This window comes from Mus musculus, chromosome 3 (genome assembly GCF_000001635.26).
Source record: "Mus musculus strain C57BL/6J chromosome 3, GRCm38.p6 C57BL/6J".
NCBI lineage: Eukaryota > Metazoa > Chordata > Mammalia > Rodentia > Muridae > Mus > Mus musculus.
This window is the reverse complement of record NC_000069.6, coordinates 19,505,653-19,642,575: the sequence shown is the minus strand read 5'-3', so window position 1 is coordinate 19,642,575 and position 136,923 is coordinate 19,505,653. Positions and strand designations below refer to the sequence as shown.

General features: G+C 41.2%; 1 protein-coding gene, 5 non-coding genes and 1 pseudogene across 10 annotated transcripts; 1 reads left to right on the top strand and 6 right to left on the bottom strand.

Moving 5' to 3' along the window:
• Positions 1 to 13,508: 13,508 nt before the first annotated feature.
• On the bottom strand, positions 13,509 to 13,581 carry n-TAagc14. Its single transcript has one exon. It is a non-coding gene; the product is annotated as a tRNA-Ala (tRNA).
• Positions 13,582 to 13,705: 124 nt separating this feature from the next.
• On the bottom strand, positions 13,706 to 13,794 carry n-TYgta2. Its single transcript is given in 2 exon segments — positions 13,706 to 13,741; positions 13,758 to 13,794. It is a non-coding gene; the product is annotated as a tRNA-Tyr (tRNA).
• Positions 13,795 to 14,128: 334 nt separating this feature from the next.
• Positions 14,129 to 14,221, bottom strand: n-TYgta1. The gene is made up of 2 exons: positions 14,185 to 14,221; positions 14,129 to 14,164 (listed from the first exon to the last, which is right to left on the bottom strand). It is a non-coding gene; the product is annotated as a tRNA-Tyr (tRNA).
• Positions 14,222 to 14,544: 323 nt separating this feature from the next.
• n-TRacg3 lies at positions 14,545 to 14,617 on the top strand. The gene has a single exon. It is a non-coding gene; the product is annotated as a tRNA-Arg (tRNA).
• A 17,096-nt stretch (positions 14,618 to 31,713) lies between these two features.
• On the bottom strand, positions 31,714 to 133,985 carry Dnajc5b (DnaJ heat shock protein family (Hsp40) member C5 beta). 5 transcript variants are annotated; one of them, XM_006535515.1, is made up of 6 exons: positions 133,870 to 133,985; positions 111,205 to 111,443; positions 95,717 to 95,843; positions 67,700 to 67,913; positions 63,457 to 63,628; positions 31,716 to 32,031 (listed from the first exon to the last, which is right to left on the bottom strand). In XM_006535515.1, exons 3-6 carry the CDS (start codon positions 95,833 to 95,835, stop codon positions 31,937 to 31,939), a joined length of 600 nt encoding a protein of 199 aa, XP_006535578.1. In that variant the 5' UTR covers positions 95,836 to 95,843; positions 111,205 to 111,443; positions 133,870 to 133,985; the 3' UTR covers positions 31,716 to 31,936. The 5 variants fall into 5 exon arrangements, with proteins under 5 accessions (NP_079765.3, NP_001157008.1, NP_001157009.1 ...); XM_006535516.1 differs by having other exon boundaries at positions 133,877 to 133,985; NM_025489.3 differs by lacking the exon at positions 111,205 to 111,443 and having other exon boundaries at positions 31,714 to 32,031; positions 133,870 to 133,981.
• On the bottom strand, positions 57,034 to 57,785 carry Gm6141 (predicted pseudogene 6141; annotated as a pseudogene).
• On the bottom strand, positions 82,160 to 82,323 carry Gm23330. Its single transcript, XR_003954807.1, has one exon. It is a non-coding gene; the product is annotated as a U1 spliceosomal RNA (small nuclear RNA).
• Positions 133,986 to 136,923: the final 2,938 nt, after the last annotated feature.

Genomic DNA, 136,923 nt, shown 5'->3' with positions numbered 1-136,923 from the left:
CCTTGGTTGGTTGGTTGGTTGGTTGATAGGTTAGTTGGATGGGTTTTGGTTGGTTACTTGATTAGTTAGTCAATTGGTTAGTTATTTAGTTGGTTTGATTAGTTGGATGGTTGGTTAGTTTGTTCACTGCTTTGTTGGTTCGTTTGGATGGTTCTATCACATCGCATTCCATCATTTTGTGAGCTTAGGACAGAAAATCAAGCTACACAGCCTGAGTCAAGGCTGAGCTACAGGAGATGTTGTTCTAATTCTTATGCCAGTTTTTATGTGAATTTTTTTTATCTTATTTCTCTATGATTTCAAAAATCCAAAGCAAAACACATACACACAGTTAGTACAATAAAACGTAGGTCATTGTGACTGGCTGTGCAGTCTTGTTCTATATGCATGGGCAGTGTTATTTGTAAGCCCTGTTATCTAATATGAAGTTATATGAATACATAAGGATCAGGGGGAAATTTTGGAGGAGTCTCTCAAAAACTTTCAATATTTATGTAGCAATTGCAGTGAAGATGGGAATTCATGCCTCTTTCCTGATGAATTACACCCTGTCACCTCACTTCACCAGTTAGATTCTGTTTATAGCTGGCTATGGGGCTCTCAGCTCTATATATGAGATTAATTTCCAGGGGAGTTTCTATTTCAGAAGTAAAAGCCCTTGAAATCTAAAGAAAAGCGCCTATCAGTCAGGGTTCTCCAGGGGAGTAGAATCAGTAGTAGAAGCATTAGACGCTCATGAGTGTGTGTATGTGTAGTATCATAAGAAGGGTTGGCCTGATCAGATCACATCATCAAAGGCTGTATAGATGCATAATGCTCTTCTGAAGACTAGAGGTCTGCAGAAACCAATAGGTTCTTAATGCAGAAGCTTGAAGTTCAGGACAAGAGAGACCAATGATGTAGTCTCAGCCCAAGGCAGAAGGTCAGGAAGGCCCTGAAGAGTCATTAATACAAGTCAAAGGCTAAAAATCCTGAAGTCCAGTGTCTGAGAATGAGAGCAGCAGCAAACACCAAACCACCCCAAAAGATCCCAGGGTGCTAACAAGTTTGGATGCCCTCCTCTTCCTCTCTTTGTTCCTAGGCTCCAACTTCCCTCAATTGTGAGTATGTCTTGCCTATCAGTTTGAAGACTGACATGAGATTTGGCTCTAGAGACAGCTTCACAGCACACCCAGAGAGGTAGTTGACTGATATTCTAGGAGTCTTTAATCAAGTTAATGACCAAGATCAACCACTATGGTCTTTAAACTAATAGTGTACTCATGACTCATTTGTCAGTGGGGCTGTATCCTGAGAACTTCATCCCTGGACAAGTCTATCAGTGTGTGACCATCAGGTCAGAGTTACTCAAGCCTAGCAGGCAGAGGTAACTGGGCACTTGGGCTCTTTGGTATGTTTTACTGCTCCTAGACTACAAGCTGGAACAGCATGGTGTGGTGCTGAATGCTTCAGGCAATTATAACTTAGTGGTAAAAGCATTGCACACCTGAAGTACAGTAATAGAAATGGATATAAAGGATGAAAAGATTGGAAGCTGCTCTAGGTGAGATTGTGAGTTGCTATGAAGCCTGGGACAGGAAGGCAGACTACTGTAGACTGTGCTGGACCTGTGCTCAGGGCTGCTCAATTTATAAATGAGTGAATGAATAAATAAAAGTTACTCTTCAAAATTATTTGACATTAGCTTACTGTAATTTTATTTTATTTTATTTTTTTTTTTGAGGTTTACTTTGCTTTGTATCCTGTACATGCAGTACTCTCAGAGGCTAACAGGAGGTGTCAGATCCCCCGGAACTGGAGTTCATATGGTTGTTTGCCACCATATGGTTGCTGGGAATCCAACCTGGATCCTCTGGAAGAACAGCCAGTACTCTTAACTGTTGATCATCTCTCCGACTCTGTTAGTATTACTTTTTACCTTGTAAATGTTTAATTTTGTACTTTTGCTTGATAAACATTTGTTAAACACAGCTGTACAGCTGTAATAAACATTTATTAAATACAGCTGTACAGCTGTAATAAACATTTATTAAACACAGCTGTACAACTGTAAACTACTTTCTGCATATTTTTCATTATATAAGCCTCTTTTGTGTTTCTTTTATTCCTTTCACTGAAAATTAAGACATAAGTATGCAACATCAATCTAGACTCCTCTCTAGGAGCATCACTACAAACATGTCCATAATGCACTATCAGTGTCGTTATAACCAGAGAAGTCACCAAGTGATGTAATCTCATGGGGCTATCAGTATATATACCAAAGCTCCATCAATGGCTGAAAGTTGTGCGGCACATGAGTTGTACACTGAGGCAGGGCCTTTCGTGGAAATAACCCATTCCTTCTAAAAAAAAAAAAAATTCACTGAGTACTTACCATATGTTCCTATTGAACAATGCTCTGGGAATTGAAAGATTATAGAGATTAGGCTGTTGCCTGCAAGGAGCTCAATATGATAGAGATAACACATTCACATGTAGGAACCACATGGTGAGAAGGCACTAATGAGGAGTGCAAGGAATGAGGAAAGCTTCAGGGTTTGATAGCTTTGGAATAAATCAACTGGGAAAAGACACATTTGCAGAGACCTGGAGGCACAGGCGTACAGGGAGCATCAGAGCTCTTAGTAGTTTGGCCTACAGTGAAGACTGCCCTACTGATGCATTGGGTTGTTTCTTTAAAACTTACTAAAACCAGGCACTAGAAAGTCATTAAAAATTTCTCTTGAGAATGTTTCCATGAACTCATGTCTGTGTTGTTGGAATGACCTTCCTGCTGTGATGGGGACAGACAACAATGCAGGGGACTTTCTAAAGACAAGATTGGCAACTTCCAATAGTTCAAATAAGAGGTCAGCAAGCCCTTGCACAGGGCAGTAGCAGTGGAAAGGACAGTAGGAAAGGGACTCTGGGGTTATGATAGTAAACTCAATGGAGATGACTCAGATGCCTAGCATGGTCCACCAGTGCTGTTGCTGCAGGGGATGCTACAGTGAGTCAGCAGGCAGACTCTCTGGGTTCTGCAGCTGCCTTACCTTGTACCATCAGGAAAGTACCTTCACCTAACTGGATTTAGATTGTGCCATCTACAACTGATTAGGGTTCATAAATAACTTAGCAGTATTTTGTCAGGAGCCATCATAGGACAAGCTAATAACTAGCAGGTGATCTTTCTGAGATAACCACCTTAGATTAAAATCTACAGTATGCAAGGCCCAGGAGAATCATTTTAAGAAAGATTCCTGCTATTGTTATGCTTTTCCTGATATAATTAAACATATGTGATGATCACTATGTATTAGTCCACTCTTTTGAGTAGATCTATGAAGATGTACTGTCTTGTAGTGGTGCTATATAGTCAAATAGATACCTTCTTAATTATTTATGATGACAATTATTTATGATGATCCTATAAGAATTCCTTAAATATATCAGTGATTATTAAGCTCTTTTATAGTGGGACTGCTATTAGGTCCTTTCCTGATAGTCAAAACTGCAATGAGAACACTGCCAGTCTCCCATTGTGTCTCCAGTTAATTGCTTCTAGATAGGAACCAGACTTTCTACTACCCAGAGCACATTCCAAGAGGTTGTAAAGCCATTAACCAAAGGTCATTAAAAGGGAACTAACGATTTATTATAGGTGCTAGGACAGATTACAGGTGCTGGGACAGAAGATAAAATCTTGAGTGAATTTATCCATACAGAAATTTACTAATAACTTAGTCATGGTTTTTAACTCTCCATGAACCTGTGGAACTGTGACAGGTGACGAATGTTTAGCCAGATAATTACTCGTAATGGATATGCATGTAAACATTCACTGTTGTAAACTTCTTATTCGATTTATGATTTGAATTTTATACGTGAACTTGTGATGAACTTTGACCATGTGATCATGTATTCTGAAAGATGTATAAGTGCTGAGGACAAAGAGAAGAGTCAGAACTGAGCTAAAAAGAACTTTTATGAACAGAACACTTCTTAGACAAATTAGAGGAAAAGAATTTCCCTTATCCCTCTTTTTTCATTCATTCCTTGTCCCCCCTTTGTTAGAGAACTTTAATAGGAAACATTTTACAACTTAGTAATAAATACTACAATCACTTTTCAGAGTGTCTCCTTTTCTTCCTGAGACTTCTACTAGCAGGGTGAAAGTTAGAACCATGCAGCTGAGATAGAACAAAGGCCACATTATTTACTCCTCTGAGTTTAGGCTACAGGTGTCAACTGTCTAAGCCAGTAGCTTTTTACACTCAGAAAGAGCAAGAAAGGTTTTATGACATTTTAGAAGTCCTAAATTACATTTTCAGTATAGTTAGAGAGCTAGAACTTCGGGAGACTGTCAATCTTTAAAGCCACACTAGAGTGCTAATCTGTGTTGCCTCTCAACCTGCTCCAGGCCAGGAGGCTACAGGTATGGAGGAAATATCTCAGAAACAATATTACTTTTCATTTGAATATCCCGCTTCCATTATTGGATATATACTCAACTCCCAGCCTTCTTCCTTTGTATCTTCTGCTTCATTGGGCTATCTTTCATCTTTTGTCCCTGTAGACCACATGGGAAGCAGCTAAACACCATAGGAATATATGCAAGCACTGAATAATCTTCACTTTGCCCTCATCCTAGTTTTTCCATCTCTTGACTCTGCCTTCTTTCAAACATCAGCCATCTATGTGGCTGGTTTGTGTGTTGGAAGTGAAACACAGGGTGTGCTCTAGAGAAGAGCCAGAATATTTAGTCTACTTCCAAATTCTTTGAAGTACAGGAGACAGAAACCATCCAGGACTACATATTTAAGGTCTTCATGGAGTTGTGAACACAACACAGTGGCCTGGAGGGTCCCTGGCCCCTCCCCTTCTCCGTGCAGGCTTACCACACACACCCGACAGAGCCTGAAATCCCTCAATTACATGGGACACTGGGGTGGTAGAAGGCCTCATTAAGTCTTCATGCCTGAGTCCATCAAAGTGGTGGAATCATATTTAGAAATCTTGAGAAACTGAAATTTCTAATTTCTGAAGTGAGTCTGGGGCAATGATGACAGTCTCCAAAGTGTATTTGGTATTAATTGATGACTGCCACCAACCCCAGTAAGATCTGTGTGACAAGTTCCACAGACTAAGGCAATAGACTTCAAAAGAAAGAGTCCTCCTGGAACTGATTGTAAAATTCTTGGAGAGAGAAAAATTATTGAGCCATAGTTCTCTTGACAACTTATCCATTTTATCTTTTTATTCCTTTTCCTATTTACAAGATGTTTCTGATAGCCTAGGCTAAGATCTTAAGTGAAAATAATGGGTAAAAAAAAAATCCCTCAAGATAAAATTGCTAACCATGACCTTATCTGTGTGAAAACCAGTGCTTCACTTTATAAATCATGTATAAGATAGTGTTGATAAATAAAAACTTTCTCAATCATAAAATTTTATATGGCTGCACATGTGTTATAAGAAGTAGGCTTTAATATATTGTTTTAAAAAGCCTTAAATAAAAAATTAAAACAGTTTAAATTTATGCTTTAAAGATTTTCAAAATACCAGGTACTAGATGTTAAATAGAAACTGATCAAAAAATTTTATTAACTTGTTCTTAAAATTTTGCCACTAGTCTTAGATGATTTTTATATTTTACTGTGCCAAATGATTATTCCAATATCACTATTTCACTGCTTCACTAAACACAACTTTTCAGAGTTGTAATACTTGTTTCTTTATACATAAAAACCCTTGTTTGAGAGCTACAAAATATACTCGGATTCAAACTGCCAGTGTATTTGTTTTTTATTGTCACCACCAAATCCTTACCCATCTAGCCTCAAGGACTCTCGTCCCAGGGACCCCCATGCCCAACTGGGATGGTCTATGACAGATGACAGCAGAAAGGTTTATGACATTCTCCTGCCTCTAGCCACCAGATCAAATGGAAGAAGGCTTCAGGGGCCAGGGCAAGGCAATTCTGACCACATGCAACTGAGCCACACTTGACACATGAAGGACACAGGGCCTCATTCTAGCTCTGTCAGCAAAGTGGGTTCCAAGGTCACCTAAACTTCTGATCCAGTGGCTACATACTCAAGGATTCTCACTACATCTTCAGTTTGAAAAATTGCTAATGATGACTCATAATTCAGAAAAGCATTGTAATTACGTTCCAGCAATACAAGCTAAATATACAATGTCCCCCTACCCCAACTACCCACTCCCCACTTCCTCACCCCTTCCACTCCTTGCCCATGTGTTTGACCCCTTGGATCTTGCCTGGTGGTGAGCCTTTGGAAAGTTGTGAAATCTTTAAGTCTAGGAGACGGAGCCTCACTGGACAGAGAAGGTCACTGGTTGTAGGCCTGCCTCTCTTCCTGTTTGCTCTCTGCTTCCAGAGACAAGGAGTGCCAGCTACATGCTTCTGCCATGTCTTTCCCTCCACAACAACTGGTGCCTTGTAGAACAGCAAGCTTTCTTTTGGCAAGAATTTTGTCTCAGCGATGAGAAAAGTAGCTAATGCAAGCCATATATATGTATACATACATACATACATACATACATACATATATGTGTGTATTTATATATACATTTACACATATATATGTGTGTATGTATATATAATAGACATTATCCTTATATATTTTTTTAAGAGAGTAAAAGGAGAAAGATAAAACTTAAGACCAGCCAGAAGACAAGACACACCAGGAAGGACTTGAATGGTAGTCTCCAGATGTGAACTTGCATATCCTCTCTAAGTGGCATGAAGATACACCATCCTCCAGGCACATAGATGTAAGACCAGACAGAGAAATGTTATCCAGGGAGGCTCACCCGTGCTTCTGAGTACAAATTTATCACAGAGGCATGCTGGGTTTGATTGCTGGTCATGTGACTAGCTGTAGCCCTCCTTGCTTCACAGAGGCCTGGCTGATACTCCGTGCCTCAGAACTCCAACATTCTAATCATAGGGTCACTCTAGCCATCCTGTTCAGTCTGTCCTGAGACATCTTATTAGCATAAATTATCAATGACATCATTCGGGAAATTCTAAGAATTTAGAGAAGGTGGGACCAGTGCCAAATTCTCTATCATTCACTAAAACCTCAGTATGATCTTCAGGGCTGGGGAACGGAGACTCTAAAATTATTTTTACTCCTGTTTCAGCACAATAAATAAGTACACACCTAGTTCCAGTCAGTCTGTATAATGCATCTCATAATAACTGTTATTATCACTGTGGCCAGCTGTGGCTGAAAACAGTTGTCCAGGGGTATAGTTGTCAGGATCTTCTTCTATGAAAGTTCCAGCAGGACTTTCTATGGTGATGAAGATGTTCTATCTGCACTGTCCAACCTTTCTACTGCCTGATGAGAATGTGTATAGATCTAGACTGGAGTTTAATGTTTTAAATATATTAAATAAACTTACATTTTTGTGACAGGAAGCCATTTTGTTCACTGATGTGTTTAATGCCTGGGTGTTTCACGCCCTTAAAACACTTCCGATTATCTAAGAACAACCCGGTGCATTTCTTGTTAGATGACTGTGCAAAAACTTAAAGCACTGTCATTAATAAAGATGGACTTGAACATGTGCCAGAAAGGGCTGGAGACAGCTCTCCCTCCATGCTGCATGTGCTTTATCAGGCTCTCCTTCTAGGGAGACAGCAGATGCTGAAGCATCAGGAGACACAAGCTGGACTTGATGTTTGTATCCTTGGTGACAGTGAGTGACAAGGTCCTATGAAGAATCCAGAAGCCTGTGAGGTCTAGGCTGAAACTCTTCTGGCCTTGGCATAGGGGAGCTGCCTCTTTCTTCCTTTCGGTCAGAGCACAAGGTAACCAGTTCACCAGGACATGTGCACCCATGTTTACTTTGGTTGGTCCCCAAACTCCTGTTTCTTCATCTCCCTGTCTGCTCGTTTTCCTGAGCATCCCTCTCCACTTTCATGCTACATGTGCTTGATCACGCCTGCCCCTTCCTAAGTCCCTGGTCTCTCCTCTGTGGGCCTGGTTCTTAGTTTCATAGCTTATACCCACACTCATCCCCACAGATACACTCATGTGTAACGTGTGTGCGACACATGTGTCATTTGTCTTCTGAACCATTGTGGTCTCATTTAATATGAGACTCTCCAGTTCTATTTTACTAAAAAGTCTTAAATTGAATTTTAAGCATCATTTAATTTAAGTTTATGTTTAAATGACCACATGTGGTGAGTGGTTTCTTATTGGACGAACAGCCCTTGAATGTAAAATTAAAAAAAAAAATCTTGGGGAAACTAAAGTATATATCAAGGATTCTCCAACAGGAGCTTGGCGAGCACCATTGGGAGACTGTGCTTAAAGCTCAAATGTAAATGCCCATTGGCTCCAGATGGTTAGAAAAATAATCAGAAATTTACCCCAACTTCCAGAATAGGTCAGAAAATTCGGGGAATAGGAGGAATTTGAGGCATTAGTCAAAAGTGGTAACATTTCTCAGCACTCCAGAGTACCTAGGGGGCTTTTATTTATTCCTGGCCCCTTCTGTCTCATCAGTACAGGCCCTTGGCTTCAACAAATATATGTTCACCATACAAAATAGGATTTATGGTCAGAGACGAGGTGAAACCAACAGGAAGTATTAGATACAGCTGTATTAGCTACTTTGCTTATTGCTGGGATAAAATACCTGATGAGAACAGTTTAAGGAGGAAAGGGTTTACTGTATTGACAATCTGAGAGGATAATCTATCATGACAGAGAAGGTGTGGAAGCCGGAGCAGCTCTGGCAAGGTATTGGGAACCTAGGACAGCTGGTCACTGAATCATGGTGAGGAGGGGGGGGGGATCTAAATGCTGGTGCTCAGGGAGCAGGGGGGAATCTAAATGCTGGTGCTCAGGGAGCAGGGGGGAATCTAAATGCTGGTGCTCAGGGAGCAGGGGGGAATCTAAATGCTGGTGCTTACACTTTTACAGGGTGTGGGACTCCACCCCAGGGAATGGGGAACAGAGCTCCACATATCCAGGGTTGGTCTTCCATTTAGTTAAATCCATCTTGAAGTGCCTTCACAGACATGCCCAAAGGCTTCCTAAAAGATTCTAAAATCAGTCCTTTGGCAATCAAGATCAACATAGACTGAAAGAAAACCAGGAATTGCAAGGCCAGTCTTGCTTCTAGCTTAATATCTTATACCCAGTAAAATCGAGGAAGTTATGACTGATTCCATCATTAAAACAGAGAAAAATACAAACAAAACAAGGTAAGAACACCAGATGATGTGAATGCTGGAGGCACTGGTGAGCCCTGAAGGAGGGGGCTTAGGAAGAGTGGACACACACACGCAGGACATGGCTTGCAGCATTGATTAATTCTCCTCCAAATTACTTTAATCCCAGAACAAAACAAAACAGCAAATAATTAATCTTGGGTAAACCAAGTGTTCTTGGTGTGTGGGCACAGATGTGCTAGCTCTGCGTGTACGTGCATATGACAGCCAGACACTGACATCAGCTGCCATGAGCTCTCATGCTCTGAATCTTCTGAAGACAGGACAATTGCACAGGCTGACTGGTTAGTGAGCCCCTGGGACTCTTCTGTCTTCATCGCCCAGCACTAGGGTTGCAAGTGTTTTTATGTGGGTACTTGAGCCAACTCCTGGGCTAAAAATGTTAGTAGTTTTCTGCAATACACATCCATCCGTCCTCCTCCCCACAACTATTATAAGCAAAATACACTACACATTCCATAAAGAAGGCTACACTTTATTTGAAATTTAGATGAACTGGGTTTGTTCCAAGTACCAGGCTCTGCTGTGTTCTGCACAACTTGGCCCTGGAAACATGACTCAAGGGACACAAGAATGAAGAAATGACAGCTAGAAAAGCTGTGTGGGGTCACCCATGATACAATAAATCCCCCCAGAAAGTTCCTGTGTATATCACACAGGGAAGGGGCTAACTCCTCCAGAGGGAGGCCTCTGAGAAGCAGCACCCTCAGCATGCACACATACAGAGGCAGGAAGCTCTGGTTGACAGTTTCTGCATACACTGGTTTTAACTAAAGGCCAGTCACTCCTCACTAGTTCTGGGAACAGAGGAAAGCTTTGTCATCCCTGTGGACCTCACCTGGGGTAGGCTTTTTCCCTCCTTGGGTCTGCTACACTGGGGTCCTTGACACAGATTCCATATTAACAATATACTGTCAGCTGGGGCTTCACCTTCTCTCCATAAGGCTTGGTAGATCACCCAGATACAATGGCTCTTCCTTTGGTTTCCTATAGCCAAAGCTGTGGATAAAAACAAACAAACAAACAAACAAACAAAAAACCCCACTTCCTAAAAAATGTGAGCTACTTGCGCATTCCTGTTTTCCCAGTGTGTGGGAGGTAGAGCCAAGGCCGCACCCTATTGAAGGCCAGTCTAGAATACACAAAACCACCACCCCTTACAGTGACAACAGAGGCAAGACCCTCATCCTGAGAATTTCTGCTTTTATGCATCGATCTTAAAAGTTACTGAGAAATAAACCAGCCCTAGCCTTCATCTGTGTAGTGAGATCCCAGTTATTACCTACGCAGAAGAGCCCAGTACCTGATCAGAAACTCCACTGGTCACTTGCCATGTTGCCTCTGCTCATTGGCTCTGTTACAGTTTTTCTTGCTACCTGGCAACAAGGAGTTTGAACATATGACTTTAAATTTTGAATGAGAAATGACATTTCATAAAGATAAAAATCACAAGGAAGGGACTAATTTCAAGTGCTTTACACGCTGGCATTTCATGTATTAAGCTGATTGCAAACTGCTCACTGGAAGCTGTGTTTTATCTTGATAATTGTTCCACCTTCAAAGTTGTTCTTTCTAGATTTCACTTCATCACGAAGATCTTTGAGAAAATGAGTAAAAATTAGCATACCATACTTTCTTCTGAACATTTCTTGGCACAATTTTTGTTGTTGTTGTTGTTGGTTTTTGTTTTGTGTTGGTTTTAGTTTTTCTTTTTTTTGTTTTTTGTTTTTTGGGTTTTTTTGTTTTTGTTTTGTTTTTTTTGTTTTGCACATTTTGGGTTTTTATTGCTGATTACAGACTTTAACTACAAAATGTGCATTGCAAGTCAACAAGACGTTTTCATATGTCCAATAAAAGTTTAAAGAAACAGACAAAACCCACAAAGGACAAGAGAAATACAAGCTTCAAACAATAGAAATTAAGTCTCCACCGTCAAGGCCTGCCAAAAATTTGAAATAACCCAAACCGTGCAAATGTTCAACAGAGACCATGGCCATACATGGGATTGTAAATACTTGTCCCATTAAGGACAAACCAAACAAGTTATCAGTTATGTTGATGATCAAGACAAACAACCTCATTGGCTTACAGCAATATTTTCTGTCCTCTGTAAGAGTTTGTGACAAGTTCAAGAGGTTGGAAACCTGTGTTGCTTCAGCAGGGCGGTGCTCAGAAGTCCACATGGTTCTAAGAAACCATCCTCAGCCCCTGCATGGTTTTAGTTTTTCCGAGACAGGGTTTCTCTGTGTAGCCCTGGCTGTCCTGGAACTCACTCTGTAGACCAGACTGGCCTCGAACTCAGAAATCTGCCTGCCTCTGCCACCCAATTCCTGGGATTGAAGGTGTGCGCCACCACCACTCAGCTTCTTAGCTTTTTGGCACAATTTCTGTGCTAGAAATACCCAGTGAGATGCCCAGCAAGTGGTCCTATCTGACGCCTTCACCAGGCTCTAGTCCTCCTTAGCACCATTGGAACTACACACCCCTGCCGCCATGTTCTTACAAGCTCTTAGTAAAATGCCAGTGGTTACTTTTACACATACGCTATTACATGGCCATCCCATAATGTGTTTAACCACATTCTGTATTTTCAGTCTTGGTCTACTTCCTTGGCTTGGGAAAGCCCAGCACCCCTTTTCTGCACTGTCTTATGTGTTTAGACAGCACATATGTGTTTAGACAACACATATGCAAAGATTCCACGTAACTCCTCGGGGCCTGCGGGTGTAGCATGTTCACCAGGCCCCTTGGTACTGAAGTCTGTCCCAGGCTCTGCAGTGTGCCAGCAGAATACCAGGCTGCATTTATGCCTCTCACTCTCCTCCCCTCCCGTTTCCTTTTCCTCCATCCGCATCCCCCTTCTTATTGATTCTTACTGTGTTCCAGGACCTCTGCTAAGAGAGTGAAATTCTATCTTAAGTGAGAGGAAGTGCCACAGGGCCATCCTGCTTTATGGAAGATGAAAGGGAAATAACCCAGATGCTGAGCACCCTGTCCAATGTCCTACAGAGTCAACACAAGCCACTGGCTCTCACTTCCTGTGTGACTAACCTCTCTGTGACCCAGCCTCCTGATTTTCACATCTGAACCTCTGCACTTCCCTGTCTGGATTGCTGACCTCAGGAAGTGTCTGGATTCTGGTGCAGATACCATCCCTACTATCTGACTTGACATTCCTTTCTCTTTTTACCACATACACTTACAGGAATTGTTATTGTTCACAAATAAGATTTAAGTGGCAAAGCACTGTGGTGAACACCAATAACCCCAGTTCTGGGAAAGCGGAGGAAGACAGTGAAGAGCTAGAGGCCTGCACACCCTGCTCTGGCACACGCATACACACACACACGCACACGCGCACGCACACGCACACACACGGTACTTGGGAGGCACAGGCAACTCAAGCCCAGCTCCTGAAGCCTTTGAGAAGAGGCCTGGTGAACATGCCACACCTGCAGGCCCCGAGGAGTTACTTGGAACCTTTGTAAAATAAGAAAAATACATAATTTTATGTAGGGGGATATATTTAAGTGACAAAGATTTAATCAAAAGCTTTATTGAAAATAACAAAATAGGATTAAAAATGGAAAGATAGAAAGTGGAAGACAGCTAGAAATTGCAGCAGATTGTATACACTGGAAACAAAAGCACACAGGTTGCCCAGGACTCTAAAATGTACAAAGGAATTATGACTTATTATAATCGTCAAAAGGCTAATAATTCTGCCCTTGACTGAAGTATATGTGTGTACGTGTGTAGTATGTCTTTTAACGAGGGAGCCTAAATCGGACCTTTTTTTTTTTTTTTTTTTTTTTTTGGTTCGGTTTGGTTTGGTTTGCTTCATTTGTTCGTTTGTTTTAATTTTCAATTTACCCTCTGTGAAAGTCCCTAGTCTACGCGATGCCCCACAATTTCTTCCTGGAGAAGACTAGAGTCCCGTACGCTTCTGAAGAAAATCACTCCAGCGCCATGATATACACCCTTAGGCCTCGTCCCCCGTGGAGCCACACAGCCCCGGACCCTCAGCTTAGCCAGGGTTTAAAGCTGGGTCTATTTCCGGGTTTTGCTGGGGAGCGGCTGTTGCATACCGGTTAATGCATGCCTGGAAGTTTTGGACACCACACAAAATACAAGGTTGAAAGGTTGAAAATCATCTCGCTGAGTTTTGCCTACTGTCTTTCGGCTTCAATTGAGGTATATAACAATGAAAAGAAAAACTACAGAAATGCAAAGACAAAAAAAGGGGAACTGGAGGATGCGGGCATCGATCCCGCTACCTCTCGCATGCTAAGCGAGCGCTCTACCATTTGAGCTAATCCCCCTCCACCGGCATCTGGCCTTTATGTGCTCCCCTAGAGGAGGAGGAGCGCACTGCGAGGCATGGAAATTTGTTCCGAACATGCCTCATAGATAGGATTAAAAGGTAAAAGAAAATAGCAAGCTCTTTCCTTCGAGCCGGAATCGAACCAGCGACCTAAGGATGTCCACAGCCACAAGCCTACAGTCCTCCGCTCTACCAGCTGAGCTATCGAAGGGAGCGGCAAGCCGGTTGACGGAAGGGCTCCATAACGCCACGTCACTGCTCCGCGCGGCCGGGAAAAAGGTCGCCCCCGTGCGTGGAACGCGGGCTCGCGCAACCGCATACGTGAGGAACCGACTTAGTGGTAGTACACCCGTACTCTGGGACTGGTCGGAGAGCGCTCTCACTATGAGGTCGCAAAAGGTTGACGAGTACGGAAGAATACAGGCCCTTTTGGGAGAGAAAGTCCTCGAACCGCCAAGATGGTTAGCGAGTACAGTAGCTGAGAGTGGGGCCCCGGGCAAGACCGGTAAGTCTAAACACATAAGCATGGAGAAAACATTACTGTCTCCTTCGAGCCGGAGTCGAACCAGCGACCTAAGGATGTCTTCTAACGGGGAGTTAGCTACAGTCCTCCGCTCTACCAGCTGAGCTATCGAAGGGACACAAGAAATGTTCTGCCCCTTGACACTGAACACATCTCAATCAGGAGTTCGGTTGACAGAGGGAGCTGCGCATGCGCACTAGTCAGGACTCAGACGTTAGGGGCGCGGGTCGTTCTACGCATGCGCACAGCCATCGTTTTGCCTCCCGCATTCCTGAGCGGCCTAGAAAGGACCCTAGCACAAAGTCCTCGGGAGGCCCAGGCTCTGGTTCTCATTCTTCGCCTCGCCTGCCTGTGCCACCTTTGCCCTTCTCACTATAAGACTGTAGAGAACGATCTCATGCTGTCATCTCGAAAGCCCCTAGAGTAGCCCACGCCGACGGGCCAGTGGCGCAATGGATAACGCGTCTGACTACGGATCAGAAGATTGTAGGTTCGACTCCTACCTGGCTCGAGCTTTTGGCCCAACCGTGTTGGGCTAGCTCAGTACTTATAGCAGCCTGCATTAATAACCAGCCTGTCCCTGCTCCTGGCCCCATCACCCCTCTTAAGGCACGTGGCGCAGGGCCATTCATTAAAATACATTTTTGACATGGTTCTGAAGCGTTCAGAAAAATATTTTATCTAAGTGGGCCATTACTTGGCATTTTAAGACAGTAAAATGATAAGTGTTTGTCTCCATATTCTGATAATGTGCCCACACAGTTGTAGGGCTTTTTGGTTTTTTTTTGTTTTTTGTTTTTAATCCACCCATTGGCTTGGGTCTTTTCACCAAGTCAGGTGTTTGAGCAAAAGGAGCTAGGTGGCTGTTATCATGCCGACTAGATAGCAGCTGGTATCTTTAAAGTTGTTTAGTGTTTCTCAGGGTTAAAAAAGAAAAAAAGAAAAAAGAACCTTTATGGAAGTTGAGGGAGCGTTGCTTTCCTCCACGTAAGTTCATAGACAAACCAAAGAGCCGCTATCGTGTTCTTAGTTCATTTTCTTATTTTGCAAGGGTAGGAAACAAAGTGATTATTTTCAGGTCATTGTTACAGCATCTTTGCACTGTGAGAGAAACCATCACCCTCAAGCAACTTAAGAGGAAGAAGCACAGGGGACCAAGAAGTGGGGGATGATGGTGGTTTCTTTTATTTTTTTGTCTCTTATTACAAAATTTCACGTGAGCTACAGACACAGTCACACAGGGAAGCCGTAGGAAATGAAGGCTATAGTGTCAGGAAGGCTCCTTCCTCAGTGCCTTCAGTTCCTTTTTCTCTAGGGCCGTAGGGCTCCCCTACAAATCGCTGAGCTCTTGATGAGATACAGCATGCGCTTCAGCCCTTCCCAGTAAATGAGAAAGCCCATTTGTCTCTTAAATGGGGAAACAACACCTTAAATAGAAGAAAGTTCAAATGAAGCAAATGGCCCAAGAGAATTAAAAATAACATGAGTAACGGAACAAAAGTATGTTTCGAAATGCTTATGGTTCTCCTCTAGGAATCCAAGAAGGTATTGCAACAGTGAAAACCAGAACACAGGTAGCAAAAGCATCAGAGAGCAACTGAGTTCTTAAACCTTAAAACCAGGTCTGCTCAGGCAAAAAAATTATACGTCAGACATAGATGATGACCAAATGTGAAGATGTAAATCAGAGTGCACATATCTTGAAGCACATCAGACATTGGAAAGCAAAACATTATAAAAGTGAGAGCATGGAAAAGAGATCCAGAGAACACAACTCCCGAATACATGTTCTAGAACATAAAACAGGCAATCGGGGAGCAAAGTGGCCATCCATGAGGACTGGATAAAAACAGCCAAGGCTGAACACAGGCTGGTGAAATGTAAAACCCTTGGAGGCTTTCACCAATGAGGGCCCAACAAAACAAAAGACAGCAGCCTTGAACAAGAATAAGAATTGGTCTGTAGCCAGACCTAGCAGCAGCACACACTAAAAGGCAGTAGGGCAGGGCCTTTCTGTGAGAAGACAACTTTGAGACAAAATTGCCTACCCAATCAAATAGCACATGTGAAAGCAGAAAGGTCAAATTTGCAGGAGGCTCTGTGCTTGTTTGAATGAGAATGACCCCATAAGCTCAATATATTTGAATGTTTGGTCCACAGTTGGTGAATCTATTTGGGAAAGATTAGGAGGTGTGTCCCTGCGCATCAACTTTGAGGTTTCAAAAGCCCTTACCATTTTAGGTGGATCTCTCCTCTCATCACTCCCTCCCTCCTTCCCTGCCTCTCTTCCTCCATTCCTTCCCCAATGACCCACCTGGTGGCTATGTCACTTTCTTTCTACCATGATGGCCACGAACTAACCTTCTGAAACTGTAAGCCCCAAGTTAGATGCTTGCTTTTACAAATTACATTGTTCATTGTGTCTTACTACAGCAATCGAAAATTAATACAGTCTCTAAATATCTTTCTGAGAGAAAATAAATATAATTTGAAGATGTCATACCAACAAGTTCTCCAGGGAGATGAATCTGAGAAAGAATTAGAATACACATTTTTAATGTATACATTTTTAATGTAGAAATGGAGAGGGGGGACCTGGTACGAAAAACATCATGTAGTAATGCTGAGTTGACAGCTTCTGCCAGCACCTTTGGTAGTTCCAAAGCAAGGACTGCCCTTTAGAAGAGACCCAAGAAGGGCAGAAACAGTTGGGCCCTTTGTACCACTTTCTGGTTCAAAGGCTGGTAACATCTGGAGGATCCAGAACATTCTGTTAACTACTGTACTCATCGATGGACAGTGACTCCTTTCCTAGCAACAAAATTCTACATCTGCCACAGAAGTACTTCTGCAAAACAAAATATTCAAGAAACAAGAGCACATAGTATTTAAGGAAGAGAGAGAGAGAGAGAGAGAGAGAGAGAGAGAGAGAGAGAGAAAATCCACCAGCTGGATGACAATACTTCTCAGGCTGACAGTTGCTGTTATTGGGTATTATTTTTTTCCACTTAAGAGTTCAGATGTCTTGGACCCCAAAGTAAAATTGGCAGATAGTAGTGGGTCTTTAAGAGGGTCTTACCTAGTAGGAAGCTACTAGGATCTTGAAGCACGTCCTCAGAAGGATTGTAAGACCTTGTCTCTCCTTGACTTCCTGTTTTACATATATGCTCATTAGCTCTAACTGTCTACTTGACATAACCTAGAATCACCTGGAAAGAATTGTCTAGATCAGGCTGGCCATGTCTGTAGAGGATTGTCTTGTTAGTGTGAGAAAACCTAGCCCATTGTGGTATCATTCTCTAGGCAGGCTGCCCTGAACAGTATAAAAGTGGAAAATGTAATTGAGCTGAGCACAAACAAGTAACCGAGTAAACAGACTGCTTTCTGTCTGCTCTTGACTGTAGGTGTGATGTGAGCAGCTGCCTCAAATTCCTGTCTCACTACAGCCAGAGACCATATGTTGTACAGGACTATCTTTCAAGCCAAACTGATACCATCTTCAAAAGTCCCGCCGGGCTTGCTCACTAAAGATCACAGCAGCTAAGGTTCCCTCTCAGAAGGACGAGTGGGTGAGAAAAGCCACGATGTAAGGGTCTGAAAATCGGTGAAAGAACACCCCAGACTCAGATAGTATGCAAAGAGAAAGAGCATTTAGTCTGCAGAAACAACCAATATGTGGATGTCAACCATTCTCCAAAATGGCAAACCCGGACAAAGGTGCTCAGGCATTCTTAAGGGAATTGGAGGAACTCTCTAGAAGGAATAAATAGGTAGTCTAAAGTTTCATTGGTGGGTGCTAGGGGGTCACAGGTCTGCATTTCATGATATGTTATATCATTGTTGGGAACTGAAAAGACAGTGTTGCCTTGCGCAACATCACTGGAAACGTGTGCTGCGTGCCATATTGTTTACTGCTCTGAGAACCTGATAATGGTGAGGATAGTGCTGTCCTGAACATGGGTTTACAAATAATCTTAAACAAGTAAGTGAAGGAATTCAGAAGATGCTAACCCCAAATCTGCTGCTTTGATGTACAGCTTGCCTTGAGCACGAAGTACCTGAGAAGCTCTGCCTAAAACCAAGCATATTATTTCCTAAGAGAAAGGCATTCTCAGTGAACCAGGGAGAGAACATTTTTAACAGAATAAACCTAACTTATAAAAATAACTTTTCCTTTTCATTAGTTTCCCACCCCTGGATATTTTCCAGCCACTGTCACACGTCCCCCATTTACCAGTTTTCCTTGAAGAGGCTCATATGATTTTGGACCTAATGGCTTTTTCAGGTCTTTATTTTTCTTATGAAGACACACATATTGCATAATGTACTGCATAAACATTCATTTCTCTTATTACTGCTATGGACTAACTCCAAGGTTTAGCCATAGAACCTAAGCAGTTAGAAGATTTTCCTCTGATGTCATCAACATAGAAGGAAGTTTGTTGTCTCCACAAATGTGAAATCTGTGAATAATAAGGATTAGCTATATTATTATGACAAACTGAACTCTGAAATCTATGTAAAATCATGACATCCAAAGACCCCAATGACAACTCCCAGGTTGCACACCCTTCAAGAAGTTTAACTGGAGTCCTTCATGCTACAGGCAGATGGCTAGACTGACCAACCCTGTCCAGTTCCCAGGGCACCACAGAGCCCCGGTGAGGATCTTGTCTTTGTTTCCTTCCCTCTGCATCTTCCTCAGTCTGTCTGGGGGTGGAGATGCAGGAATCTTGCTTCAGGGACACCTTGTCCCTGTACTTATTTGCCACGCACTCCAGTCAAGTCTGCTTGTCAGGCTGAAAAGCCTGGAAGCACTCAGGAGAAAAAGAGTTTCATGGAAACTCACCTCCTCGAGCTTTGGCGTTCTCATTAACCCATATACTCACACCCTATCCCCATGTTAGTCTGGTGTATGGATCCACGTGCTCTCTTTTAGTATTATTTTATTAATAGTGTATTTTAAGATTGAATTCTGACATACGTAAGGCCCCACCAGTGTTCCAAGGTTCCAGAAGCTGATGAGCTTAGAATCCGGTAGAAATGCAGTAAGGAAGTTACCTATTCAGTAACTAATTGAGCATTACAAAAGACATAGTCAATAGCTCAGAGATGATCTGCAGAGTGTTTACCATGAAAGAGCCAGGGAATCCCACTGAGATAGAAATCTTCAGTACAGGCTACATTGCATATTAGAAGCAAGTTGATGAATTCTTCTGACAAATGGAGATTCTCCAGATACTTAAAAGTTACACTCATATAAGAATTTAACAAGGCCTAGGAAATAGGGGGGCATTCTGCTAAGAGCAGAACCCCCTGGTGCTAGCTTTCACAAGGCTCAAAGGAGTAGCATTAGGGTGTGAAATCCTTACCTGTCACTAAGCTGACCCCAGGCAGGACTGCTTTATCTTTACTGTAAACATTTACCTGATTCCTGTAAATCCTTTTGAAGTCATTCCTTTGTTTTGTGTCAGGCAACTTCAATGCACTTTGCCTGCTGTGACTTCCTATCCCTTTTACTTTCTGTACTATATAAGACTGTTGTTCACTTTGTGACAATACATTCAGATTCTACACAACCTCCTGTGTGCGTCTGTCTGTCACTTGCCAACTCCTTGCCCATCTGCACCCAGGGACTCGTTCCACGCAGACAAGGGACCCAGAGGGTCTGCAGCACTTATTGACAGCTGCTGGGCTATTCCAGAATGATGAAAAGGAAGACACAACCTCCTAACCAGATGGAACACTCAGTTCTGGAGAGGCAGATAAACAATAACATGTACAGTAACTCAACAGAGCTGAGTGCCAAGAGAGAAATGGAGCGAAGAGAGAGACCTGGAGTGTGGAGAGGAATGTGCTTATCATGTTGGTGTGGAAACACAGAAGGGCAGAGGCATAAACAGTTGCTGTGAGACGCATGCACACTAATGCACACAGAGGCTCACCTGCATTCCTTCCATACAGTGCAGCAAGCATGATGTTAAGTAAAAGTAAAACTTTGCCAAGCTCTATTCCCTCTGTGTTATGAAAAACTAATAGAAGATTACCAATTTGGAAGTTTGGCAGGAGGATAATATATCTTTACTAATGGAAATTTCACAATTTGTACCTTATTTTGTACAAAGGGAAAATTGGGTATAATTTCAGTTGTATTATGAATAGGTAACATTTAAAGTCATGAAAAGATTTTTGCATCTCATTTTATTAGTGGTATTGAAATGTCTTACTTTTTGATGCCATAACAATGTTCTTATCTCAGTTTTATGGACTCAGGATAATAAAACACAATACATAAAGTTAGATTTATACTCTTGATGCAATCGCTTCAAGTTGGGAAGGGATAAATCTGGATGTATTGAGTTTGAGTACCATTCTCACTTTAAGAAATCATGTCTGACTTTATAGAATTCACTATCAGAGAACATTGTAATTTAGCAGATAAACCTCAAAGCCCAATTACCTTAGTTCAAATCATGTCTTTCCTGTTATCAGGATTCATGGCTCTTTGACCCCCAACCTTTTCGTCTGTGAAATGGTAAATGATTACAGTACTCAACTCACTTAGGATAGGATTACATGAATTAACTTACAAACGTCCTGAGTAATGACTGACAATCGTGTGTGCTCGAGGCCTGAAAATGTTCACAGGTTTTCTTTGCACCCTCTTGGAAATAATGGAAGTAACTGATGTATTAGAATTTTAAAGATAGTTTTTTTTTTTTTTTGATGCTGGGAATGGGATGTCCAGGATATTGTATATAATAGGCATGTACTCAACCATACAGTCAACACCATATTTCTTTATAGCCAACCACTCCAAAAGCTATTTTGAGACGGGGTCTCACTATGTAGTCTTAGCTGACCTTAAGCTATGTATACCAGGTTGGCTTCAATCTCATAGGCTTACCTCTACCTCTTGAGTGCTGGGACTAAAGGCATGCACTACTATGGCAGGCCCCAAAATTGCTTTTGAATTTAAAAAAATCATTTCACTCATAGATTGTTACAGCTATTGATTGATCAGAGAATGTGAAAAAGATCTATGAGGAGTGTACTGGCTAGTTTTGTGTCAACTTGACACAGCTGGAGTTATCACAGAGAAAGGAGATTCAGTTGAGGAAATGCCTCCATGAGATCCAGCTGTAAGGCATTTTCTCAATTAGTGATCAAGGGGGAAAGGCCCCTTATGGGTGGAACTATCCCTGGGCTGGTACTCTTGGTTCTATAAGAGAGCAGGCTGAGCAAGCCAGGGGAAGCAAGCCAGTAAAGAACATCCCTCCATGGCTTCTGCATCAGCTCCTGCTTCCTGACCTGCTTGAGTTCCAGTCCTGACTTCCTTTGGTGATGAACAGCAATGTGGAAGAGTAAGCTGAATAAACCCTTTCCTCCCCAACTTGCTTCTTGGTCATGATGTTTGTGCAGGAATAAAAACCCTGACTAAGAAAAGGAGCCATAAAAACTTTCCAAAAATAAGGTACTCTAATGAGTGGGAAAGAGGGAATGGGAAATCCTCACACTACCTTCTGAGGAAGACACAGAAAATTAAATAAGGACACCCCAAACAGTTGTCTCCCTAAGCTGCAGGGAGCAGCTGAAAAGAATGGTAAATGCTAGAGACCGTGAAAGGAAAATCGGGGACCTTGAGGAAGAGTGGCCATGAGTGTGGGGTTAGTTTTCAAGGAGGGCTAATATAGCTGTAGATAAAAGCATGCTGGAGAAAGGATTTAGCACAGCAGGTAATGTCATGGCCAGGTCAGCTAGCCTGTTCCAACCCATACTAGCTTGATGGGGCTGTTTCCTGCTCTTCCTGTACTTAGTGTGGAGGAAAGAGACTGATAACATGCTAGTACCTTGTCTCAGTGTCTCGGGAGTATTCAGTTAAGTCTGCTCAAAATGTCAGCGTCAGATAGCAAGCCCTGTATCTATTAGCTATTACACTGAAGATGTATTTTGATATATGAATTACATAGTGATGGCTATTCTTGTCAAGTTGACTACATCTGGAATTCACTAAAAACTCAAGTAGCTGAGCACATCTGTCATGGGTTTTTCTTGACTGAATCATTTGAGGTGGGAAGACCCTAAATGAGGGGCTTTCCCTCATGGCAGCCTAGATACAGAGCTTGGAAGAAAGCAGCTTTTGCTTTCTGCTTGCTGGCTCTCATTCTTAGTGGCCAGCTCATATTCTGGCTGCTGGGGCTCACCCTTATGTCACTACAGCCCGTTTCCACAGGATCTGACACAGGCTGAAGATCAGCTGAGATATTCAGCCTCACACACTGAACAAATATTTGATTCTTGAACTTTTTTCTTAGAAGCCAGCAAGCAAGAGCTTGCTTCTAAAATAATATTTCTCATTAGTGAATTCATACCCAAACAGATCACTTTTTAATCTAAGAAACTGTTACAATTCTATCCCTGGAGTGAAAATATTCCTCAAGAAAAAACAATAATTACTCTTCACCAAGCCAAAAATCTGCTGATTAAATAAACACTGAGAAAATGAAACTCAGCATCCAGACAATAGGAGTGAGAATGCTGTATCGCAGCAAACAACACAACAGAGAGAGGATGAGCCTGTGCCTAGCGGGTTTTCAGCCCTGGGGTAGCTCATGACCAGACTTTTGGCTATGCTACTGGAAAGCTCTGCTGGCAGGCAGTGGTGAGCAGGAAGTGTCGACGACTGAGTATAACTGCTGGTTTCATTCTCAGAACGTAATTTAGCTTCTTGAGCGCAGCCCTGAACCAGCATGACAACTCCAGAAACTCATATCATGCTTTCCCTGTCACTGGACCTTTCAGAGAAAGGCTTTTCTCACAAATGGCGTATGCTGAAAGAAATAACCAACAGGCTAGTGTGTTAACTTCCTACGTAGTTGTTAGCACTGTGGAAAATGCAGATATAAACTATAAGACACAGGACTAGAAGTCACAGGTATTTTGAGTCAAGTGCAGCTTAGCAGGTTTAGCAGATTCAGGACTGGGTCTAAATTCTTGCAACTATAGTTGAAAACCTCCTGGGAAGGGAAAGATGAAGTTTTTGGTTTTGTTTTGTTTTGGTGCTCATATTTTTGTACAACCTGGCAAAAGGGATATTGGATGGGAGGGTTTGGTTTTCCCAATGGTTTTTCTCTGTTTAGAGGAAATGTCCTTGAAACAGGCATAACTCTGAGTAAAGAGGAATGAGTAGTAAGGGAAGACTTGCTGCTCAAGTGCTTGAAAAACAAAACTCCATAAACCAGCTGACCAGCAGTCAAGGGGCAGTGGACAGTTCTATACTGTTTCATTTCAGAAATCTATCACAAAACATGAATATTGCAAAGAGAGCATAGAAAGGTCCCTTAAGAGCAAGTGCTGCGGTAGCCATTTTATTTCCAATAGATATTTTCTCTCTGCAATGCATGGTCAATCCTCATTTCACAAATATTCCCTGAATAGTTACTATGTGTTGGGCATAAAAAGACGAAGTTCCTTATCTTCAAAGTATAAAGATAATACATTAGTGGAAGATACTAAGGACAAATGGGGGAAGCCTCCATATGAACTCTGAAGATGGCTCACAGAAAAGACATTTGAGAAAAGGTACATAGAACAGTGGTTCTCAACCTGTGGGTCATGACCTTGACCCTTTCACAGAGGTTCTCCTAAGACTATCAGAAAACAGACATGAGCCTTCCAGTTTCCATCTCTGCCTGCAACAGATCCTCTGCCAAAGGGCTCCATACCCAAATAGCGCCAGGAGGGAGCTAGCCTCCCAGGAGTGCAGATAGGCCTATGAGTGCAGGTAGGATCAACACTGCTACTCAGAGGAACCCACCCCCACCCTCAGAACCCTCAGGACACAGGAACTAAGGGGCAGCCTGGGACAGGAGTTTTCCAGTCCTGTTAGAAGAAAGTTGGTCTCCCAGGAGTATCTACACACCTGCAAGCACAGGTAATATCACTCCTTCTCTTCAAATTCCTTGCCCAAGAGGGACCCTCATAGAGCCATCAGGATACAGGAACCAAGGGTCAGCTGGGAACAGGATCCTTCAGGTCTCTGTCTGCACCCCAGAGATGACCCTGTACCCACAGTTACCAAATTCCTTCCAGAGAGAACTGGTCTCCCAGAAGTACTGACAAACAGGTTTGTAGGAGGGACAAGCCACAATCAGAGACAGTAAGACCAGTTAACACCAGAGATAACCAGATGGCAAAAGGCAAGAGCAAGAACATAAGCAACAGAAACCAAGACTACTTGGCATCATCAGAACCCAGTTCTCCCACCACAGTGAACCCTGGTTACCCCAACACACCAGAAAAGCAACACTGAATTAAAATCACATCTCACTATGATGATAGAAAAATTTAAGAGGGACATAAATAACTCCCTTAAAGAAATACAATAGAAAACAGGTAAACAAGTAGAAGCCCTTAAAGAAAAAACACAAAAATCCCTTAAAGAACTACAGCAAAACAGAACCAAACAGGTCACTGAACAAAACCATCCAGGATCTAAAAACAGAAAGAGAAACAATAAAGAAATCACAAAGGGAGACAACCCTGGAGATAGAAAACCTAGGGAAGAGACCAGGAATAATAGATGCAAGCATCACCAACAGAATAGAAAAGATACAAGAGAGAATCTCAGGTGCAGAAGGTACCATAGAAAACAGTGACACAATAGTTAAAGAAAATGCAAAATGCAAAAGGCTCCTAACACAAAACATTCAGGAAATCCAGGACACAATGAGAAGACCAAACTTAAGGATAATTGGTACAGAAGAGTGAAGATTCCCAACTTAAAGGGCCAGTAAATATCTTCAACAAAATTATAGAAGAAAACTTCCCTAACCTAAAGAAAGAGATGCCCATGATCATACATGAAGCCTACAGAACTCTAAATACACTGGACCAGAAAAGAAATTCCTCCTGTCACATTATAATCAAAACACCAAACGCACTAAAGTGTGAATGCTTCAGTTCTTAAAAGGGGGGGACAAAATACTCATAGGAGGAAATATGGAGACAAAGTGTGGAGCAGAGACTGAAGGAAAGGCCATCCAGAGACTGCCCCACCTGGGGATCTCATATACAGTCACCAAGCCTGGACTCTATTGTGTTTCCCAGGAAGTGCATGCTGACAGAAACCTGATATGGCTGTCTCCTGAGACGCTCTGCCAGAGCCAGACAAAAACAAGGCAGATGCTTGCAGCCAACCATTGGACTGAGCACCATTGTGGGCCTGTGCCCCAGAGGCTTTCCATGGTCTGGTCTGGTTCGAGAATTCCCTCGAAGGGAAGTGAGTGCTGGCAGGGAAGGGAAGTCTCTTCTGCCCTTTCTGCTGCTACAGTTGGCTCTACCTCCATCTCTGCCATGATGTCTGGTTACTCTACTTGGTTACTCCGTGCCGCCCTGCACAGAGCTGTGTCAGGCTGAACTGACATGAGGTCGCCTGGCCAGTGAGGCACTCGGAGGAGCTTCAGGTGATACTTCAAGAGAGCAGACCTCTTCCCAAGTGTTACAGCTCTTAGAACAAAAGGCTCGGTCGATGGAGTAGTTCTCTTGCACTTTCAATTCCCTGGATAGCATTTATACACAGTTTTGGGGGTGATTCATGGTCTGACAGCAGATACCGCTCATTGGCTTGGACTGAGAGCTTGGGGAAAACCTTATTTGCATGTAGGAAGGCTTGGTAGCTGCTCCTACATGACTGATAGCCACATACCTCTCCCTTGGGGACTGTGGGGGTTATGGGAGCTATGGGGGCTGCAATTCTACAAGGGCAAGGGGCCTAGGAGACAGAATCAAATACCTTCCATCCCATGCAGGTGGGATTCACAAGTGGGTCACTGGGGTTCCATACCTTTGCTCGACTGGAGACCAGGGTATCTGTGCACAGCCCACCGCCCCTCACACCAGGTTCCCTGATGGAGGAGATGGAGAAGGGACTGTAGGCATCGAGGGGGTTTGCAGCCCTATGGAGGGAGCAACAGTGTCACCTGGCCAGATCCCCCGGGGTCTCCTGGGGCCTGAACCACCAACCAAACAGTACACATGGAGCAACCTATGGCTCCACCAGCATATATGGCAGAAGATGGCCTTGTTGGACATTAGTGGGAGGAGAGACTCTTGGGCCTAAGGGTGCTTGATTACCCCAGTGTAGGGGAATGGCAGGACAGGAAGGCAGGAGTGGGTGAGTGTGTTGGGGCAGGGAGTGGGGGATGGGATAAAGCGTTTCAGAAGGGGAGACCTAGCAAGGGTAAAACATTTGAAATGTAAGTAAGGAAAATAACCAAAAATTAAAAACAAAAATAAAAAAATAAAACCCTGCCACATGTTCTGCTGCAGCTATTAGAGCACTTAGGTCGCAGATAGGCCAGGGAAAGGAAGCCCAGCTTCAGGCTACATTTGCTCAGCTCAGCCTGATGAAACTGGAATTGTAATCCTATCCCCATGTCTGATGCCCAGATACCCCTTAGTGTAGGCCTTATATTGTCTTTGAGCCCCATATTCCTTTAGAAGCCTGTAAGCCTTTGTTCCATGGGCTGCTTGCTGAAGTCTCTACTTCGGAACCCTTTCTGCTGTGGCCCTTCATTAAAAGACCCTTTGCTAAAACCTGTCTGCTCACCTATACAACCTACAGAATCTCCAGCTTTTATCCAACAGTGTTTCTCTCTGGGCTCTTTAAAGGAAAAATCTGTTTCTCTTGAGCTTTCCTAATTCTGGACTATGGTTCTTGACTCATGGCTTCTTGCCTCCATCTTCAAAGCTTGCCTTTGATCACCCACTGATCATGTCACAGATATCATACATTCTTAATTGGGACCCTCTCTGTAAGTCAGGGACCCAAAAAGAGCCCTTTTATGTACATAGATTTCTAGGCTAGTCATCACAAATGGGCTTTAGCCTACATACCATTTGTAATGTAGAAAGAGCACATCAGTTACTCCAAACAATGATATATATTTTTGTAAACATGAATATACATATTCGTCTTTATCGTTCTGGCTCTGGGTTACCCAACTTGGATGATTATTTCTAAGTTTTATGATTCGCAGCTGAGTAATATTCCACTATGCAAATGTACCACATTTTCAGTATCTATCCATCAGTTAATGGACATATATGCTAGTTTCTGGATATTATGAAAAGAGCAGCAAGGATCATGAATGAATAACTATGAGGCCCCATGCTCAGGAGTAGTTGTCCAACACAAATCAGACCCCAATATTTTGTTGTGGTGTTTTGTTTTGTTTTCTTTTCTTTTGTTTTGTTTTAAAAGAGAGAAAGAATGTAAAGTTAGATGAGAAAGGGGAGGGGAGGATCATGAGAATTTGGAGAGAGGGAAAAGAATATGATCAATATATGTTATATAAAATTCTCAAACAATACATATTTTAAATGACTATAATCTAATATAAAGACTTTGAAATCTCCCACTCTGGGAGCATGGTGTCAGGATTAAGGCAGAAGCTACTGAGAGAAGGCTACATGACTCTGAATGAACATTGCAGAGCTGATGTCTAGCAAGTCACTTTCCTTGGACAGTATCTCTGTCAGGTAAAGAGCCATCCTTGCTTTTTCTGTTGCTGAGGCACATCCTTAGGAACTCATTCCCTCACTCAGAGGCATTTGCCTCATACTACCATAGCCAGAAACAAGCTGGGTTGAAAATATTGGCCAAAAACCCTTTGAGAATTTGATTCTGCCCTTTGACTTTGATTCCAAATGCCTGGCTCTTAACCAGTAGCACTTTTGGACCAAATGCCTGAGAAAGCTGGAAAGCAGAAGTTTAAAATTCCACATGAAAAAGAAAAAGGATGTCTGAGAGAGAACGGGAAGATGAGCTTTATGGTCATAACTTGCCATCCAAAATAAGCCAGGCCTTCCTGTAGTCAGAACACAGGAAGGAAATGTCAAATTACCCACAGATTGGGCTATTTAGCCTTTTGTTTCCTCCAAACACAAAGTAGTATTTATTTGTTGGCAACAGCATTCCCAGCACTTGCTGGTTATTGAGGCTATTAATACTGGGTATCTTCATGGGTCTTGTTGGGTGAGAGAGTTTATATGCATAAGAGTCACATTGCATTTGTCTGCTTTCGCACAATTTAGTTTGTGTAAAACCAGCTTGCATTTGCTAAGTGATTGATATTCTATAAACTTCTTCATGACAGGAGCATCATCTGGTCCCCAGCAACTTAGAGGTCAGAGTAGACATGAAGTCAGAGAGAGAGAGAGAGTGAGAGAGAGGGCGGGAGGGATAGGGAGTTTTATTGTATTCTCATGCTTCTTGGTCCCAGGTGAAGCAGGATGAAAGGACAGGGAATTGTGGTAACATGGGGAGATTAATGAAACATTACTGGTAGAAGCATGTAAGACAATGAGAATGAGGCTGATTTAAACTTCAGGGGCCTGATTCAAGAGGTTTAAGAATGGAAGAATATTGATATATAGTCTGGAGAACTTCCTTGTAATGTTTTGGTGAAGAATGTGGTTGCTTTCTACCATTTTCTAAAACATCTGCCTTAGGATAAATTAAAGAGCTATGGATTAACAGCTTTAGCAGAAGAGATAACCTGACAGCCTAGTATTGATTATGTATCTTGGTTATTAGTGGCCACTCTAATGCAGATCTCTTATGAAAGGGTGCAAACTGAACAGGAAGAAATACAAAACATTCAGTTTTAGAAGAAAAGAAGCACCAAGAAGTTTAAACAGATTAAAGAAAAGCCTGGTGCTAAGTGGAAGGAAGGGAGTGGTGACTTCGCAGCCAACCCCACACAGCGAAGTTTACAACTTATGAAAAGAAATTAAAGAAAGTTTAGGGCTCCCAAGGTGGCACACATACTTTTTTAATTATTCAGAATGGAGAACTTCTATTGTATCTACATGATTTATGTGCAGTAATAATTCTTATCTTTTCTGCTAAATTTTCCCTGACTGACTCTTTCATTACATTGTATCCCTTCCCTTGGGTGGCACACATCTTTAATCCAAGCAATCAGAAGCAGAGGCTGGCAGATCTCTGAGTTCAAGGCCAGCCTTGTCTACAAAGCAAGTTCCAGGACAGCTAAGCTTAGGTAATGAAGGAAACCATCAAGACCAGAAAGCTGATGAAGATGTAACTGATTAGTAGGTCATGTTTCAAACCCAGCCAGCAACAGAATTGGGCAGCTTCAGCCACTTGGTTCTGGCTTTAAAATCAAGGACAGAAGAAAGTGGTTATTGAATCTCCCTCTGTGTCCAAGGAAAGCCACTGAGGCCAGGCATGTGTCAGGGTGACCCTGCATGGAGGCCTACAGAGGCCATTGCATGAAGTTGTGAAGGTGAAGCTAGGATTGCCTTGAAGACACCAAGATGTTGGAAATTCGAGAGCCATGGGATCCCTGCCAAGGAGAGTTGTTAACAGGGAGTGGAACCAGCCAAAGATTAAGAAGTGTGGTTCAATCATCAAAGCTGAAAGGAGTTGGAGATCTGAAAAGCACTTTGACACTAGACATAGAGATGCAGAGTTAAGAGTTTGCCCCACTGATATTTGGTCTTGCTTTGATCTAGTATTTCCTCTTAATGCCCCCTTTCCTCCCCTTTGGAGTAGTAATGTATATTGTGTGCAATTGTGTGTTGGAAGTATGTGATCATTTTATTATTATTATTTTGATTTCTATTTTACAGAGGTTACAGTTAAGAGATTGCCATGAGTCTGCAAAAGATATTTTGGACTTTTAAACATGGTTCAGACTGATAGACCATGGGGACTTGTGGAGTTGAACTGAATGCATTTCTGCTTTATGACATAGCTACAAGCTTATGGGGCCAGGGAATGGAATGTGAAGGTTTAAATGGAAATGGCTCTCAAGGCTCATAGGGAGTGGCACTATTAGGAGATGTGGCTCTTTGGAGTAGGTGTGGCCTTGTTGGAGGAAGGATGTGACTGGAGGTGGACTTTGGAGTTTCAGATGCTCTATGTCTCTCTCTCTCTCTCTCTCTCTCTCTCTCTCTCTCTCTTTTCTTGCTCCCTGCTGACCCAGATGTAGAACTCCTGGCTCCTTCTCCAGCACCATGTCTACATGCACACCACCATGCTTCTCACTATGATGACAATGGACTGAACCTTTGAACCTGTAAGCCAGCCTCAGTTAAATGGTTTTCTTTATAGGAGGTGCAAGTGATCATGGTCTCTCTTCACAGCAATAGAAACTAAGACATTAATTTTAAAAAATATACTTCAACTGTTAACTTTTGTTACAAATTAATGTCTTTAGGAACTGTTAGAAAGAGAAGGAGTGGCTTCTGAGCAAGCTTTAGAGATGTAACTGGAGAGCCGCACAAGCCCCTCTGATATGTAACCATTGTAAAGAAACCTAGCGGCACTTCTCCCTTAGAGAAGCCCAAGATGTCCCAGCAGGTATGCTCGACTTGTTCTGGAACTGCTGTCTATTTTCAACCAGTCTGACTAGCTTCACATTTGGCTCAGCCTGAGATGCATCATCTTAAACACAGATCCTACTCTGTCTGCTTGGAGGTTTCCGAAGAGAAGTCTTTAGGACACTGCCAGTGTGGTGTGGAGCTGTTTCCCTATTCCTGGCATTACAAGGATCCTTCACAACATAGGCTAGAACTAGTTTCCATAACTTCCAAATCAAGTCCCTCTGCGCTTCGGTGTAGGGGGAGAAACCCCAGTGACTGCACAGTTTGAGCTGAGTTTTAGTGACTCTAAAACTGTCAGAGATGTAACTCTGGATTTCACTTACAATATATATTTAGCAGCAATTGACTATAATTTGGTGGGGTGGGAAAAAGAAGCAAAAGAAAAAGACAATGGCATTTTATGCAATGTTATACAAAACTATAACAAGAACTTGAAAATGAAATCTTACATAAAGAAGTAAGACAGGCTCCGGGAAAAGCAACAAGTCCTGGCTGCTCTGCCATTTTAGAAACAGCGTGTGGCTCCTTCGCGATGGTAAGAAAAAGGAGTCAAACATGCAAATACAGAGGTGCTTGTGGAGCTCGCTAGGCCTAGCATGCAGAGAGCTGTTCCGTAATGAATTCTATCCAAACGGGCGCTGTGCCTTTCAGTGCAGCTTTTTTTCCGCGGTAAAGATGCACCCCTTACTTCCTGTGTTTCTCTTCTCTAACTGACTCATCCAGCCAGGTTGGATACAGATCATTTTACAAAGAAAATGGCCAGGGTACTGTTTGGGGCTAGCTAGGTCATGTTCATGCTGATTATCTACCTGGCTCAGTTCTAAGAATTAACTAAGGTTGAATGTTTTTGTCATTTTAAAGCCAATCTAACAGCATGCACTAAACCAAGCCACTCCCGTTCTTACTCAACATTTTTCAGTAAATGTCATGTCTCCTTTAGATCATATTTCTGTAACCACTTTAAATATCAACAAAGAGCTCCGCAAACACAAATTCCTTCTCAACTGCTCTAAGTGCTTTGCTTATGACATTTGTGGCAAGTCTGACTATTGTGTTTAGTTAAGGGGGGAAAAGCATCTTTTCTTCTAAAATAGTACAACTTTAGTCTTTAAGAAATAACATCTGGCTCATCTTAAGATCAGACTCATAATGACTGTCCACTGCCACCCTGTTACCTCATGAAATCAGCATAAATCAACTCTTCAGGCCTTTATTCATCAAACTGAATGCTTTTGATTAGGATTCTACTCAAAGAGAAAGTCTGAGAAAATTATGTAGCAATCATCTTCCCCTTAACCTAAAAATAAAATACAAATGTGAATATGTTCACAGCATTTCATGTTTGCACTTCCCCGATGACCACCCAGAGACATGGCTGAACCAAAAAGAGGAGCTGTGGACCCTCCACGGGCCAACATTAAGAGTCTGTGCAGTAACTTCGAGATCCTTCTCTGATTAGCTGTGTTTTCTCATTTGTATTTGTAGGCTGGAGAACAACTGGAAAGTCCATATCTGGGGAGGAAAACACAGAGAAACAACAATCATCAAACTTTTTTTTTTTACCATGTTCCTTTGATAATGGGGCAAATAGTAGTGTTTTGGAGAAATAACAAGCATGCTTATGAGATATTACCTGAATCCATTCTGCAAATTAGAGGACTATAAATAAATCTAGGTTGCACTCTGCTCATTCCTGGGGTTCCATTTTCCATGAAAACTACAAATATGAAAAAAGATCATCTCTATGGATGATGAGTCCTAGAGTTTTGTCGTTCATAAATGTATGCTTGCCTCTTGTTGGAGCAGACGTTAAAGCCTAGGGCTTGCTTTGGTGGAGAACCTAAGGGGTCATTAACACATAAGTAGTGTCCAAGGTAGCCACACTCCCTCTTAAGTCTATATGAAATTCTTCTCTGGTCCTAGGCTGAGGAAGCTTCCTTAAAAATGTTTGAAGACAAACCAATAAGCACACAAATTGTCAGCCAATGTCTTTTCAGTACCCATGACTTCTATCAGATACCAAGATAATCATTCACCATACAGTTATTCGGTACAAGCTATACTCTCAGGAACCTAGCAGAAATTAATGACTTCACATTCAACTTTGCACTAAGGAGTCCCTATAAAATTGCAAGAAACCTGAGCCCATAGTAAACGCGCATGCACATTCACACAGACACGCACACACTTACAGAAAGAGAGACAGAGAAACAATGTATAGTGAATGAAAGCCCTAGAGTAACAACAAAAGATGAAATAAGATTCAGAGAGGCTTCCATTTTTGCATTTATTAAATACAAGTGTACAAAAAATTATGTATTTAAAGATATCAGATTTTGAAATTAACAAAATCCTAGTGATTGAAGTATCTGAAATTACGTTTTAAAAACTAAAGAGTTTTTAAAAGCTAAAAAGAGAATTCATGAAGTAGAAGACCTATTTGAAGAAATTATTCAGAATGTAACACAGACACAAAAAGAAAATATGAGAAGAGATTAATAAGTACGAAGAACAGAATGTTAAGACTTAGCCTATGTCTATAATATGCTCTGCAGGAAGACATGTTTTAAAAAGGAAAGTACTATTAAAATCCTCAAGATCCAAGAACCAACTGGATTCCCCTGCAAATTAATATCTCTTTCTTCTTTTGCTTGCTTCTATCTTTGATGGTGTTGTGCATTTGTGTGCAGGTGTCTGTTTATGTGGGTATACATGATTGTGTGGACAAGTGTGTGTGGAGGACAGAAGATAACCTTAGGTGGTATTCCTCAGGAGCCATTTAACTAGATCAGACTTTGCCCTCCACACATGTGTACACACACATGTATTGCACCTATACACACATGTACATGCACCACACTTGCATATAAGTGTTTAACCTTACCACTAAATGAAGACAAAAATTAGAGCCATGGCACTATGCCATAGGCCCCACACTAGACTAGATTGATTTTCAGTCAATCAGTGTCAAGAGTCAGCAAGAATGTGAGCTTCTGTACTAACATTAACTCTTAGTAGGAATATAAATTAACCCTTCAGGTTTTCAGAACTGCTTGGTGCTACTTAATACATTGTAGATGTGAATAACCTTTGCCTATGGGATTCCATTCCTGTGTATAATCACAAATACCCCTTAGCACTCATGCACCAAGACTCAAGTATAAGATCATTCTTATCACTTGTTTATAATCAAAACCAAAGTGGAGTCTACTCAATCATCAGCAGTAGAAGGGATACTAAATTATGAGATGCTATTTCAGAATGTTATAATGGTGAAAATAAATAAATAAAATCCACAAAATGAAATCTAGACAAAATAGGACCTGTGGCATAGAGAATGAATGTTAGAATGATCCAAATGTGAAGCAAAGTGAGGCTGATTGAAAGTAGAAACGCGATTGCCCTTCCAATCTGCATACCCACCTAAACTTGTGGCAGAGTGGTGTGTCTATCCCTGGACCCCACAGCCTCCCTGTCTCCTAGGAGGTCTGCTCAAACCAGGGACACAGGAAACCTGCTCTAACCTGGGACACAGGAGCCCTGCCCTAACCACCATATAAACAAACCACTATATAAACAAACAAAATCATTCAAATGCTGAAAAAGTCTTTGACAAAATCCAACACCTCTTTAAGTTAAAAGTCTTGGGGAGATCAGAAATTCATAACACATACCTAAACATAATATAAGCAATATACAGCAAACCAACAAGCCAACATCAAATTAAATGGAGAGAAATTTGAACAAATCCCACTAAAATCAGAGACAAGACAAGGCTGCCTACTCTCTCCTTATCTATTCAACTTAGTATTTGAAGTTCTAGACAGAACAATTAGACAACAAAAGGTCAAGAGGATACAAATTAGAAAGGAAAAATTCAAGGTATCACTATTTGCAGATGGTATGAGAGTATACATAAGTGATTCCCAAAATTCTGCCAGAGAACTCCTACAGCTGATAAACAACCTCAGCAAAGGTGTTGCATAGAAAATTAACTCAAGCAAATTAGTAGCCCTCCTCTACACAAAAGATAAACAAACTGAGTAAGAAGTTAGGGAAATACCACCCTTCACAATAGCCACAAATAATATAAAATATCTTGGTGTGACTCTAACCAAACAAGTAAAAGATCTGTATAAGAAGAACTTCAAGTCTCTGATGAAAGAAATCAAAGAAGATCTCCAGAGGTGGAAAGATCTACCATGCTCATGCGTTGGCAGGATTAACAGTGAAAATGGCCATCTTACCAAAATCAATCTATAGATTCAGTGCAATCCCCGTGAAAATTCCAACACAATTCTTTACATACATACAAAGAGCCATTTTCAACTTCATATGGAAAACCAAAAAACCCAGGAGAGCCAAAACAATTTTGAACAATAAAGAACTTCTGGGGGAATCACCATCCCTGACCTCAAGTTGTACTACAGAGCAAATAAATAAATAAAATGATAACTAATAAATAATAAAATAAACAAATAAATAATAAAATAGCAAAAAAATTTAAAAAGCTGTGCTTCTCATGAGGGTGTGGGGTTCAGAAAATAAATGTACAATTCACCATCTCTATTTAGTTGGCAAATATTTCCTTGGACCAAAACAGGAGTCAGTGGGGCTGCTTGTTACTCACCCTTTGCCCTGTGTCCTGGCGACCATCAACCTGTTTTCTCCTTCATGAATTCAACTGCTCTGAACTGTGTTATCTGACTGGAAACACGGTACACTTGTTTTTTCTACCCTAGCTTCTTTCACTTAGCATCACGTCCTCAAGTTCCTGTCTCTTCAGAGTATACCTGTGTTTCCCTCCAAGTCTCTGAGCTTCTCTCTTGTCTCCTTTCCCTCTCTCATAGCTGTTCCTGGTACTTGGTGCTTCTCAGGCAGATTGTCAAGGCACTCTACCACCCTCTGATCATATTTCATTTTGATGGGTTGAGCCCTTCCTTGAATACACATATTGGTCCCAAGACCTTTGCAAATACTGCCTTAATGAAACTGCTTCACTAACTCAGTGATAAAACTGCTTTGTAGAGGTCCATACTATGACTCCACCTGCCTTGCCTGACATGTGGAACACCATTCACTATCTTATCTGCAGGACTGACAAACAGACTATACTAAATATTTCCTGTATCAATATTCATCCCTTCAAATGTGTCCCATTTCCATTTCTTGCTCTTTTATGTTTCTGAATTAAATTTTATGTTTCTGACTTTGCTGGGGAAGGTATAAAAATGCCTGAAACTATGTCAATTCCCCTCCTGTTCACTTTCCCAGGCTCCGTGTTTCTTCTCTGATAGGTTCACTGTCCCTGCAACTTGCCTAGCTCTCTATGTGTTTATGCACATAGCATTTTAAATATTAGATATAGAAAGACATTCTCAGTTCACACACACACACACACACACACACACACACACACACACACACTTGACTGAATCTTGGCAGCTAAACATTGAAGGTACACTTTGAGCCACCTTGTTGGGGACAGTCGTGGGCTGCTCATCCATTCCTCTACTCTGGACTGGTGCCTTAATGCTCTATGATGTCTTTGTATGAAGCATCACAGGATTCTTTTTCTTTACTTTGTTTTTAGATTTATTTATTGATTGATTGATTGATTGATTGATTGATTGTAAGTACACTGTAGCTGTTTTCAGACAGACCAGAAGAGGGCATCTGATCTCATTACAGATGGTTGTGAGCCACCATGTGGTTCCAGGAATTTGAACTCAGGACCTCCATAAGACCAGTCAGTGCTCTTAACCACTAAGTCAACTCTCCAGTGCATCACAGGTTTCTAGTGATATTTCCCTTCCACTGTTCTTAGACATTGATTACTCATTGTAGGGAAAAGGACATTGAATGAGGGTGCAAAAAGAGGGAGGATGAATTTCCATCTCTTTTGGTCCCTTTTCCTGGAGTGGCAGATGTGATGAATGCTGAGCAGTATATATAATACATGTTTCTAGATCTTGGCGGAAGCAAGAACCATATGGTTGTGAGTCTATTGGAGTTCTGTTCAGGTGACTAGCAATAACAGCTAAGCAATCAACATTTCTCTGTGCTCTGAATCATATTCTTTAGCTCCAAGGTCAACTCTATAAAACCTCTCTCTTTTTCATACTCTGTTCCACCTCTTTCCATAAAAAGGAAGCCGTTAATCCATAAGAGCTTGTTAGTGTTTACCTCAACAGTTTTGTTTGGATTTATTCTATTGGCTTCAGCATAGAAGAGAAAAAACTGAATTTAGCACTTGTATTTTGATCTGCTTTCCCAGAGTGTTCAGAAATGACTGGCTGCAGTTTAGGCTTTTGTTCAAAATTTTACACAGTGGAGTTTGTAATGGGAATATGGGAGGGAAGAGGAAATGATGCTTCATAGTGTTTCACTGGTACAGTTTTATTGTCTCAAAGGCTAAAATTCAAGGAAGTGCCAAACCGTCTCAAGGATAAGCTCTTTAACATTGGCTGATTTCCAGAGCATCACAGAGATCCTCCCAGTTTCAAACGGGGAGGGTACTTTAAGACAGACAGGAGAACCCATTTGTGACTTCTCTAGCTGGCAAGAGTTTGAAGTGTCTGCACTTCATTTTTTAACCATGGTAGTTGACATTTCAACATTGTTTAAAGAAATAGAATAACCCAAACAACTTTCTCTCTTATACTAGCAAATCCTACCCAGTACCACTACACAGAGACTTGTATCATATGTTTACAACTCCAGAGACTCTTATTGATGCAAACAGCAGGAGGAGCTGAAATGCATGCACATAAAAAATGGGCAAGGACAGAGCCTCTCAAGGAAATCAGACTTGTGATTCTGCTCGTTTGTAGCATGCAGTTTTGTCTACTATTTGAGTTCCTATCCAGTATCACAGGTGCACCGTCCCTTGAGCTTTCTCAGATCTGTGATTAGAAAACACACACACACACACACACACACACACACACACACACACACACACAAAGTTAATCTTGAAATGCCTTAGCTACTCATTAACTGGGCACTCCTAATCCTTCCTGTGCTATCCCAGGCCCAGTCAGGGAAGTGGTCAGAAGCCACTTACCCTGAAACTCACATTTCTGGTTGTTTTTTTCTCTCTACTACTTTATTCCCTTCCTTTCTTTCCCAGCCTTCTGATACTCTCTCTGCATCCTACCTGAGAAACTCTCAGTGTCCCATCCCATGCTCAGCCCTTTGCTATTGGCATTTTGATGGATAGATCAAAATTCAACTGGGGGCAATGACCTTCAGTGCCAGTAAACACACATTCCAGATCAAAACATCAGAACCAGCCTCTACATCTCAACTTTTCTGTTCAATTTTAAAAAGAAAAAACAAAAACAAAAACCTCTTCTCTAAGTTATAAATTTAACAGAACTATAACTATCATGTAAATTAAAAAGCATGTTATACAATTAGCATCTATTACACCATATTTATCAATTAAATAAAGTACTCTATCATCATTCCTAACTTAAAGAGTTATAATTCTATCCCTGCATTATGTTTACATTTTAGCCTGTAATTAAATAAAGTACTCTATCATCATTCCTAACTTAAAGAGTTATAATTCTATCCCTGCATTATGTTTAGATTTTAGCCTGTAACACCATCTGAAAACCATGTTTTTACTTCTATATCGTATCTTTAAGGCTAAACAATTGTTTGCCTATGGGACTATAGTTAATTTTCAACTCTGTCAGAAATCTGAGAATGAGTTAAATATCACCTGAGTAATAGGAAGCACCACACTTAACTTCTAAAACTTAAACAAATTGTAGAGACAGCAGCCTGCTTGAATAGTTCCCAAATTCCTAATAACATCAGAGCACCAGTCTTCAGCCTTCTGGCCCGTCATCATCTAACAGACCTTTGCAAAGCAGACTATATGAAGGACTAGCTTACACTGACTTAGTAGAGCTTAGCAATTGACTATCCCACATAGTGTGTCATTTCCCCAGACAGTATTAGTTCTACAAATAAAATAGGCCAAGACTGCCCTGTGGCTACCTTGCCATAATAAATAACCTCACCTGGAGGTGAAGATACTCAATTCTTTTTTAAAGGAGAATGGGAAAGCTGTCAGGAACATACATGCCTCATTATCAAATGATTCTTAACAGTGAAATAACATGCCTTCTGGTTTCTGCCTGCACCAGGAGCCGATCCTGTGCCACAGCGCTCCATATCCAAATACCACTGGGAGAGAGCTGGTCTTCCCGAGTGCTGACACACCTGTGAGTACAGGAAAGACCACCACTTCTGCTCAAATTTCTGGCTGAAGAGGGAACTACTCAGAGTCATCAGGACACAAGATCCTTCAGGTTTCTGTCTACACCCCAGAGCTGACACTAGGCCACAGCTCTACATACAGAAATTCCTCCCAGAGAGAACTGGTCTCCCAGGAGTACTGACCCATGGGCTTGCAGGAGGGACAAGCCACAGTCAGAGACAGCTAACACCAGAGATAACTAGATGGTGAGAAGCAAGGGGAAGAACATAAGTGATAGAAACCAAGGCTACTTGACATGATCAGAACCCTGTTCTCCCACCACAGCTAGCCCTAAATACTCCAACACACCTGAAAAGCAAGACTCTGATTTAAAATCACATCTCACAATGATGATAGAGGACTTTAAGGAGGACATAACTCACTGAAAGAAATACAGGAGAGCATAGCTATACAGCTAGAAGTCCTTAAAAAGGAAACACAAAAATCCCTTAAGGAGTTACAGGAAAACACAATCAAACAAGTAAAGGAATTGAACAAAATGATTGAGGATCTATAAAAGGATATAGAAACAAGAAAGAAATCAAAAAGGGAGACAACCCTGGAGATAGAAAACCTAGGAAAGAGATCAGGAGTCATAGATGCAAACATCATAAACAGAATACAAGAGATACAAGAGAGAATCTCAGATGCAGAAGATACCATAAAACACAGTGACACAATAGTCAAAGAAAATGCAAAATGCAAACAGCTCCTAACAAAAAAACATCCAGGAAATCCTGGACAAAATGAGACAACCAAACTTAAGGATAGTAAGTATAGAAGAGAGGGAAGATTCCCAGCTTAAAAGGCCAGTAAATATCTTCATACAAATTATAGAAGAAAACTTCCCTAACCCAAAGAAAGAGATGCCATAAACATACAAGAAGCCTACAGAACTCAAAATAGGTTGTACTAGAAAAGAAATTCTTCCCATCACATAATAGTCAAAACACAAATTGCACAAAACAGAGAAAGAATATTAAAAGCGTAAGAGAAAAAAGTCAAGTAACATATAAGAGCAGACCTATCAGAATCACACCAGACTTCTCACCAGAGACTATGAAAGTGAGAAGATCCTGGGCAGATGTCATACAGACACTAAGAGAACACAAATGCCAGCCCAGGCTACTATACCCAACCAAACTCTAAATTACCATAGATGGAGAAAACAAAATATTCCATGACAAAACCAAATTTACACAGTATCTTTCCACTAATCCAGCCCTACAAAGGATTATAGATGGAAAACTCCAACAAAAGGAGGGAAACTACACCCTAGAAAAAGCAAAAAAGTAATCTTTCACAAACCCAAAAGAAGAAAGCTACATAAACATAAAAATAACATCCAAAAATAACAGGAAGCAGGAATCTCTATTCCTTAATATCTCTTAATATCAATGGACCCAACTCCCCTATAAAAATGCACAGACTTACAGACTAGATATATAAACAGAACCCAGCATTTTGCTGCATACAGAAAACTCACCTCAGTGACAAAGACAGACATTACCTCAGAGAAAATTGCTGGAAAATGATTTTCCAAGTAAACGGTCCCAAGAAACAAGCTGGAGTAGCCATTCTAGTAGCAAATAAAATCAACTTTCAACCAAAAGTTATCAAAAAAAGATAAGGAAGGACACTTTATACTCATCAAAGAAAAAATCTACCAAGAAGGGCTCTTAATTCTGAAAATCCAAATGTAAGCATGCCCACATTCAATAAAAAAAAATTTAGTAAAGCTCAAAACACACATTGCACCTCACACAATAATAGTGGGAGACTTTAACACCCCACTGTCATCAATGGACAAATCACAGAAACACAAACTGAACAGAGACACAGCAAAACTAATATATCTATAGAACATGTCATCCTAAATAAAACGAATATACCTTCTTACCAGCACTTCATGGTACCTTCTCCAAAATTGTCCATATAATTGACAAAAGAGCCCTCAACAGATAAAAGAAGATTGAAATAACCTCATGCATCCTATCAGTCCATCACAGACTAAGGCTGGTCTTCAATAACAACAAAAACAACAGAAAGCTCACATACACATGGAAGCTGAACAATGCCCTACTCAATGATAACTTGGTCAAGGAAGAAATAAAAAAAGAAATTTAAATTTTTTTAAGTTTAATGAAAATGAAAGCACAAGATACCCTAACTTAAAGGATGTAATGAAAGCAGTGCTAAGAGGAAAACTCATAGTTCTGAATGCCTCCAAAAAGAAACTGGGGAGAGCATACACTAGCAGCTTGACAGCACACCTGAAAAGTCTAGAACAAAAAAAGAAGCAAATACACCCAAAAGGAGTAGACAGGCAGGAAATAATCAAACTCAGGGCTGAAATAACCAAGTAGAAACAAAAAGAACTATACAAAGAATCAACAAAACCAGGAGTTAGTTCTTCGAGAAAATCAACAATATAGATGCACCCTTAGCCAGACTGACCAGAGGATACAGAGACAAACAGTATCCAAATTAACAAAATCAGAAATGAAAAGAGAGATATATCAACAGAAAGTGAAGAAATTAAAAAAAGGTCATCAGATTGTACTTCAACAAAACTTGACAATCTGGATGAAATGGACAATTTTCTAGAAAGATACCAAATACCCAAGTTAAAGTGGGCTTTGGCTCTGGGTCTCCGCGGAGGGCAGGCTGCACGGGTGAGGGTGTGGAATACAGAGGCCAGCTGTTTCTGGGACAGGCGAGAGCCACAGAGCTTCTGAGGCAACGCCATCTTCGGCTCCAGACAACCGGCCACCTTCCTGGTGAAAGCACAGGGGTCTGCCCGGGCCGAGAGGTTTGTGCCTCAGGCCCCGGCGGGAGCCTCCTTGGCTCCGGGACTCCGCGGAGGGCAGGCTGCACGGGTGACGGTGTGGAATACAGAGGCCAGCCGTTTCTGGGACAGGCGAGAGCCACAGAGCTTCTGAGGCGGCGCCATCTTCGGCTCCAGACAACCGGCCACCTTCCTGGCCAAAGCAACATAGCTTCTGGGAAAGATCCTGTTTTGGGCCTTCATCTTCAGCCAGGAGGAGGTCCAAACACCAGATAACTGTGCACCTTCCCTGAAAGAGGAGAGCTTGCCTGCAGAGACTGCTCTGACCACTGAAACTCAGAGGAGAGAGCTAGTCTCCCACGTCTGCTGATAGAGGGTAACAAAATCAACAGAGGAACAATCTCTAAACAAAAACAGCTATAACAACTAACTCCAGAGATTGCCAGATGGCGAAAGGTAAACGTAAGAATCCTACTAACAGAAACCAAGACCACTCACCATCATCAGAACCCAGAACACCCACTTCGCCCAGTCTAGGGCACCCTAACACACCTGAAAAGGTAGACCTGGATTTAAAAGCATATCTCATGATGATGGTAGAGGACATAAAGAAGGAATTTAATAACTCACTTAAAGAAATACAGGAGAACACTGCTAAAGAGTTACAAGTCCTTAAAGAAAAACAGGAAAACACATACAAACAGGTGATGGAAATGAACAGAACCATACTAGACCTAAAAAGGGAAGTAGACACAATAAAGAAAACACAAAGTGAGGCAACGCTGGAGATAGAAACCCTAGGAAAGAAATCTGGAACCATAGATGCCAGCATCAGCAACAGAATACAAGAGATGGAAGAGAGAATCTCAGGTGCAGAAGATTCCATAGAGAACAGCAGCACAACAATCAAAGAAAATGCAAAATGCAAAAAGATCCTAACTCAAAACATCCAGGAAATCCAGGACACAATGAGAAGACCAAACCTACGGATAATAGGAGTGGATGAGAATGAAGATTTTCAACTCAAAGGACCAGCAAACATCTTCAACAAAATTATTGAAGAAAACTTCCCAAATCTAAAGAAAGAGATGCCTATGAACATACAAGAAGCCTGCAGAACTCCAAATAGACTGGACCAGAAAAGAAATTCCTCCTGACACATAATAATCAGAACAACAAATGCACTAAATAAAGATAGAATACTAAAAGCAGTAAGGGAAAAAGGTCAAGTAACATATAAAGGCAAGCCTATCAGAATTACACCAGATTTTTCACCAGAGACTATGAAAGCCAGAAGAGCCTGGACAGATGTCATACAGACACTAAGAGAACACAAATTTCAGCCCAGGCTACTATACCCAGCCAAACTCTCAATTACCATTGATGGAGAAACCAAAGTATTCCACGACAAAACCAAATTCACACATTATCTCTCCACGAATCCAGCCCTTCAAAGGATAATAACAGAAAAGAAGCAATACAAGGACAGAAATCATGCCCTAGAACAAACAAGAAAGTAATCCCTCAACAAACCAAAAAGAAGACAGCCAAAAGAACAGAATGCCAACTCTAACAACAAAAATAATAGGAAGCAACAATTACTTTTCCTTAATGTCTCTTAATATCAATGGACTCAATTCCCCAATAAAAAGACATAGACTAAAAGACTGGCTACACAAACAGGACCCAACATTCTGCTGCTTACAGGAAAACCATCTCAGGGAAAAATACAGACACTACCTCAGAGTGAAAGGCTGGAAAACAATTTTCCAAGCAAATGGTCTGAAGAAACAGGCTGGAGTAGCCATTCTAATATCGGATAAAATCGACTTCCAACCCAAAGTTATCAAAAAAGACAAAGAGGGACACTTCATACTCATCAAAGGTAAAATCCTCCAAGAGGAACTCTCAATTCTGAATATCTACGGTCCAAATGCAAGGGCAGCCACATTCATTAAAGACACTTTAGTAAAGCTCAAAGCACACATTGCACCTCACAAAATAATAGTGGGAGACTTCAACACACCACTTTCACCAATGGACATATCATGGAAACAGAAACTAAACAGGGACACACTGAAACTAACAGAAGTGATGAAACAAATGGACTTAACAGATATCTACAGAACATTTTATCCTAAAACAAAAGGATATACCTTCTTCTCAGCACCCCATGGTACCTTCTCTAAAATTGACCACATAATTGGTCACAAAACAAGCCTCAACATATACAAAAATATTGAAATTGTCCCATGCATCCTATCAGATCACCATGGACTAAGGCTGATCTTCAATAACAAAATAAATAATAGAAAGCCAACATTCACGTGGAAACTGAACAACACTCTTCTCAATGATACCTTGGTCAAGGAAGGAATAAAGAAAGAAATTAAGGACTTTTCGGAGTTTAATGAAAATGAAGCCACAACATACCCAAACTTATGGGACACAATGAAAGCATTCCTAAGAGGAAAACTCATAGCTCTGAGTGCCTCCAAAAAGAAATAGAGAGAGCACACATTAGCAGCTTGACAACACACCTAAAAGGTCTAGAAGAAAAGGAAGCAAATTCACCCAAGAGGAGAAGGCAGGAAATAATCAAACTCAGGGGTGAAATCAACCAAGTGGAAACAAGAAGAACTATTCAAAGAATTAACCAAACGAGGAGTTGGTTCTTTGAGAAAATCAACAAGATAGATAAACCCTTAGCTAGACTCACTAGAGGGCACAGGGACAAAAATCCTAATTAACAAAATCAGAAATGAAAAGGGAGACATAACAACAGATCCTGAAGAAATCCAAAACACCATCAGATCCTTCTACAAAAGGCTATACTCAACAAAATTGGAAATCCTGGACGAAATGGACAAATTTCTGGACAGATACCAGGTACCAAAGTTGAATCAGGATCAAGTTGACCATCTAAACAGTCCCATATCCCCTAAAGAAATAGAAGCAGTTATTAATAGTCTCCCAGCCAAAAAAAGCCCAGGACCAGATGGGTTTAGTGCAGAGTTCTATCAGACCTTCAAAGAAGACCTAATTCCAGTTCTTCACAAACTATTCCACAAAATAGAAACGGAAGGTACTCTACCCAACTCATTCTATGAAGCCACAATTACTCTGATACCTAAACCACAAAAAGACCCAACAAAGATAGAGAACTTCAGACCAATTTCCCTTATGAATATCGATGCAAAAATCCTCAATAAAGTTCTTGCTAACCGAATCCAAGAACACATCAAAACAATCATCCATCCTGACCAAGTAGGTTTCATCCCAGGGATGCAGGGATGGTTCAATATACGGAAATCCATCAATGTAATCCATTATATAAACAAACTCAAAGATAAAAACCACATGATCATCTCGTTAGATGCTGAGAAAGCATTTGACAAAATCCAACACCCATTCATGATAAAAGTCTTGGAAAGATCAGGAATTCAAGGCCCATACCTAAACATGATAAAAGCAATCTACAGCAAACCAATAGCCAACATCAAAGTAAATGGAGAGAAGCTGGAAGCAATCCCACTAAAATCAGGGACTAGACAAGGCTGTCCACTCTCGCCCTACCTATTCAACATTGTACTTGAAGTCCTAGCCAGAGCAATTAGACAACAAAAGGAGATCAAGGGGATACAAATTGGAAAGGAAGAAGTCAAAATATCACTTTTTGCAGATGATATGATAGTATATATAAGTGACCCTAAAAATTCCACCAGAGAACTCCTAAGCCTGATCAACAGCTTCAATGAAGTAGCTGGATATAAAATTAACTCACACAAGTCAATGGCCTTTCTGTATACAAAGGATAAACAGGCTGAGAAAGAAATTAGGGAAACAACACCCTTCTCAATAGTCACAAATAATATAAAATATCTTGGCATGACACTAAATAAGGAAGTGAAAGATCTGTATGATAAGAACTTCAAGTCTCTAAAGAAAGAAATTAAAGAAGATCTCAGAAGATGGAAAGATCTCCCATGCTCATGGATTGGCAGGATCAACATTGTAAAAATGGCTATCTTGCCAAAAGCAATCTACAGATTCAATGCAATCCCCATCAAAATTCCAACACAATTCTTCAACGAATTAGAAAGGGCAATCGGCAGATTCATCTGGAATAACAAAAAACCGAGGATAGCAAAAACTCTTCTCAAGGATAAAAGAACCTCTGGTGGAATCACCATGCTGGACCTAAAACTGTACTACAGAGCAATTGTGATCAAAACTGCATGGTACTGGTATAGTGACAGACAAGTAGACCAATGGAACAGAATTGAAGACACAGAGATGAACCCACACACCTATGGTCACTTGATCTTTGACAAGGGAGCTAAAACCATCCAGTGGAAAAAAGACAGCATTTTCAACAAATGGTGCTGGCACAACTGGCGGTTATCATGTAGAAGAATGTGAATTGATACATTTCTATCTCCTTGTTCTAAGGTCAAATCTAAGTGGCTTAAGGAACTCCACATAAAACCAGAGACACTGAAACTTATAGAGGAGAAAGTAGGGAAAAGCCTCGAAGATATGGGTACAGGGGAAAAATTCCTGAATAGAACAGCAATGGCTTGTGCTGTAAGATCAAGAATTGATAAATGGGACCTCATAAAATTGCAAAGCTTCTGCAAAGCAAAAGACACCATCAATAAGACAAAAAGGCCACCAACAGATTGGGAAAGGATCTTTACATATCCCAAATCGGATAGGGGACTAATATCCAATATATATAAAGAACTCAAGATGGTGGACTCCAGAAAATCAAATAACCCCATTAAAAAATGGGGCTCAGAGCTGAACAAAGAATTCTCACCTGAGGAATACCGAATGGCAGAGAAACACCTGAAAAAATGTTCAACATCCTTAATCATCAGGGAAATGCAAATCAAAGCAACACTGAGATTCCACTTCACTCCAGTCAGAATGGCTAAGATCAAAAACTCAGGTGACAGCAGATGTTGGCGAGGATGTGGAGAAAGGGGAATACTCCTCCATTGTTGGTGGGATTGCAAGCTTGTACAACCACTCTGGAAATCAGTCTGGCGGTTCCTCAGAAAATTGGACATAGTACTACCGGAGGATCCCGCAATACCTCTCCTGGGCATATATCCAGAAGATGTCCCAACCGGTAAGAAGAACCCATGCTCCACTATGTTCATAGCAGCCTTGTTTATAATAGCCAGAAGCTGGAAAGAACCCAGATGCCCCTCAACAGAGGAATGGATACAGAAAATGTGGTACATTTACACAATGGAATACTACTCAGCTATTAAAAAAATGAATTTATGAAATTCCTAGGCAAATGGATGGACCTGGAGGGTATCATCCTGAGTGAAGTAATCCAATCACAAAGGAACTCGCACAATATGTACTCACTGATAAGTGGATAATAGCCCAGAAACTTAGGATACCCAAGATATAAGATACAACTTGACAAACGCATGAAATTCAAGAAGAACGAAGACCAAAGTGTGGACACTTTACTGTTTCTTAGAAATGGGAACAAAACACCCATAGAAGGAGTTACAGAGACAAAATTTGGAGCTGTGACGAAAGGATGGACCATCTAGTGATTGCCATATGCAGGGATCCATCCCATAATCAGCTTCCAAATGCTGACACCATTGCATACACTAGCAAGATTTTGCTGAAAGGACCCAGATATAGCTGTCTCTTATGAGACAATGCTGGGGCCTAGCAAACACAGAAGTGGATGATCACAGTCAGCTATTGGATGAGTCACACGGCCCCCAATGGAGGAGCTAGAGAAATTACCCAAGGAGCTAAAGGGAACTGCAACCCTATAGGTGGAACAACAATATGAACTAACCAGTACCTGGGAGCTCTTGTCTTTAGCTGCATATGTATGAAAAGATGGCCTAGTCGGCCATCACTGCAAAGAGAGGCCCATTGGACTTGCAAACTTTATATGCCTCAGTACAGGGGAACGCCAGGGCCAAAAAGGGGGAGTGGGTGGGTAGGGGATTGGGGGGGTGGGTATGGGGGACCTTTGGGATAGCATTGAAAATGTAAATGAGGAAAATACCTAATTAAAAAAAACTGAAAAAAAAACCAAGTTAAAGTGGAATCAGATAAACCATGAAACAGTCCCATAACCCCTAAAAAAAATAGAAGCAGTCATTAAAAAAAAAAAAAAAAAAAAAAAAAGTCCAGGACCAGATTGGTTTAGTAGAGAATCCTATCAGACCTTCAAAGAAGACCTAATATCATACTCTTCAAACTATTCCACAAATTAGAAAAGAAAGAACACTAATCAATTCATTCTATGAAGCCACAGCTAGGCTGATATCAAAACAATACAAAGACCCAAAAAGAAAGACAACTTCAGACCAGTTTCAATATTGAGTATCAATGCAAAAATACTCAATAAAAGTTAAGCAAACAGAATCTAAGAACATGTCAAAATGATCTTTCACCACCATTAAGTAGGCTTCATCCGAGGGATGCAGGGATGGTTCAATATATGAAAATAAATCAATGTAATCTACTACATAAACAAACTGAAAGGGAAAAAAAAACACATGATCATTTCATTAGATGCTGAAAAAGCATTTGACAAAATTCAACATTCAAGGCCTATATGTAAACATAGTAAAAGCAATATACAGCAAACTAAATGGAGAGAAACTTGAAGCAATCCCATTAAAATCAGGGACTAGACAAGGTTGCCCATTCTCTTCCTATCTATTAAATATAGTACTTGAAGTTCTAGCCAGAGCAATTAGACAACAAAAGGAGATTGAAGGGATACAAATTGGAAAGGAAGAAGTCAAAATATAAGTATTTGCAGATGATATGATACTATACTTACGTGATCACAAAAATTCCACTAAAGAATTCCTACAGATGATAAACAACTTCAGCAAAGTGGCTGGATATAAAATTAAATAAAACAAACCAGTAGCTTTCCTATTCTCAAAGGATAAATGGGCTGAGGAAGAAATTAGTTAAATGACACCCTTCACAATAGTCACAAACAATATAAAATACCTTGGTGTGACTCTAACCAACCAAGTAAAAGATCTGTATGACAAGAACATCAAATCTCTGAAGAAAGAAATCAAAGCAGATCCCAGAAGATGGAAAGATCTTCCATGCTAATGGATTGGCCGGATTAATATAGTAAAAATGGCCATCTAGCCAAAATCAATCTACAGATTCAATGCAATTCTCATCAAAATTTCAACTCAATTCTTCATAGAGTTAGAGCAATTCTCAAATTCATTTGGAATAACAAAAAACCCAGGATAGGGAAAACTATTCTCAACAATAAAAGAACTTCTGGTGGAATCAGCATCTTTGACCTCAAGCTGTACTACAGAGCAATTGTGATAAAACTTTCCATGGTATTGGTATAGTGACAGGCCAGAAGATCAGTGGAATAGAATTGAAGACCTAGAAATGAACCAACACACCTATGGTCACTTGATCTTTGATAAAGGAGCTAAAACTATCCAGTAGAAAAAAAGACAGCATTTTCAACAAATAGTGTTGGTCAGCATGAGAAAAATGCAAATTGATCCATTCTTATCTCCCTGTACAAAGCTCGAGTCCAAGTGGATCAAGGATCTCCACATAAAACCAGATACACTGAATCTAATAGAAGAGGAAGTGGGGAAAATCCTCAAATACATGGGCACAGGGGAAGAGTTCCTGAAAAGAACAGCGATGGCTTATGCTCTAAGACCAAGAATCAACAAATGGGACCTCATCAAATGGCAAAGCTTCTGTAAGGCATAGGGCACTATCAATAGAACAAAATGGCAACCAACAGATTGGGAAAAGATCTTTACCAATCCTACATCTGATAGAGGGCTAATATCCAATATATACAAAGAACTCAAGAATTTAGATTCCAAACAATGAAATAACCTTATTACAAATGGGCTTCAGAGCTAAACAAAGAATTTTCAACTGAGGAATATGGAATGGCCAAGAAGCACCTAAAGAAATGTTCAACATCCTTAGTCATCAGGAAAATGCAAATCAAAACCACCCTGAGATTTCATCTCATATCAGTCAGAATGGCTAAGATTAAAAACTCAGGTGACAGCAGATGCTGGTGAGGATGTGAAGAAAGAGAAACAGTCTTCCATTGCTAGTGGAATTGCAAGCTGGTACAACCACTTTGGAAATCAGTCTGGTGGTTCCTCAGAAAATTGGACATAGTACTACCTGAGGGCCCTGGTATACCATTTCTGGGCATGTACCAAGAAGATGCTCCAAGATGTAATCAGGATACATACTCCACTATGTTCCTAGCAGGCGTATTTATAATAGCCAGAAGCTGGAAACAACCCAGATTTCCCTCAACAGAGGAATGGACACAGAAAATGTGGTACATTTACACAATGGATTACTACTCAGCTAAAAAAACAATGACTTCATGAAATTCGCAGGAAAGTGGATGGAACTTGAAAATATCCTGAGTGAGGTAACTCAGTCACAAAATAACACACTTGGTGTGCACTCAGTAATAAGTAGATATTAGCCGCAAAATTGGGAATACCCAAGATTCAATCACAGGCCATATGAAGCCCAAGAAGAATGCAAGACCAAAGTGTGGATTCTTCAGTTCTTCTTAGAAGCAGGAAAAAAATACTCACAGGAGGAAATATGGAGACAAAGTGTGGAGCAGAGACTGAAGGAAAGGCTTCCTCACCTTGGAGTCCATCCCATATACAGTCACCAAACCTGGACTCTATTTTGGATCCCGGGAAGGGCTTGCTGACAGGGCTTGATATGACTCTTTCCTGAGAGGCTCTGATAGAGCCTGACAAATACAGAGGCAGATGCTTGCAGCCAATCATTGGACTGATCTCAGGGTCTCTGATGAAGGATTTGGAGAATGGACTGAAGGGGGTTTGCAGCCCATGGAGGGAGCACCAATGTCAACTGATCAGACCCCACAGAGCACCTCGGGACTGGACCACCGATGAAAGCGTACAAATGGAGAGACCCATGGCTCCGGCCACATATGTGGCAGAGGATGACTTTGTTTGACATCAGTGGGAAAAGAGACCTTAGGCCTGAGGGTACTTGATGCCCCAGTGTAGGGGAATGCCAGGGCAGGAAGACTGGAGTGGGTGGGTGGGTGGGCAAGCACCCTCATAGAGGCAGGGGGAGAGGGGATGGGATAGGGGATTTCCAAAGGAGAGACCTGGAAAGGGGAAAACGTTTAAAATGTAAATAAAGAAAATATCCAATAAAAAAGATGAAATAACATTAAATGTCATATTGTGTGGATTTCTGATGTTTTTGAAGAATATCTATGTAAAGTATATTCAACTGTTAAACCTTAGCTACTCTTATTTGAGTATAAATTGAAAGTACTTTAATTAAATGAGAATCTAACTTAACCATGAGTTTACCACCTGGCCCTTAACTTGCGTGTTTAATCATTGTCTTAGTGACAGATTAATTGCTGTGAACAGACATCATGACCAAGGCAGAACTTATAAGGACATTTATTTGAGGCTTGCTTAAAATTCAGTCTATTATCATCAAGGTGGAAGCATAGCAGCATCCTCACAGGTATGGTTTAGGAGGATCTGAGAGTTTTACATCTTCATCAGAAGGCTGCTAGAATACTGACTTCCAGGCCAATAAGACAAGTATTATAGCCCACATCCACTGTGACACACCTACTACAACAAGGACACACCTCCTAATACTGCCACTCTCTGGCCCAAACATATACAAATCATCATATTCCACTCCCTAGCCCCTATAGGCTTGTTCGAACATATGAGTCTACTGGGGGTGGGGCATACCTAAACATACAGTAATGCAAAATAATTTAGTCCAACTTCAAAAGTTCCCATAGTCTATAGCAGTCTCAAAAGTGTTAAATGTCCAAAGCTCAAAGTCTCTTCTGAGATTCATCTGATCACTTAAGTGTAATCCCCAAAGCAAGCCATGAAACCAACTGGGCAAATTCCAGCCTCTCCATCTCCAATTCTGATGTCAAAGTGGTCTTCAGATCTCCAACTCCTTTTTCATCTTTGTTGGCTGCAACAAACTTCTTTCTCCTAGGCTTGCTCTACTCCCTGTTAGAAGATTTCTTCAGCAGAGATCCCACAGCTCTGATATCTTCAATGTCTGGGATCCACACATGATCTTCTAGGCTCCACCAGCTCTGCCCTCTGTATTATTTTAAGCTCAGGTTGATCCACTCCACTGCTACTGCTGTTCTTGGTGGTCATCCCATGGTACTGGCATCTCCAGTACACTGAGGTCTTCCTCTGCAACTAGGCTTCACCAATAGCCTCTCATAAGCTCTTTTCATGGTGCCAAGCTTCAAATCCTTTGCATGACCCCTTCAGTCCTGGGCCATCAACTGCAACTGAGGCTGTACCTTCACCAATGGCCTTCCATGCCCTCTCACAGTGACAAGCTTCAGCTGCTCTTCATGGCCCCTTCATGCCTTCAAAACCAGTACCACTTGTGTGACTCTTACATATTACCAAGTACAGCTGCAGCACAAGGTACAACCTTGGCTGTTTCTGGAACACAGCTTCTTTGTGCTCACAGAAAACACTTCCCAGAAGATTTCACCTCAGTGATGCTGGGCTCTTCTTAATCACCACTAATTTCCTAGCTCCAGCTAACCAGCATCAATTGTCCCAGTAATCCCTTCTATTCTGGACTCTAAAGCAAGAATCATGTGGCTGAAGCTGCCAAGTTCTGCTGCTTGTTGGGTCTGGAACATGGTCCCCTTGTTCTATTGAATTATCACCAGCTTTCTGTGTTCCAACTCATTCACTGCCTAAACTTGGCTGTCCTGGAACTTGCTCTGTAGACTGATTTTGAACTCAGAGATCCACATGCTTGTCTCCTAAGCACTGGGACTAAGGTTGCGGTCCACCAAGCCTAGATTTAAGTTTTTCTTCACCTAGAACTTGCTCTGTTCTAGGCTGGCCTTGAACTAAGAGATATGCTTTCTTTGCCTCTTTTTACTACCATACCTAGACCTAAACTTAGCTGGGTGGGAACTTGCCCCAAGGTCACTTTTTTTTAAAATTCAATTTAATATCCTTAAATACAGGATCCAGCTCCATTTCACTTCCTGGTGCCCCTTCAATACTTGAACCATATATTTTAATTTTTTTCTCAGCTTGCTATGCTTGTTTAAAATGTTCTTCTTGACACTTAACCAGAGAATAAAGTCTATGATGGGTTTTTCTGAGACTTCTTTTGTCAATACAAAATTCATCTGAGTCTCTTTACCTTAGCCTCAGGTGGAATCTTCAGAGAAGGGCAAAAAATCGCGACAATCTTTACCAAAATACCACAAAAGCAGTCTCTAGGTCAGATATTGATGTTTTCCACTGAAATCTCTTGGGACATATCTGCATGATTTAAATCAGTCTCAGTAAGAAAGTCCTCCATATTCCTACTGGGATAACCCATTAAGACCCATTTAAAGCATTCCACTGCTTTACAAATCCAAAGTCCCAAAATACACACTTTTCCAAACAAAAGCATGATCACCCCACTCCTGGTACCAACTTCTGTCTTAGGGTTTTATTGCTGTGAACAGACACCATGACCAAAGCAACTCTTATGAGGACAACATGTAATTGGGGCTGGCTTACAGGATCAGAGGTTCAGTCCATTATCATCAAGGTGGGAGCATGGCAGCTTCCAGGCAGGCATAGTATAGGAGGATCTGAGAGTTACATCTGAAGTTTGCATCTTCATCAGAAGGCTGTTAGGAGAATACTGACTTCTAGGAAGATAGGACTAGGGTATTCTAGCCCATGCCTACTATGACACATGTACTCGAACAAGGCCATACCTCCTAATTGTGCCACTCCCTGGCCCAACCATATACAAACCATCACAAACATCTTGTTCTTAAATGAGGTGCATAGGCACAATGCCTATCTAAGTGTAACAATATTAATTTCAAATTTTATATCAATATACAGATTCATACCAATGAAAATCTTAAATCTTTATCACTATATAAATTCTGTACCAATTTAAGAGATTGTAACTTCAATTTCTACCAATGTAATATTATGGCTATACAATGTTTTATTCACAAATATTTAGCAGTCCATTCCATCTATTTCCTCCATGTTCAAAATTATGACCATTCATAAATTATCCCTTAGAATAACAACCTATCTAATTTGTAAAATAATAATATCCAGACACCAAAAATCCAAGGAATCAAGCTTCTTTGTGCTGATTAGGAGCAATGAGAATTCTTTAAAGGGGCAGAGAGGAATAGGAATATTAGAAACTTGGTTAGACTTAAGAAAGCTAGCTTTAGCATCTGTTATCCAGTCTCTGTATGCTTAGAAGGCTCAGGGCTTGACTGAAGTTCTGACTGGATCCATCTGAAAAGTTGGATGAGGCCAAATGATCTGGAATCAGGAGCAATTCTAAAGCTGTTCTGGAAACAAGTGTCTGGATAGCATCAAGAGCAGGAGGCTGAACAGCAGGTCAGTTCAGTATCTTTGAGGATAAATCTTGTCAAAGTTGTACATTTTGTAATATATGATTCTCACAACCAAAATTTTAGAACCTTTAAGATTTTTGTATGGATTGTGCAGGATGCACAGATCAGATAAGGATGGATTTTTTTGTTTGTTTGAGCAGGTGAAAAAAACTGTTTTGTTATTAATTAATTTCTCGGTAACCATTTGTAATAATTCTTCATTTATGCCTTATGAAGGAGGGCACAAAGAATCTTAAAGATTCCATAACCAATAAGATTTATTGACTCATTTTAGCTGAAGTTTTGGCTAGAGACATTTTTATGTCTAAGCCAGTTTCTGGGCTGTTTCTATATCCAGGAATCAGTAGATCAATTTACCTGTCTTGCTTGATTTTCTCAAAAATTTTTGAGATCTTCAGGTGGCCTTCCTCTGTCATATCTGATCCATATTACTCTGAAAGGGATCCAGAGCCTTTTCTCCTATCCTGTCAACACAAAACAGATACTTTCTCCCAAAATAGCATGTTCTTGGTCCAGTAACTGGAAACCATTGAGGGTATAGCTTGACCTAGCTCTCAGAGGAACTTTAACATAACCACCAAACTCATAACCACACTCATTTTGATAATAAAAACAATTCAGGGCTGGTGAGATGGCTCAGTGGGTAAGAGCACCTGACTGCTCTTCCAAAGGTCCAGAGTTCAAATCCCAGCAACCACATGGTGGCTCACAACCATCTGTAATGAGATCTGACTCCATCTTCTGGAATGTCTGACGACAGCTACAGTGTACTTACATATAATAAATAAATAAATCTTTAAAAAAAACAATTCAAAGCAATTAAAGCAATGTAAACAAATAGTATCTGTTGTGACAGTGCTTCTACTGTCCCCTGGCCAACCTTCATGAGAGCAAGGCCTTCATTATTTATACATCTGTGTAAACTTAAGTTGACCCTACTCTGGATATTACTATCTCTGTGGGTTCATATTGTAGTATGTGCCTTTCTCTACATATAATTCTCAAGGCCTAAGTTTCTACTGTCTGAGATAGGCTAGGCTCCCTACCTCCTCCTGCTTTCAACCTAATCTTTTTTTTTTTAAGATCAAAATCCTCAATATTTATATATCTCTATTTAACTTTAATTCAATTCCCTTCTACTTGCTATATAAACCTATTTATAGGCTCTAATTTTTATTATAGCTGTGTCAACCAGGTTCAAAGGTCCTGAAAAATTGTCCCGGCAAGGCTTTTCACGTGTCTTGAAATCACTTGTTAATTCATTTTCCCCAACTTCTCTCTTCTGTGGAGCTTAATACTTGCTGCATCTACCATCTGGATGCAGCATGTGACTCAGCTCTGCTCCTCTAAGAAATCAATTCATCCCCCATACTAAACTATAACATTGTATGTGTGTAATCCAAGAATTTCTTAAATTATTAGTAGATTCTCACTTTCCATGTGCTGGTACACCATATATAGTGTGGAGTTTCACTGCTTTGAGTTCCTGACAAGTCACATGCTTGCACACCTGCACACTGCCCAGGAGCTATCTTAGATTATCCTTAAATGAAATACACACACACACACACACACACACACACACACACACACACAAGTTAATCTTGAAATGCCCTCGCTACTCATTGACTGGGCACTCCTAAGCCTTCCCTTGCTACCCCAGGTCCAGTCAGGAAAGTGGCCAGAGGACATTTACCTGGAAACTCACATTGCTAGTTGGTGTTTTCCTCTGCTTCTGTGGTCCCCTTCTTCCATTCTCCAGTCTTCTGATTCTCTCTCTGTGCCCTATCTGAGCAACTCTCAGTTTCCCACCCCATGCTCAGCCATTTGCTATTGGCATCTTTATTGATAGACCAAAATCCAATTGGAGGCAAGGACTTTCAATGTCAGTAAACACAGCTTCCCCATCAAAACATCAGAACCAGCCTCTACACTAGTCAAAGCCAGCAAACTGGTTTGTTTGTTTGTTTGTTTGTTTTAATTAAAAACGTTATTGTTAATAGCAAATTTTCATTTCTTAATTTTTAAATATATAGGAGTTAGATGTCAGGAAATAGGTAAAATTATAATTTAAACGAAGACAATCAGCATTTTTTAAATGTGTAAAGTTAGTCAAACTTTGTAATGCAGTAAAAACAAGGATGGAGCTGGTGACTGTCTGATGCAAACACTAAAGCCACACTGCCCACTGCACACATCCTGTCAGTTCCTCTAGGGGCTCACCCATGTTCCACGTGGCAGCACTCTTAGACCCAGAACGAACAGCTCAGAGCGAGGACTTTAGACGATTACAAGTATCATCCATTAATTACAAGTGATGCCCTGCCAGGATAACATCCTTTAGGATAGGACTGAGGACACAAGGCCTGTGAAAGTAAGACACTCACACTGGCGGGGTGAGTATAAAACAAACTTTGGCCCACTGAGTTCACAAGGCTCAGTGGCATCAGGTGTCTCCTCAGAACCCGACGGCTTCTCAGAACTAAGGAGTGGGACACTCTCCTGAGCGTGTCGGCAGCTTTCCCAGTGTCCAGCTTTCCTGAAACAGAACAGCTTACTGCTAAAATGTACTGCCAGATCAGTGGGAAAAACAATCAGACTGAAAATTTGTAGCATAAATGTGCTAAAAAAAAACATTATTCCCAATCCACAAGTTGTTTTCTCAAATTGAGAAATATGCTGATAAAATCAGTCTTATAAAAAGTTCAAAATACGCAAACACCTAAAAATAATAAAAAAGAAAGGACGTTATGGAAAAGTCACGACCACCATGATTTACACCCTAGAGTGCTTCTTTCCCCTAACAAATCCTATTTACAGAGAATGTGTACACTGATTTCAAAGGCACGTATAGAATGTGAGTGACCTGTCACCATGGTTTGTATAGAAAGATGGCCTCCTTCACAGCATTTTGCATCACTAGTAAAACAGCTAGGCGGTGATGTATCATTGGCGTGAAAGAGCCCATGACCGTAAGGGGAGAAACATCTCACTTGAGTTTCCACAACTTCCCCCCTCTTCCAACGGAAGGTCTGAGGGCAAAGGGGGAGCCCCAGGGTCCCCGGGTTGAGGAAGAGTGGCTGAAGAGAAGCTGCTGTTTTCAGTCCTGCCAACTTCCAGGACTGGTAAGTTCAGGGACGACGCCATAGAGAAGAAGGGAGCAGTGCGGGACTCTCCCTCCGGGTGGTACACAATAGTGGATGCTCTCTGTTTCTTAGAGAGATTGCGCTCATCTGAATTGCACCTAGAGAGGCTGTTGGTGGCTCCAGCTGCAAAGGGGTCATAGCTGCTGCATTTCAGGCCTTTGAGGTAATCCAGTTTTATATTCCGAAGCTTTAGCACCTCATGCGTTATCTTCTGAATCAGGAAGCTCTGTGTTTTCTCCCTGCGGATGGATTCCACAAGGGTGTCCGGGCCCCTGGGGTTCTCCTGTAAGTAGTCTAACAACTTCCCAGCCCGTTTTCCACTTGAAGCTCGGCAAGAAATTTCTTCCGTGTCTTCTCTACTTAGTTGTTGTTGGTTTTTTTGTTTGTTTGTTTGTTTGTTTTTTGGTTTTTTTTGTTTGTTTGTTTTGCAAGTAGATGATCAAAATGTCTCTCAGCTATGATTTTCTGACACAGGTAAACACGTAAATTCTTTAAAGCGTCCTTCTTCACTTCAGTCAAGTCCTCCTCTGTGAGGGACAGTGCGGGAGCCTCCATGGCCTAGGCCGGGATGGCGTCCTTCTGGCCCGCGCCACCCCACCCAGGCTAAGGGCTCCGGCCTCCGGGAATCAGGCTGTAACTTCTGGGGGACTAGGAACAGAAGGGGGAAAGAATGGCCCGCAAACTGGTTTTTTAAAAGATAAGTCTATTCGTAAAAAGGATTTGTGATTTCAAATATGGATTTTTATAAATTAAGAAATATAACATTTTATAATTTGTTTTTTAAATTGAAATTTGAAGTGGTCGATTACTTAATTCAATGGAAAGTGCACTTTTCTTTTTCTTTTTCTTTTTTTTTTCTTGGATATTTTATTTATTTACATTTCAAATGTTATCACCCTTTCCAGTTTCCCCTCCCGAAACTCCCTATCTCATCCTCCCTCCCCTTGCTTCTGTGAGCAATCCTATTCTTTTCCTTTTCTGCATTTTTTAACTGTTTGAACATTTCATACATGCATATAATGTGTTTTAATCAAATCCAGCATTCCCTCTCCTCCAATCTCTCCCCAAGCTACTTTTCCCTCCGGGCTTCGTGTGTGCCTTCCTTCCTCGAAACTCATGGAGTGCAGCAAAGATTCCCATATGGACACGGATAGAAGCCCAGCTACTAGAGCACTGGTTCTCAACCTATGGGTCTCAACCCCCTTCGGACTGAACAACCCCTTCACAGGGGTTGCCTAAGACAATCAAAAAACACAGGTATTTACATTATGCTTTATGACAGTAGCAAAATTACATTACAAAGTAGCAACATAAAAAAGTGTATTGTTGGGAGTCAACACATGAAGAACTGTAAAGGGTTGCAACACTAGGAAGCTTGAGAGCCACTGTTCTGGAGCCAGGCTCAAGGATCACTGAAGGGGTCAGAAAGACTCTAACAGTCAGAAGTAGTGGACTTTGTAGAGAAACAATATTTTCTGATATGACAGGCCCATATGAGTTCACAGAGGCTACAGCTGTATTTACAAGACCTGTACAAGACTAAGCCTATCATGGGGAATGGGGAAATATCATGAAGTCCAAACTATTAACTTCTGTTCTATCTTTGCTTGATATAGTAAGGTATGAGAGGGAAAAGTTCAGCAGTTGTTAGCTTTTTTTTTTTTTCTGGAAGGAAAATATCTTCATATTAGATTTATTATATTTCACATTTTAGCACTTCTAAATAAAGAAATAATGGGAGGAAGAAATGCTGCCTTTCATTAAAATCAGTATTTATGAACAAAAGATTAAATTTCCAGCTATAATCTTCATCTGTGGGTCAAATTTCCAAGCACAGGATAATCACATATATAGCACTTAGATGAATGGTTACTATAAACTGCCAGTTCCCACATTAATCTCCACACTGTTCTATTATACCTCAATTAGCTCTTTCTTCTTTCTCCTTCCTAGAGAAATGTGTTCAGTAGCACCTTCATTCAGACCACAGACCAAAAAGAACAACCCCCAAAGTCTGCTCTTTCCTCCTTACCGCTCTTAATTTGCATTAAAATTATCAGTACGTTACATATGTCTCTGAATTACTGGAACGTAAATATGAACCTGACTATTGCAACTGGCCACAAATGAAGCATAGATTCTCACAATCAGATGTTACGTGAGCAATGGTGGTTCCAGTGCACAGTTAATGAGACTTAGGCCATAGAGACCCCTACCAAGACAGAACCTTTTAAGAGTCCATTTGCATAGACCTGAGACAAAAGTCATTCTATGAAAACCAGACAAAGCACAGTCTCTTTCTACATTGACCTTTTCATGACGTCTCTTTTTGACAATGGATTCAAAAATATATTAAGAGATTTGGATAAGGAGAAACACAACTGAAAATAGGTTTTGTTTCCATTCAATGGGACTTATTTTGTAGTTTGCAGCAAGCAGTGTATAGCTAGTTATTGCTACTCCTACAGCTCACTATGCCAACCCATGTGCTGGGAGGACATTAAAACCCATGCCAGAGACTGTGACACATCATCTGAATGTGTCCTCTGGGCTCTGAGACCAGGAGGATCAGGTGTTGTGACATCAATATGGTCTGAAATGTACAGAGTAAAATAGTTGTCTTTGGAAAATTCTTCCAAATCTTATATATACATATACATAGTAAACATGAGCTTTAAAGCTAGATGAAACTATTATAATTTAATAATAGTAATAATAATAACAATAATTATAATAAACAAGTAAGTTTTGTTTGAATACAGTAGAGAAAAGGAAGAGTTGTTTTTATACTTTCAACAGAAAATGATATAGTAAATTTATGTTATATGGATATGCAATCAAAGAATATACCACAGACAAACTAGGTGGTTAAATGACTGATTTGCCACCTCCCCTCAATTTTGTGACATACTCATGGTTATTTGTCCACTTTTAAGCTCATTAATTCATTATGATTACTTTAATTTAAAACAAATACTGATATTCAGAACTGTGTGTTATTCTCATAACGAGCTCTGGCCAAATTGCATAAATTTCAAGAACCATAAAACTTGGGTCACCTTAGCATAAAATCTTTCAAATGTTTATTTAAAAAAAATAAGCCTTTCCTTTGTCTTAAGGATTTTTTAACAGTGGTATAAGATTACCGACCTGACCTCTGCAATGGAGTTGGTAGTTCTGGATGTCAGAACAGCCAGAGGCACACAGACCCATCACCAATCACCCAGCAGGAAGGAGCTCTGGGGAGAATCTGGCACCTAGTCTAAGTTTCTGTTCCAGAAAAAGAGATCTTCACACCAAGGTCTACTGAAATGACCTGCAGGAGCTTTTATTCAGCTTTTTCAGGTAAGTATGGATGCTGGACTTGGGAGATCTGGGTTCAATTCACTCAGATTTAGCTTTCCTACTACAAATGAGAAGCTAAGGAAGAATTAGAAGTGCAAAGGCTTGCAAGTCGAGATACCACAATGAGACCCTTGACTTTGTATTCTGACTTTTAAATTATAAAGATGATTTAACCTAAAATAAAAAATAAAGATGAAAAGTAAAGACAATGTCACCATAGCCACTGTTTGACCCTCTCTGTGCTCTGTCCATGGCTGAGTATTGGGTATTGATCATTTGGTCCACATATAGTAGTCCTGCTGACAGGATATGGCAATGCTGCACTGCCAATGACCAGCCTCAGATTGGAGAGGGGTTCTGAGACAAGGGGTGTCTGAGAGTGGCAAAAACAAAGGACTTAAAGTCAAATTGTGGGTCCAAGCTGGTGGCCTATGGGAACTCTTTGAGACAGCTTCTCGGGTTGTTTTCTCTTCGTTCTGCTTTCTCTGGAGATCTCCATACAGCTCGCTCTCTCTTCTCTGCTTGAAATAGTTCTCCAAGAAGTTCTTTCTTGCTATTCTAACAAATTTCTCCGGACAGCTCATCTCTTGCAGATCATAAGTTCAGTCTTTTATTTTGTATATCAATCGAGTCATTTACTCCAGGTTTTCTTTTGATTACCCTACGAATCACCATCTCTTGAGCCCAGCCCCCCTTGATTCTTAGGTAACAGCAAGCACACATTTCTTTTTTAACCTTGAGAAAGAATGCAGAGATCTGCCTGCCTTTGTTAAGCAGAGGTGATAAACTAACTTGCTGGGTGGGACTCTGCCACGAAATTACCATTTCCACCACATCTCTGTATTTGCCTGCTTTTTTATCTTTCTGAGAAGCTGGGTCATTATTGCAGCTACCTTTGTTCTTTTAGATTTGTGAAGCACCTCATATATTCATATTGCATTCTTTTTTTGCATAGTTGAGAAATGAGATATTTTCAAACTCATGTTTTTAGAGTTCTTTTCCACAGGATTAAGGGCTGTCCTGAAGGTGCCACTGGTTATCATTTTGCAAAGACATTAGCCACACCTTCACCTCCCAGACTCTTGCTATCTCTGATTACTATGGAGTCATTCACACTATCAGGGAGGACATTCCTTGAAGGGGGAACATTAAAATATGTACAATATTATACAAATGAGCCCTGTGCCCACAGCAGCCATCCATTCACACTCATGGAGGACCCATGCCTTGTTGGCCCTGTCCCAGGTGTGGGAGCCAGGTCCTTTCACCCCAACCAAGGCCATGCTGGGCTCCACACTGCACCTACAGAGAGTAAAAACATGACACCACACCTCACAGACTTCCCATGCCACTCCACCTCTCCCCTTATATGAACTGTCGTTTCAGTTTTATTAAAGCCACTTTTCCGGCTTTCCTGTTAAGGTACACACAGAGAAAAATGAATGGTAGTCACAGAATGGCATGCAGCATTTTCTTCATTATTCTTAAGCACCTCTTTCACAGATTATATGAGACCTGTGCCCAGGAATTGTCACTCGTGAACACGTTTGCCAATTGAGAAGGCCTTTCCATATAATCAGCACTGCTTAATTGATTTGTTAGTGATCTTATTTGCCTGTTCATTCTGTATTAAAAGATTCAATATTTGGTTACTTTCTATACAAAACAGTGCAGAGTACACTACTTTCAATGTACAATAATTTCACCATTAGTCGACAGTTTAGTTCCAATATCAGTAACAAGAAATGTCTAGGAATACTTCTAGCTCAATAACCATGCCCATTGCAAGACATTACAGTTTTCAGGAAGAAAAAAAAAAAAAGCATAGAACAAAACAAAACAAAACCTCTATTCTCTCTGAACTCCCAGTTCTGAGAGTCTGGAGTTCAGTACTAGTCACATAATTAAACACACCCTTTTGCTGGACTCTGGGTGCTTCATTCACACAAGATGTTATTAGCTTCACATCTGATAAGAAGTACAAGGCATACAGAAGCCTTTAAAAAGTTTCTGGTTGCTGTTTAAGTGTGACGACGAGAGAACGAGAGAAGTACACCATACTGGGTCTCGTAGTCCTGGAAACAGTGTGCTTCTTACAGTTATCCAGTAATTCTTTTAGCTGTTTGTTGGGAACTTAGGAGTGGGATTAGTTAATAAAGTCTGAAACCCAAGATAATAATGTACTCCACGGGAAACAGACAGTGAGAATTGCTTCTAGAAACCAGGACAATGGCAGTGTGATCCCTGCTTGTTTAAACAAAGACATCGTTCAAACACCATAAACTATCTCTGGTATTTGAACTCTGAGAATTTTTTTTTTTTACATTTTTAACTTTCTGGGTAGAATAAACTCAAAGAATGAAGCAATGTAGCACAGAGATGTGTGCACACTGATGGGCAGCAGAGGTGACTGAGCAAGCAGAGTTTGTTCATTCCAGAAGAAGAAGGGGTCCTAAATCATCACACAATAATACAAAGGAAGAAAAGCCACGGTTGACTGTCAGTCCCTTGTATTTCAATAAAGATCCTAAAGACTGAAGTGTATCTTCTGGGAGAAACTTCTACCTTAGCTCTCTGTCCCTGGGCACTCTTACCCTAACTTCCCTGAACTCATAGCTCATTTCTCTTATAAAGAGACAGCAAACTACACCATGATGATGTTTATCATTAACACAGGCAGTTCATAGTTTCTCTCTAATGTTAAATCTAACCTTTCTCTATGCTCAGTCAAGATAAATGTCCTTTGTCTTCTCCTAAACTGCCCACAAAAGCTGGTAGTCTGGAGAAGAGGCTGGCTCTGTGTGGTTATTTTACTTTAGTAAGACCTGGTATAAAGTCAGAGGTAACAATGCCCAGTACCTCTACTCTCATTTCACCCTACCTTTCTCCATGTCAGTTCTGATCTGCTCCTCAAGGTCCTCTGGTGACACATAGAACTCCTCTTCTGGTGTCGATGATTTGGGCCGACAATGTCCACAACAACAGTTGCAGCAGCAGCAAAGGCAGCAACAAAAATAGCAGCCGGTCAAGAGGCCAATGATGATGAACAGGGTCTAGGGTAAACAGAGGCCAAGTGAAGTCTGAGCACTGGCGTGAGGGACAAGATGACCCCAGACACAAAGTCTGTAAGTGTATACCTCATAGGATTAATGATACCCAACATCCCCTGCTTGCCACACACTCATTCTTATCCTTACCCCCATGTAAGCTATCTCTTAAGTTCCTTTGAAATAAGTTTTTCTCACAAATGTTTGTGCAAATAAAACCTAGAGGAAATTACTTTCAGCCAGAGTAACACAGTTTGCAACTTCCTTCTTTTTCTTAGGCTATTAAGAGAGCTAAGAGCAAAAGAAAAATCAGACCAGCACTAGATAGGATATTCCCTGGTCAACTGAGCTCACCAAGCTCACTTGTTCAATGAAAGTAAATTCTTACCACATAGAAGAGCTGCCTTCCCTGCCACATGCAAGTGCCTGTTAGTAACCAGGTCCTGCACGATCTCTCCAAAAGATCCCTACATCCTCTCTCTCTTCTCTATCTGAGTCAGGGGTCTTTGCACATCCTGCTCACATCTCTGGTGTGGATACTTCATTGGCCATTCTCCTTCTGCTCTTGCTATATGCAACCCTTGTTCCCTGAAGCTTTGGCAGCACGTCTGCTGCCAGCTCTCCCAGCACTAGCACAACCCTGTTTCTGCCATACAGCTGGATACTCCATACGGATTTGCATGGCTAAACATTCCTGACCATTGTTCAGCTTAGACCCACCTGCTGTCTAAGATCACCTCAAAAATCACCTTTATGTTGACTTGCTTGTTCCTATTCCAAAATGGCTGCCTATCCTTTTTATTCCCACGGTATGCCATACCAACTCAGATCTCCAATCCCTTCTTGCTGATGGTATGCCACAGAGATTGCTTGACAGGAATGTCTTATAGGCTACAATCATTAGTCATCCTTTACCCCATCTGCCCAGTGGATTAGTACCTGACATGTTGCAGACGTCTAATTCCTACTGAATTAGTGAATAAACAAAATAATACGCAAACAAATGGTTTGTTCCTCCCAGGAAATAGCATCAAGATTTCCCTATAAGCACAAGTGATTTGCTCATTAAACAGAAAACACTTTCTCTTGACTTCTCCAATCTGAAATTCCAAGAAATCCATTTTTTTTTTTTTTTTGGCAACCAAACAAAATCAAGTTTGTTGTAATAAATGAAGTTTGTACATCTTAAAATTTAAAGCAGACTTTATATAATCAGTGACTGGGAGTGTGGCAATGGATAAAGATCGCATGTGTATGCACACATTTCTTCAGTGACCTAAGAAGAATTCAAGCTTGACACCCACCCCTCGCCTCCTCTCCTTCTCAAGGTGTCACTACTCATTCTGGCTCCAGGAATGAGGATGGAGTCTCAGGATGGCTTGCAGTGGAGGACCTTTGGTTACACACACTTACGGTCTCTTTGCATGTTGTTGTATGTCGTTATGATTTCATCATTTTAGGGAAAATTTAAACCCCCAACTTGCCTCTAAGACTCCCCTGTGAGCATTCCCCAGCCATGGCCCTCTACGACCCCAGTTGTTCTTCACCTATATTTTTCCTCTTTCTTTGAACTGTGCAACTGCCATAAGTTTTCTGAAAATCTCCTTTTCATCCCCATCCTGTTTCTTTCTCCAGGGAAATCCCTTTTTTGGGAAAGTCTTACTTCATCCCTTACCATATGTGATATACAATATATATTAGTAACTATTAGTTCCAAGCTGGTACTTTTTAAAAGTACTTTTTAATGATATATTGTTTCATTTATATGGAACATATTTAATGCCACTCAGGTAAGTGCTATGCAGTTGAGCTTTGGTACAGAAGAAAAGGAAAGTATACTTCTTTGTAAGGAGCCGTGCCTGGCATGGCTCTGTGTTGTATCTTTTTTTGCTACTGCATGATTGAAGCTTATCTATAGAAATTTTGATCAGTTTCTTCAGCTCCCTGAACAACAAAATTTCTTCTCATCCTTAGGCAAATAAAATACAATATCAGGTAAGCATGTGTGAGTATCTGGACTGCAGATGTTTCTTCTCAAGGAATTAGTGTCATATCTGGAAGGCAGGTTCCCGTGCAGCCCCACCAAAGCCCACTGTGTTGTGTGAATGCTAGTCTGCCCTCATTGATTCTGTGGACAGAATGTACCTTCTCACCACATGGTCAAAATCCATTTAGCGCCATCTCTTTACCCCAAGTTTCCCACAAAGAAAGGTGAAAGGTTATCAAGACAGTTAGGAGAAGACAAGTGGGGCTGTGGGGTTCAGACTGTCTATCCATGCTTACTATGAAAACATATCCTCTTTCCGATCAAATTCTTCAATATAGGGCGTTTAAGTGGGAGAAAACTAATCAAAGTTCTATTCAACATGAATTCTGCCTTTTCTAAAGCAGACCTTTTTTTTCTTTTCTTTTTTTTATTAGGTATTTTCCTCGTTTACATTTTCAATGCTATCCCAAAAGTCCCCCATACCCACCCCCCCAATCCCCTACCCACCCACTCCCCCTTTTTGGCCCTGGTGTTCCCCTGTACTGGGGCATATAAAGTTTGCAAGTCCAATGGGCCTCTCTTTGCGGTGATGGCCAACTAGGCCATCTTTTGATACATATGCAGCTAGAGTCAAGAGCTCCCAGGTACTGGTTAGTTCATATTGTTGTTCCACCTATAGGGTTGCAGTTCCCTTTAGCTCCTTGGGTAATTTCTCTAGCTCCTCCATTGGAGGCCGTGTGACCCATCCAATAGCTGACTGTGAGCATCCACTTCTGTGTTTGCTAGGCCCCGGCATAGTCTCACAAGAGACAGCTATATCTGGGTCCTTTCAGCAAAATCTTGCTAGTGTATGCAATGGTGTCAGTGTTTAGAAGCTGATTATGGGATGGATTCCTGCATATGGCAATCACTAGATGGTCCATCCTTTCGTCACAGCTCCAAATTTTGTCTCTGTAACTCCTTCCATGGGTGTTTTGTTCCCATTTCTAAGAAAGGGCAAAGTGTCCACACTTTGGTCTTCGTTCTTCTTGAATTTCATGCGTTTAGCAAATTTTATATCTTGGGTATCCTAAGTTTCTGGGCTAATATCCCCTTATCAGTGAGCACATATTGTGCGAGTTCCTTTGTGATTGGGTTACCTCACTCAGGATGATGCCCTCCAGTTAGTTAGTATTTTCCACAACTTACATGAATGTCAACTTCCCACAAAATACATTAATGGAACATATGTCTATTTTACATGTAATATACATTATTACATATACATATGAATATTATATATATACTATATGTACCATTACATATACATACAATATACATATTGTAATATGTAATATAACTCTATATGCAATAGAATCCTATATGGAATAGAACAATGTCTGTCCTATATGTAAAACTATTGCTTTTATCATAAAGAACACTAAAATTTATAAAAATATAAAACCACCAGCAAATGTATATATATTAGGGATTTCTGGGAAAAGAAACAAAATTACCACTACAATTCTGATTGTGCTGTTTTAAACATATTGCCTTTTTCTTAGCCAGGTAGCTATCAATCTCTTGTCTTCTACCACTTAATTCTCACCTTTCCTCTCATTTTCTTCTCTGCCACCTCAAGGCAGGCTCCAGCTGAGCCTGTAACATAATTACCACCCATCCTCCTAGGTATTGTCTTTGCTGATGTAGCCTATACTATAGATAGTAAAGTACATGGCTAAATTTATCTTATAATAATTTATTAAATAGTTGTCACACCAATAAATTATTTTTAGTTTTGAAAAATGAGTCAGTTCTTAATTAGTCACCATGGGGGGAAGAAGGGAGCAGTCAGAATTAACCTGAAGCTCCATACTCAGATATAATTAATGTCTAGAAGTCTGTTAAGTCATGTTGAATTTCATAATTAATTGATGGACTAAAGAAAAATGGTCTCCAAATAACAGCTTTCAGAGGAAGCGATGTCGCATTTTATTTACAAGAGTTTAACAGAAGGAAGGTTGGTCTTTCTTTGAGATAGGGTCTAACAAGATGAATAATACCATTATTTTTCCAGGAAATTGCTTTTGAGGGAAAAAAAAGTGATTTACCTTTGCCCACCAGCTTGACAACATGAAGTATGTGTTAACGTTTTCATCTCCAAATTGTTCAGCCACGTAGAGTCCCAGCGATCCATACTTGTCATATATGTTTCTCTTTGAGGTGTCGGTGAGGATTGTGTGGGCGTTGTTGATTTCTTTAAACTTCTCAGCAGCAGATGGGTCATCTGGATTCTTGTCTGGATGGTGTCGCAGGGCTAATTTTCTTTTAAAAATTAAAAGCAAGGAGAAAAGTATTAGCTCCCTATCAGAAATTACAACAGTACTTTATAAAGACAGTGCTCACTTGTACATCCTTTATTTGTACACTTTCAATGGGATGCTATGTTTCTAAGTTCTCATTAAATGATGCTATTTGGTCCCAGTATGCAAAAACTATTACATTGCTTCTCCCTCTACATCTTCAAAGGAATTCTCACTAAGGGGATAAAGGCTGTGGCTGAGATACCCTACTACTGGCAAATGAAGATGATTGTAGTCCACTCCAACACATAGAGGTATTCATGAATTCTAGTTTACACTAAAATTTCACTTAGAACCTGTAAAGCTATCTAGAATGGCAGAATCTCATGTTACATAGTCTCAAAGTTAAAGCATAAAAATACTCTTAACGTTATGTCACCATGAGCAAACATTAGGGTTCCTTCATAAGTGCCCTACATGTCTTTATCACCTTTTATGTTTCTGAACAAACTATTGATTTCTCTTGCTTCCAAGTATGCATTTGACTTCTTTCCACAGGGATCTTTCTACTTCCAACAGCCTGGGCATCGACAGTTGTGGGTATAAGGCTCTTCCTCCTTCCCATGGGGAGGATAAAGCTGATCCTGAGGGTATCATCTGTGGTCTGACTTGAGTGGGATGTCTTGGATTGATGTTAAGTGTATTCAGCTATGAAAAGCAACCCGTGAAGTGGATTTAATGAGTTAGCCATGCAGCCTACTAGACAGTAGCCATTTCTCTGACTTCTGTCAAGAAACAATTCAAATGATTAAAGCCGTGTTCAAAATTGAGCCTTCATTTTCTTTCTCCACTAAAAAAGAAAGAAAAAACCAATTGCATGACTCTCAGATAAAATCCCACAGGACTGTTCTCCCTTAGGAGGCCATCCTGGGTGTGCATAGGCTGTATTGATCTGGACAGAATGTGTCACTATAGTGCTGTAATAAAAGCCTGTATGCAGAACAGAAGAGTAGGACATATCTTAAAAACCAACCTGTAAAGCTAAATGAAAAGAAGACCACACCTATTAAAGTATTCAGTAAAATACTTGCAAACTGAAACTAAGAACACATCACAAAGACCATCATCCATCATGTCCAAGTAGCCTTCACTCCAGAGATTCAGAAATGGTTCAACGTATGAAAATCTGTTAATGCAATCCACCACATAAAGAAACTGAAAGAAAAAGTGATCATCTCAGATGCTGAAAAAGCACTGAACGAAATCTAACAGCCCTTCCTAATAAAGGCCGGGAAAAGATCAAGGATAAAAAGGACACCTAAGCATAACGATGGCAGGATATATAGCAAGCTGATAGCCAACATCAAATTAAATAGAAAGAAACTTAAAGCAATTCTACTAAAACTAGGGACAAGACTGTACACTCTCTCCAAATCTATTCAATATAATACTTTAAGTTTTAACCAGAACAATAAGACAACTAAAGGAGATCAAGGAGATAAAAACTAGAAAGAAAAAAAAAATCAAAGTTTCCCTATTTACAGATGACATAATAGTACACACAAGCAACCCCAAACATTCGACCAAGGAACCCTTACATAGCCTGGTAAAGATCATCAGTAGCCCTTCTATATGCAAGTGATAAATAGGCTGAGAAAGAAATCAGAAAATCATCTTTCAGAATAGCCACATGTAACATATCTTGGTGCAACTCGAACCAAGCAAGTTAAAAACCTGTATGACAAGAACTTCAAGTCTTTGAAGAAAGAAGTTGGAGAATATATCAGAAGATGGAAAGATCTTCCGTGCTCATGAATAAGTAGGATTAACATAGTGAAAATGGCCATCTTACCAAAAGCAATCTACAGATTCAGTGCAATCCCCATCAAAATTCCAACACAATTTTCTTTACAGACCTTGAAGGAACAATACTCAACTTCATATCGATAAGCAAGAAACTCAACTGAAACAGTTCTGTACTTTAAAGGAACTTCTGGAGCTATCACAGTGCCCAATTTCAAGTTGTACTAATTTTTTTTTTTTTTTTTTTTTTTTTTGGCTTTTAGAACAAATCACTGTTTAATGCCATTAGGAATAACTACAGATGCATACATATATAACCTCGCAAAAGGTAAGAAAATAAAACCCATAATGAAAATTTGAACTGCAGACAGTAATAAAGTCATTATTTAAAGTATACATACACATGTATTTCCCTCCTCCGTTCCTCCCCTCCCTCCCTTCCTCCCTCCCTCCCCCTCTCCCTCCCCTTCTCCCTTCCCATCTCTAACACACACAAATTCTCCACACTCCAGCTCTGCTCTCTGAGGGGGATCAGAAACAACTCCCCTCAGGTACAATAATAACACAAAGCCCATCTTCCGTGTTCAGTACTTTCTTCTATGAGAAGGATATAGAATTGAAAGACTTTGGAGGTGTGCCCGAGGCAGTTACATTGGCTAGGCTTGGAATGGCTTCAACAGCCCCTGTCACCAGACCACAGTGTTTGCTACTGTAAAAGTTTAGATTTGAAGTACAAGAGCACACAGTGTTACTAAAATACAAAGCAAAACTCAGCAAAAAACAGCACCCCCCCCCCCCAGGGTTCATGAGTTGTCGAGACTTAGGCCACTCTCTCCTTCAAATAATGGCTAAGAAACACAAACACTTTACAAGGAGTCCAGGCCACAGAGACCGGGGGGGTCAGCTCCCCTTCCACACACAGGACTGGGGATGGATCTCAAGTCCTGCCTAGGCAATTGCAATAAAAAGTGCAAGGTACTGGCATAAAAACAAATAAGTTGATCAATGGAATCAAATTGAAGAACCAGAAATAAATCCACACAACTATGGACATTCGATTTTTTTGGGGGGAAAAGCCAAAATTATACAATTAAAAGAATAAAGAATCCAACAAATGGTGCTGGTCTAACTGAATGTCTCCATGCAGGAAAATGCAAAAGATCCATATTTATCCCTGCACAAAACTCAAGTCCAAGTGGATCACAAACTTCAACATAAAACCAGATACACTAAACCTGAGAGATGAGAAAGTGGAAAATAGCCTTGAGTACAGCACAGGAGACAACTTCCTAAATGGAGCACCAACTGTGTGTAAGCACTGAGATTAAAAATTAACAAATGGGACCTCATGAAACAGAAAAGCTTCTGTAACGGCAAGAACACCTTCAAAGAGACAAAACAGCAGCCAACAGATTAGAAAAAGATCTTCATCAACCCCACATCTGACAGAGGGCTGATATCTGAAGTATATAAAGAACTTAAAAATCTAGACTTCACAAAAGCAAATGACCCAATTAGAAAGAGATAAAGAGAGAATTCTCAACAGCAAAATCTGATATGGCCAGGAAGTATTTAAAGAAATGTTCAGCACCCTTATTCATCAAGGAACTACAAATCAAAATGACTCTGAGATTGCATCTTACACTTGTCAGAATGGCTAAAACCAAAACAGAAGTGACAGCTTGTGCTATCCAGGATATGAAGCATTACTGGTGGGAGTGAAAACTTGTACAGCCACTTTGGAAACCTATATGGTGGTTTTGCAAAAAAAATTGGGAATAGTTCTACCTTAAGGCCCAGTTATACCACTCCTGGGCATGTAATCAGAGGACATTCCAGCATACCACAAGGATACTTACTCAACTCTTGTTTGGAGCAACTTTATGCATAATAGTTACTGGAAATGACCTAGATGTCCCTCAATAGAAGAATGAATAAAGAAAATGTGGTATATTTACACAATGGAGAATTACTCTGCTGTTAAAAACAATGAGACCATGAAATTTGCCAGCAAACGTATAGAACTAGAAAAGATCATTCTGAGTAAGGTAGCTCAGACCCAGAAAGACAAACATAGTCCATACTCATAATTGGATAGTAGCCATAAAGTAAAGGATAACCATTTTATAATCCCAAGCCCAGAGACGCTAAGCAGAAAGGAGGGCTCAAGGGGAAGGGGGAGGCACATGAATGTCACTGTGAAGGAGAAATAGAATAGGTATCTCAGGAGGTGGATGGGAGGAGGGGTCTACATGACGTGAGGGGGGGGGGGTGAGGATGGGAACAGGAAGGGCCAGATGGAAGGAGAGAGTCATGGGTTAGACAACTGGAATCAGGGTGGTGGTGCATCTTTGGGACAAGCTAGAAATCTAGTACAATGGAAACCCTCAGGAATCAATAAGGGTGACCCTAGTTAAGTCTCCTAACAGTGGGGGATATGGAGCCTGAACTAACCATCTCCTATAACCAGGCAAGACTTCCAGTGGAGATATTGAATCACCAACCCAGTCACAAAACCTCTGATCTATAAGTTGTCCTGTCTACAAGACTTGCCAGGATAAAGGTAGAACAGAGGATGTGGGAGTTGTCAACCAATATCTGTTCCAGCTTGAGACCTATGCCTAACGAGAGGGAGTTCACTCCTGACACTGACTGAAGCACCAGGATTCAGAGGCTGTAGAGCCCAGAGACCTAGCACAGAACTAATCATGACTAGAAAAAAAATCAATGAAATGATTTCTAATGATATTCTGCTATATTCATAGTTCAGTGACTAGCCCAGTTATCAGAGAGGCTTCACCCAGTAACTGACGGAAATAGATGCAGAGACCCACAGCCTAACATTAGGCAGAGCTTGGAGAATCCTATGGAAGATGAGGAGGAAAGACTGTAGGCGTCAAAGAGGTCAAGAACACCACAAGAATACCCATAGAGTCAACTAACCTGGGTTCCTAAGTGGCTCACAGAGACTGAATCACCAATCAGGGAGCCTGCATATGACCTATGCCCTCTGCACATACATTACAGTTACACAACTGTAACTGGTCTTCTTGTAGGATTCCTAACCGTGGAAGCAGGGGCTGTCTTTGACTCTGTTGCCTGCTTTTGGAACCCTTTCTTCCTATTGAGTAGCCTTGTCCAGCCTTAAGAGGAGAGGGGGTGCCTAGTCTTACTGCAATGTGATATGCCAGGGCTAGTTGATATCCATGGGAGGCCTACCCCTCCCTTTTTAAAACAGAGAAATGGAAGAGGAGCGATGGAGGACGTGGGGGCAGAAGGGAGTGGTGGTAGAGGAAAGGGACTGGGAGAAAATGTTCCCTTTAGCACAAGGGAACATGTCCTTTGCTTTTAGCCAGGTAAAACACATTTCAGGATTCTGACCTCTAAAATTGAGGACTGAACCCAGGGCCTTGTGCAAGGAGATTCTTCACATTGATTTATTTAATGTGTGCACATGTGGGCATGCACCACGGTGAAGATCAGAGGACAATTTGTGGGAGTGAGTCCTCCCCTTCCATTATGTGGATCCCAAGTGTTGAACTTGTGTTGTTAGGTTTGGTGGCAAACGCTTTTACTTGCTAAACTGTCTTGTTGATGCCGAGTATGTTATTATAGTCATAATTTGTTATAAAAGAGCTAGGAGACTAATACAAATAGTTTAAAAATATTTAAAACTGTACGTAAAGTGTGTCCTAGAAATTATTGTCAACAATCTGTCCTCATCCAGCTATTCCCCTTAAATTTTACATTGTAAATGTTTTTATTTTTTAAAAAATCACACTTATTTTATGCATTAAAATTTGCTGATTAAAAGGTGGATGGATGTTTTACATGCAGCTAAAGATCATGTATGCTTAGGGAGTACCATAATACTTGAGAATATAAATCCAGGTATAAAATCTATTCCACCACTCATCGCAGAACAAATAGAGAACAGAATAACTAGAGTTTATTAGTTTAAGTTTGGTTTATCAAAAAAAAAAAAGTGTGTGTGTGTGTGTCTTTTGCTTTCAGAGATATTTGGAGTACCTATAAGTTCTTATAGCCAAAACTTCTGGTGTCATGGTTTTGAAATGTGGAATTGATGAGAAAGTTTTTGCTCCTAGCCCAAAATGTTTGTCATTTTATAACCTTTTCAGTGTTCACTATAGGTGATTACTTGTGAGCTTGATATAAATATTTTTCTAGCAAGCATGGCAAAGGCTTTTTTAGTATTATCCCATTTCACATATGAGAATATACAGATAAGGATCTTGCCCAGAGACACACAGCTAAAGTGAGAAGCAGGCCCACGGCACAATTAGACTCTCAGGCCATGTGCTTCAGTCTGTGTGATATGAGAGACTGCCTGAGTATTCTGAGATCAACAGTTCACCCAACATTACCTTCAGATACGCAATCTGAAAGATGCCCAAGGCTAAAGTGGGCCGGTGCTTCCAAGGCCTCTTGCAGTGATCCAGGCAGTGTGGTTGTGGACAACAGAACAGAGTCTTGGTATATTTTGAGAGATTTGGATGTGGGGGTAAAAGGAAAAAAGATGAGGATCACAGCAAAGTTGAGGCCTTAGCAAACAGATTTGGTTACTACTGTTTGTTTGACAGCAAGGGGCTCTCTTATACTGAAGATTTGATGGGGTCTAATGGTTCTATTTTGGATACTTGAGATGTGTATTAAAATATAAGTAAATCTAGAGAGCCATGAGTCCAGAGTTCAGAAGGAAAATACTGTAAGAGACCTACGTTTGGAAGTTCTTGGTAGGCCGCTGATATTTACAATCGTGAAACTACAAGAAAGTCCAAAAAAGTGGTTCAAGAAGTCCAAAGACTGGGCTTTGAGATAGGATTTAAGAAATCCCAGCCATGCAGGGTAGGCACACCTAAAGCCAATCTATCTCAAACAAAACAAAACAAAATAAAACAAGACAAAAACCACACTTTAAAACAAGCAATAAAAAGCAAGGTTCAGTGAGATAGATGGGAAAATCTAGACAGTGCAAAGTCTTGGGATCCAGGGGAAGAAGATGTTCAAAGAGGAGCAATCCCTCAAACTGCTAAGACAGACTGTAAAAAGCCCAGGACTCAGAAAGACCAGACACAATGTCCTGGAAATCCTTCATACCAACCCCATACACATGTGTTAAAGCATGTTCTAAAAGGAGGAAAGTAATGGTAAAAAAAAAAAAATTAAAAAGCAGAAAAAAAGGAAATAGAAAAATGGGAAGTAATAACCAGAATTAAGTGTTTATGGCTTTACATTAGGATCACAGGGTTTTTTTTTTTTTTTTTTTGCTTTCTTTTTGCTTATGATAGTGTATATAATACTTATATGTTTTTGTCAAAGCATCTTAAAGCTCCAGTGACAAGACGTATTCTTTTGAAACATCTGAAAATTCAGGTTTTGTTGCCTTAAGTGACCTATTATTGAGTCACAGAGAGTTCATAAACATACAAGAAACGTTTTCTGAGTATGTATCGTGTTCTTGGTCAGGGACATTCCCTCAAGCACTCTTCCCGCAGCTGGCTTTGTGGTGCACCCTTCCTGGAATTTCACTGTGCAGCTTTTCCTTCTGGTAGTCCTCAAGGTACTACGTGTCGTCTAACCCAAGGGAAGGGCTGTGACCTCTGCCCAGAAGGGAAACATTCCCTGAGAAAGAATGGTTCTTATAAACCTTGCCTTGCCTCCAGGCTTCAGAGGAACACTGACACGCTCCACCCAGACAACGGCAGAAGCCTGGCCTCCTCTCATTTGTTACCCTGTTGGAACTTTGACAGCTCACAAGGGCAGATGCACTCAGCCGTTTATCACACTCCCCTAACAATGGTGTTGGCTGATTTGGAGGGCTGGAACGCCTCCATCTGCAGCAAGTCCAAGTCCTGGTTGTCAGCAGTGTTTTGACTCCTCTTGGCAGACACTCTTGGCTCTGAGTTTCCTTGGCACAGATGGCAAAGCAGGGGCAGCTGCCAAAATTACACAACTGTTCAAGCAGGTGATCTCAGTGGTGCCCCACCTGCTTGGGGGTTATCTACAGAGCAAGCAAGACATGGAAGGTTCTCTGGGAGCTCAGGTTGAGCATTTAAATACAACCATCACCTGTTTGTGTTAAAGGTATTCTTGCCATTTCTAATTTTACAGGTAAAAGGGACATCATATTCAACTAGAATGTGAGAGTTCATTTCTAAACATTCCCGTGCTTCCCAAAAGTGGACTAGAAGGGAGAAAAACAGGATGTCATAGCCAACACTCTCAGACGAGACCCACCTACTGCCATCCCAGCCTCTCAGTCACCTGGGGCTGATTCTGACCGGCTCACCCAGCTGTCCCTCCATGGGTTGAGATGTCAGAGGAGAGCTTTTGGGATGTCCTCAGCCACATTCTATTGTGGCATGGTTGTGTCTCTAGCTGCCTTCCTCCTGCTGAACACATTTCTGCCTCCTTTTATTTATTATTTTTATGTTTATATCTATCTATCTATCTATCTATCTATCTATCTATCTATCTATCTATCTATCTACTATCTATCTATCTAGGTTTTTCAAGACACGGTTTCCCTGTGGAGCACTGGCTGTCCCGGAACTATTTTTGAAGACCACGCTGGCCTTGACCTTAAAGATCTACCTGCCTCTACCTCCCGAGTGCTCTGATCAAAGGCATGCACTACCACACCCAGCACATTTCTGCCTCTGAACTCAGTTTTTAATGTTGGCTATTATTGTGAATCTATCTCCATTTCTTCCTGACTTCCTTATTGGGCCATGAAACATGTGTTCTCTCTGACCTCAGAAGAAATCTTCCTGCAGGGTACTAAAAAGACGAGACAGCAGCCACTGATATCTTCCCGTGTTCCAGAACCCTGTGGCAGAGCCACTGCCAACTGCGCTTTTTGTTTCATTTTGTTTTGTTTGCCATTTTTCATCATAGTGAGCTTTTGTTTATTTTAAATATTCTTGTATTTTGTGTATCAATTTAGTTTTTGAGAGAGAGAAAGCATTGTATGGTGGGGGTGGGGTACAACACAAAAATGAAATTGAGTGTGGAGGAATAAGGAGAGGATTGGGAGAGAAACCTGGGAGAAACTCAGACCCTGTTTCAATAGAACAATCACTTGTTCTTTCACAGTGTATGAAAAAAAATGATTCGAGAATATAGCCACAGCCTGGAATAAAGAGAGAGAAGCCTGGGATCATATTAGATCCCAGAAAACAGACCTTTGTCTAGAGAGGATTGCCTGTGGTGAGAATGAGACCAATAGTGGATACAGAGATGAGCCGCCAGAGCCACAGTTGGCAGAATCAGAAACCTGCCAACAGTGTGACCATGGAACATCTGAAGCTATGTGTGACAGCGGAGAATCAAGGCCCTTACACCCTCGTGGACTTGGGTGACACACATGTGAAGATACAGAAAATGAGTACCATAACATTTGGGATGAACCAGCACCTTAATGTCTGTCTGATTCTGTACATAGTCTCTATATGTTTATGTTTTACATGTATACATATATATCTCTATATATGTAATATTATGATCTATAATAAGGCTAGTTATATATTTTATATAGTTATATGTAGAAAGAAACATTTAGAAATAATATATTTCTGTCTTTTATAACTTTTAGTTTGGCTTTTAAAATTAATTTGTAGGGTCTAAGAAAATATTCTGTATGTGCTCCTCATGAATCTTTCATTGATTATTTACACTGAATACATCTCCCTTTATTGCATTATTACTTAATGGTATCTTCTGGATAACACTATTGTTTATTTTAAAGTTCTCTCCTCTTGACTTCTGGAATCCTCTATATCCTGTTGGTCAACTTAGTCATCTCTACGCACCCTAAGAAGCAAATTCCTTCACATAGTTCTGTAAAAGTTTTGGTCTAGGGTGGTGGAGTGGTAACAGGCAAGTCTGAGTTCCCAGTCAGCATTCAGCACAGGGAACAGAGAGGTCTAGGCAGGTCTGTGATAGACACAGCTTGTCAGCTTATAAACACACATGTTCACATGTGATGCCGAGACACTCTGTGCAAATTCTCAGTCTTGGTTTTCATCCTTTTAATCATATTTGTTTTAAAATCTTTATCTGACAATTCTAACTACTCAAGTTCTCATAGTTCCATGACCTCACTTCTAACCCTGCTCTCTTTGCTTTCATTATCTTTGTGTGATTAATATTGTACTTTAAAAATTTCCCAGAAGCAATATGAATATTAGGATATAACTTCAAATCACAGAGTATTTTACTTATGACTTTTAGATGTCTAGGGGACCATGTTAACCCAATATAATAAACCAGTATTTTCTTCATTACACAGGTAACTAAGAGTTTAGTGGTAGCCATAGTAGTACCCACTTCTAGGACCCTTAAAATAATAGTATTTTATTAATTAACTTATAGTATTATAGTCAGACCCAGATAGGTAGGACCAGTTTTTCTCAGCTCTATTTGCCTTTTCTGGGGACATTCAGTTAAGTGCTCAGCCTCCCCTGTACATGAGTTTCCCATATGACTAAAAAGAGTCAAATTTCATAAACACTGTTAATTTAAACCAGACTGGAAAGCAGAAGCAGGTAGGCCATTTCAAGTTTTGAAATAGCCTTATACATTATTTATTTTCAGATAGGCTGTCTTAGCCAAGGCTGACCTTGAATTCAATAGCATTAAGGTCAACTCATGATTCTCCTGCCTCCACCTCTCAAGTTCTGGGATTATAAACCCATATCACAATCTCTTCTGATACACTGGTGAGAAAGCTCAGAAACTCAGCCCTGATTCAAGAAGTCACCATAAAGCCAATTATTGAGGCCTACCAATGGAATTTTCCACCACAGATGGCTTCTGGTACTCTTAGTCCTGTCCTGTGGTACTCCATAGGCTCAATAAATTTTCAGAATTCCCATCTTTAGGACATTTATGAGGTCTCTTTTCTCTTCTCTTCTCTTCTCTTCTCTTCTCTTCTCTTCTCTTCTCTTCTCTTCTCCCTATCTCCCCTCTCCCCTCCCTCTCTCTCCTCTCTCCCTCTCCTCTCTCCTCTCCTCCTCTTCTTCTTTCTTTCTCTCTCTCTCTGGAGTGGTTTGAAGCCTGCCGCCTTGAAGCCTCACACCCCTCAGAGAATGGCGTTCAGTAGTTTTTCACTTTCAAATGCTTTTGAGACACTCATTTCCTTTTGGTTTTCCTGTTTCTCTCAGTGGCAGGAAGAACTAGTAGGAAGTACTTAGCCAGTACTTAGCCAGGAACCTGCTAATCTCTGGGAGCTTCCTGGCCTGGGCAACAAATGTGTCTGCCTAATGGCCCCAGGTCCTGCCCTCCTTCACTGCAGCTGAGGCCCATTAGCTCAAAGCCTGCCAAAGCCAAAGGCAAATTTTTACACATCCAATTATATAAAAATAGCCCAAACAAGCAGCTTTTAGTCACTTGGAGCCTTTCTATTTTACACAGCCTGCAAGAACTCAGCATCTGCTGGCCATTGACACAAACCACAGGGCTCTGTGTCTCAGTTCCTGAGCTGCATGCAAGACCCTGTGGAGTTCTCTGACCAAAGACTCTTCTGTGGGCTGGGTGGAACTGCCTGCCTGGGTACATGGCTCTTTCCGACTCTCTCTGCCCTTGGGGTTCCCTAGCCCTTGTCATTCAGTACGGGGGGGGGGGGGGGCAGCTGTCAGCGAGTGGACCTCATGCGGTAAGGATTATTTCTGGTTTAACCTTGTCCAAGTACTAGTCAACTACTGCTGATGGCTATCATGGCCATACCTTCCCTAGTTTTGGTCCTCAAACTTTCAGAGCCAAGTACAACCACATCATATGCTGTACCCTGGACAGTGGCCCTCAACACAAAAAGATTTAACGTTCTGAGCTGCAGAGCAGAGGCTGGAAGGAAGGAAACAGTATAAAGTCCACCAGAAGGACAAGATAGAAAGGCCAGGACACCGTTTGGCATCATATTGCAGATACAGATGCCAACCCCACCACGGCTGTGTGATTATTTCTGGAGCATCTGCTACCAGAACGAATGACTCATGTGCTTTGACCATCAAGATGCCACAGGAAAAGACTAAAGACCACATTATTCAGCACTGTGACTTCCCCACATTTGCAGACACTGTAGCTGAGTGTTAAAGGAGTTGTCCTAGTTTTGCGGGATCACATCACATCACGTTTGTGGTTCAGGCTTTGTGGTGTGAGGCAAGGACAGGAAAGAACCATACAGATAGATAGATACTCTGCTGCCTCTCAGACAGCTCTCTTCTTGCCTGCAGAACTGCATCAAGAGTCAAGTGCTGCCCTCTCGTGGCTGGTGTTGCCACTGTACCAGGGATGTTCAGGATCTCAACTTTTTCATGAGGCATTGTACTTTGATATATATTAATTTATAAGAGTTAAAAAATGCATCAATACTCAGATTTTATGGAAGCCTAAATGCCCGTTGGTGGTGCCTAGTTTCAGTTTTCTGTTTGCTACCAAGTCTTCTGTGGCTTTCTCAGATCCACGTCTTTACTTTCCTTGATAAAATAAATACACTGGATTATCCGTGTAAGTGTATTAGATAAATCCGAGGCCAATTCTGTAAGCCTCTTGCTGTGATGGCAATAGAAGTACTAGTCTGAAAAAGAAGTGAACCCAGACACTATTGCATACACCAGCAAGATTTTGCTGACAGGATCCTGATATAGCTATCTCTTGTGAAGCTATGCCAGTGCTAGCAAATACAAAAGTGGATGCTCACAGTTATCTATTGGATGGAACGCAGGGCTCCTAATGAAGAAGCTAGAGAAAGTACCCAAGGAGCTAAAGGGGTCTGCAATCCTATAGGAGGAACAATAGTATGAACTAACCAGTACCCCCAGAACTGTTTCTCTAGTTGCATATATAGCAGAGGATGGCCTAGTTGGCCATCAATGGGAGGAGAGGCCCTTGGTCTTGCGAAGATCATATGCCCCAGTACAGGGGAATGGCAGGGCCAGGAAGGGAAGTGGGTGAGTTGGGGAGCAGGGCGGGTCGGGGGAAGGGTATAGGGGACTTTCGGGATAGCATTTGAAATGTAAATGAAGAAAATACCTAATTTTAAAAAAAGGTGGACACCTGAAGTTCCGACAGTCTGGGTGTGTCCTGCCCCAGCTTGCTCTAGGAGTCCCGGGGCTGCATCTGCTTATCTACCTTTGTATACGGAACAAGCTCCCAACAACTATTTCTGGGCTTCTAACTTCACTGTTTCTGGAAGGAAAGTACATTCTTTTCTCAGGTCGACTGCCTCTCCTGAACTGTGACTAGCAAGGTACAAGAACATTAGGATGGAGGAGAAATGGGCACACCTCCTCTCAGCTCAATAGCCAGGACTCCTGCTTCCAATAGCAGGCCCCACCACTGCATGTCTGGTGAGACTTCTCAGCAGGCCAGAACCGCTGCTCCCTTCTGGGTCGAGCTGCAGTGACAGTTAGCTGCACGTTATCTCCTTGCAGGTCCTAGGAATGTCTGTCACACTCAAAAACTTTCAGTCTCTCTTCTTCAAATCCTTTCAGTGCAAAAACATATGACACTGTCTTCTTATATATCTCTTGGCCCAGCTGTCACTTAAAATGTTCCTCCCAGAAACTCACTTTTTAAACTGAACAGGGCCTTTTCTTACAGGCTGGGGTCTTGTTGGTTTAATTTGAATCATAGGCATGTACCTAAATCATTCTCAACCTCTACCAAGTTCCTTAAAAGATTTCCTGTCCTGCCCACGAGAAGATGACTATGGCCCCTGCTCCTATTTCTAGGCTTAGCAGCATTGTCAGACAAGATTTTACACCCCTGTGAACAACAAGCTATAAAAATATACAGTTCCCCCTTGGCTGTCTCCTTTGTGGTTTGCCTGTCTCTGTTCAACTTTAGTAAATTCCTTTTCATGTCCCCAAGAAAAAATTTCCAAACCTCTTATTCCCCCCTTGATTGCTCTTTCCAATTCCCTCAACAGACACCCCCACTTCTGACTTGGAAAGAACAATCTTCTGCCTGTACACTTCTGAGTAATAAGACCACTGTCTCCGTCCTCTTCCCACTTGTGTTCCTTCTATCTATTCGCCTGCAGACCCTAAAGCATCACCAGCCCCCACTCCCAACTCGAACGTTTTCTGTAGTGATTTGCTACTCCCATCTCCTCAGGGATCCCCTAGCTTGTGTTTTAAGCTCTAGGCATGGCGTACTGCCAAACTGTGGCCCAAGAATTGCCCTTTTATCTTCTTGAGGTATGGTCTCAGTAAGTTATTCAAGTTAGTCTTGAACTCACTATTTATCCCAGGCTGGCCTTGAACTCATGGTCTTCCTACCTCAGCTTTCCAGATAGCTGTAATTATAGACCCATGCCGTCAGGCCCAGCTTCCTCATCTTTCCCCTTGTTTATAAATGTTCTTTTCTTCCTTTGCATTTTAACTTCATTCTTCTCTCATGCAAAAAGGTTACTCTTCAATGCCCATTCCCTTCTCTTTCTTTCAGAGGAGAGCTCTAAAGCAGTCCCCCACTACCACAAACTATGCAGTTGAGTTTCCCACATTTGGGGAAATCGCAGGGGTCAGCACATCTGGAGTGCAATGGATAAGCCTCGCCCTGGGAAAACCACCTTCGTGATCATGGTATCTTCCCTGCCAGGTAAGTATGTCCATTTCCTTTTCAACTCACTATAACCTGACTTCTATTTTCAGCTCTCTCACAAACTTCCTCTTCCTTCTATGATGCTCTGGATGAAATCCCACAGGCTTATTTTTATCTGTCTTGTACTTGACCCTTTTTTGTAGTATTTGATGACTGCTCCTTTCTTCTCTAGACATCCTGAGTGTCTTTTCAGTTCTTTTCTGGGTTTGGCTTGAGAGCCTAGAACAGGAAAGTTGGGCACAAGACATATGAGGAGCTCTTGCAGCCAAGTTTAGCAAAAGCAGTGTTTTGTGCCAAGTGGCCAGCACACTGTGAGTGAAATAGAGAATGGGACAAACCATCAAATAACCCAGAGTCCAGGAACTACGATTTGAGAGTGGAAATATCCAAAACAGTTTGTATTCATTGCCCTTAAACCAGATTAGGGCTGTCTCTCATAAGGGACCAAGAACAGACTGGCAATTTTGTGTCACTATAGTTCTCTGTGCCTATCATTTGCCCATGGCCATGATAGTTTTCAACATCTATGGCTATATACATATATACATATATATACAAAGTATTTTGAACATAGCCACACTATCTCCCTTGAACTCCCCCAGGAGCCTCCACTTCAACCCTTCTCTTTCCCAATGTCATGTCCTCTGTTGTCTTCTTCTTGTTGTTGTTATTGTTGTTGTCCTCGTTGCTATTATTTTATATTGAGTCTACTTAGTGCTGGCATATGAGCCTGGTGTGAAAGCATCCAGTGGGGCAAGGACAACATCCTAGTAACCATACAGAAAAGTAACTTCCTATCTCAGCAGCCATCAACTGGCAATAGCTCCTGGGCTTGGGATGGAGCTTAAGAAAGCTTTCTCCCATTTACACTAAAGTGTTGACTGGCTTAACTTTCTTCAAATCTTGTGCAAGTAACCATGGCTTTCATGAGTTTATATGAGCAGCAGGCATAGCATATCTAGAAGACAGTATTTCACAGTTGTCTGATGTCACAGCTCTCCCATGGCACAGCTCTCCCATGGCACAGATCTCCCATGGCACAGATCTCCCATGGCACAGATCTCCCATGGCACAGCTCTCCCATGTCACAGCTCTCCCATGTCACAGCTCTCCCATAGCACAGCTTTCCCATGGCACAGCTCTCCTATGGCACAGCTCTCCTCCCTATTCTCTAGCTGAATTTTCCCTGTGTACACACCTGTTCTTATAATTTACTTTAAAAACTGGACATTTCAAACTGGATATTTGCAGCAACTCAACAACCCATACTCTCTCCTTCCCCATGATTTTCGTTGTTACTGTTATTGTTTAAAGTCACTTTTCTGACCTAATTTATAAAGTTTGTATGCATAGATGTACTAATCAGGTAAAAGGTCAGATATGGAATTCTATATATACTAAGAACTAGAAACTTCGCAGTCCTTGCAGATGGTCTTGTGTGTGTTAGACACACCTTTGACACTCACCTAGACAGTTTATATCTTTGTCTATCCTGCTTGCTCAGAGCATGACACAAATCAGTCACAAGTGAGAGCTGAAGGTCTTCATGGATCTTTATTAACTGTGAGCACAACTTTAGGCTTAGGAGTAACTTCTGGTTAATGAAGACTATGACATGATAGAACTTTCCAGAGTCTTATTCCCTAGACCACCTCATTCTCAACATTTCCTTCCATGATTCTTAGTGAATCCACCTTTTGTTCCAGCTGCCTCCATTGCCCAGAGATGCAATGACATCAGTCGCCTACAAATACTTCCACAGCCCCCATGTTTCATCCCCTTAATTGTTTAACCAGATTTGTTGGATTCTAATAAGTCCTTCAGTCACTAGACAAATCAATCAAGAATACTTCTTTGTCAACAATATTTTTTTTCCTGATCATTGTGGTATCCAACTTGATAGTGGTAATTGGAATGGTGTGCAGTTCTTTTAAGGTCACTGCTGACCCAAGGAGCAAAGGCTGGGGTGGTAGCTCTGTTCACAAAGTATGTCCCTTACAATCACAAGAATCTAGGTTTACCTCCAGAGCCAGCCCAAAAAAGGAAAAACCCTGGGTCTCACTGGTGCCTACTACTAATCCTCTTCCTAGTTATCTTCCTCCTACTAATCCTGGCCTCCAGTCAGAGTAATCCTAGCCCCAAGGCAGAAACAGGAGATACCCCGAGCTCACTCACTAGTTCACTTGCTAACTTGTAGGTCAGCGAGACTAACTCATAAAATAAGGGACACTCAGGCATCTCCATCCTCACATGCAAATAAATGCCTCTTCGTTTTGACAAGAACTCCATTAATTTCCAGATTCCATAAAATGTGATCATGATAATTCTTGACATATTTCAGCTCCTTTCATGAGGAACTGGGCTATTTTTCATAAGCATTTCCATTCTTCATAGTTTTAATATCTATACAAATAATAAAATACAGAAAATTCTATAGAAAATATGTCACTGAATGTAGAATTTTATTGTTTCCTCTTTTGTTTCAAGAATAACAGTAAAAACAGACAGCCCAGGAGTGGTAGTGTATACCAGCAGAGAGGTATACCTCTGGGAGGCAGAGGTCTGGTGATTGTAAGATCAAGCATAGGTAGTCTATCAAGAAAGATCCTGTCTTAACAACAACAACAGAAACAGAAACAAACTGACGGACCTACACAGAACAAACTTACAGATCTCCCATCATCTTCAGTGGGTCAAATACTTTTGTTCCCTCCACTGCTGGGGCTCACCTGATTCTTTCCATCAAGCATTAAATCACTTGGCTGGATGCCTGCTGCATGAGTTCTCTTGAAGACAAGAATTATTTTTTCTCACTGACTTATTCGTATACACTTACATGTTTGCATTTATCCATAGATCATGCAAAATGCCCCCTTCTAGATCTACTGCTGTAATGATTGGATGCACAGCCCATCCCCATGAATACCAAAAGCTACTTAAAATCCTGCAGAAACAGATCCTGGTAGCTGAGGTGTGCAGCCATCACTGTGGGTGTATCTTCTGGCTTTTTTTTTTTTTTTTGACTACCTTTAATATAAACTAGCCTTTCCTGTACTGAAATTAAGATTGTACTCATCTTTATAGGGAAACTGTCTCTAACCTCTAGGGTAGATTTCTATCTTTGTTATATACTCTCTTTCCTTCAAAGCTCTTGACTTAAAAGTAAAAGTCTACTTTTTCCCAGTATTCAATTATGACTATCAGTTACATTCCTGTAACTTTTTCTCTAGCATCTAGCGAAGTGTGTAGAATAGAGACGAATAATGGGAAGTATTTGCTTTTAATTAGTATGATATTTGTTCTTCTCTACTAATGAGGCCTCCCTTTTGTTTGCCATTGAGTGTGTAGATATGGAGTTCCTTCTATTTAAAGAGCTTACTGTGCAAAAACAAATTTAACAAGACATATATTCCATAATGAGCAAAATTGGGCATAAAAATCAGTGAGACCATGATAAGCTGAAGTGATATGTAGGGTTCAGACTGATGAAAAATTAAATATTCTCCCCAGTAAAACGTAAATAAGCATGTGATAAGGAATAAACACTGAGTGAGTGGAAATGACATTGATTGTAATGATCTCAGTGCTGAGGACAGGTTGGTGCTCCATAAAGAGTCAAGAGAATGAAATAGATGAAGACATTCAGGAGAAAGGAGGTCACACAGCCACCTGGAAATCATCTCCAACATGGCCTTACATACTTCTCAGTGGAAGGTTTTAGAACTCAGGAAACAAATTGGTGCCTGATAGAGATTAATTTCAATTAATCTTGTGAGCTTGAATCATCACTCTGCCTTGTAAATATTTACAATTTTTCCATTAGCTATGCATTCCCCTGACAGTAACTCTTTATTCATAAGCAGCCTCCCTTTTTACCTATAATTGCTAATAAAGATGGGCAAAAACACCACAGATTGGGGTTGCTACAGAAATTATACTCTTCCTGCTCCTTGTGAAACTAGCAATTTCCTCATTTTGGTTCACTCAGGAGACTCATTATTTCAAATTCTGGGTAATTTTTCCAGAAAGTTCCATGTAGCAGTGAATGAAATAGAAGCAGTGTTTAGAAGCAATGTTTTAATTACCTGCTGCTTTGTCAACAAGAAGTTAAACTGATCCACAAAGCTCAGGGACTTAAGTGATGATATATATATAGGGTATATAAAACCAACTTCCTCTAATTTGGTGGTCCTTGGTGAGCTAATAAAGAGCTAGATCTTTGTGTAATTTCAAATCAGTGGCGCAATATTTTGTTAGGCTTTTGTTCGGACATGACATAGACACATATTATTTTTAATTTCTTAATCTTATTTCTGTATATTTTTTAAAGTATAAGTATTGGTGTAGATAAAAACTAATGTTTATGGCTGCAGAAGTGGCTCAGCAGTTAAGAGCACTTAGCACTCTTGCAGAAGACCTGGCTGAGTTGGCTTCCCAGCAGCCACGTGGTTCATAACCACCTATAAATTGAGTTCCAAGAGATCCAATGCCCTCGTCTGAACTCCACAACCTCTGCACATGGAGCACTCACATACATTCAGGTACACACATGTACACAAACTAGTTAAATATTTTAAATTAACATTTACGTAACCTATAAGATTTTGTTGCTTTTTTTGTTTGAGGCAGGGTCTAGAAATTGCTCTGTAATTTGGGCTGACCTTGAATTTGCAGCATTCTTTCTACCTCCTATTGCCAAACAGTAGGATTACAAGTGTGAGCCACACCACACCAGCACGTGAGACTTTGCACACTTAAAACTTACAGTCTCTAAATTGGCTCTGTGTCCTTTCCCTCATCCTTTGTGTCTCACTCAAAGGTCTGAAGTCACAGAAAATATACTGTGTACCAAACAGAAGACAAGGCCTTTCCTTGTCCATCTGCCCCTATCTGCATTTGCTGGGCCAGTTGACTACTTCTCATTCAGCAAGATGATTAAATATATCATTTGAGAAATGGTTCTGAAGAGCTTAAAATAAAAACACAATCAAGGAGAGAGCAGCCAGAACCACACAATCAAAACATACTTGCTGATCACTTCACTTTTTCTTTCTGCAAATGTTAGCATGGGGGTGGCCCTGGGAGCACAGTGGGAGAGGCAGAATCTTCCCTTAAGAACTTGGATGGAGTGGGAGATGCAGAAAGGGAAAAAAAGTTGATCAGGTGCCTGATAGGACAGGACAGCCAGGCATGGAATATTTATAAAGTGCTCTGCTTCACAGAAAAGGGACCTGCTGAGCACCTCGGAGCCAGATAGGGAGGATCTAGTCTGTTCCTTTTCTCTCTCTCCTTCCATTTTCTTTCTCTAATCCCTTCAACTGAGTTCTAACTCCTTTTGCTTGGTTATTCCTTGAAATAAATTTGAGAAATTTATTATTTTTAGCTTAGTTTGAAAAAAAGCTATGAAATATGCAAAGTATGTGATTTTCACAATACTATGAGCATCAGCATGCTAAAATAGAACAGTTGTAATGCTCACTTATTCATTAATCCATTCATTTAGTAACTATGCTTATATGCTAATCAGTATCAATAAAAAGAGACTCTAATCACACTTGCAATGTGTTTAGAGCAGCAGTAGATGGCAAATTTCAGGTTGCCTTCGTGTAGAACTGTGTAGTTTAGATGACATCTTTGAGTCATTGCACATATTCTTGTCACTCACTACAAGAAATTTAACACATCAGGGCACATTTGGAAAGTCAATGCAACAGCCTTGAAAAAGGAATCTAACCCACCACCCACTGTGATTTCCTTCAAATGAGAACATGGTGAACAATTGGGAAGATGCTTACGTAAGCAAAGCATGTAACTGAAATCTGGAAAAGAATCAGCCTAAATGAAAGAACCGGGCATGATGACCTTGACCTAGGAACAGAGATAACTGGAATTCTGCTAATAGTCCCATAGAATAATGAGAGCTGACCCCTGAGGGAGCTCAGCAGAACGCAAGAGGAGGAGGACATCAAACTCCATGCCTCCTGATGTCTCAACTCACCACCAGGAATTGAAGGCTCAAGCCTCAACAGTACATGAGACTTCTGGGCCAGAGTAGTCAGAGGACTTGAGGACTAGTGTGGCTAGTAGGGAGCAGCTGCACCTGCCTGTCATGCATGGGCGATACAGTACAGATGCAGGGTAGCTGTATCCAACTGAGCAGTAGGGGAGCTGAAGTCGCAGACCAGAGCCAGGGATGGATATACCAGTGGCCATAGACAAACCCACTGGGCCACTGGTATCACTGTCAGGGTGAAAATGTGGCTTAGAGGAACCACTGAATGGGAATGATCTGGTTCCTTTGGTTCTATAGACTTTCCCAGCAGAGACTCTGGAAATACCTCAGTTGGTAGAAACTTTAACTCAATGTGATGATCTGTATTTGCTTGACCCAGAGAGTAGCACTACTAGAAGGTGTGGCCCCGTTGGAGTAGGTGTGCCACTGTGAATGTAGGCTTTAAGACCCTCATCCTAACTGCCTGGAAGCCAGTATTCTGCTAGCAGCCTTCAAATGAAGATGTAGAACTCTCAGCTCCTCCTGCACCATGCCTGCCTGGATGCTGCCATCTTCCCACCTTGATGATAATGGACTGAACCTATATGCCAGCCCCAATTACGTTAAATATTCTTTTTTTAAGAGTTGGGTCATGGCCTTGAGTCATGGTGTCTGTTCACAGCAGAAAAACCCTAAGACACTCAAGTTCTTGAATTAGTTGGAAGGGTCAGTTGAAAATCTTCAAGTCCCTCATTTCAAGCCCCTCATTTCAAGTCCCTATTAACTCCTCAGTTGTCTACCCACCCCACATTTCACCACCTCTCTCCCTCTTCCTTCACCAGCTTCATTCAGGAGCTTCCTAAGAACTATGTTGACTCAGAGAAACTAAGATAGGAAGGCAAAACATGCTAATGTAAAGTGAGAACAAATGACAGGAATATAGATCAGCCTTTGGCTTTCTGGAACACAAGCATTTTAATAGAGCCTTCTTCCAACAATACATTAAGTAGTCGGTAAGATTTCTAAGTTCGGAATAACAAGAAAAGACATTGCTCAACTGCAAATACTGGTAAGGATGAAATGACTTGGCCAATCAGCAATAAGAACTGATTAAATAACCTTGGATGCTAATGTCTTTGGAATGAGCACTGCAGTGCTGGAGGCAGTTTCTTCCTTACTGAGAGTGCCAGGAGAGATGCTATGAGTTTCATTCTATGATAGGTCACTTTAGATACGACCTAAAATTCACCTTGTACAAGAGGGATAAATGGTCTGAACAGTAGAACCAAGTGGCAGGCTAATTTTAGAATGAGAAGTATGATGGGGCTGTTCGCTCAGTTCCCATTGTGCCTTTTCACAAAGGGTTTCATGTTCTTTAAGAAAATGGTCTCATTCTTCCTACAAAATCCCAACAAGTCATGAGCTTAAGTAGCTTATAGACTGACACACTAAAAGCCTTCCTATTGTCACCTTCCCCCCACCCCCGTCCTTTGAGGTAGTAGGGAACTCTACTAGAACAGTTACTTAATGAAGCATAGTTCAATTTCAGAAATTCAAAGGAAAAGACATTTCACAGACCCTGTGATGGATTTATCCACAGACATCAGAGAGATTTATGTGGTCTTTGAAGCAGTAACTTATGGTAATTCTCTAAGGCATAAAAGACTAAGGGTGCCAAAAATCTCCTTCCCAATTTTGTACACCCCTCTCTTAAAGAATATTTCTCATTTTCATATTGCTACATGTCCTTGTTTATTGGCACTGGCTATCTGTAATTTCAGATCCCTAATTAGAAACAAATAGAAACTGAGTAAGCAAATGGTTTATTTGGATATTGTGAATCTTTGTTTCAGCGATTTGGGATCAGAACACACATAACTAGGAAGAGAATGGAAACCAAAACTATTTTATTTCCTCTACTCTTCCCTAACTTTCTGTGGCAATGAGGTTTCCCTCTATGAGAAGCTCAAATACTGTTTAAAAGGCAGCCTTGAAGCGTAACCTCCTAATTAGTTACCTTTTTTGCTGTTGTGAGCAAATAAATACCCGACAAATAGTAGCTTAAGAGAGCAAGAGTTCATTTTGGCTTAAAACTTGGTAGGAGTATAAGGTGGTTGGGTACACTGCATCTGCACCCAGCAATCAGTGAGTAGACAGGAAGTAGGACAGGGCTACATAACTTCAAGGGCCACCTCTAATGACACTTTCTCCACCTGAGCTCCACTTCCTAAAAGTTCTATGACCTTCCAAAACAATGCCACTATCTGTGAGCCAACTTTTCCAAACAAAAAAGCTTTGGGGTACGTTTAAAACCATGATTGCCAACAGAAAGTTGATGAACTCATGGTACATCTGTGCCCTGGCAGTAAAGTCAACGTGTAAGATCCTTTTGGGCTGGTCATTTCTGGGATATACTGTTAAATTGTAACAAATGAAATGGGATGGATAGTATATTCGAACTGTTTAAGAAAAGGGCTACTGACAATCCATCTTTTTTGTTGTTGTTGTTGTTTTGTCTTGTTTTGTTTTGTTTTTTGTTTTTTGTTTTTGTTTTTTGTTTTTCCAGAAAGGGTTTCTCTGTGTAGCCCTGGCTGTCCTGGAACTCACTCTGTAGACCAGGCTGGCCTCGAACTCAGAAATCTGCCTGCCTCTGCCTCCCAAGTGCTGGGATTAAAGGCATGCAACACCACTTCCCGGCCCTGACAATCCATTTTATGTTAGGGAATAAGTGTTTTTCTTATTTTCTTTCCTTTGTTTTGTTTTGTTTCTGTTTGCTATTTCTCCCCCCACCACCACCCCCAGTTTTCTTTTTTGTCTTCCTGTGGGTTATCTGAGCATTTTTTTAGGATTATATATTGTTCTATTTATAGTATTATTACTTAGTTTTCTTAGTCATTTGAGGTGGGTGCCTTCAAATAGTCTATGAATATATTGGTATCCGTGTTTTCTGGTTTTAGCAAAGTGTATAAGTCTCACTGCCATCCAGGACAATCAAGAATCACGTGGTGATATAACTTTGGGTCCAGTAGTTCACACTTTAGGAAGCCCATGGAGAAGGTAGTCTTATTTTATCCAGATTTCAGCTGGCTCTATTGTTCTTTCTTCATTGCATGACACTCAATTTGTAATTTCCTGTATTTTGAAAAACTTCTTGGAGTACTTATTTTTTAATTTTGTGTATGTGCTTGCATATGTGGCATAGATTGTGTGTGTGTGTGTGTGTGTGTGTGTGTGTGTCTGTATGTGTGTGTTCACATTTGTGTGGGCACACACAAGTTTATGCCATTCTCTAAGAATAGATCTACTACTGCCAAATTCTTCTAGATGCCTTTTGTCTGTGTATTTCTTAACTTCCTTAACTTGCCCTGATAGCTGAGATACAATTTTATGAGATGCCATATTTGAAATTCTCCCTCAGCACTTGAAAAATGTCATGTCTGCTTCCCTGCAGATTCTGTTGCTTTGGACCTGAGACTCAAGTGGCTGTTGCCCAGTAGATAGGATGGTGTTCTTTTTTTCTTCTTCCAAGTCTTTTTCTTGGTTTTAGATTTTAAAAGTTTGATGTTGTGTTGGGAGTAGATTTCTTTTGCTAGCCTATTTGTATTCACTTGGGTTCACTAGCTGTGGTTTGTGATTTTTGCTAAATTTGGGAAGATTTCAGTCATTAATTCTCCAAATATTCTCAGTCTGTTTTTTCTCTTCTATCCACCCGAGACTTCAGTGCTGCATAGTAATCTGTTGGTAAGCCATGGATTTCTAAAATCTGATTGTTTTTTAATTTATTGTCTCTCTGTTGTGCATACTGGGTAAATTTTACTGGTTCATCCTGAACTCCAGGGATTCTTTTTTGAGTCCTTCCCACTGTTACTGAGGTCAACCTGTTAGCATGATTTCTGCTACTTCTCTGTTGTAATTCACTTGATTCTTTTGCTATGAGCTTTCTTTCCTGTGATTTTTGCAGCTTCATTTGTTCCACAACAATTTGAAGATTGTGTCGAGCCCTTTCCCACATGCCTATGGTTTTACTTTCAATAGTCAGCAGGCAATTCCAGTATCTGTCTCCTGTCAGTATGGGAGTCAGCCGATTGTCACTTTCTTAGTTCTTTTTATGATAGGTGATTTAAAAAATATCTGGATATCTTGACTGGAGATATTTGGGTTCTATTTATTTTTTTTTATTATAACAAATAGTCACCTGCTTTGGTTTAATATGTGGGTCTCAGTTTACTTTTGCAGGTGATTCCGATAAGCGTCTGATTTTTCAGAGCCTCTATGGTGCTATTTTGATGGTGCTACTTTGTTTTACTAGTTTGTCTCCTATGAGCCTTTCTCTTATAATATTTAAATGTTTGTTTTTATTTTATGTGTATGGTTGTTCTGCATGAATGTATGTCTATGTATGCCTACTGTGGGCACTGAGGCAAGAAGAGGGCATTGAGTCCACTGGAATTAGAGTTATAACCAGTTGTAAGCTCCCATGTGGTGCTGGGCATTGGACCTGGGTCTTCTGGAAGAGCAGACAGTGCTCTTAACTGCCGAGTCATCTCTCTATCCTCACATGAGCCTTTCAGCATTCTTTTTCGTACGGGGAAAACTGAGAGGGACTTCATTTTGGCTGAGTGCTTTCCCGTGGGGGGAAGGGAATCTCCAACCTCCTCTGACAAAAGTTCACTTCCACAACTGGGTGCCTACTGTTGAATCCATCTTGTCAGATGGGATCTCTGCCAGACGGAGGCTGAGTGGAAAGGCAAAGTCCTAGACTATAGACCTGAAAGTGTTTCCCCTGTCCTTATTGTTAAGGAACTTCCAAATGACAATCTTTCTATTATGCAGGACTTTATAGGGTTATTGGGTGATGTGTAGGTCAAATTGGGGAAAGATTAAGGTCAGCTGGGTTAGTTCTGCTGGAAGACTGGGTGACAACTAAGAAAACTCCCTTTCTCAGTTATGCTATGGTGTGTAAGAAGTGGAAGAGTCCTAAGATGTTTTATGGCTATTACTCCTTTGGTCCTGAGATCATTAGCCTGTTCACCCCATTCTAGCTACCAGATTTCTTTTTAAATGCCTCTTGTGTCATTCTCAAGAATTTCAGCCAAACATATCAGAAGGTACAGTGAGAGATATGTCTACTCCATCTTGCCCAGTCTGGAAGTTCTATCTGCTCATGAGCTTTCTTTAGAAACGTATGCAAGAAATTAATAACATTGTTTCCTCTGAGAAGATGACCTGGAACATGCATGTATTCAAATGAATATATTATTTAATATCTATCAGAAATTTTGGATAAAGGTAAGAGAAGAAACTTTCTAACTCTATCTTGCTTTCAAGAGGAACAAACAAAAGGCCCTAAGAAAGGTCACTAACAGTAACTTTATCCCATCTACTGACCTGTGGTCAGACAGCATATGGACCAACAGTCAGTAATTTTATTACATCTCACTGGCTTTAAGCTCACTATGTGGTCACTGTTTCAATGCAGACCTCTGAATATAGGAATAATATTCTCAGTGGATTTTCAGCCTGCTCCTGCATTTTGAATAACTTGCAGAATACAAATGTCTAATTTAGGTAGAAGTAGATGCTCTGGGTAGCATGCTAGTGCCCTAATCAGCTGAAAAAATAATATTTGTATGACATTAAAACAAAATTAATGGCAAGACACTGATTACATGAAAAGATTTTCTGTTGTGATTATTAAACTTGCAAGCAGCACGGCATAATTAATGCCGTAATTAGGATATGACCTGAAATCTCAGCTTCCAAAATTAATAAAGGCAATTAAAAGTCACATTTGTAAATTGAGCTTTAAGAATGGCAAGGAAGTTTGATATAGCTTTTTTACTTCTCATTTTGGAGCACATTTTTATTGTTACTAAGCCTAAAATGCAATTGTTCTGATTTCCATCCCCAAGAACCTCACAACAGTGGTCTGAAGCTTTAAGAAAAGTTCAGAAATGTTCCAATTAGGTTGTGGGTTGAGCCACTCCTAGGCACACTTGTGAACCTCTGGTGCCGAATAAATAGTAAATTCTTCTCTGTCCCCAGCACTGCAGGTGAAACGTGTTACAAGATCCACATTGGCTTTAAGGAGCCTCCACCACTTTCAAAAAAAGTATGGCAGCCTGAAGGACTGCCACTTGGATAAGCTTCTTGGGGGTCACATCAGCTCCCATAGTTTATCACATGGTGAAGCTCAAGGACAAAGGAGGTCTCATTATTGGTAAAATTGGAGACATTAATAAATATTGGTGGGCTGCTAATTTCACAAAACCATGTCTGAAGTCTTGCCTCATCCCTTATACCAAAGTAAACCCTGAAAAGATCAAAGATTTAATGTCAAAGCAAATCATAGATGCACGGAAAGGAGAAGGAAGCTGATATGTTTACAATAATGTAATCGAGAGAGGCTTTTTAGCCATGACAAGTAGGACAAAGACATTACAGAAATTACTAACAATTCTATTTCAAAAATTTAAATTCCATACATTAAAAAAGAACTATAAGCTTAAAAAAAAACAGTTCAAGACATGTTTCAATTCATTTTGTCTTATAAAAGTGCAGCTTTGCTCTTCTATTAGGAAACAATTAGAAACACATACTGCAATTTATGTACAGGATATTAAGCATAAAAGGAAACCAAAATAACTCCCATGTTAACTAATAAATGCTTTTAAAATGACTAGATACATTGAGAATAACCATAGGCTACAAACAGGAAAACAGTATATTTAATAACATGAAGATGTTTTCATTCCAGTACTTAGGAGAAAGAAAGATGTGTGGAAACTAAAGACAAGGACAGTTTAATCCTTTGCTGCCTAATCTACACAGCAAAGGGTGAAGGAAACAAACTCTCCGTAAAAATTAGATAAATTAAAGATGCACATTTTCTTCATTTTTGATAGTTTAAAATTAGAGAGGTATTTTATATGTGATATGTATTTCTGATCCTTAGGATTTTAAATAAAATGATATTTCAGTTTTCCCCTATAGTTACTATTAGAAGCAAGTCAGCTATGAAAAGAGAAAAACTAAAGGCCAGTGTGGTTGACAGTACAGCATTTGTGACAAACCTTTATACCAGATCTAGTGTCCCATGAGTTAAAGTTCAGCTACTGATTTGCTTAAGTTTCCTCCCTCCTACTTCCTAAACACTCTCTCTCCCTGGTCTAGACTAGTAACTTCCCTTTCCTCAGGCAGGGCATCATACAGCAATTCTTTCAAAAAATCACTGCTATGTCTATCTACTCTGAACTGTTGATACTACATAATAGGAAACATGGGTCCAGAAATCAGATCACCTGGTCTTGGTAAGAAGCTTATGTCTTTAATTTGGTACCACTAGCCAGTCACCAGAAATCACCAACAGTAGCACGGGAACTGTCCCCACTGAACATCCATGGTACCTGTAGGTTTTCTTAATTTCTTCACATGATGCTCCCTTATGCAGACCAAGAATTTCATATAGACTTTCTCCTGATGTTGACAAAGTCCGCTGTCTTTGGTTGGGTGCGTTACATGCCATTTCTCAATCTGCAAAACCAAAGATGGAAAAATAGCCATGAAGATTCTATACTCTGGATCCTACCCTCTGGAAGGGAAGAAAGTTCATTTTTTAACACCTGTTTAAAAAGACCAGCATTTGTGCCTTGGTGTGTTCGGTACAATATGAGGAGAGGAAATGCCAAGAGCTAAAAGTGCTTTCCAGTCAAAAATTACAGGAAGCCACACAAATAGAACATGACTTTTCACAACTATTTCAGAAGTATTGTGAATCATCTCTCATAGGTTAGAACTATAGGTGTTTTGTTTTGTTTGTATAAGATGTGTGTGTCTTCTATTTTTGTATATTTCCAACTGTGTCAGCTATGGAAAGAATCATCCTTCTCTACTGACTGGTGGAATAGATAAGCAAGCAATGGCGCTTGCCAGGGTCCCACATGATGAAAGGAGAGAACCCATTCCAACAAGTTGTCCTTGTTTCACATGTGTTTTCTTGTACACACATACATACACATACAAGCACACACAAAATAAATAAATGTTAGAAAGAAAATACTAGATTCTTAAACAATGAAATAAGACACTTCAAGAAGGCATTGGGTGATAAGACAGTTGAGAGGTGCTGACACACAAAAGGGTGACTCAGCCAAAGGCACCACACACACAGCTCCAGGACAGTAGTTCTGTAATGTGGAGTTGCAGAGGCATAAACTTTATCATTAGAGCCTAGTGGCTCTAATGAAAAGAGGCTCACAGCCCCTCTAACAGTCAAGCCCACAGTCCTCACAAAATTCAAAGCCAGTTATAGTTTTCTTTGAGATTGACTATTCCAGTGGCTCTGTCCAGGAGTGGAGGGAAAGTCCATGTCACACCTCACCCCTTGGCCAGAGTTCTATGCATAGACACAATCTTTGTGGGGACCTACTGTTTAAAAGAGAGCTGAGGGTGTGAACACCAGGCTAATCATAAGTCAGAGAGCCTGAAGTTAATCATACAGTCCCAATGAGAGACACATAGACGAGGCAGTTAAAGAAAGCAGAAAAGCCAGACTCTGAAAAGCAGGTGGCAGGAGGCGTGTCTCAGAAAGTAAAGATAACAAGAGGATGCTGTGCCACCAGCTGGACCCAACCTGATCATTCCAGAACTTTGGATTAGACTGACCCATCTTTGGAAAGATCTGAGAACATGGCTCGGTCAAAAACACACAGTTAATGTGGCTACCAGAATCTCTTGGTACACAAAGAAGGAAAGACAGGAAATGAATACAGTTCTGAGGACACCTGACACCTGAGTGGGCTCAACTCTAGCATAAGCCATACAATGGACAAGACTGCACACATCCAATAGACCATCCCTTGCTTTGCATTTTCAATACTCCCTTCACTGCAGCATTTCTCTGTTACATTCAGTGGACTTTTAGCAGTGTTTCTACATTATGTCTCTTTTAAAAAGAGAGACTTTCAAATTTTTTGTCATCCCTTCCGATTTTGTTGAAACATGTCTACTGGTTACTTTTCTTATTGTGTGATAAAAGTAAATGATAAAAGTCACTTAAGGGAGGCAGGGCCATTTGAGCTCACAGAGGTTACAGTCTATCATAGTGTTGAACTCACAGCAGCAGGAGTGTGAAGCAGCCATGCTTTGACACCCACAGTCAGGGCGCAGAGAACTGTAACTGCTAATGTTTCCTTTACTTTCTCCTTTTTATTTAGCCTAGAAACCCAGTCCACAGGAAAGTGCTGCCCATGCTCAGGGTTGGTTGAACTCCCTTACATACACACCCAGAGACTTGTTTCTTAGATGACTCTCGATCCTCTCTAGTTGGTCATAATAATAGCCATCACGTGGTGTGAACCTTTCATTTCCGTTTTTTGTCCACCTCTTTTACCACACCTTTACTGATACCTTGTATTTATCTTTTAAGGGTTTTATATATGACTTGCATTCTTTCATTAATTTTGCTTATGAATTTTTCCACTATTAGAAAATTTTTACTTCAAGTTTGAGAACTTTCCTCTTCTTCTATAAAACTCCTCTTTACTCTTCTTCTATTCCCTTGCTTCCCCTTCTCCCTCACCCTTTACCTCATCAGCTGGTATTTCTACATTTCCCCTAAGTGTTCTTTATCATATGCTCTGCTCATGCTCCGCTCTCTGCTTTTTTACTGGTATATGACCAGTCTTTAATCAATTTTAAGTATATTTCTATATTTTGATGTTGTTGCTATAATAGCCGGTTTCCCCCAGTGGATGGCACTGAGAATTAAGCACTAAAAAGCAAGCTACTCACTAAAATGCTCCAATTAAACTGGAAGAGACATCCAAAGCAACAAATGCACAAACTATAACACAGAAATTCAAGAAGTATGACAAGGCAAGACAATATGATTCCTAAAATGCCAGAAGAATAGTTTATATGCTTACTTATAAAAATAATCAACAATATAAAAGAAGATACAATGAAGGAAGGCAAAAAATCCCAGTCCTGTGGAACAGAACCAGAAACATAGATGAGAGCATCAGCAAAATAAGTAAGAAATGCAAACTAGAGAGTTGAGATGGGGGAGGGGGTGGAAAGAAAGAAAATGTGGACACTGAAAACAATGAATCACATAGAAAACACAAGGAAATGTGACACCAACAGACTTGATCAAACAGAAGAAAACGTACCAGAGACATGGAAAAGGTAGAGGGAATACTACATTCAAATATCAAATAAAAATTAGCATGGCTACAAATTTCAAATTCTATTGAATATAAGTAGGAGACTATATCAACCATAGATGATGGTATAGAGGAAGCTGAGATATTTTTAAAAACTAAAGGCACAGAAAAATTTAATGAAATCACAGAAATTTCCTCAAGTCTAGGGAAAGAAAAGAATATCAAAGCAAAGTTTAGATAAAGGCATAACTGGAGAACTTCTCCATGATACTCTGTACTTAAAATGTCATTGAAACAAAGAGATAACATTAAAAGGTATAAGAGAAAAATGCTAACTCACAAAAGTAAACATGTTTAAAGACATCATACTTCTCAAAAAAGTCATCTAAAGCCAAGATATTAGAAAAGTGTATATTTCAAGATATTAGAAAAGTGTATATTTCAAGCCCCAACAGCCAATAATTTCCAACCAAGATGGCTATGCCCAGGAAAATTATCTGTTTAAATTTGATAGAGAAATAAGAATATTTCAACATGAACACAAAAGAAAACACTACAGAAATTTACTTAAAGGATTTCTAAACACACCCAGGGGAGAAAAACAATCTCAGGAAAGCACAGGAAAGGATTATTGAGAGGAATGTCTGGACAAAAACCTAGAAATGTATCGTGTTATAACAGAAAACCAGTAAAACCTCAATGTAAATAGGGGAGAAAGAGAAGAACAATCATTTAACCATTTTTTAATTACAAGAATTAGAATACCTCTGTCAATAAAAACGTTAATTTTTCATTGTCTCAACTCTTGTGATCGTTTGAATATGCATGGCACAGAGAGTGGCACTATTAGGAGGTGTGACCTTCTTGGAATGGGTGTGGCCTTGTTGGAGGAAGTTTGTCACTGTTGGGGGGTGGGGGAATTTGAAAACCTCTTCCTCGCAATTCCCATCAAAATTCCAACTCAATTCTTCAACGAATTACAAAGGGCAATTTGCAAATTTATCTGGAATAACAAAAACCTAGGATAGCAAAAATTCTTCTCAATGATAAAAGAACCTCTGGTGGAATCACCATGCCTGACCTAAAGCTGTACTACAGAGCAATTGTGATAAAAACTGCATGGTACTGGTATAGCAACAGACAAGTAGACCAATGGAATAGAATTGAAGACCCAGAAATGAACCCACACACCTGTGGTCACTTGATCTTTGACAAGAGAGCTAAAACCATCCAGTGGAAAAAAGACAGCATTTTCAACAAGTGGTGCTGGCACAACTGGCGGTTATCATGTAGAAGAATGTGAATTGATCCATTCCTATCTCCTTGTACTAAGGTCAAATCTAAGTGGATCAAGGAACTCCATATAAAACCAGAGACAGTGAAACTTATAGAGGAGAAAGTGGGGGAAAGCCTCGAAGATATGGGCACAGGGGAAAAATTCCTGAATAGAACAGCAATGGCTTGTGCTGTAAGATTGAGAATCGACAAATGGGACCTCATAAAATTGCAAAGCTTCTGTAAGGCAAAAGACACCATCAATAAGACAAAAAGGCCACCAACAGATTGGGAAAGGATCTTTACCTATCCTAAATCAGATAGGGGACTAATGTCCAATATATATAAAGAACTCAAGAAGGTGGAATCCAGAAAATCAAATAACCCCATTAAAAATGGGGTACAGAGCTAAACAAAGAATTCTCACCTGAGGAATACCGAATGGCTAAGAAGCACCTGAAAAAATGTTCAGCATCCTTAATCATCAGGGAAATGCAAATCAAAACAACCCTGAGATTCCACCTCACACCAGTCAGAATGGCTAAGATCAAATATTCAGTCATCAGGGAAATGCAAATCAAAACAACCCTGAGATTCCACCTCACACCAGTCAGAATGGCTAAGATCAAATATTCAGGTGACAGCAGATGCTGGTGAGGATGTGGAGAAAGAGGAGCACTCCTCCATTGTTGGTGGGATTGCAAGCTTGTACAACCACTCTGGAAGTCAGTCTAGCAGTTACTCAGAAAATTGGCCATAGTACTACCGGAGGATCCTGCAATACCTCTCCTGGGCATATATCCAGAAAATGTTCCAACCAGTAAGAAGGACACATGTTCCACTATGTTCATAGCAGCCTTATTTATAATAGCCAGAAGCTGAAAAGAATCCATATGCCCCTCAACAGAGGAATGGATACAGAAAATGTGGTACATTTACACAATGGAGTACTTCTCAGCTATTAAAAAGAATGAATTTATGAAATTCCTAGCCAAATGGATGGACCTGAAGGGCATCCCAAGTGAGGTAACCCAATCACAAAAGAACTCACATGATATGTACTCACTGATAAGTGGTTATTAGCCCAGAAACTTAGAATACCCAAGTTACAATTTGCAAAATACATGAAACTCAAGAAGAACAAAGACCAAAGTGTAGACACTTTGCCTCTTCTTAGAATTGGGAACAAAGCACCCATGGGAGGAGTTATAGAGACAAATAGGAGCTGAGACGAAAGGATGGACCTTCTAGAGACTGCCATACCCGGGGATCCATCCCATAATCAGCCTCCAAACGCTGACACCATTGCATACACCAGCAAGATTTTACTGAAAGGACCCTGATATAGCTGTCTCTTGTGAGACTATGCCGGGGCCTAGCAAACACAGAAGTGGATGCTCACAGTCAGCTATTGGATGGAACATAGGGCCCCCAATGGAGGAGCTAGAGAAAGTATCCAAGGAGCTAAAGGGGTCTGCAACCCTATAGATGGAACAACAATATGAACTAACCAGTACCCCCCAGAGCTCGTGTCTCTAGCTGCATATGTATCAGAAGATGGCCTAGTCAGCCATCATTGGGAAGAGAGGCCCCTTGGTCTTGCAAACTTTATATGCCTCAGTACAGGGGAAGGGCAGAGCCAAAAAGTGGGAATGGGTGGGTAGGGGAGTGGGGGGTTTGGGGGGACTTTTGGGATAGCATTTGAATGTAAATGAAGAAAATACCTAATTTAAAAAATAAATTAAAAAATTAAATTAAATTAAATTAAATTAAAAGAAAAAAAAAAAAGAAAAGAAAACCTCTTCCTCTATGCTTAGAAACCAGTCTTCTCTTAGCTACCTTCAGAACAAGAGGCAGAACTCTCAACTCCTTCTCCAGCACCATGCCTGCCTAGACACTGCCATTCTTCTCGCCTTGATGATAATGGACTGAACCTTTGAACCTGTAAGCCAGCCCTAATTAAATGTCCTTTAGAAGTGTTGCCTTGGTCATGGTGTCTGTTCACAGCAATAAAACCCTAAGACAGAAATCAAAACTAAAACTGCACTAAGCACCCTATTCAAAATATGTATCATCAAGAGGCCAATGACAAGAAAAAAAATGTTGACTAGAATATAGGAAAAGAGGGGGCCCTTACAGGGGATAGTGGGTCTATAAAGTGATACAGCCACTATGGAAGGCAATATAGAATTTCCCCAAAACACTAAAAACAGGAGTTCCTTATGATCCAGTTACATCATACCTGGATACATACCTACAGGGATCCAAGCGTGGAAATACATGGATTTTTTTATGGCACTGCCTATAGCAGCTAAGAGCTGGAATCTAGATGTTCCTCAGCAGATGAATGGATAAAGAAAGCATGGCACATACATATGCTGTTTCCTTCAGTCATAAAGAAGAATGGAAATGTCATGTGCAGGGGAACAGATGGAACTGGAGGTTATCCTGCTTCAGCAAAATAAGCTACGTGCACAGAGACGATGATTGCCTATGTTCAACTGTATGCTCAATCAAGGTTTGACTATAGATGGAGGGACCTATGACGGAAGGGGAATCAGTCTAAAGGGAGGAGAAAAAAAAGGATTAGGGGGAAAAAAGAAAATGTTTCAAAGTTTTTTTTCAAACGGAATCTATATTTAATTATTTACCCATACATTTATATGGCATGAAAGTAGGTGAAGCACTGTTTAGAGGAAAGAAAACAGCAAGAAGAGAAAGGTCTGAGGGAAGTATTAGCGAATATAAACAAAGTACAGAATGTATGCAAGGAATTGGCATAATGAAACTCCCTAATGTGTATACTAAGCAAACACTAACTAAAAAACATTGTAGAGAATCAGAAAAAGATAATAAAAATATGACCATGCTAAATGAAAGATGGAAATTTATCTCCTTAATGTACGTACACACACACACACACACACACACACACACACACACACACACACACACACACACACCAGTGAACCAATGAATGAATTCATGTACTAGGACCGTTTCAGAACTTTTCAGTCTAAAGAATCCCCAGTGCTGGGGCTGGAGAGAGATGGCTCAGTGGTTAAGAGCACTGACTGCTCTTCCAAAGGTTCTGAGTTCAATTCCCAGCAGCCACATGGTGGCTCACAACCATCTGTAATAGCATCCGATGCCCTCTTCTGATATGTTTAAAAACAGCCACACTGTACTCATATAAATATAATCTTTAAAAAGAGAGAGAGGAAAAAAAAAATCCCAGTGACAATGGTGGCATCTGTGAGGAGTTGAGGAAGCCTTGGGGGTGTGATGCTCTGGGCGACTATGTGTGCTGTTTGATAATGACTTGGGCTAACCATGTCAAGGACCCTAGCATCAAACCCATGAGAATGCCAAAATCTTTCAGCTCCTGGTGAGGCTCAGGAGGATGGAAAATGCTTCCTTTTGGTCTGTGTCTGTTGATAGTGTGTGAAGAAAATGTCCACTGACCTGCCTCCTCCTGGATGTTTACAGCCTGAAGACTGCTCCCCACAGAGACAGCGCCTGTGAGACTAACCTGCCTCCTTGTTCAGCTATAGGCAATAAACCCTGCTTCCTTGTTGATCTGAGTTTCCTTGTTTGGCCGTGTTAAGTAATGCTGCCTCTCTGATCAGCTGTATAGAGTAAACATGCTAAGCTTCTGGGGTTCTGTGGTTTCTCCATCACAGAGTGCAGCACACCCGACCCCAGCTTTTCTGGGTGCATGTGTCTGTCTGGTCTTCATTCTCTTGCTGCCTTAGTCAGGCCAAGTCGCTGAAGCAGTGCAAAACTGAGACAGGCATCAAAGAACAACGTTACGTATGGCAGTGGCAGGCAGCACAGTTGGAGCACAACTCCCAGCTCTCCTCTGACAGGGTTCATGCCTGGACCACCTCAGATAAAGGCGAAAGCTACCAATTGTTATCTAGTTACTCTAAGTGATCTTACACTTCAGCAAGGTATAGTGACAGCTGGTGGTCCTAAGGAATTCAATAAAGACAACAACATAAGTTCAAATTTTTTTTGTGAACCTTCACCTTCTTTTGTTGTTGTTGTTGTTTGTTTGTTTTTGTTTGTTTGTTTGTTTGTTTTTCAAGACAGGGTTTTTCTCTATAGCCCTGGCTGTCTTGGAACTCACTCTGTAGACCAGGCTGGCCTCAAACTAAGAAATCTGCCCACCTCTGAATCCCAAGTGCTGAAATTAAAGGCGTGCACCACCACTGTCTGGCCAACCTTCACTTTCTTTAGAGAGGAAATGTGACATGATTCTGCAAAACTCTTAGTGCCTCCCAAAGGATCTGAGCTCAAAAGCAGCCTACCTAAGAATAAGACCATACAGGGGCAAGGGCTTGCCATGTATCCTGGTACATTTCCTTCTCCCTTCAAAGTGGAGTCCTTGGATGCCAAAGGGGCATAATTTACAGAGTCTTATAGAAAAACAAACAAACAAACAAACAAAAACACTGAAGAAATCCTGACTGTCCACCACAACCTACAGCATGGTACCCATAGGGTATGAGTTGCCCAGTAGAATTTGGGGGATTTCACCACAGAAATAAAGATAAGCATGAAGCAATGCATATGTTAATTACCTTGATTTAGACATTCTACAATGTCTGCACAATTCAAAACATCACGTTGCACGTAATAAATATATAGCACCTTGCCGAGTTAGATAATTGGTTAATGGATAAATATGGCCATCCAGATCCTAGAATCTAGAATTAAAAGTCAACCAGGCCTATTATTATTACACTTTAGTCATTGTGGCCAGAAATCTTTATAACTGGTAATCTTCCTATTAGCAATTAGATTCTCTTTTTTTTCTGAGGCATACATATGTCTCCATTGTAACAAAGCTTTCCTCCAAGACCTGCTTCAGTCTCAAGTTTCACCTGATAAAATGAAAAGTTGGTACCTGACCCAAGCCAGACAAATTAGCACTCATCCCTAGATTATTTTACACAGGACAATGACTCCGTATGGGCTATAGATAGAGTGGACAAATTGTATTTTGCTGGCTTCTCTTTAATGGTCTGAACTTACGAACAGAGCAGTGCCCACAGGAGGTGGAAGGAGTCACTGTGGATCCCACCCCTCTGGCTCTAGATCTTACCAGGTCTACTTGTAGCTCTTATGCACTAGACCATTCAACCTTGTTCTAGATTGAACCAATAAATACCAATACACACATTTACACATACCCCACTCCTCTGAGCATGTTTTAGCTAGGTTTTGGTCACTGTCAACTAAGATTCCTGTCTTACAGTTTTATTGCTATGAAGAGATGTTGACCACTCTTATATTGGGGAACATTTAGTTGAGGTTGGCTCACAGTTTCAGAGGTTTAGTTCGTTATGGTTATGATAGGAAGCATGGTGTCATGCAGGTAGACATGATACTGGAGAGGTAGCTGAGAGATCTGCATCTGAATAAGCAAGCAACAGGAAGAGAGAGAGACATTGAGTCCAGCTTGCTTAGGCTTCTGAAACCACAAAGCCAATCTCACAGTGACACCCTTTCTGCAACAAGCCAACACCTTCTAATAGTGCCATTTTTATGAGCCTGGGGGGGGGGTCATTTTCATTCAAACCATCACACTCCCAAGTACCTCACACTCTCAAGTACCTATGGTGATTCCTGGGGAATCTCCTCCCAGTCAGGTTAATACATTGTGTTATATATTAAGAAATAAATTTTTCTTAAATCTGTCCTTTCTTGTTACATTTGTATATTTACATACATATACATTTCTAAATACATAAGTGGAATCTGCTCATTCTGTATAAGGTTATTTGTATGTATTTTAGCTAGCTTTTTATATATCCTAGCACCAACCACCAAGGGGATGGTGCTGCCTGCAGTGAGCCAGACCATCCTACATCAGTTAACAATCAAGATAACCACCCACAGGCATGCCCATAGGCAATTCTTCAATGGAGGTTTCTTTCTCAAGTGACTCTAGGATGAGTCAAGTCAACAACTAAAGCTAATTAGGATATCATAGCTCCCATAAATTAATGGATAGTGCTAGAATACTGAAGAAAAAAAAAAACAAATGTACTCTCTCACTGTACAGCCCAAGCTGGTCTTGAACCAGCAGCTCTCTTACTAAGCCTCCTAAGGGCTGGGATTCCAAGCATACATTACCAGGCTTGGCTTCTAATGTACCACTTATCAGGGCTTAGAGATGTTTAAGAGGGAGGAAAAGAATTAAAGGTTGCTGAAGGTAATCTGCTAAACAGTTTATGGTAGTACCCATCTAAGGCAACTTGATTAGCTATTCAAGCCTGAAATGCGAACAAACTGTTTGCAGATGTTGCTGGCAAATATCAAACATGAAGGGGAAAAAAGCCAATAATAAAACCAGAATTTTGGATTAGAGATGATCCAGATTCTAGAGGAGTGATTCTGTTTGGGAGATGTGCTGTCTGAGCCTGAGCATTACACCCAAAACACAGGTCCTTTATGAAAACTGACTCGATGGCTCAAGAAAAGGAAGCATCCGTGGAAATGTTCAGGACTCCATCACAGTGAAGGTGAAGCCTGAGTCCTGCCCTCTTTCTATACAACTTAGGTAAATTTAAGAGTCTTCAATCACTCTCTATTCTATTGATTGGGGGAGGTTTCAGTAGAACTCAGAGCTCATCCACACAGCTAGTCTCTGTAAGCTCCTTGCTCAGGAGAGCCAGCTCCACCTTCTGAGTGCTGGAATTACAGTCTGGTTGTCATGCCCACCTGGTTTTAGTGAGTTCTGGAGACCCACTCAGGCCCCATGCTTCTGCACAAGTGCTTTAACGGCTGAGCCATCTCTCCAGCCTAAGGATGCTCCTGATTATCTACTGAAGGGGACTTCTGGGTTTGAAGGCTAAAACATAAGGGAGGGCCTACTTCAAAATGGGACCCAGCACAGAGAGGATGGAATCCAGAACACACAGTGGTCACTGATCCCCTACCCAACGAAGTATTTCTGGGCTCCTCTGGAGAAAGAAGCCAGACATCAGAGAGAGATATCCCCAAATGCTTGTTAAGGATTTAAAGAGGACAAAGACCCAGATCCTAGAAACCACCTTACTGGGAGAAGCAGCCTCCAGCACACATAGGCCTGAGTTTTTCCCCAGGAGAAGCAGAGGCAGAGGATTAGCAGAGCAGTTAGGCAACACTGTTGCCTGATCAGAGAAGGATAAGTCTCCGGTGACTCACTCTTACTTATGAAAGCATTTGCTATAGCCCTGGGGATGCTTGGAAATGCTTGGGACCATTGGATGCCAGAGAGGTGCAACACCTTAAAGGGCAGGAAGGATGGGGATGGAAAGAGGCATCAAGTTGTAGTACACATATGTTAGGTGTGATTAAGCAAACCACCAATGATAGAGTTATAAACTAGGTGTGGTATCATAAAGCTAATGGAGACATTGAGAGTGAAGAGTAGACCTTCAACCCCCAAATTCTTCTTCAGGAAGGATTTGTGTGGGATGATAATGGATCCTATGGTTGCATATATTACACTGCCAAGCAAAGCAGTACACAACACAGTGAGGGCAGGTGTATCTCCACAGCTTGTGGGTTGGGGAACAGTATAGTTGTTATGCTCGGTGGAACGTGATTACTCACTCTCATGTCTCTCTTCACTACTGGACTCTGTGCTCCTTAAGTTCCCAGTCCTGGTTTGTGGACGCATTCTGACCAATAAGGCTGTTAAAGTTTGTGGCATGAAGGGAACAGAGAATAGGGAACCAGCATTTACAGAATATCTTCTGTGTGTCAGGGCATCTCTGTGTGTGTCATATCACTTGATCCTGGTATCAGCACTGAAGAACGTCCAAGAGGAAGACTGCAGGAATTCAAACCAAGAGGTCAGGGCATGATGGATGTGGGAAGAGCTGCCTCAGATTTGTTATCCTAAGTAGATAAATGTTTCCTGGGCTTTTAAGACCATATGGAAACCCACAGATAACCGAATAATAAAACTGATGGAACCAGGTTCCCTTTGTGTTGTTTTTAAGAGTAATCAGTTGTTGTCTTGGTCTTACTTTCTGTTGCTGTGATGAAATAACTCTGACAAAAGCAACTTAGTGGAGAAAGAATTTGTTTTGTCTTACAGTTTTTTTAGGGGTTCAGTCTCTCATAGCAAGGAAGACATGACAACAGGCAGGGAAAGTTGGCAGGAGCAGGAAACTGGCTAGTCACACTACAGCCATACTCAGAAAGTAGAAAATGAACAGGAAGCAGGGCCAGTCTACAAACCCTCAAGGCCCACCACCAGTGAGTTACTTCCACCAGGGATGCTCTACCTCCTAAAGGTGCCACAGCCTTCCCAAACAGCACTGCCAGCTGGAGAGCAAGTGTTAATCTGGGTATGGGGGACATTTCTCATTCAAACTATAACAGACATAGACATGTACAGAAAGGCAGATACATAGATGAAGGCTTGTTGTGTCATCCACACATCATTAAGGGGAAGACCCAAAGAATTCAAGTCTCATTACCCACATGATGGTCTGAGGCAGAACCAAGGAAGGAATCTAAGTCTCATTCGCCACATGATGGCCTGGGGCTCTGAATCATTTGTTTCATCTCACTTCTTGCTCCTTCCACACCTTCTGATTCTGGTGTGGCTCCAAAGTGGGTCTTCTTTGAGGAACAGAATTCACAGTAAACAAATATATTGGCATCCCAGTGAAAAGTTGCCATTCTCTGAAGTCTGCCCACAGGGAGGGCATAGGTGTGTATGTTAATGTAAGTTACTTGATTCACAGGATAACTATATCTCTCTTTAAAATAATAAACACCCAGAGTTCATGCATCATCATGGAAAATGGAATTACAGGAAGTCAGCCCTTCAGCAATATCTGCTCTCTAGACACCGCCCACATCAGGAGGTTAAACTCACAGTGGACAGCCTTTTACTGTTTTAATCATAGTAAGTCAATAATTTGTATATTGTATATCAGTTTATGAAGCCATTTAGCATGAGTTGGTAGCTTCCAATTGGTCACAAGTGTGAATGCCTATGTCATTGTGCCAGGGTTTTTTGTTTGTTTGTTTGTTTTGTTTTGTTTTTTAGTGATAAAAGTGAGTCTAGTAAAACTAAACTGGTCATGTTTGCACTGGTGAGTGTTGAGTTTGGAACCACCTGATTCTAAAGCTAGTGTTCTTTTGTGTGTTGTGCTGGGTAAGATGCTTCACGACTCATAAAAGACCTTCACAGCCAGTAACTCATTCATTCCTCAAAAGAACTCTGAATGTGAGGACAGTGACCATGTGGCCTCACACTGTGCCTGACCAGGGCTATGAGTGCCTTGCAGCTGTATCCATGATAGCTGTCATGATAGGTTCACTGCTCAGCACGTACAGTGAGCCAGTTTGTTGACTAAGAGGGAGTTCCCAAAGGAAGATAGGAGAAGAAATATTAAGAAGCAGAAATTCATGAATCACATAAAGTTTTAGGAACGTCTGCCTGTAGACGAGTTTGTAACCCTAACAAGTAGGAAAGAAGCATCTCCAAATAATTCAACGGCTGCTCTCAGGACTCTGGAAGACATACCCCTCCCATTCTTTTGGTCTTTGCTAAACTTGCCCCTGTCAGCTATGAAAAAGCCCTCTTCACCTTCCATCCCAAAGAGCCTGGTTCTCAATGCTTCCCCCTGCTGGCCAGTCCGTGACAGGAGGTGAGTGTGTTAAATTTGGTTATCAGTATTACTTTACCAAGCATACCAGCATCTGTATCTGTGAGTACAACATCCTAGTCATTAGCATTCTCACATTTTACACGGGATGCCTAAGGTTTTGAGAGATCAGTGTGCTTGCATACCGATTCAGCAGAATTTCCACTGAGGGTAAGGCAGGCAAGCGATCCTGGCAATATCTTCAGACACCACTGTAATATTATTTTCTCCTAAGGCGTCTGCCTTCAAAATTGTCCCTGGAGTGAAAAAGAGAGATAGGCCTATCCCTAAGCCTTCCAGAGAAGTCCTGGAAACATCATCATGGCAAATGCCTGTCTCCGGCCCATGCTTCCATATTCCTCTTCCCAGTGCAAAAACCAAGACGGATTTCACTGTTCGGTTTCCTACATGGAAATCTATATCCAGGTAGGCATGGCGATCCTTCAGTTTATGGGGTTTTTCAAATCAGCGTTTTCTTTAGAAATCTGTGTTATAATTTATTCTGCTAAGTTAAATCTAATAGTGTGCTATTGCCTTATGCTATCAGTTGACCCATACTCAAATGGATGGTGTGGAATTTACTGCATTTTATGCCTTCTTTGCTTTATGTACTAAAGATCTCTCCTTAGGCCTACAATGTCTCTCAATTAAGGTACTTTAAAATGCATGAGGAATTTGCACTGTGTAGAACATAATGAAGACTTGGCCAATGTGTTTGTTAGTTGGCTGGCTCTGAAAGGCGCAGGCAAACCATGAACTTTCTCCTCGAGTAAGTAGCCACAGCATCTCTTGCTGGGCTCAAAACCAGACTCTTCATATATTATCTATGCAGGTGCCATTTTGTCTCAGAGTATTACATAGAAACCTAGAAACAGTAGCTAAGCTTGCCTATAAAAAAAAAAAACCTCTTCCTAAACCACCATAAATGAATAATGGGCCTATAACAATATTTAAACCTGTGTGTAAATTTAATCTTCATAAAGTATTTTCAATACTTCTAAATTCTAATATTCCTATGCAAAATTCACATCCTTACAGTTACTCATTATCCTTTAGCTATATGCCATCCAATGGGGGGAAATGTTGCCTTGCGAAGTCATCAAGTAGTTGACACTGGATCACACAATACATAATACTTGATCTTCTGAAATGAAGTTCACAGTAAACTGACTTTCTGTCTGGCTGCATTATAATTCTACTAGCATCATAACAACTTAGAGCAGTGACCACTGTTACCAAACTGCATGCCTGCTTCTGGACCATAGTTAGAACTGAAAGGAGGTTCAGCTGTACTGGAGATGGGTGCTGCGTCACATGAAACTAATATCCTAGATGCTCTAATCCCAGGTGTCTAAGGGTATTCTTACACATCAAAACAAGATTTTCCTCTTAAAGCAGAAACTTCATCTACCACTACTATGTGAATTATGAAAAATAAAAAAAAATCAAACTATGCCTTTCATAGCATGGTTCTTTCATAACTAGAAGAAATTAGTGTGGGCCAGGAGAATAGCTGGTTCAACACAGAGAACACCCTACAGTGCCTGTTACTGAGGAAATGAGCAAGCTGTGCCATTTGTTGTGACATCTATTTCTTCATTTGAATTCAATTTGGTGGCACAGAACTTTCACAGTCTAAATAACACGCCATGTCTTAAAAATAACCACTGTTCCTAGCATAATCATCAATTTGCTATTTGGACATAAATGCTTCTTAATTGCATCAGTATTTATATAGACAGTAACCTGAAAATGGGGCAATTCTGCCGTGTTTCCAATATCTCAGGGTACCTGTTCCTATGACTCCAATTCTGTCCTCCGACGGGAAGAACTTGCTGTTTTCACCAAGTCTGGAAACAGATGTGCAGAGAGACAGGAGACAGAGGCAGCGAGGAACGGAGCTCTACTCCATACCCGTCCTACTGTGGCAAGGCTAAGGGCCCCTCTTTTCCATCCTTCCTGCTGGGTTGCACAGGTCAGTGGAGTCAGGTTACTTTTCATTTGTTACTTTATCAGCCAATTGGTTATCCCTTTGGAAAACATAACAAAGGCCAAATAAAACATACATGACCATACAGTCTGCTATTACAGAGCATCGAGACACTGAACTACGCAGCCTCCACCCTTCATTAGCTGGTGCGTGGCTCAGCCAACTCGACTGTGGAACAGCCCTGTGCTTCCAGCAGGATTTCTCTGCTTGCCTTACCTACTGAATGGCTTCTTTCAGAGCTCAATGTCTTTTTTTGGTGTAAGGTTGAGTTAAAATTACTGGGAAATAATAAAGGGCTATTTTAATGGTTTGCTATATTGATACAACTCTCTCTCTAGCGTCACATAAGCCTTTTGTCCAGAGGCACCCAGTTCACCCAGCTAACAATCGTTTACTCTCTAGTCTAAGCAGCCACAAATGCTCACACAAGAAAGTCACAGGAAAAAACAGCATACTGGTGACAATCTCAGGTGGAGCCTACGCTGCTCCCAAACTTGGTTCCGGAGACTTAAAGGTGGAGTCGCCTCCCCAGCACAATGAAACCTAAAGCCATTCTGTGAACTCATTGCAGAACACCTTCCGCCTCTAGAGGGCGTTTGTATTTTAGCTCCCAAAGAACAAAAGTCTCATCCATCCTTATTTCCAGTCAGAGTTTAGAAAGCAACTGTCACTCGGAAAATTAGGAGTGCGGGCATGACCCTAAAGAGACTAAGAGCTAAATATTCAAACTCTAGTATCACTTCAGCCTAAAGATAATCTCCTCTTAAAGAAATGAAAATAGTTGCTGTGTTAACAAGGTATGGATAGCTTTCAATAAAGAATTACAGCATGTGTTCCAAATTCAACTTAATAACAAGCATTTCAGTAAAATTTAGTATATTTTCACACTTTATTATTCTTCTTAAGTCACTAATATTTTGGTACTGCATAAGTCATTAGCTTTAAAAGTGTATTGTAAAACTCTTCAGTGAAGTTGAAGTGTAGGTGTGTTTAAACAACAAAGCATTTTTTTTAAAGAACAACAACAAAAATAATAGAACAAAATAGAAACCACAGGTTCTTATAGGCCTGTTTTTTCAAACCAGTCACAGGTTTGAGTGCTAGAAAGATAGTAAGTTTAAAAGAAGAAGGAGAAAAAGAACACAGGGGTATTGTGTCTCAGAGTTACAGAAGAGGCTGAAGTCAAAAGCCGTTCGGAGAAGAATGAAAGTACAACTGCTGGAAGATACTCCAGGTTCATCTAACACAGTAAACTGACTGCTGGAAGATGTTCCAGGTTCATCTAACACAGTAAACCAATTGCTGGAAGATGTTCCAGGTTCATCTAACACAGTAAACAGGTCTGGCAGCACTTCCCTGAACAAAACACCCACAGAAAGGAACCACGTGGGGTGGCTGCTGGTATATGTCAAACAGGTGGGTGAGAATTCAGAAAGGCCCTGGGTGCTTAACCCTGGAAGACTAAAGGGGACATCCTGGTGTATACTGGTATACATAAGATGCTGTCTATCACACACCTAGACATAGAGGGTTTCTGAATACACATCACCAAAGGATCTATCCAGAGCTTGGGTGACTTTCTGGAAGGAAAAGTATTTCAGATGGTATTAGTAAAAGAAGAACTGACAGAGGGCTCAGAAGCAACTTACCTAAAATGCCCTAGACTATGTGGTGTGAGTGGTCACACTGGAGAAGCCAGTGTTCAAGTAAAGGGACCTTTCTCGAGGTGATGATTGGAGTGAGAGCCATGATGGTGTGAGAGTTGTGAGATGCTAATTGTCATGGTTTGAACCAAAATGTCCCTTAGGGACACATTTTGAATCCTTGATTCCCAGCTCTTAGTGCCACTGGGAGAATCTGGAAACTTCAGGAGGTAGGGAAAAATAGAACAAACCTCTGAAAGTTATACCAAGATGTAGGCTTGGGGTTTTCCACCCACCCCACCCCACCCCCGTCGCCAGAAATAACAACTCTGAGACTTAGTTATGGATAAATGCCTAGGTCATAAGCTTTGGCTCATTTCCCCGGCTAGCTCGTAACTTATATGACCCATTTATTTGAGTCTATGTATGCCACATACCTCTCCTCAGTTTCATTCATCGGTCTCCTCTGAGTCCTGATGGTTACTCTTCCACTCTTGACTCTTTCCCAGAATTCCTATCTCTCTTGATGCTGAATGTCTCACCTTCTCTTTCCTGCCTCAGCTATTAGGTGATCAGCTTTTTATTGGCAGGTGATGCTTCCACACAGTGCATAAGAGATTCTCTCTACATTCAATTCCTGGTTCCGTAACCTGAATCTGTTCTTCATGCTATGAACAGGCTCTCTGTTATATTATCTTGCTGCTATAGACTACGCTGCTGTCCTGCTTTCCCCACTGATGGACTGAGATCATGAGCCAGAATGAACCCTTTCTCAGGTTGCCTCTGCTAGGTATTTTGGTCACTGTAATACAAAATGCACTAATACACTAATCTTTCTCCTGTGTACCACTGAAGGAGAAACATACGGTTAGGATTATTTGAAGAAATAAGTAATAATTTAGCACAGAATTTGCCATGTCATCCATCAGACAAAGCCCTTTAATATGCAACTAAAACATCTACACAGGAGTCTGAGGGTGTGCTGTGGATGGCCCTGGTGCTGTTTGTATTTTGATGTTAATTCCATTTTCCCAGGAGGGGTCGTCTGGACCAAGGAATGAGTCACACACTCAGGTGACTTCTTGTGAACCTTCATCTAGTGAGCAAAGAAACCAATCACTGGACAAGTAGACGGGACTTCCAGGTTGGAGGGAGGAAGAGAAGAGGCAGGAGAGAGACAGGAACTTTTGGAAAGGGACAGGGGGAGGACAAGACAATCCTTGGTTTAGATGGCTTGCAAGATTTCAGAAGATTTATATTTAATATGGCTTACAAGATTAGGATTCTAGTTGTTGTGCCTAGAGACTGAGTTACCATTGATTCTGAACTAAGTTTCTGTAGTGTTTTCCTTCACGCAGAAGCTCAAATGGGTTCCAGAGAGAAAGGTAGGGCAGCAAAGTGTGGGTTTGCAAGAATTTTGAAACATGGGGTTGGCATGGTAGCAACCCACATGTAGGAACTTAGCAAATTGAGTGGAGAGATTTTTGGAGCTCTGAATCAGAGTATCTCCCCAAGATGAGAACACGCCGGCCAGCCCACTGCGTCCTACTGACCATAGCGTGACTTGCACCCTTTTTTAAAAATACTTCCCACAACTAGTGTACATTGGTTTTGTGCAAAGGCTTCCTAACAGCATGAATAAAGGCAATGTTGTTGTCCCTGTTACAATTTATATTACCTCTATACATCACTGCTATAGTTTGAATATGAAATGTCCCTTACAGTCCCATGGGTTGAACCCTTCATTCAGGTGGTTCTATTATTTTGAGAGATGACCTAGCTAGAAGAGATAGATCATTAAAGATGTAGCTTAGAAGGCCATGCATAAGCCCCAGTCCCTTTCCCTCTCTGTGAGATGAACAGACTCCTCCTCCACATATTACTACTTCCACAGTGCTCTGCCAGAGTACATGGAGTCAGAAAAGCATGGATGGAAACATCCAAGACCATGAGCCAGAATAAATCTCTCCCTCTTGAAGTTCTTTTGTCAGGTATTTTATCACAGAGATGACAAGTCTGACTTGGGACAACTATTTACATATCATGGTCATAGTCATGGTCATCGTCATCGTCATTGGTTTGGATTTGGGGTTTCACTTGGTTTTGTCTATGATGGAATCCAGTATCTCAGCATTCCAGGTAACTTCTTTGTCACTGGACTACATATTTAGCCACATGACATAACTTGGAAGTTTCATGGGGATCAACAATCTGGTCAGGCTTCTATTGTGTTAAGTGAATTTGGAAAGGAAAAAGCAGCTCATTTCTTTGATTCTGTAAGATGAAGATGCTGTCGGCCACCACTGTGACAGTCTCTCAACTGTAACTGAGGAATGACTCTATAGAATCAAATGCTATATGGCACAGGAGAGTACACAGTTCCCTATTTTATAAGTTTTGTGAGTTTATAAGTTTTTAACCTTTTTTTTTCTTGGTAAGGTTATGTTCAAAGCCAACCAGCCTGGTTTCAAAGTTGAGTCTTATTGTCTTCCACGTGGAGAATTATATAAAATGGTGAATAACATTTTTATATAACTTTGAAGTTACAAGGGGCCTGAGATTTTAATTTGGGCAACTATAGAAATATGTAGAAAATATAGAACCTTAGGAGGCTATAGGGAAAAAACTAAATTAAAGTGCTCAAGAATGGCTGACACTGATCCTACGAGTGGTCAGGCCTATGGTCACTCAAACTAACCCAAAGCAAGATCCTGCGGTGTGCTTGGGCTAATGAGTTCCTTACACGGTATAGGGAGCTGTCCAGTTGAGAGTTGCTGCTGACCCCACATCAGAGAGGAGAAGCAGAGAGCTCTTCAGCTCAGTAAGGTGGAAAACACTTGCCAGCTGGGTGCCTGCCCTCTGCAAGAACTTTCCACAGCTCCGGTTTCCGAAGGAAACATTTGCTGAAGGTAACAGCATCCATGCGATTAAAAACAAAGTCAAATTAGGTTCCACAGGACTTAGCTCAAGCTCCAGTAACTAAAAGATAACATTTCTGTTGGCTTGGGTTTACACATGCTGCTCTCTTTACTCATCTCCTCTGTAAAACACAGAACAGCACATGGGCTCTTTAATACTTCCCATGACTATTGCAAAGTATCCATAGACAGAGTACAGACTCTTATAGCCCATTGCTTTCTGGGGCTAGTATGGGCTAATTGAGAAGGGGTGTGTGTGTGCATGTGTGTGTGCATGCATGTGTGTGCTGATTCTTGTGGTTTTATTTTTTACTCTAGCTTGTTTTTTTGTTTGTTTGTTTTATAAGGAGAAAGAGAGAGAGAAGGTCACAGGATTGGGTGGGTGAGGAAGTTGGGGGATCTGGGAGGAGTTGGGAGAGGGGAAACTGTGATCAGAATATATTGTATAAAATCTTTTTCAAAGTAATAATGTCAGGTGTGGTGGCACATGCCTTTAATCCCAGCACTCAGGAAGCAGAGGCAGGAGGACCCACTGTGAGTCTAAGACCAGCCTGGTCTAAATAGTGACAACCAAGGCTGCTATGTAGAGAGATCCTGACTGAAACACAGAAGTGACAAAATAGAAGGAGGAAGAGGAGCAAGGGGAGGAGGGAGAAGAGAGGGAGGAGGAGGAGCATCAGAAGGAAGGGAGGTTATTCTTTTCCTCCCTCCCCAAATCAGAACCTAGTGCACTGGAGGTGCTCTAAGAGTTTAGACATGCAATCCTGACAGGTTTTGTCTCAGGCTTCTAACTCATCGATAATCGAGTGATTTATACAAATGGAAACTGCTTCCTGTTCTGTCACGTGAGGCACTTTACCCAAAGCTTGGTGAGTCAAAGATGGCGGCCCCGAGGCTGGCGGTGGTGATAGGACACGGTGACATGGGTGATGCCGATGCTAGAGGCTGGAATAGCTGACTCTGATGCAACTATCTCATGTAAGTCCTAAAACCATGTAAGTAGTAAAACAAAGAGAGAGTTTCTCTATTTTAAGACTCAGTGTTATCTCAGTAGATTGACATTATTGCCTTCATGATCACACAAACAAAAACACTCTTTGAACTTCAGTCAGGCTTTTCCCTTTAGAACTGCAGTTGAGTGTGTCCTTGTGTGTGGCCTGAACACCATTGCAGAATGAGTCGTGAGAACTCAGGTGGTTTTGTTTCTATTATTATTACATTTATTTGTATACTTTGTGGCAGGACATTCATGTGCATGATGTGAATGTAAAGGTCAGAGAACAATATTGGAGAATAGGTTCTCTTTTTCTACCATGGGGATGTGTGTGTCCAGGGATAGACTCAAGGTACCTTTACCTGCTGAGCCATCTTGTCAGCCTAAGCTTAGAAGAGACTCTACCAGCTCAGTGTTTAATAACCCTCAATATCTTATCAACTTCCCCATGCCTCACACTTGGTGCCCTGAGCTCCTCTCAATAAGAACACTAAGTTCGCCTTCACCATCATTCTTCCTGCACTTGACATTCCCATCCTCGTATTTTTTTTTTCATCTGCTGGTCCAAAGTTTGCCCCTGGGTTATCAATCTTGACTGGCTCAGAACGGATCCCCATTCCATACATGGGATTCCCTTTCTGTGTTATAATTTATACTAAATAAAGCATGCTTATAGTACTTTTATAAAGAAAGTATTCGGGCTGGAGAGATGGCTCAGTGGTTAAGAACACTGACTGTTCTGCCAGAGGTCCTGAATTCAATTCCCAGCAACCACGTGGTGGCTCACAACCATCTGTAATGGGATCTAATGCACTCTTCTAGTGTATGTCTGAAGACAGCTGCAGTGCACTCATATAAATAAAAAAATTAATAAATCTTTAAAAAAAAGAAAGAAAGTATTCATTGAGTCATTTTATATTATAGTGTTATAAAGAAGACCAAGATGGGTGCAGCTAAGAAAATTACCCAAGAACTACATGTAGGAGACAGCCTGGATGAGACAAAGTTCTAACTCATTGAAGAGCTTTGCTTCATGAGTGTATAACTGCAGGGGGAATTGGGGCTTGCTGTTTCTTACCAACCCATGACCCAGGGAGTGATGACTGAGGGAAGCTCAAGAAAGCTAGAAGTGGAACTACTAATGAGGCCCACCTTACTTAAGTAAATCTCTAATCTGAGAACTATGTGACTGAGAAAATATTGACAGAGTCTTGTTACCTGCCTGGAAATACAATATATATTTCACATGTGTGAAATTTAAACACAGTGTTGCTTACTTATGATAAGAAATTGCTGTAATAAACCAAGGAAGTTTGAGCCCAACAGATGTCCTTCTTTGACAGAGTATCTGTACACAGAACCTTGGCCAGTGACTTCACAGGCCGCCCGTGTCTCCAGTTCAGATAAGCTCAAGTGACCTGCTCAGTGCAAAATTCTCTTTTAATAGGACATCAGTTATAAAGATTGTTCTGCACATTCTTGTGTGAATGCAGTCAGGCAGCCTACAAAAGAACGAGCACATGGAAACCGAGATATAGTATGTGTGGTGATGGCATCGGAGGATGACCCTGAAGCTGTATCTTAGCCCCCTTTCGAATGGAGCTTTAACTGGGTAACAGACGTATCCTGGAAAGAGAAGGAGATGCTAAAGATAAACCACACATATGCCACACTTGGCAACTCCCTAAATGCTTTCTTTTCACAAGTCACAGACATTTTAGGATCCCCTGTCTGGTTACCATGGTCATGTGATTTTTCCCAAAGAAAAACATCAACCATGAAAGGTTAAAAGCTGGGCTTGAGTGCTCAGCTATGAAACTGCATTTATATATTCTTGTTAAATTTGAAGAAGCTGAGCTGGACAAGTTAGCTTTAAGTGACAAAGTGTGTCCCTTCTTTGCGTACACATCTGCATCCCCATGTCTATGGTCACCAGGGAGGCTAAGTGGTTCTGTCTGTCTGTCTCCTGGCCCACTATGCTAGTACACCAAAGACTGCATAAATCTCTAGTGTCCCCAGTGGATCTTTGCAAGAACAGCTCACAGAATGGGTAGTCAGAACTCACTGAGTTGCAAGCAGCTAGTGGCTACAATCCTTGATCTTCCAGGTCTGGCCTTCAGCTCTTAGTCTTACTAAGTGTCAACTGGAGGTGCCTGGAACTGTACATCCACAGCTGAGCAGACTCTCCCAGTGATTGGAGTAGAAAAGCCCCTTTCAGAACATGATGGGTAACATTTTGAAGAAACCCTTACTTTCCAGACATGCAGGATCAGATGGGCCCCTGTGCTGATGCTGTCTTCTCAGCCGACCACTCTGCCTCCCATCCACAAGTTCTTATAGTGTATATCTCCTGGAAAGCAGTCCCACTGACACTCATCACCATTGAGCTACATGCTACCCACTTACAGCCCTGCTCCTCATCCTTCCAGACTCTTGGAAACATTACAAGGTTTTCTGGATTGTTCCACATCACAGACACAGACCATCCAGCTGTCCCTATCACCACAACTCCACAGATGTGAAAGCCACAAAACAGCCCCTCAGCTTTTCTCCCACTGCCTCCACACCAGACCTTACTTTTAGATATGTTACAACCAAGCCAAGCCAGCATGAAGGACTAGCCTCCAGAGGTAAAAACCTGGACCCATGGACTAGGTAGCTCTTGCATGTGACTAGGAATTGACAAGTATAATGTCATGGCTAGTTAGTTCAATGTCAACTTGACACACACAGAGTCTTCTGAAATTGAGAAAACACCTCCATGAGATCCAGCTGTAAAGCATTTTCTTAATCAGTAAGTGGTAGCGGAGGGACCCAGACCATGGTCAGCGAGTGGTGTCATTCCTGGGCTGGTGGTCCTGAGTTCTATAAGAGAGCAGGCTGAGCAAGCCATGAGAAGCAAGTCAGTAAGCAGCGCCCTCCATGGCCCCTGCATCATCTTCTCCCTCCAAGACACTGCTCTGAGTTCCTGTCCTGACTTCATTCAGTAGCAAACAGTACTGTGGAAGAGTAAGCTGATTAAACCCACTCCTCCCCAGTTGTTTTATCATGGTCATGGTGTTTTATCACAGCAAGAATAACCCTAACTAAGATATAGAAGGGTGAGTACCAAGCACTTATCTAGCTGCCTCTCTGTCCCAGGCTCCCGAGGCCCCTGTGCATGCACGTCTTTAAAAGGTCTTTTCTGAAACTTTCTTAAAAACTCAACTCAGTCCTAACACAAAGCTAACTTGCCATTCTATATGGCTGTGCTGCCCTCTAGTGTTCAAAAGGAGAGTAACCGTAAGCAGTCATTTTCAACTTCAATTATTTCTCACACCAAATCACCTGTTTCCCAAAGCCTGCAATCACAATGGTGATTCTATGTGTACTGGCTAGGTTATAATTTTAAATCTCGTGTGTGTTTCTGGACATCCCTACCCTTCCTCTCTAGCTCTTCCGGATACTTTGCCCTGACCCTTGGTATCCCTGCTACCTACAGATTCTCATCCTGGCACAGCCTCCGTCTGCTTCTTCATCTTCCCACGTAACCTTGGCATAGATCTCACTCTCTGCATACCATTCATCAGGCTGGGGGCCTTTTTGACCTCGTGTCCCTCTCAGTCACCACTTTCATCCTCCTACAGTCCCTTATCCTACACAGGTCCTTTACGTCTTCAGTCTTGTCAGCAAGCTCCAGCCTGGCACACACTCACCCTTGACCTGTCCTGCCAGCCACCTCCCTTCTAAATATGCCATTGTATTTATGACTCACTAACATGTCTGAACTCCCCAAATCTGTCAGTTGTGCCCCTTTCTCCAACCACCTTCCTGTTCATCTAAGACTGTCAGACTAAGTCTAGCTAGCTATGCCTTTGTCAACATCCCTAACTCTTCAAAGCTCTTCACACTTGACTGTGTGTCTCCCAGTGGAGTACAGTCTTACCCACAGGAACTGCTGAGCTATTCCTAGAAAGCACTCACGTTCCTATTGATTCAGTGGAGACTTGCACCAATCGACTGGTCTCCTCACCATCCCCACCTTGCTTCTAGCAAAAGACACCAGCTCTTAACTTGGGGGAGAAATGGTGTTCTGTTGTCAATAAAGCACTTTCTTGTGGATATATTTGATGCATGCAACAACTGAGACAAAGTCTTACAAGCCAACAAGCCAGGCCCACAACACTGTCATAAAGAAACCACAGTTATTAACAGAACCTGGGTAGGAACATGCGTCCTAACTCTGAGAACCCCTGCCATGAATGAAGTTGGTTCTCTGTCCACAGGCTCTAGGGAGCCCTTGGTCACCACCTCTGGAGAGTGCTGCTTCCATACAGAGCCTCCACTGTTGGCAAAGCACCTGCAGTTCATTTATTCCAGGCTAAAGGAAGAAGTGAAACAGGCTTGAAAGCAAGATACTTCTTCTAATTTGAGAATTGTTAGTACTGAGGGTTGTGCTTCCTTGTGTGCCGATTGGTCTGCCATCTTCAGAAGCCTTGCCTAAGATTGTTCACTTTCAATGATATGGGTCACAGCTTTGGAACCAGTACCACGTGGAAAGTCAGACCAAGTTCTTCTGGAAGGAAAACTCCACAGAACGGAGGAGGCACGTGAGTACAGGTTGTGACAGTGGGATGGAGAATTCACTGACCTAAGTGCAGTACACTTAAACCATGAGCTGATTTCCTCTGAATACATGATATTCACAGAAGTAGCTAAGGCCACTTCTGCTGGGAATAGAGGACCTAACTGAGTCACTTAACAGGTGATAGGACTCACAGCCCTTTCTTGGGCCTTCTACAGAAGTATGACGACCATGCAGCCCTGCTTTAGTCAGTAAAGTGTGTCCCCCTCTGTCCCCATTTTTCTTCTAATACATCTTTCTTTGCACTGCACCTATACTGCTGCTGTACGTGATGCTGATCTTCAACAGGAGCCTTCCCACAGATGCTGCCACAGATGTGGCCTGCTCTGTGATCTGTGCACACTGGATGGGGCCAGGAGGGTCCCCTCACTCCATGCCCTCAGAGCTGATATCTACAGGCTACACTAGAAGACCTGGCCCGGGAGATGTAGCTTGTAAGTGGACTTGGGTAAGGAACTCATTCTTTTCAGTCTTAGGGCTTCTCTCTGAAAAAATTAGGTGCTTGCTGTTGTCGAAGTCAACTCAACAGCACTGTGGGGACTAAGTATATTATCATAATGAATGGAACTCCAGGAGCAACCAGAGAGGGTTTATAAGGGTCCAGGACAAAGGAATCTGTGTGTATAAGATAGATTTAGGCACTTCGAGTTAAGCGTGTTACTAAACAGTGTTTTCTTAAAGTGTGGAGCAGGAGGGGGATGGGCAAAGACCGGCAGCACTGTTGAACAAGCACCATCGCCATAGAGGAAGGCCCAACCCATGCTGGATGAATCAGCAGGCAGCATGCACCTATGGCATGATTGATGTGCGAACATTTTAAGCTGTTTATAAAAAAAATGGGGGAGGAATGGAACAGGATTGGACTGGCCCATGGGGACAGTTTTGAAGAGATGTTTCAGAATCCTTACCCATTCCAGCCTATGACAGACCTGGCATGCTGCCCCTCTACAGCCAAGTGGGCAGTGGGGGAGCACAGAGCTGTGATAAGCCCTGAAGATTGGACATCTGAAGCACAAGGGTAGGGCTTTCAGTAAACAGTTACTGCTAATGTTCCACAGAGCCCTTTCAAAGCAAAGGAGAGGGGGGCCCTTCTAGTAGCTGCATGCTGCCCAAGGCCAGCATGTTCACACATGAAGACAGGACAGTGCTTTCCCTGAGCTTTGAGCAATAGCTAAGGCCTTCAGTGCTTTCTTCCTAGGGAGGGAGCAACTCTGAGACACTTGGGAAACTGCCCACACCCAGCTAAGGCATGTAAGAGGGCTGGGATCCCAGCTCTCTTTTAACAAGTTAAGCTACTTAGATAAACTTACTCAACTCTCCGGACTTCTTTCTGCATTTCTAAAATATACAAACGTGGTACAGTCAAAAAAGCGTTTAGCAGATGGAGACTGGATGGCTTTTCACTTAGGATCATTGTTTCAATTAATTGTTCTCTGGTGAAATGGCTAATTCTATGTGCCAACTTGCCTGGCTACAGGGTGCCTAGATATTTGTTCTAACATTACTCTTTTTGTGTGAATGTGTATTGGTATTTCGATCAGTAGACCCCAAAAAAAGCACCTGCCACTCATCTTCAGCTAGAGACTTATAGAGATCAAAAACGTACCCTCCCTGAGATTAGAGTGCATACCCTCTCATCTCCTGAAAGACAGCTCGCTGCAGAGACAGCTGCTTTCCAGTTTTCCTTGAGTCTCAGGACTGCTCACTCTGGATCCTAGGATTTGTTAGCTTCCAAATCATAAAAATCAATACCTTATTTTATAAATATACCCTATTGGTTCTGTTTCTCTGTGGAAACCCAAATATAGTATGCACTAAACAGTGATTTCTTAAAAGTGTTAACATTAAAGAAAGTAACATCTGCTTGTAAAGGCACTTAAAATTCTGTTTCTAAGAAGCAGAGAAAATAACCATAATGTGCTATTCAGTGGGTAGACCTGATTTTCTAAACCCAAAATGTACAGCAAGGATTGGGGAAGGGAGACTTGACGCTTTGAGTAAGACATTTTAGATTTCTATTATTTATTTCCTCTTCTTTGTATAGTTCTCTGAATTTTAAGAATGGTATTATTTGTGCTATGGTTTTACAGTGCATTTGCTAAGAGGAAATCACTGAAAAGCAAACCTGGTTGTGCTAGAGTCAAGAAACCACTCTGTCTGCCTCTGCTGCAGTGCATACAGATAGTGAGGAGCTCCTCCAAGCTTGGGCCCAAGAAGGCGGTCACAAAATCCCAGAGACACAGAAGGGGAGGCAAGAGGGAGTGCAGACAGTCCCATCTCCCCATTTGTAGGGCTCATACACAGAACAGCATCCTTAACATTAGTGAGGAGATGCTCTGTATCTTGAGGATAGAAGGATGCCTTAAATGCTTTGTAAGGATGGAATAGAAGGAATGTAGGACCTGGGGCTCCAGCTGGTGCTATCTCTTCCTGTTTGTCCAGGCGTGACCTTGACAAGAAAGGATGATGTAGGAAATGGACTGTCAATGAGGTTAAAGAATGCTACTGCTTACTGATTTCCTAGTGTTGGCTTTGGTTCCCAAAACTCAGACACTGCAAGGAGCATTAAGAAGTCTACAAAGACTATTAGATGACTGGGACAGCCAAAGATTCATTTTCCAGTGAAGACCCAACTGAAATATGAGCTAGAGTGAAAAGAAAGTGGTCCATTGCAACTTAGAGTATGAAGAAGACAGGGGTTATGTGTCAACATTTTCCAGGAAAAGGCAGCAAGACTGTTATGAACAATTTAATTCAAGCAGTTATTTATCCACCAAGGTGTATCAGATTCCAGGGTGTCTTGGATGTTGATAATGTTTAGCATCTGTATCATCAGATGAAGGCTTTAAAAATCAAGGTATCTTAGATCTTCATCAGCATTGTTAACATTTTTATCTCTGAAAAGGAAGTAAAATCTTTGTTTCTCTGGAGTTTGATTCTGACTTACAAAGAACTAGTCATTGATTGCCTGATTGCTGGAGTGGGGTTGGGGGGCGGGTCGGTGGGCTGTGACAGTTTTTAGCTTATAATTAAGCCCCTGATGTAACTGAATGCATATAGGAATTTTTGGAGATTATGACATATTTGGAGGAAAAAATGATTTATTGTAAGAAGTACTTGGATCTAAGACAAGTTTATATTACAGTGATAGGTGATTCAAGAAGAAATCTAAGCTTATATGACTGCAGAAGACCCCTTCTTGTGATTAACAATGTGAAAATGGTGGAAAGAGAGTACTAGTGACAGAAAGTGGTTTCAAGCTCTGGACCTTTCAGCAGCTGAAAGCTATACAAAAAGTAAGGACAAGAGGACTTATAAAAACCATACTTTACTTACATGTTCATGCATAAGTAAATGTAGATATGTTCATTGTAGATATTAAGCATAAAGCTGATCTTATAAGCTAATATAAAAATAGTACAATAGAAATACATTTGTGGTTTTTAAAAATCAAATCACTGGGCCTAAACATAGAAGCCCGTCTAGATCAGAAGGTGCCAGACTTCAAGAGTCTTGCTGAAGGCAAGTACCAGAACCATTCTCAAGGACAAGAGCTGGACTCATTCAGGACAACTGGAAGGTCTGAAGGTCTTGCTCATGGAGAAACAGCAGCTTCAGAGATGGACATATAATACTGCATGGTACTGTGCTCGCCTCAAGGACAATAGAGTGTAACATTCCTGCAAACATACTCAGAAAAATAAGGAGCATGGTCACAGCAGTGACTGTGGAGGCATCACCCAGTGCTTGGGAAATGTGCAAATGCCACTTCCAGTCCTAGTGCATGGAGCCTATAGCCTTAGTTAGGATAGATGAACTGGGGCCCTCACTCCAATTCAGAATATACTGCATTGTTGCTCACAAAATAGTCCCTTTGGATTCATGTCAGTATCTTTTTAAAAATATATTTATCTTGTGTTTAAATTATTTTGAAATTATAATTGCATAACTTCTTCCTTTTCCTTCCTCCAAGCCTTCCATATACCTTTCCTTGCTCACTTGTTAATCCATGGCTTCTATTTCTTTTACACACACACACACACACACACACACACACACACACACACACAATGCATCCGTATAACCTGCTCAGTCCATATAATGTTACCTGATAGTATATCTCAGGGCTTACCACTGGTATTGGATAACCACTGGAGGCTCTTCCATGGAGAAGACCATCTCTCTCGAAATTTCCCAATTGCCTGTAACTGTTTCTCTAGGACTGAGGCCCTGACATTTTCCCCCTTCCATATGAGTATGTCCACTAATATGTTTTATGTGTATATATCTCTTCCTGCATGTATGTGCACCCTGTGTGTGTGTGTGTGTGTGTGTGTGTGTCCACAGAATAGGTCATTGGATCCCTTGAACCTGAGGTTAAGGACAGTTGTGAATCAGTGTGTACACGCGAGTAACCGAACCTGGGTCTTCTGGAAAGGCAGCAAGTGCTTATAATCACTGAACCATCTCTTTAGCCCCATGCAGTCAATATCTTACTACAGTCAATATCTTACTACAGTCAATATCTTACTACTACCACTGCTATTCCGTTTTGACATCTCAAGGTTGCTCCTCAGGTTTGCATGTTAATTCTTCTGTTTTCTCATCTCTATAGAGTAGAAAGAGAAGCTAGACACAAAGAATCACATAGCATAATGATGCTCAATGATTTCTACACAAGGTGTGCTTTCCTCCTACAAGAAACTGGAGATACATGCAGCAACAAAGATTGCAAAAACGTCATGTGTGAGGGGGAAAAAGAGAAAATATACTTTATTTTATTATACATAAGGAATTACACACACACACACACACACACACACACACACACACACATATTGTGTGGGGAAAAGCTGACCTAGACAAGTTAAATGATGACTGACCATTAAAAGCCCAGATAATCAAATAGAAGAATATTCAGAACAAATTTGCTGGGGTGATAGAAATGTTTTATGTCTTAATTAGGCTAGCAGATACCAGAGTACATAAATTAAGGCATACATCTGTAAACATCTAAAATAAATGTTATTTTACATGATTGTATACTTCAATTAAAAATAATGAACATATGGAAGAATTCGTTTTAAAAAAACTGATCATAGAAGAGTGTACATTATTAGTCTCACATAAAAGAAAACTGATCTCTGTATATGCATAAGAGCAGCACATGGAGAGCATGAGTGTAATCATATGCTCAGACACATTTGTGTGTGTATAGACATTTCTGGAGCTTGTATAAAATGGGAAGTTGCATAAGAGGTGGATTGGGACATGGAGAGGGAGAAGCGGATTGGTTTTCATTACAATAATATTGCATGAAAATAAAACTATGTGCACATAGACTTTTCAACAAAATCACATAGCTGTTTTATCATGTGCCAGAACTCCATAGCTGTGACAGGCCCACTGCTGTAAGCCCTGTGCATTGTCAGCAGTAAGCACCCCAACTCAGCAGCCATGACCAGTCTCTCCAGTTGACCCTCCATGACACTTCCAGTGTTCTCTTTTGCAATTGAAGTCATATAGCATAGTATGATGGCACAGACCTCTAATTCCAGTACTTGGAAAGCTGAAACAGGGGGACAGCTGTGATTTAGAGGCCATTCTTTGCTACACAGTAAGAGTGTGTCTCAAAAAAGGTATTTTGTCACAAAAGTGTAAGTATGCCTAAGCGAGAGAGAGAGAGAGAGAGAGAGAGAGAGAGAGAGAGAGAGAGAAGAGGAGAGGAGAGGAGAGGAGAGGAGAGGGGGAAGGGGGAGGGGAAGGGGAGGGAGAGGGGGAGGGGGAGGGGGAGGGGAAGGGGAGGGAGAGGGGGAGGGGAAAGGGGAAGGGGAAGGGGAAGGGGAAAGGGGAAGGGGAAGGGGAAGGGGAAGGGGAAGGGGAAGGGGAAGGGGAAGGGGAAGGGGAAGGGGAAGGGGAAGGGGGTAACGTAGTATAAAGTCCAGTCTCCATAGTAGGAGAAGAGAAGAGAAGAGAAGAGAAGAGAAGAGAAGAGAAGAGAAGAGAAGAGAAGAGAAGAGAAGAGAAGAGAAGAGAAGAGAAGAGAAGAGAAGAGAAGAGAAGAGAAGAAAAGAGAGTCCAGTCTCCATAGTAGGTTTAAAGAAAGTGACACTACACCTTTATGTTATGTTTTGGCCAATTGTTGGGCTCATCTTCACTTGGGTCCATACCTGATCAGTCAGCCAGGCCTGATCATTTGTTCTGATGGTCTGTAAGTCCACCATCCCACTGCCTTCCCACTGTCACTAGACCAGACCTGTCTCAGAGGTTTACCCTCCCAGGCTCTAACTGGAGCCCTCTCAAGTCTTTACTCCCTGCCTGTCTTATCTGTGCTATCAACACGGTTCTTTCAAAACATAGACATCACGCTCTCCTCACTCTGCTCGTAACCCTTCAAACCCTCCCATTACACTTAAGCAAACAGTGAGGGCTCTTAGCACTGCCTGCACTCAGACATGGCTCCTGCCCCGTTCTTCATGGTAACCTCTTGCCGATTCCTTCCTGTGCACTCAGACGGTTTAGTTCCCTAAGTGCATGCTTTTCCCTATGCACATGCCACTCCCTGTCTAAAACATTATTCTTCTCTCTGTATCCTGTATCTTCCAAACTGTTCAGCTCAACTTTCAGAGAGGTGTCTACAACTTGAATGTCGTAAATAGTGGAGGTAAAACAGAGGGAAGAAAGCCTTGGTAAAGGATATGACTTAGGAATTCAGCCTCAGAAATGCTAAAAAAAAAAAAAAAAAAGTGTGAAGCCCACAGAGATGAGTGATGAGATGACAGAAGTTGAAAGTAGCCAGATCCATCTGGGTTTTGGGGGATGCAGAAAAGAAATGAGGGAAAAGAAGAAGAAAAGCATAAAGGGCCTTGAAGACCAAGCAATTGGATTCTCTGTTTTGCAAACATCTATTTTCAAACTGGGGAGTAACAATCTGTTTTGGAAACAGTATCCAATGGGTTGCAGAGAACTGAAGGAAGGAGATGAGTAGAAAAGATGACCAGTTAGCAGCAGGCAGAGATCACTAGGAATGATAAATTTGAAGGCATAGAGCTGTGAGTTTATGGGTAAGTGGACAAAGGCAGAGAGACAGGTATGCAAGAATACTCCAGATACCCACTATGACTTCCAGTACAGTCTCTGGTTGAGGCAGGAATCTACAAAGGGTGCAAATTGGTGGAAGTCAATAATTTAGATTTGGAATATGCAGACTTTAGGGTATTTGCTCACAAGCAAGCCAGCATAAAGGTTTAGTTCCAACCTAGCCATAGCTACAGTATGTGACCCCTTACAGATACTTTCTCACACCTTTCCCCTCCTTCCTTGTGTCTGTGTTTCTACAGCTCCTGTTTTCTATGTCCCAGTCAAGGGAAGGAAACTGTTCCGTGTGTTTATGAAAGCAAAGGGATAATGAGTGGCAGTGAGGCCAGTCCTGCCAGGGTCAACGTTTTCATTAGAAAAATGTTTTTCTTCCTCAAGCATGGGTCAGTCATACTGTTTCTCTTCCTCAAGGTTCCTCCCATGGCCCAGTGCTCCCTGACACTCCAGACCACTTCACTACTTCTTTGCTGAGCCCCACGGGCACTTTGAAGTCTGAAGGAGGCACATTTTTCACATAGTTAGAGTTTCTTCTTTGCCTTTGAACTCTTTGCAGGTGTACATATCACGCTAAGTAAATCCTTGAAATTTGAAAAGGTTCAGCTTCTGCAGTATTTCATTTTCCTATTGCCCTTGTGTTTGATACAGTTCCAGGCACAAACACATTCAAAAATATAAATTGGACTGAAACCTACATTGAAATCTTTAGGGTTAAAATAGCTACCTTGAAAGGATGTTACAGTGGGGGACAGTGTCCTGGTTAGGAACATGAAACCATGTTACATTCTAACACATAACCCAGTATAACAAGAATCCTCTTAAAAATGGTGACTTTTTCTTCTTCAAGAGAGGAGAATGCTTGCTGCAAGGCATAGCTTGGTGACCTTGCCTTGTATGTTTGAGACTCTGAGTTCAACTCTCAGTTCTGCAAAAAGTTAATCAACCAATTAAAAGTTTGGGGGATTGCCCTTAGTTTGTGAACAATGCTGGCTCATAAAATGCAGACCTTGCCATTTACAGAAGATGATGCCAACAGCATAAATGACAAGACTTGGGGTAGATGGCTTTCTTTTGGTTACAGTTCTGTTGGCATGTCCATCGGGATAGTTGGGCAACTTAAAAGATGGGTATTCGTGACTCAGCTTGTAACACCATTCCTCAGACAGAAGAGGAGAGGCAGCAGACCTGTGGTGGCCAGACTGTGCTGGTCAAGATGGAGAAAGCTATCTGGGGGTGAGGTGCAGACATATGGTTTGTCTTGTATGCCCTGGCCATCAAGCCTTTAGCCTTTGGCACTCTATCATTGATGCCACCAATTCATACAAACTCTCCATTGCGAACATCCTAATCCCTCTATGGGCCACATGAGAACTCCAACACATAGCTCTAAGAAGCACAACTGATATTAGGAAGAGTGTGTACCGAGGAAGGTGGGTCAGGTTTACTAGGGAGCAACAAGAGGCATGCCTCCCAAAGTGGCAAGTGCGGGAGTGGAGGGGAGAGGGAGGTTGTGCAGGCACTACCACAGTGGCCTCGAAGCTTGGCTGAAGGCTTGTTTTGGAGCATACCTTTTTCCTCCTGAAGTTCTCAAGAGGCACAGGGTAAACAGCAGGAGAACTCCTTGTGCCCTTGGTAGCACCAACACCCATGGACTCTGGGTCACATTCCTTTCCAGACTTCACAGGCCTCAGGTTACAAAGGTCTTGTTGCACAATCCATAGAGGAGCAGGTATGATGGGGGTTGGGTTAGGTTGATGGTGTGTGCCCTGCGTGTGTCAGGGAGCTATGTGTGGTCAGATGCCCAGGCACCTAGGTGGTAGCAAGACTCACCAGCCAATGTCTCATGATTTTTTTCAGAGTTATCCTTCTTTCTTATATCGCCTCTGGAAGCTTTTAAGTACCACTTGTCAAACTGCAAGTTTTGCAGTAATTTTAGGGAAAATATTCCAAATGCTTACTAGGCACACCTGCATTTCAGTTTATTGGAGAGAGCTGGGACTTCAAAACCACATCGCAGAAGCTAAATCTAAACTTCCTTTCTTCCACAGCAATCAGCCCCCTCCTGCCATAGTATGTGAAAATTACTCCATATATTACACAGCTTTTGGAAGTAATATGGAAGTGGAAAGATAGACCACAGCTCTATTCAAAGCCTATGTCACAACAGGCTGCTTTTTCTAAGGAATGTTCATAATTCTCTTTACCACAGACAAGTCTGCATGGAAATCCAGGAATATATGGAAGAGTCTTTTAGGAGTTAGACATTTCAGTTGGCTTTAAACGAATATAAACCTATAACGTCAAAGATCATCTGCATTTACCAGTAGCAGAGAAAGTATTTACCACCCATTTCCAGTGATGGAGAAAGCTTACAACTATGACAATTAGGATTTATTTATCTTAAACAATTATTGGTTTCACTCAGTTTCTTTCAGAACTTAGGTCTTTGTATAGACATTAACATATTTTCAAGGAGTTCAGTTAGAAACTTGGTGTCCCTGTGTCCAGGGCGTGTGCAGGCATAAACTTACAAACTGATTGGAGATGTAAGACATATAGTGCTACAGAAAAATCCTGGCAAGGCTGAAGAAGCACCCAAGCTACCAAGATAATTTCCAAGGGAATCTGAAGTCATAGGAAAAGTTCCAGGATCCTCACTTAGCAAATATGTTGGATCATAATGGTGAGTCACTTAACCATTTAGGTGTCAAATAGCCTCAGTCACCGTACAATGTTATCTACTCATACACGTACAGGCTTACACATATACATTCATAAGTTAGCATGATCGGCTACACTGTCAAAGGCAAAGCCACAGGAAGACTACATTTATTACAAGGTAAAAGTCTTGTCTAAATGCTTAATAGTGTATGTACATGCAGTGTGTGCTTGTTGTATATGTTTGTGCCTATATGTACTTGTGTGTGTATGAACATGTGGGGCCAGAAGTCAAATCTGAGTTCCTCTATCCATCTCCCAAGTCGTCGTCATCATCATCATCATCATCATCATCATCATTGATGTAGCATCTCTTAAGAAACCTCAAGACTACTAGTTAAGGAAGACTAGCCAGCTAGTAAGCAGCACAGATCCTCCTGCCTCTCCATCCCTAGCTCTCTGCTCACAGGCATGTACCAACACACCATTTTTTTTCCCCATGAGTGCTAGGGATCGGAACTCTGCCCTCGTGTCCGCGTGTAAACAGGTTAAGGCAGAGCCGTTTCCCCAGCCCATTTTTTTTTGTTTGTTTTCTTTGTAATGGGCTGTATCTAGTCAGTTTTCAAGACAAGGTAGCTTGCTAAACTCCCTGTGGGTTTTTTTTTTTCATCATTATCTCAAACTTTTGGATGGGTTTGGGGGTCTTGACCGCACATCTGTTAGTCACGAGGCAGTGCAGAGGCTAAAGGATGAGCAATGTTACCTTTAGACACGGTCCGCAGTTACCGATAACCGGTGCGGGAAATGAGGTGTTCTCATTTTTCGAGTATTCTAAGCTTGGAAATGCACAGAGTTAGCTCAGATATAAACTAATTTAACATGAGTCAAGGACAGCGTGTACTGGAGCTAGCTGACAAGACTGGAGCTGTGGCTCCCAGACAACACACTTCCCTGTGCTGCTGTCCTCAGGACAGGAGGGGCTGGGGCAGTTTCCTACATGATCTCCCTACAACTCTAAAATCCTGTGCCACGTGGCAAAGTTCATGAATATTCCAGTCAATAAATGTAAATACAGATGAGTTAGGAAATTATGTTTTCTGTTTATTGGCTTACATAAAGCCTAAGCCTGGCTTTTCGGTGTCTATAGAATGAAAGAAGTCTAAAAACTGATCAGTGAAAGTTTAGTTTTCAGAGTCTTAAGAAATTGGACCATAACTCAATTGTGAAAAATCATAGCAACCTTCCAGATGAAAGTTGAATGTGTGCTATACAGTGAGCAGGCACTTCTGCTTTGCTCTGGGTCCCTCAGCAGAGGCAGGCGGATTTCTGAGTTCGAGGCCAGCCTGGTCTACAAAGTGAGTTCCAGGACAGCCAGGGCTACACAGAGAAACCCTGTCTCGAAAAAACAAAACAAAACAAACAAACAAACAAATGTCTCACATGCTATGGGTTACTGCTGCTTTCGTAGAGTGTCGGGGCCCTGGTCTTACTGCTGTGATACACATGCATGATTGTTGGAAGCTGAGTGAAAACTGTATCCCAGGTGGATTTGATCCCCTTTCTTGTCTACTGTGCCTGGTGTGTCCTGTAGGTTACTGATCCGAATCAGAGCCCCAGGCTGCTCCTTCCACAGTGTCCTAACACGGCTCTTGCAGACCATGATCAGAAAAGCCTGTTTGAGTAGTCCTAGCCTCTGACTGTGGAGTTGCTCTGTGTTAAGACCCAAGGGAGTCCAAACAGAGATGAGTCAGGGCCTGGCACCAATCCTAAGCTCCGCCTGCTGCTAAACAGAACGGCTATTTGCTGTCACTTGGAGTCTTTCTAGGCCTCCAGGAAGAAACAAATACTTTAGAAGCCAAAACCCCAAAGCAAAGTAAAGAAAACAGAACTGTTCACACGTCCAGCAACGATTCACTGCTGAGTCCCTAGACATGGGAGGAGTGGAGTAGGGGTAAAAGCAGATGAACTGTGCAACTTGACTTCTCAACCACAAGGCCTCTCTCTCTTCCACTGTCCCTAGGGGTGGCCTTTTGCCTCTGAAGTCTTGGAATTTCAAAACTAGACTTTGAAGTTAATCTCTATTGTTAACCCATAATACACCTTTCTCCTCCTTATATTAATTTTTGTTGTATTTTTAAAACCATCTCTATTAAAATTATTCTTTCACTTAAATATTTAAAATATTCACTCTTCTCTGTCATCCTGGGAGAAGTCACTAAAAACCAAAACTCCTGTGTAGAAGAATATCATAGAATGAGTGAGTCCCTTTAGAAAATAACCACGAACTGACCACTGGAGACACCAGTGCTTTTTGCACTTTCCCAGAAGTTGAGGAGGGGCCAGTGGTTATCTGAGAACTTTATAAATGCCTGTGTTTTGTGGCTTCATAGCCTCCTGGATATACCAGCTTTACTTCTGCTGGAAGCCCCTCTGGATTCCTACCATCCCTTAAAAAAAATAGGTACCCGTGTAAGTGTCTTCTTTTCCTTTAGACACTATTGAGTCCTGTGATTAGCTTAGCAAAAGTCATGTACCTTGTACCTGAACTGGAGGCATGGCTGGCTGATCCTTCTGGGTCCTTCCACGAGTGTTCTTCCCCTGCTCTGTCAATAACTGAGCCTCCGTTGCTTTTCCTTCTCAGATGCTAAGCTCTAGTCTATGCTGGGTATTGTGATGTCATAGACTAGAATTTTCCCTACCCCCACTACCCAGCTGAGATCTTCCCACCCACATCACTAACAGTCTCTCAATTTTCATTTACTTTAGCACTCAGGACCTTTTGAAATCTCCGGAAAGAAACATTGAAGACTGTGGTGGTTGGAATATGCTTGGACCAGGGAGTGGCACCATTAGGAGGTGTGGACTTGTTGAAGAAAGTGTGTCACTATGGGGGTAGGCTTTGAGAGAGCTTCCTACTAGTTGCCTGGGGATGCCAGTATTCTGTTTATCTTTTTTTAAAAAAATTTTTATTAGGTATTTTCCTCATTTACATTTCCAATGCTATCCCAAAAGTCCCCCATACCCTCCCCCCCCCACTCCTCTACCCACCCACACCCACTTTTTGGCCCTGGCATTCCCCTGTACTGGGGCATATAAAGTTTGCAAGTCCAATGGGCCTCTCTTTCCAATGTTGGCCTACTAGGCTATCTTTTGATACATATGCAGCTAGAGTCAAGAGCTCCGGGGTACTGGTTAGTTCATTATGTTGTTCCACCTATAGGGTTGCAGATCCCTTTAGCTCCTTGGGTACTTTCTCTAGCTCCTCCATGGGGGCTCTGTGATCCATCCAATAGCTGACTGTGAGCATCCACTTCTGTGTTTGCTAGGCCCCGGCATAGTCTCACAAGAGAGCTATATCAGGGTCCTTTCAGCAAAATCTTGCTAGTGTATGCAATGGTGTCAGCATTTGGAGGCTGATTATGGGGTGGATCCCTGGATATGGCAGTCTCTAGATGGTCCATCCTTTTGTCTCAACTCCAAACTTTGTCTCTGTAACTCCTTCCATGGGTGTTCTGTTCCCAATTCTAAGAAGGGGCAAAGTGTCCACACTTTGGTCTTTGTTCTTCTTGAGTTTCATGTGTTTTGGAAATTGTAACTTATATCTTGGGTATTCTAAGTTTCTGGGCTAATATCCACTTATCAGTGAGTACATATCATTTGAGTTCTTTTGTGATTGGGTTACCTCACTCAGGATGATGCCCTCCAGGTCCATCCATTTGCCTAGGAATTTCACAAATTCATTCTTTTTAATAGCTGAGTAGCACTCCATTGTGTAAATGTACCACATTTTTTGTATCCATTCCTCTGTTGAGGGGTCTGTTTACCTTTCTGAACAAGATGTAGAACTCTCAGCTCCTCCAGCACCATGCCTGCCTGGACACTGCCATGCTTCCTGCCATGATAATATTGGACTGAACCTCAGAACCTGTAAGCCAGCCCCAATTGAATGTTGTCCTTTATAAAAGACACCTTGATCATGGTATCTGTTCACAGCAGTAAAATCCTCACTAAGACAAAGACCATCCATCTCACCTGCTTTACACATAATAGCATTGATAGCCTGGATGGTGAAGTGTCTGAGCTAACTAGAGCCCAGAGGCCCTCTGTGTTGTGCTCTAACCCTTCTGGACACATTGCATTTATATCCTGATCTCCTGTCCAGAGTTCAACAACAGCAGGGGTTTCTGGCAGGAAGCTCAAGAGACTACCTGCATCTGCATGACACGAAGCCATCCAAATAAAGTGCATTGCAGTAATTGAGCATTCGCAGTAGAGACCACTCATTTTTCTAACAACCTATAGATGCCAGGAAGAGCTTGTCCTAACCTGGACTCAGAAATCCTGGCCCACCAAACCAATTCTAGAATAGCAAGTAATGTGACCTCTGAGTAATTGATGTTTTCACAGATTTGATGATGAGTAAGAAAGTCAAAGCTACTAATCATATTTACTGCAATGACACATCACGTTCTAGTATTTACTAGAAAAGGAATATCAGTAAAGAAACAGATTTCTGCTATAATGTACTTCATATCCCCGTCTCCTTTTTGTAGACATTTCCCCATGATGTTAAGGGATTATCTTCATTGCGTGAGCTGACTTGTATCTTTCAGAGTATCGAAGGGGTGAGGGAACACATATCACACATATCATTTGTAATACCAACAAATAACTTTTTATATCATGCTTCAACATTTACAAGCCATTTTCACATATATCATTTCATTTAATCACATCTCAGTGAGGTATATTATGTTTAGTACAATTTTATGGATGAGAAAATTATAGCTTAAAGTGGTTATGACTTGCACAAGATCACGAAGCTAATTAAGTAGAAAGGTTAACATTAACTGTAAACCAGATCTTCCAGCCAAGCATTTTCTGCAACATATAGAGCTTGCCCTGGGTCGGAATTGCCATTTGGTCCCAGAAAAAAATTTAAAGGCAACTGCATTAAGGGACCCTTTAAGGAATATAGAAAAATCATTCCCATGGGTTATAAATGCTGTTTTATTAACTTCCTAAATGCTTGCATAAAAACTAAAAGGAATGGTTGATGCACACATAATTTCAAACTTTGATCTAATTACTACCCTTCCACTCAATCCCACATCTGTGAATCTCCCAAGATATCCAATATGGACATGAACAATATTTAAATGTAAGAGTTGTTTGTAACACTGTTTATAACAAAAGAAACACTAAAAGCTCAACAGTAGAAAAGTGGTAAAAAATGAATATGCTATTTGTTCTTTGTGTAGAGAAAGGCCATTGACTTGTTTGAGTTAATTTTATATCCAGCTACTTCACCAAAGCTGTTTATCAGGTTTAGGAGTTCTCTGGTGGAATTTTTAGGGTCACTTATATATACTATCATATCATCTGCAAAAAGTGATATTTTGACTTCCTCTTTTCCAATTTGTATCCCCTTGATCTCCTTTTGTTGTCGAATTGCTCTGGCTAATACTTCAAGTACTATGTTGAAAAGGTAGGGAGAAAGTGGGCAGCCTTGTCTAGTCCCTGATTTTAGTGGGATTGCTTCCAGCTTCTCTCCATTTACTTTGATGTTGGCTACTGGTTTGCTGTAG

Coding starts and splice junctions, on each gene's coding strand:
- Dnajc5b (XM_006535515.1), bottom strand. CDS start 95,835: ATGGCATGTAACGCACCCAACCAAAGACAGCGGACTTTGTCAACATCA. Junction 63,629..67,699: donor TGTCAAGCTGGTGGGCAAAG/GTAAATCACTTT, acceptor TGTTTACCCTAG/ACCCTGTTCATCATCATTGG. Junction 32,032..63,456: donor CAGAACTGACATGGAGAAAG/GTAGGGTGAAAT, acceptor TTTCCTCCCCAG/ATATGGACTTTCCAGTTGTT.